The sequence below is a fragment of the Pelodiscus sinensis genome, chromosome 3 (genome assembly GCF_049634645.1).
Source record: "Pelodiscus sinensis isolate JC-2024 chromosome 3, ASM4963464v1, whole genome shotgun sequence".
NCBI classification, from domain to species: Eukaryota; Metazoa; Chordata; order Testudines; family Trionychidae; genus Pelodiscus; species Pelodiscus sinensis.
This window is the reverse complement of record NC_134713.1, coordinates 158,360,649-158,504,827: the sequence shown is the minus strand read 5'-3', so window position 1 is coordinate 158,504,827 and position 144,179 is coordinate 158,360,649. Positions and strand designations below refer to the sequence as shown.

Genomic DNA, 144,179 nt, shown 5'->3' with positions numbered 1-144,179 from the left:
AAGCCTTGGAACACGCCCGCAGGGGGACAGCTCAAGCGCGCCCGGGCTGTCCCGCTGTGGGCGTGCTCCGCGGCTTTGCTCCCCGTCTCCCTGGTCTGCAGGGAGACGGGGAGCAAAGCCTTGGAGCACGCCCGCAGAGGAACAGCTCAAGCGCGCCCGGGCAGTCCCGCTCCAAGGCTTTGTTCCTCGTCTCCCTGCAGACCAGGGAGATGGGGAGCAAAGCCGCAGAGCACGCCCGCAGGGGGACAGCTCAAGCGCGCCTGGGCTGTCCTGCTGCGGGCGTGCTCCAAGGCTTTGCTCCCCGTCTCCCTGGTCTGACCAGCAGACCAGGGAGATGGGGAGCAAAGCCTCGAAGCACGCCAGCAGTGGGACAGCCGCGGCGCGCCTGGACTGTCCCGCTGCCCGTGTGCTCTGCGGCTTTGCTCTGCGTCTCCCAGGTCAGCAGACCAGGGAGACGGAGCAAAGCCGTGGAGGACTTGGGCGGTCCCGCCACCCCCGTCTACCTGGTCTGCTGGGGGGGGGGGGTGCAGCTAGTGCCCCCCCCCCCCAGCAGACCAGGCTTTTCTTGCCTACCCCTGGGGTAGAGCAGCTGGGGGCTGCCGGGTTGGTCCCGCAGCGCCGCTCCGGACCAACCCGGCAGCACCCCAGCTGCTCTGCCCCAGGCATCCTGATTCAGCCGCTGCTGGTCAGTTTCAGCAGCAGCTGAATCAGGACGCCTGGGGCAGAGCAGCTGGGGTGCTGCTGGGTTGCTCCAGTAGCACCGAGGAGCCGCGCTACAGGAGCAACCCAGCAGCACCCCAGCTGCTCTGCCCCAGGTGTCCCCAAGTCAGCCGCTGCTGAAACTGACCAGCGGCTGACTACAGGAAGCCCGAGGCAGAGTTGCTCTGCCCCAGGCTTCCTGGAATCAGCCGCTGATCAGTTTCAGCAGCAGCTGACTTGGGGACGCCTGGGTTTCTTAAGTTGGGTTTCTTAAGATTCAGCCGCGGTTGAAACTGATCAGTTTCAGCAGCGGCTGACACCAGTTCCGACTTACATACAGATTCAACTTAAGAACAAACCTACGGTCCCTATCTTGTACGTAACCCGGGGACCGTCTGTAGTTTCTTACATGCAAAGCTCCCAAAATAGTCCTCACTCCTCACACTGATTAATCAGAGTTCACACACACACAGACTATATGCATATCATTTCACCCACCTCTGAAATGAGCTATCTCTGAGGCTGACTGCTGCCGCAGCTTTTGAAGTACACAATAGACCAGGAGAGACAATTAGGATGGGTTGAGTTTTTTCATTCAGAATTTTTTTAAATGGCTTTTGGGGGTCAATTTCCACAGGAAATGACTGATTTAAAAGAAATGTGTGTTTTGTGGGGGGCATTAACAAAACTAAAACCAGATTTGTTTTCAAGGGAAACTGCAATGACCTTGTGGCTAAGATGGAGTGAGGCTTCTGGCCAAGAAAAGGCACACACAGGGATGCAGCAGAGAAACTCCCTTCTCATCTCTGGGGTACCTGTGCCCAACCCCTGCAGAAGCAAACAGAGAATGAATAGTAGAATAAATATAGGGAAGGAAATATTTATTTACAGAAGGATGATGGGAGAAAAACAATGGTGGGAGAAGATAGAGGGAGCAGTAAAACAGGGTTACATCCAACACGAGGACTCCCATAGGCCAAGTATAAAAGGCAATAGATGCACCCACTAATGTGAAAAACAAAAGAAAATTAATTGAACCAAACTTAGGGGTGCAACGAATAAGCAGCAAACTGACATTTCACATAGTGTTATGGGCAGTTTATTGCAAATTGTGTTGACTAACTAATCTTAGGCCTATTTCTTTAATTTACAGTGCTCATCTGATATTTCACTATTGTTATACTAACAGGCTACATCTAGACTGGCATGATTTTCCGGAAATGCTTTTAACGGAAAAGTTTTCCGTTAAAAGCATTTTCGGAAAAGAGCATCTAGATTGGCACGGAAGCTTTTCCTCAAAACCACTTTTTGCGGAAAAGTGTCCGTGGCCAATTTAGACGCGCTTTTCCGCAAAAAAGCCCCAATCGCCATTTTTGTGATCGGGGCTTTTTTGCGGAAAACAAATCTCAGCTGTCTACACTGGCCCTTTTGCGCAAAAGTTTTGATCAAAAGTGAATTTTGCCCGAATGGGAGCAGCATAGTATTTCCGCAAAAAGCACTGATTTCTTACAGTAGGAAGTCAGTGCTTTTGCGGAAATTCAAGCGGCCAGTGTATACAGCTGGCAAGTTTTTCTGGAAAAGCGGCTGATTTTCTGGAAAAACTGGCCAGTCTAGACACAGCCACTGTGAATTTGGATTCAGTCTGGCTTTGGCTCTGAAGTTCACTGCTGGGCCTAATTTCTCTGAGGCTTTGTCTACACTGTATGTTTTTGTGGCAGAAAATATGCTAATGAGGCACTCATTAGCATAAGTTGCAACATCATTAGCATATTTTCTGCCATTTCTTTTTGCGCAAGATGTTTTTGTGCAAAAAGAAGCAGTGTAGCCACTTCCATTTGCACAAAAAACTGGTTTTGCACAAGATCCTTATGCAAGATCTGGGAGCAGCATAAGGATCTTGTGCAAAATGGGGGTTTTGCACAAAACGGAAGCGGCTACACTGCTTCTTTTTGCTGAAAAACCCCTTGCGCAAAAAGAAACTGCAGCAAATATGTTAATGATGTCTCGACTTATGCTAATGAGTCCCTCATTAGCATATTTTCTGCCGCAAAAACATGTAGTGTAGATGTAGCCTGATCTGTCAGACCTAAATCCAGGATCAAAACCCCTTGGAGCATTGGAGGGATTCCATTCTGGATCCAGAACTGAATTTTACAGGCTAAGTCCATGTCTCTTAATGTTCTTTAGGCGTTTCAGAGATTGAAGTAAAGTTGATCTTGAGACCCTGAAAGAGCAGAAGGTCAGGCATTGCATCTGCCTGGCATCTGATATCAACTTGCGTGAGTCACACTGTCTTGTCTTTCTGCCTGCCTGCTCCATTCTTGTTGCTGATGTGTCCTTGGGATAGCCTGGGAAATGGGTATTGGTTTCTGACTTATCGTTAGTGTGTTCTGAAACAATGTCATTTACTGGGAGGGGAGGAAGGGGAAATGGGTGACTTTTTGGCACTAGTGAGATTGATGATGGCAGGTTGGGTTATAATTGTTTTCCAACTAGACTCAGGGCCTCCAGATTTCCTTGGATGTGCTCAGAGGACTGTCATCCCACAAAAACATGAACTCAGACAGGGGAAGGAGGTAGAAGGTGGGGGATATCAGAGTTCAAGTGATCCTGTGCAGGCTTGTGATCAAACACCACCTTTCCTGCGTGTGTGCCCCAATAACCAAAGAGTTACATGGCTTTCCTCTTATTCACTTTTATCTCAGATTGACACTTAATGAGGGTTCAGGCCTGAAATGCAAAGCTGTTGATTCCATGGGTGTTCCTGGGCTGGAGCATCCACAGAAAAAAAATAGTGGGTGCTTAGTTCCCACTAGAAGCCAGTTCGCCTATTTCCCTCTCCCTTCCCCCCCCTCCCCCGGCATCTCTCATCCACTGGCAGCTCTGTTCACCAACGCCACCCCCAGAATCTGAAGGAAGCCTGTGCCGGTGCTGAAATGAACATCACATCCAATTCATCCCTGGTGTAACTCCCCTGAAATCAACAGAGATACATCAGGGCTGTCTTTGGCCATCTCTGCTTTTCTTACACTTCTCATTCAAGCAGTGGGAGATGTGTCATTTTCCTTCCACCGGACACTCTACAGCCTTGTCCAAATATAAACAACTTGGGCCTATCTACCAGGTTATTGTCTGGAAAAAAAAGAAAAACAAACAGCCATTAAATCCTCATCCCCCTTCTGTTGCTGCAATGGTAAGTGGCAGCGATCAGAGACTCTAGTTTTCCCAAAAACATTATCTATCCAAATGACTCATAACCTAGCTGGAAGTTAGGTGTAGAGAAGGTGCAAAGACTGGTCACTGAGTCTATCTAGTAGCTCTATGAGCTATAAAATATGCAGCCATAAACCATCTCTGGGCATTTGGACAATCACACAATAGAAATACCAAAAATTGACAAATATCCACTTTAAAAAGAGCTCATTTCAATCACATCATTGCTTCAAGACTCACTAGAGCCTGGTGGTATGTATTGAAGGGGCTGAGAGCCATTTTCTGACAAACTCTCCACTGTGTGAAGCACTGTACAGATACATAGTAAAAGAGTGTCCTTGGCCTGGGGAGTTTACAGTAAAAATATTACTATGTTTTTAAAAGGAAAAGTGAAGCAAGACAGGTTAAGTGAATTACCCCAAGGTCACCCAGGAAGTCTGTGACAGACCTGAGAATTAAGAACAAAGAGTAGTCCTGTGGCACCTTAGCCCTTATTTTGAAACAACAAGCAGAACTTCCAGACTACGGATGCAAAAATATAGCAGCATTATTTCAAAATAACTGACATTATATAGTGCGTGTCTACACTACAAGCCTTTATTTCAAAATAATGTCGAGCTGGAGGACTTCTTACTCCGACTCATAGTACCCTCATTTTACAAGGAGTAAGGGAAGTTGAAGGAAGAGTGTTCCTCCTTCGACTTCCTGCCGTGTAGACAGTGCCAAAAGTCAAATTAAACTATTTCGACTTAAGCTATGCAATTGACATAGCTGAAGTTGAGTAGCTTAATTCAGCTTTAGCCCTGTTATGTAGACATGCCCTACCAACTCTGTTATTTCTAAATAATAATTCCTGCTTTCCATGAGGAATAACGCTTATTTCGAAATAGCTATTTCAAAATAGCAGTAATGTGGATGCGTCACTGCTGCTATCATATATATAGTAGCCCAGTGTCTGAGAGTCTGTAACGCCAAAATGCTGGCTGTTCCCTCTGGGGGGCGCTGTTGCCTGAAATGCTGGCTGTTCCCTCTGGGCGGTCCGTGCTGCATGGGGAGTGCGGGTACCAAATGGCCACTTACGCTGCTCGCTCCCCCGCGGCGGTCTGGTTGAGTGGCACAGAAGTCAGCCGAGTGCCAGGGTGGGAGGCGAAGGGGGGCAGGGCGGTGACATGTGGCATGACAGTGGCTCCAGGCCCTGCCGCTGGCCGTGAACGTCACCACCCCATCCCCCTTCGCCTCCCGCCATGGCACTCGGCTGACTTCTGCGCTGCTCAGCCATGTGGGCCGCCATGTGGGAGCAAGCGGCGCAAGTGACTGTTTGGGCTCTGCACCCCCCATGCAGCACGGGGAGTGCATAGTCCAAACAGCCGTTTGGGCTCCGCGGTCCCCCGAGGAAGAGGAGAAGTGAAAAAGAGAGACAGAGAGAGAGGCAGGAGGTGGAGGAGAGCTGAGAGAGAGAGGGGGAAGCAGGAGGAGGAGGAGGAGAGAGAGAGAGAGAGACGGACGGACGGACGGACGGAGCGAGAGACCAGAGGCTCAGGAGAGAAGACTGATGTGGAGGAGAGACCTGAAAATCCCATCTTATGACGGGCTAATTGGCTAGTTTTGAAATAACTACTTCCCTGGGTCATTCAAAGTAATTATTTCCCAGTGCTTCCTTGGGCTAAATGTTGAGGTTGCGTGTCTACATTAAGGTAGCCTGCCTCAGACTAATTTTGAGGCTTCCCTGTAGTGTGGACACACTATTTTGAAATAGTTATTTTGGGAGTTATTATTTTGAAATAAGTTATTTTGAAATAATTTCCTAGTGTAGACACACCCTAAGGGGAATAACAAGACTTTTGTTAGAAACTAAAAAGTATCATCATGAGATTTCGTGGGCAAAACCCACTTCATCAGATGATAAGCACAATGGTTTTGCCCACGAAAGCCCATGATACTATATACGTTTGTAAGTTTCTTGGGGCATGCCTACACTAGGAAATTCTTTTTAAATAACTAAATTTGAAATAATAACTCCTGAAATAACTATTTTGAAATAAACTTATTCCCCAAGGAAAACAGGAGTACAGATTTCAAAATAACCAGTAGTGTGGAAACTCTTCTTATTTATTTAGAAATAATGGGGGTTATTTTGAAATAACTCCCTAGTGTAGACCAGGGCTAAGGTGCTAAAGGACTACACATTTTTAAAGTTACAGACAAACAAGGCTGCCCCTCTGATACTGAGAATTAAAGGCAGATATACTGTGACCTACTCCAGATCCTTCACCACAAGATCACCTTTCCTCCCCAGGTTTTCAGGGGCAACACAATGCCAATTTACAATGGCAGTGAGATCATGTCAAATTGCAATCAAATTGCATGTTTGTCTTCTTTTGAAAGATGTAATAATTTAAAAAGCAGCATCTAGGAAAACACCTAGTCTTCTTGCCATCTACAAACAGAGCAATCTGTGCAAAATAGTTCTCGCAGAAGACAAGATCAGCCAAATTTTCCACCAGCCTCAGCTGCAGCCTCTTTATGCCCACAAAAATGGCCATGCACTACTCAGCCAGGTACAAAAATGTCTCATTTGCAGCAAGAAAATTACAAGTGTAGGTGCATGTGCATAGATGGTAACTGCAGCTGGCAGAGTGAGAATGAAAAAGCAGATCTGGTTAGAGTGATTCATCCTCAGGAGAGCTGGAGGCAGGATCATTAGTGGCTGTTAAAATCAATCCCATGCTTCTCTGATTTATTGTTAATGCTGTCTGCATTGGATCTTATGGGGACTAGCTGTGTAAGGGCCTGTTCCAAGGCCCACTGAAGGCAATGAGAATCTTTCCACTGACTTCACTGGGCTTTGGATCTGACCCATAGGGACACTCTGCACTTAATGATGTTCCTTGGGAAATTTGGCAGGACTGTTCTAGCCTTTTTTTCCCTTCAGTAAGAGCAGGCGCTTAGCCAGGATGTTCCAATGACATCAGTGTTTCTGAATCCCATATTCCTTTCCCCCTGAAAATGGAAATAATAAAATTGTAGCTGTGGCTGACACTGAAGTATATGGGGCCTTTTTTTTTTACTCCTCATTCCCTCATTCCTAATCTTCGTCAGCTACATTGCGGTAAAACTGGAACAATCACATGAGAGTCAACAGCTTGACTCCAGCTTTAAATCTGCATAACAGAGAGGAACCCAGCCTCTTGCACACTGAGCAGTGCTCCAATGTGTGGAAAGGCTCCTGGCAAGCAGGCCCACCTTTTATGCAATATTATGGCTCCATGCATCTGACTTAAGGCTGCCAATAGTTACTGCCCAGTGTCAAGCAGAAGAGACAACTGGCCTGATTCAGTACACCCGCCAGTTTTATATCAGTGTAAGTGGGATCAGAAATGGACTCAATGTAAAAAGTATCTCCATAAAGTCAGGGAAGTTACATCCCCTTTGAGCCATTACAATGAGAGCAGAACTTGACACAGTGGGTTTAATTACAAGCTAAGTATTTTGAGCCTAAGGGGTGGGAATGCTACTAGACAGAAAAGGGCAGCTATTTAGGAAAAGGCTGCTACTGTTAACTAGAAGGCAGAAGGAGATACACCTATCCAGATTAGAGGGTTATCATCACTAACCAAAGGAGGACCAGTGCCCCTAGCCAGAGGGTAGTGGACACAGAGTTCTCCCAGCCAGGTAAAGTGGCAAGGGAGGCAGAGAGAGAGTCACAACAACGGTATGGTGTGTAGGTTAAAGACAAACCTGTCAGCTTCTTCATCCCCATATGAACACACAGTAATTGGTACTCAGCTCACACACACCTTGTCACCATAACTGTGTTTCTCTGAGCTGTGTGTTGATACACAACTGTGTGTGTCACAGTGAGAGATGACAGCCTTCAGATAACTGCTGTGTGGTTGCCCCTCTTTCTCCCTTCCCACTCCAGACCCAGTTTGGTTGCATCTCTGCCTTTGCTTGCTGGTGGCCAAAGGCCAGGGAACAACAATAACAAAGGCAGAACTTGTTCTGTCTTGACCCAGCTCTGCAGTCACAAACATGGGTAACAGCAGCCATCACAAAGCGCTGACTCAGGTCCTCCAGCACATACTTTCAGCAGCAGCCAAGCATAATTGGAACAACATGACTTTCATTCAAACAGCTGCTTGCTGCCCTGACAAAAAGGTCAGGGCCTGGGAAAAAGCAAATGGAGGTGCCATGTAGGGAAAGAATCAACCATGCACAACAACTTTGTTAGTCTGCATAACTATACAGTTTGTGCTTCTTCTGAAATTCCCTGGGCACTGAAATGCATCTCTGTTGACACCATGAAGTGTGTCATGGTAAGAGAAATGCTTTGAATTTTTCACAGACACAATTTTAGGATGACTTTCACACAAGTGGTAGAAAGGTCATTGCTGTTATTTAATTACTAGTCAATTAGCCCGTCATAAGACAGGATTTTCAGGTCTCTCTCCACATCGGTCTTCTCTCCTGAGCCTCCGGTCTCTCGCTCCATCTCTCTCTCTCTCTCTCTCTCTCTCTCTCCTCCTCCTACCTCCCCCCCTCTCTCTCTCTCAGCTCTCCTCTGCCTCCTGCCTCTCTCTGTCTCTCTCCTTCTCTTCTTCTTCCCCTTGTGCCTCTCACTCGGGGGACCGCAGAGCCCAAATGGCCACCACCCCCGCCCCCCCTTCACCTCCCGCCGTAGCACTCGGCAGACTTCTGCGCCACTCAGCTGGGCCGCCGTGTGGGAGCAAGCGTCCATTTGGGTTCCCCCGTGGCGGCCCGGCTGCGCAGTGCAGAAGTCAGCCGAATGCCACAGCGGGAGGTGAAGGGGGGTGAGGCGGTGATGTACACGGCCAGGCCCCACCCCCTGGCCATGTATGTCACTGCCCCGCCCCACTTCCCTTCCCGCCGTGGCACTTGGCTGACTTCTGCACCGCTCAGCCGGGCCACCGTGGGGAGCAAGGGCTACTATATATATGACTAGCCAACTAGCCCATCATAAGACGGGATTTTCAGGTCTCTCCTCCATGTCGGTCTTCTCTCCTGAGCCTCCGGTCTCTCGCTCCGTCTCTCTCTATCTCTCCTCCTACTGCCTCCCCTTCTCTCTCCTCCTCCTCCTCCTCCTACTGCCTCTCTCTCTGTCTCTCTCTTTCTCTTCTCCTCCCTCTCCTGCTTCTCACTTGGGGGACCGCGGAGCCCAAGTGGCCGTTTTGGCTACACACTCCCCGTGCTACATGGGGGGTGCGGAGCCCAAACGGTCACTTGCACCACTTGCTCCCACGCAGCGGCCTGGCTGAGCAGTGCAGAAGTCAGCTGAGTGCCACAGCAGGAGGCGAAGGGGGGCGGGGCGGTGACGTTCATGGCTGGGGGCGGGGCCTGGAGCCGCTGTCACGCCACACATCACCACCCCGCTCCTCTTCACCTCTTGCCGTGGCACTCGGCTGACTTCTGCGTCGCTCAGCTGGGCCGCCGCGGGGGAGCAAGCGGCACAAGCGGCCGTTGGGCCCCGCACTCCCATGCAGCACGGGCCGCCCTGAGAGAACAGCCTGCATTTCAGCAACAGCGCTCCCCAGAGGGAACAGCCAGCATTTCGGCATTACAGACTCTCAGACACTGGACTACTATATATATGATAATTTAGACAACAGTAGAAAATGAGAAGCCTCCACCAAGATCAGAGACCCATTGTAATAGGTACTGTACATGCATATGGTTAGAGACAGGAACAGCCCTAAAAAGCTTACAGTCTAAATGGACAAAGCTGGCAGAATGAGAGAAAGGGTGGGTTGTTATCTCCGATTCACAGGTGGGGTGTTGAAGCACAGAGAAAATGAGGCCTTGTCTAGACGAAGTTTGTAGCATGCTGGAGTATAAATCTGCCTCACGCTAGCCTGCCTCTCATGAAATAACTGTGTGGACCCTGCTGTCCACAGTCTTCTAGTGCACTTAGATCTACTGACATTCCAAATCATGAGAGGTCAATGCACACCAGAGCCACATCCAGACAGCCAGGAAGTATCCCGAAATAGCAATTCCACGTCTTTAAATGTGCCTGTTATTTCTAAATAGATTTTGAAATAATGGGCACGCTATTCCGACACCCCTGTAACCCTCATTCCACGAAGGTTAAGGGACTTGTCAGAATAGCACTTTATTTCGAAATTACCTCGAAATAAACTACGTAATTTGCATAGTGCAAATTGCATAGCTTATTTCGAGGTAAGGGTGCAGTGTAGACGCACCCTCGGGCCTTTTTAGTGTGTGAAAATAGGGTCCATACCAATAGTGAGTGTGCCAGCAGGCTGGTGAACGGTAGGTTTATACACCAGCTTACCACAAACTATCAATTCAGCTAGCCAAACCCTGAGGAATTTACCAACAATCATACAGGAAGCCTGTGACAGAGCAGAAACATGAACTACGAGGCTATAAGTTTCTGGATCTGTGAAACTCAGTCTGTGAGACTCAGCCAACCAGCATTGCCTCCAATAGAAAACAGAGGGCCTGATCCTGCGGTCAGTTTGAATGAAGAATTCCCATTCTTCAAGGAGAGCTCCACAGGGGATGAGGCGATACCAATTAATTGTGCCACTCCCTCATTCCCACCCTCTAAATATTAGACGAAGGTGACAAGGTGGCACTTGGACACATTGTGTCATAAATCTGAGTTATTATGCTGACGTCTTGGTGTAGAGGGTTACTAGCTTGTAATTATCTAAGTCCAAAATAGGATGGTGGTTTAGAAATGAGCAGAGTCCCAGAAAGAGATAAGCGTGTGGAGGCCTAAACTCATTTACCAGTTGCCCTATTAAAAATCTCCATGGATTCTAACCTATCAGATCAGTAGATAACCTCAGCGTGACGGAGTTATTGTGAAGGAGGTAAACTAATGGCCAGCCCACAGTGGCGGCCTGTCAATACAGGCAAACTAGGCGGTCGCCTAGGGCGCCAAGATAAACGGCCGTTGAGGGCTTTGGAGGCGGGGGCGCCGATCGTGCTCCGATTGCATGTTTCACCTAGGGCGCCAACTGCCGGCAGCTCGTCTAGGGCCACTCCTGCCAGCCCAGGAGCAGACTTCTCCTTCCCATTACAAATAGATGAGCAAGGAGAGCTAGATTTGCAGAATTAAGCCTGTGGAAATTCACAGCACCTACCTGGATACAACAATGAGCATCTTTAATAATCACCTTCCTGGGGTGGACAGTAGGCAGCTTTGTTCACAGCTATACTATGCACCAGGTCTTACAAGGCAACCCAATGGGAAACACACACACACAGAGTGTAAAAAAAAAAAAAGCAAAGCTGAGTATTAAGGTATTGGGGATGCAGTCAAGAAATCAAAGTTAGGAAATGCCAGAATGAAAGTTCTCCAAGCAACTTTGATTCACCCCTGCTGCATGTGCCTTATGGCACAATCTTTAATAATTACATGATCACATACTGTATTTTACAAAGGGCCCAGACTCAATCAGTGCATAGGATGGACAAGTGCTCACTTAATGAGCGATAGTAGGTTGTTATCCTGTATGTAAGTCAGCATTAGCATGGTAGGAGCCAGTCTGCCAGTGGGTTTCATAGGTGTTTGCTGACATTCCAAGTCTCTTCCACCTGAGCCCCCACATCTCCCACCCCAACCTACTGTCACCAGTTTCCTTGCCCAGACAGAGCTAGTTTCCCTCCTCCAAGCTCCCAGTGCAATCTATTTTCCCATCTGAGGCCTCTGTCTGTGCTCTCCCCCACACTCATATTCCCCATAGCCATAGTCTCCTAGTCCCAATCTCCCTAGCTAGGCTCCTCTTCCAACCTCAGTGCCTTCCACTCCACCCCAGGTTCCTGTCCCTGCCAGTCCCAGTCCATGCCCTGCACACCAACTCTTGGTGAGCTCAGTCTCCGCTTCCCATCACTTCCTTCTCCCGCCCTTCCCCACTCGGCTCTCAATCTGTCTTCATGTCCAACCAGTCCCAGTTTGGCAACATTATAAATAGCAGAAGGCAGGGTTTTATAATAGGATGTGTCTGGAAAGCTTAATATTAGATGGCACTAATCAGTCAATCGTGCCTGTCATAAAGGGCCTTATTCTGCTCCGGAGTAAATCAAGCTTACAACAGCTGAAGTGAATGCAGTAACACCCAGGGTAAATGAGAGGTGAACCAGGGCCTAAGTATTGTAATATTCATGCAACAAACCGATGCTGAGTACGCTGATATTTTGGACCAATTTCCAACTCCCAACTGACGTCAATGGTAGCTGAGTCCTCGCACACCAGGCCTGAAATTAGTCAACCGTGTCCAATTTAATCCTCTGATGTTACGGCACCGCCTCACTTACAGGAACGACATTTCTTCTTCATTCCTGATAGCTGAGGCTGTGACACCATGGGTAACCAATGCGAATAAGCCCCATTGTGTGCACCCCGGTTGGTTCTAACATGCCTTGCAAATGCGTAGCTCCCAAAGGGGGAGGGAAGAGAGGCACAGCATAAATAGGGGGAGAAAGTCTCATGTGGCTGAGTCTCAGCTGATTATGTTTATTACAATTAAGTATTAATGTTAATGTGGTCTGAGTAGCTGTGTTTAATGGCTTACATTGTAATTAAGCAAAGCCTCTCAATGCAGTGTCATTAATGGTATGAATCCACAATGAATTGCCAATAGTCTGCAGCATCATGTCAAATCCCTTTATAATAGCCTAAGAAAATGGCATTTTGAGCCTGCATGGCCATCTTTAAGTATCATAAGTGTGTATGGCCCTTTTAAGAAAAATCTTTGCTGCAGGGTCCTTCCCGCCCCTACTGACTCTGTGCCTGGGAGTATTAAAAGCAGCACCTTGACTCAGTCAGCCATAAAAACATCCTGCTTGCCCTCATGCAACCTGATGCTGTCTTCCTCCCAGGATGAGATGCTGAATATAAAGTGACAATCACAGCTCCTGGCTGGAAGAAAACAGGAAGTGTCCGAGTTGTATAACCCTTTTAAACATTGTCTTACCTGTTTTACTTCTTGAATGAAATGTGAAACAGTTTTCCTTTCCTTTCCCCTCTTATGTAACCATTTCTTACCCAGGAAGATGATTCATCTTACCATACTATTTCAGGAATTCTTGAGGTTGCCATCAGACTACATTAGGCACTCGGCTTAGGTGGAAGACACTTTTGTGACTCAGACCTACCATGAAGTGTATGTTTTAAAAACATAATGGTATTGGCCAGAGTTCCCTGTAAATGGTGAACTTGTATGGCCACTCAGGAGATAAATTCAAGAGCCGTCCAGCTTATTAGCAGAGCTCCCACAGCTAGGTTTGAGTTTCTACTGATGGTGCACACTCGCAAATGCCTCACTGCACATAAACATTTATTCTGCACATGGATGGAAAAGATTAGAGGGAACTTTAGTAGTAGCCCAAAGGCCTTTCCCTCAGACAACTTTCTGATGGCTTCTGAGTGAAATGTGTTTGGTGGTATCAGACCAGATTCAAGTGGACAAATGTTCACATTGCCATCTGCTACTTTTGGTGCTGGAAATAAGTCCAGAGACAAGAGCTCAAAAAATGGGCTGATTGCTTGGCTAACTCACCCAGGGTATGTCTACACTACCACCCTAGTTCGAACTAGGGTGGTAATGTAGGCATACCGCACTTGCAAATGAAGCCCGGGATTTGAATTTCCCGGGCTTCATTTGCATAAGCCGGCCGGCACCATTTTTAAATGCCGGCTTGTTCGAACCCCGTGCCGCGCGGCTACACACGGCACGGGCTAGATAGTTCGAACTAGCAAGCCATTCCGCACTATCTGTACGCCTCATGGAACGAGGTGTACAGATAGTGCAGAATGGCTTGCTAGTTCGAACTATCGGGGTAGTGTAGACATACCCTCAGAAACTAAGTAGCTTCCCAAAGCCCCATCAGTTTTGCCCATCATGGTACATCTTAAAGGGCTCGGCCTCCATTTCGTGAAGCCAAGCAGTGGACAAGTCAGGGGTTCCTGTTCCCAGTCTATTTCTCTATAATTGTATCCTTTCTTGATATGGAAAAAAAAAAGATTCTTCCCATTTAGAATGCCACTCTTAAAAGAAGGCTATTTATACATTGCCATGTCTTTGGAGTGACTGATGATGCAAAGAACTTGGTAGCATTTTCTCCATTAGAGCATTCAACAATTAGATCTCAAATCCAGGTTTTCAAGTGCCAGCCACCCAAAAAGAAATGGGAGAAAAAAAAATCAGGTTTCCGATCTGCTCCTCCTTCAGACAGCAGGGTAAAAATATCCCTTGATGAATTGGATGGTATTTGCCATCACATAACAAAGTTCACATTCCCATAAACAGACACCAACAAACTCTGCCCTCCTCCACCCACACGCAATCAACAAAAGCCATGTTAAAGAGGATTCTGGTGCGGCTTTGTCTGTTACACACAGAGTGGAACAATAGCCTGGGATTTGCATATTGTTTGATTAAAGTCACAGTCCCAAACAACAAAGCTTTGTAAATATCTTCTATGTGTAGGAGAAACTCTTGGGAACAACAAGGAGGATGGTCACACACAACAATTTCTTTGAATGGGGTTGGATGCCAGTGAGCAAAACAGAATATAACTCAAAGACTTAGCATATAGTCATCTTTGGGGCCAAATCTTACAGTCCTCTCTCAGGCAAAGCTGCCTCTGCTTTTTCATTGAGGCAGGGAAGTAATATAATTCCACACATTTCACAGGGAGCTTTGCCCAAGTGCATTGTCAGATACATCCTGGATGCACTACCCAGCACCAGACATTGTGGCTACGTCTAGACTGGCATGATTTTCCGCAAATGCTTTTAACAGAAAAGTTTTCCATTAAAAGCATTTGCGGAAAAGCGCGTCTAGATTGGCACGGACGCTTTTCCGCAAAAAAGCCCTGATCGCCATTTTCACAATCGTGGCTTTTTTGTACAAAACAAATCTGAACTGTCTTCACTGGGACTTTTGCCCAAACGGGAGCAGCATAGTATTTTTGCAAGAAGCACTGATTTCAGACAGTAGGAAGTCAGTGTTCTTGCGGAAATTCAAGCAGCCAGTGTAGTCAGCTGGCAAGCTTTTCCGCAAAAGCAGCTGCTTTTGCAGAAAAATTTGCCAGTCTAGACACAGCCCGAATGTTTGCAGAGAACCATGCTCTGTGTGTACCTTTTCCTTTCTTGGCTGAGTTCAATACTGGCAATGGGTGCTGCAGTGACAATTTATTCCTGGAGGCCTCTAGTCATCAACACTGGCCTCACAGCGCACCTCCCCTGTGTCCTGAAGGGCCACTCAAAGGGTGCTGGTGCCATCTCAAAGGCCCACTTAGTACATAGTGTTATGCTAAGTCCGCAGCCTGGAGGCCTGTTGCAGGAATGATGTCGTTTACATGGACACCTGTAGACTAGGAGAAAGACTGAGATTGTCAGACTTATTTTATATGAGCCGCTGAAGAGATTCAGATGGGAACTCCCTTCAGGCCCCATTCAGCTGGTGGGACTCCAGCCTCTGACCTAAGTAGTGACAGCATGACAGTCCTGTTAATCAATTGTTGAGGGACCTGAAATTCATCCTGCCCCAGCACTGAGAGAGAGAGAGAGAGAGAGAGAAAGGATTAACACCTCCCCCATTTAGGGGCTTCTGATGGTGGGGGGAGGAGTAGAGGTTCTTCCTCTAGTGTGGATCAGAGCTGCCCTAATTTGTACTCTTCACTGCAATCACGCTCAGTGCTTTTTTTGTTAAAAAAAAAAAGTGCCAGTACTCCAGGGGAAAAGTTGTTGAGCTCTGACTAGAGGTGCTGGTACTGCATCTGGAAGTGCCGGTACTGAGTACTGGGCAGTGCCATCACAAAAAAAGCACTGACCACGCCTATGGGCCTTGCATGAGTGGCAGACTACCAGAGTGCAGGACTGTCCTGGTCATGTGATTTCCCTGCCCCGGTCTGCCCCCTATACGTGCCCCAGCACCACAAGCTGCTGAGGCAGATTCTGCACTAGTTGTTGGGAGGCCGTGTTTACTGTCCCCATTTCTATTGGCTACGATGATCCATATCAGCCACAATGCAGAGGTCAACTCGCCCCTCTGTTTCAAACCAGCCCAACTTCAGAAGCCTTCATTCAGACACCATAATCTGAACCTCGTGTGCTGAGAGGTTGATGTCCCCAGCACACTTGCTGCCTGGAATAGCTGCCCTGAAACTAGTGCCAACCTGCAGAATCTGCACAGCTGGGTACCACTGGAAAATCATAAGGACCAATAATGGAAAAGGGGTGGGCAATAAGCAGCCCAGGGGACTGATGCAGTTCTCAGGGTTAGCCCCCTGCAGGCTGTCAGATGCTCGATTTACCTGAGCATCCACAGGTACGGTCGTTTACAGCTCCCATTGGCTTCAGTTCACCATTCTCAGCCAATGAGAGCTGCAGGAATTGATGACCTAGCCCATGCCGCTCCCCGCAGCTCCTATTGACCAGGAACAGTGAAACATGGCAACAGAAGCTGTGAGCGGCCACACAAGTAAATAAAGCTTCCGATGGCCTGCCAGGAACTAACCCTGGCAAACTACATCTGGCCTGTGGGCTGCTTATTAACCACCCCTATATTTGGCCATACACGCTAGCTCTGTTAGCGCAGGATTGTTCCATGGCTGCCAGCCCCAGAGTCCCAGCTGCCAGCCTGTCGAGGGGCAGGACCCTTTGATGGTCAGAACACCCCAAAATCAGGGTCAATGTCCCTTTTTCGCAGAGCAAATACAGCCCTACAGGCCTAGTCTCAAACGCAGTTCCCCCTATCAGGGTAAATACAGCCCTGCAGACCTAGTCCCAAACACACTCCCCTCTCTCAGAGTTACTCCGGCCTAGAGGCCCAGTCCACAAGAAAGTCTCCCCAAACTGCTAGGGAGCAGGGTACTGGGGAGGGAGGGGGACCCATTGGGTCCCATCTCAGGGTATGTCTACACTACAAAGTTAATTCGAACTAACAGACGTTAGTTCGAATTAACTTTGATAGGCGCTACACTAGCAAACCGCTAGTTCGAACTTAATTCGAACTAGCGGAGCGCTTAATTCGAACTAGGTAAACCTCATTCCACGAGGACTAACACCTAGTTCGACTTAAGTAGTTCGAATTAAGGGCTGTGTAGCCACTTAATTCAAACTAGTGGGAGGCTAGCCCTCCCCAGCTTTCCCTGGTGGCCACTCTGGGCACCACCAGGGAAACTCTTCTGCCCCCCCTCCCAGCCCCGGAGCCCTTAAAGGGGCAAGGGCTGACTACGGTGCCCGTGCCAGGTTCAAGCCTGCCAGCACCCAGGCAGCAGACCCTGCACCTGGCATGGCTCGAGCCAGCCACCTGCTGCCACCCAGCCCTCCGCCTCTTCCCGGGACCAGGCTGGCGGCTCCCAGGAGCCTGCCCAAGGCCGCAAGAGGCGGGCACTCGCCTGGTCTAGTGCAGACATCGTGGACCTCATCCACGACCTCCGCACTAGGCACAGGAAAGTGGCCGTCTAGGACAGGATAGCTGCCAGCCTGGCCACCCAGGAGCAGGTTTGCATGAAAATCAAGGTGGTCCACTGAGACCCCCGACCCTGAGCCCTGAGCTTAGAATGGCCGTACTGGGTCAGACCAAAGGTCCATCTAGCCCAGTAGCCTGTCTGCCGACAGCTGCCAATACTAGGTACCCTGGAAGGAATGGACCGAAGACAATGACCAAGCCATTTGTCTCGTGCCATCCATCTCTAGCCTTCCACGAACAGAGGCCAGGGACACCATTTCTAACCCTTGGCTAATACCACTCCATGGACCCAGCCTCCATGACTTTATCTCACTTCTCTTTAAACTCTGTTCTAGTTCTAGCCTTCACAGCCTCCTGCAGCAAGGAGTTCCACAGGTTGACTATTTGCTTTGTGAAGAAGAACTTTCTGTTGTTAGTTTGAAGCCTGCTACCCATTCATTTCATTTGGTGTCCTCTAGTCCTTCTATTATGGGAACTAATGAAGAACTTTTCTTTATGCACCCTCTCCACACCACTCATGCTTTTATAGACCTCTATCATATCCCCTCTCAGTCTCCTCTTTTCTAAGCTGAAAAGTCCCAGTCTCTTTAGCCTCTCTTCATATGGGACCTGTTCCAAACCCCTGATCTTTTTAGTTGCCCTCCCCTTTCCCCTCTCCCACCCTCTCTCTTCCCCACTCCCACCTCCTTTTCCCAGCTTCCCTGAGTTCTGTTCAATAAAGAGAGTTTCTATTTTTGACCACACGTGTCCTTTATTTTGTATATCAGAAAGGGGGGCTAGGGAGGGGTAAGTGGAAGGAGGTGAGGGAGGAATGGGGTACGAGTCCCCGATGGGGAGGACTAGGGTGGCTCTGCAGGCTCTTCGGGGTGGAAGCTCTCGTGCAGCCCCCCTGATTGACCCCCCTCCCTGGATGGCAGCCTGCGGCAAGTGCAGCCGGGCTGATGGCCAAGTGCTGTGATGTGCCGAGTGTGGGCATTCAGGGCACTGCAAGCCAGGACTGCTTTGCTGTCCCTCATCGAGTTAGAGAAGCGAGCAGGGAACCCCTGAGAACTGTCTGTCCAGGATGTGGGTCGGGTCCCTTTAAGCACAGCCCTCGGCTAGCCTGCGACAGCAGCTCCAAGCTCTAAGTCCTATCCTGATGCCCTGCCGGCACTGCTTCCGGCCATCCTTAATCCCGGTTCAGGGTCCACTCAATGTGGACATGCTAGTTCAAATTAGCAAAATGCTAATTCAAACTAGTTTTTAGGTCTAGCTGCGTTAGTTCGAATTAGCTTAGTTCGAATTAACTAATTCGAATTAAGTTAGTTTGAATTAGTGCTGTAGTGTAGACATACCCTCAGGGCCCTGTTAGCAGTGGGGGATTTCACTGCCTGCTCAGCGGGGATCCCGGCCGAAGCGCTCTGAGCTCTCGGAGGCCAATCCTCCGCCCTGGGCCACTTCCTCCGGTCCCCAGCACCACTCAGTTCTCGAGGCGTCGCTCGGTGGCTCGGACCCTCGTGGACAGCCTCCTTGGTCAGGCTGTCGCTGCAGCTGCGGCTGAAGCAACTGCTGCCAGGGTCGCTGCTCCTGTAGTGGTGATGGTGGTGGCGGTGGTGGCGGCTGCTGCTGCTGCCGGGTCAGTACCATGTGGTTTAACCCTGGCAAACCACATCCGGCATGAGCTCCTGCCCCTCTGCCAGAGCTGCTCCGCTGCCTCTTATACTGTTCCAGCACTTGGAGCATGCCCAGTCTGGGAAAACGGGTGGGACTTCCTCTGCCCACAGAGTCTTAGCCCACCCCCTCCACCGTTCAAGGTGGGGTACACTCTCCCCGTCACACAGCCCCAGAGTAGGGGTTGATGAGAGGAGCAGAGAGGGATAAGAGGGCATGCTGTTCAGCACCCCCACTCCAAAACCTGTTCCAGCACCACTGGATTGTTCCTGCCAGATACTTACAGGCCATGGGAGGGGACGAGTCTGAATGAAGCACACCAAGTCCCAGTTATTTGCCCATTGGCCTTATAGGTCCTTGGAGCAGGGGCACAGCTAACCAGCAGATGTTAGAGCAGCTGTTGGACTGTTCTAAACTATTGATAGGGGCTAGGCCAGCCACTGGCAAGACCCAAAAGCAGGGTAGTAGGAAGAAAAAGATTCAAAGGCATCTCTTTGGCAATTACTAGTTCAGCTCCGGCACAGCAGGGGCCTAAGCTATGTTGCTGTTCTGTGAATGAGACAGGGCTATATAAAGCTAAGATTATGTTGCTCAAGTCCTTCTGAGAGGCAGAACAAGTATGTTGGCAAAGCATTATTGCCAGCATTTAACTGTCATGCACTAGCGCTTCCTCACTGCCCTGGCGGGCAGAAAACATACACAGGACCCTCCCCTCCCCAGTTAGATTCAGCCTATTGACAGTCTCTAGTGGCCACAGTGCAAAACTGCAGGCAGGGTTTAGTTAGCTGAATCAAACCAAGCTTTTGAAATACTGTCATCACACTAGATTAACCAGCATGAAACTGAATTTGTGCCGTAATCCTGTTGCTGAGAGCCTGGAGACGTTGAATCAGCAGAAACAAAGGCCCCCCCCCCCAATGAAGTCAGTCAGCTCTTTTGATTTGCAGCACAATGTGACTTCTTATCTCCTGGGAGGGTGGGCTTTCACTGTCCTTCTACCCTGGAATACACAGCAGATAAGTTTGTTTCTCGTGGTTAGCTTTAGGCTGCCAGTGTTTAATAGATATCACTTTCTTGAAATGAATGCACAAAGAAGGAATACACTAACTGGTTAGCCAGAAATTGTCCTTCACTTTTATCTTATGACTTTACCCTAATCAGCCCCAATAAAAAATATATTATCCATTTTTTTAAATAAAGAAGGAGATGCCATTCTAGTGACAAATGCATAACAGAAGGAAATCTCATCCCTCTCTTCTGGCCCATCTAGACCAAGAGGTGTTGTGTAGCCTACTGGACAGCACAGCGGGCTGGGACTCCAGAGACCATGACTCTGTTGCTGACTCTGCCACTGAGTGACTCTGGGCACATTGCTCTGTGTGTCAGTTTCCCTACCTGTAAAATGGGGACAATGATACCAACCTCCTTTGTAAAGCACTTTGAGCTCTTTGGAGGAAATGTTCTTGACATTATTATATCCCCTTCATTCAATCCCAGGAATCATCCCCTCCTGCATCAAGGAGAAGCTTGTTTGTTTCTGTTCCCTGCAGGACTGGAGCACTTGCTTGTGCCTCCGTAGTCGCTGGAATGTGCGCTGCAGGTTTGATTCTTTCTCAAGGTTTTGTAACCGGCTGTAACATTCCATGCCTGTCCTCTGCTAGAAAGCGAGCAACAGAGCCCACACCGCTGCCACCTGGGTAATCTAGTCCCTTTATGGTCTAAACCCAGGTGCTATTCAAACTGTGTCTGTGGACAACGCATATGAAATTGTCCCACAAATTTCCTGCAGGCCCTGCTGAAATTTCACCTGTGACTCTGACCTCGGTTGAATTTGTCAGTGCAAGTGTCAGGGCCATGCACAGTGGGGATGGGCAGTGCTGCCTGGGCAGGAATGCTCAGCCACTGCCTTGGGAATGGGGCTTTGACACTGAGGGGTACTCAGGGCCTGGCTTCTTCTATTGCTCTAACATGCTGTCATGATAGAATGTTGCCAAAGATATTTCTCAGCAATTGCCTGAGATTCCCATCAGAACCCCCTGAGCTCAGGGAGACCTGGCTGGCTCCTAAACCCACAGCCATTGCTTTCATGGCATCCAGCTTAAATACCTTTCTTTACATTGCAGCAGGAATGGGACTGTATTACCAAGAACCAAATTCTATTCTCTGTTCTCCAAAAGGCACACAGAGGCCTCTGCAATGATTTCTCATGTCTGGAGCCCCCTCTGGTGGAAATATAGAACTTGGCTGCCTGTAAAAATTATAAGAAACTAATAAGAGCCAAGATAAGGAGAGCCAGGTTCTGGGCAGATGGTGGGAATATGAATGGTTCCTTTACAGGAGCCCAGTGTAACTCTTCGGGCTTTCAGTTTTATTTTTCTACAATGTTCTTGTGTAACACAACACTTGTACACACACAGTCTTTCTGAAGCCTTTGTTAACATAAAGATTCATCAAGCACCATCAAACTGAGCAAGAGCTAACCACAGAATTTTAGAATCATAGTTCTGGAAGGGACTTGGTGAGTCAACTAGTCCAGTCCCCTGCATTCTTGCCAAGACTAAGTATTAACTAGACCAGTATTTCTCAACCTTTTTTTTTATAAAGTACCCCTTTTTCAAAAAAAAAATAATTATAAGTACCCCCAGTACCTACAGTTTTCAGAGACACACAATTTTTTTCTACTATTGCAACACATTTGTTTAAACAACTTAATCATAGCTGGGCTGGTGATAAAATTTTTGAGTGTAAAAAATACAAAAATGATAAAACGCTGTAAAACTTAAAACACAAATTCAGTTTTCTCCAAATTTCAGTTGTGTTCAGTTCAGAAATCCCCCCAGATTTCTCTCGAGTAGCCCTAAAGGTTCTCAACTTAGACCACTGGTTGAGAAACACTGACCTAGACCATCCCAGACAGGTGTTTCTCTAACCTGCTCTTAAAAATCTTCTTTGACAAAGCTTCCACAACCTCCCGAGGCAATGTATTCTAGTGCTTAACCACCCTGGGTATGTCTACACTACAAAGTTAGTTCGAACTAACTTTCATAGGCGCTACACTAGCGCTCCGTTAGTTCGAATTTAATTCGAACTAACGGAGCGCTTAGTTCGAACTAGGTAATCCTCATTCCACGAGGATTAAGCCTAGTTCGAACTTGCTAGTTCGAATTAAGGGCTGTGTGGACCCTTAATTCGAACTAGTGGGAGGCTAGCCCTTCCCAGCTTGCCCTGGTGGCCACTCTGGCCAACACCAGGCAAACTCTACTGCCCCCCGCCCGGCCCCGGAGCCCTTAAAGGGCCACGGGCTGGCTACACAGTTTGTGCCAGTTGCAAGGCTGCCAGCACCCGTGCCAGCACACCCTGCACCTGACACCCATGAGCCAGCCACCCGATGCCACCCAGCCCTCCCCCTCTTCCCGGGACCAGCCTGGCGGCTCCCAGGACCCTGCCCGGGGCCGCAAGAGGCGGGGGCCCGCGTGGTCTAGTGCGGAGATCGTGGACCTCATCGAGGTTTGGGGGGAAGCCTCCAACGTCCACGATCTCCGCACTAGCCACAGGAATGCGGCAGTCTACGGCCGCATGGCTGCCAGCCTGGCCGCCAGGGGCCACCAGCGCAGCCGGGAGCAGGTGCGCTGGAAAATTAAGGACCTGCGGCAGTCCTACTCCCGGGCCTGCCTGCCAGGGGCTGACCCGGAGGCATGCCCCCAGTTTTTGGCTCTGGACCGCCTCCTGGGGGCTCATGCCGTCCCTGCCCCCCGGGATGTGATAGACCCTGGGGCGGAGGGACCGCTCCAGGAGACCGAGGAGGAGGAGGGCTCCGAAAGCCAGGAGCCTGCCGGCAGCCTGCCCAGGACCCCCGAGGTACCCCACAGAGCCACTCGCCTGTGTCGTCCGAGGCCAGGGAGGCGTCCACCTGTGAGTACCATCATGCTCCCCTTATGTGTACGGGGGGCTGGGGCGAGAGGGAGCCCAGGGACCGTGCGCCTGGGCCTTGCCCACCACGGAGCAGCAGCTGGGGATCCTGCAGGGGGCCTGGCCTTGCAGAGGGGAGCTGGGTTTCACACACCTGGGCCCCTGGGGTAATTGACCGCTGTTCTTGTTTCACCACAGCCACAGCACCAGCACCTCCGGTTCATGGAGCAACAGCTCCGCATCCAGGAGCACTGGGTCCAGGAGGACCTTCGGCTGCGCCGGAGGAGCTTGGAGGCACTGGAGGAGCAGGGCCGTGCCCTCAGAGGTCACCTCCAGAGCCTGCTCGACCGCTTCCCAATTCCTCCTGCTCCCCCTGCTCCCCCAGCTCCCCCTCCTGCTCCCGCTCCTGCTTCCTCCACACCCCCCGTCCCTCCTGCCCCACCCTCCACAACCATTCCCCACCGACGCCCCCGGACCCGCAGTGTGGCGAGACAGGAGAGGCAGCCAGACCCCCACCCCTGAGCTTTCCTTTCCCTTCCTCCCTTCCCTCCCCTTCCAGCTCCCTCGTCCCAGGTTTCCCCCTCCCCTCTCCCACCCTCCCCCCTCCCTCCCCCCACCCCAGTTATGTGAAATAAACAGACGTTTTTCTTTGAAAAACAGGTGTCTTTATTTTACAGTAGGTAGGGAGGGGAAAGGGGAACGGGGGTAGGGTGGAAGAAGGCCCCAGTGGGGCATGCAAGGGAGAGGTCAGTCCTCCTCCTCCACCAGGAAGCTCTCCCGCAGGGCTTCCCGGATCTGGACGGCCCCCCGCTGGGCTTCCCGGATGGCAGCGGTGCGGGGCTGACCGTAGTGTCCAGCCATGCGGTCAGCCTCAGCCATCCAGGCTGGCAGGAAAGCCTCCCCCTTTCTCTCACATAAATTGTGGAGCACACAACATGCTGCCACCACAGGAGGGATGTTGTGCTCGGCCAGGTCCAGATGGGTGAGGAGGCATCGAAAGCGGGCTTTCAGTCGCCTGAAGGCCCCCTCCACCACGATGCGGGCCCTGGTCAGCCTGGCATTGAAGGCCTGGCGGGAGGGATTGAGGTGCCCCGTGTAGGGCTTCATCAGCCACGGCTGCAGTGGGTAGGCAGCATCCCCCACCAGGCACACGGGCATGTCCACGTCCCCGACCCTGATGTGGCGGTCGGGGAAGAAGGTCCCGGCCTGCAGCCGCTGGCACACGGAGGAGTTGCGGTACTCCTGGGCGTCGTGTGTTTTGCCGGACCAGCCCACATTAATGTCCGTGAACTGTCCCCGGTGGTCACACACGGCCTGCAGGATGATGGAGAAGTACCCCTTGCGGTTGACGTACCGAGACGCCTGGTGTTCCGGGGCACGGAAGGGGATGTGCGTCCCGTCGATGGTCCCCCCGCAGTTGGGGAAGCCGAGGGCACCGAATCCCCGGATGACGGCATCCGGGTCGGCGAGGCGGACCACCCTGCGGAGCAGCACCCGGTTGATGGCCTTGACCACCTGCGGAGAGACACAGCACAGCGCCAATCAGTGGAGCACCCGGGTGGCTGGGAGCGTTCGTGCCCTGGCAGTGCCCTGCACCCCACTCCTGGAAGCAACCCCCCTGGCGGCATGTAGTACGGCCGGGAAAGACTGACCCCTCCGGTGCGGGGCGCTTTCGCCTCCTCCCTCCCCCCCCTTTGTCCCTGGGGCGGCCCATCCCCTCCTTGCAGCCCCCTGCCCCCCTCCCCGGTGCAGTGGCCGATGAGTGCCGTACCTGCATGAGCACCGCCCCGATGGTGGATCTCCCCACGCCGAACTGGTTCCTGACGGATCGGTAGCTGTCCGGCGTGGAGAGCTTCCAGAGGGCGATGGCCACCCGCTTCTGGAGGGGGATGGCGGGCCTCATGCGAGTGTCCCTTCTGCGCAGAGCAGGGGCGAGCCACTCGCAGAGCTCCAGGAAGGTGTCCCTCCTCATCCTGAAGTTCTGGGTCCACTGTCGGTCTTCCCAGCGCTCCAGGATGATGTGGTCCCACCTGTCGCTGCTGGTGTCCAGACGCGGCGGGGCACACCAGTGCCGGGTCGCCGCCGCGGCTGCTCCACGGCCCCCAGGGCAGCCAGGTGGAGAGGCAGGGGGCTGACATGTACCAGGCGGTGCCAGGCAGCCTCGAGCCATTGGTGGCAGGCTTGCAGCAGCAAGTCCAGAAAGTGCACCAGAAGGTGCAGGGCGAGCTCTGGCTCCATGTTGCCACCGTTACTCCTTGTGGAATGAGGAGTAACGGTAGTTCGAACTAGGAAGCCTAGTTTGAACTACCTAGTTCGTGCCGCGTGTAGCGGGAATTTAAAAATGGCGGTGCCCCGCTTATGCAAATGAAGCCCGGGAAATTCAAATCCCGGGCTTCATTTGCAAGTGCGGTATGCCTACATTACCTCGCTAGTTCGAACTAGCGGGGTAGTGTAGACATACCCTAAGTTCTTAGGAGCTGTACTCATACACCAGGGCCCCATTGTGTTAGGCGATGTACAAACAGAGCATAAATATGCTCCCTGGAGTAGAAAGTCTACAATCTACATAGAAGAAAAAAAAAAAGACAGCAAACAAATACAGATAGACACAGATAGAGACTCCACTGTGTCACCTTCCTGTGGAAATTTCAGAGACTCATGGGAGCTTCTCTGACCCCGAGCACAGCTATCCGTGAGCTGCACTGTTGTACAAACAGTACTTTAACCCTGGCCCTGAGTAAACAGACAAAGAAATACACTCTTGCCATTATATCAGGCCCGGGTCTGCTCTGCTGTGGCTGTCAGCTCCTGGTAGGGCAGCTCAGAGATGCACAAGACATGCGGTTCCTCCTCCGCCTCGTCACCTTGGCTCTCCTGTGCTGCTTTTCCCTCTTGTGGTTGTGGCACCTTCTCAAGAGTCACCCTCTCCAGCAACAAGGTAACGTCTTCCTGTTCATGGTGATGCAGGATAGGTTAGAAAAGCTTTGAACATTATTTTCTGTTGTGCTTTAAATGCCCCCGTCTGCCTCGTGCGGCAGTGACTGAAGTTTATTACCAGCCAATAGATCTTTTATGCCTGTGAAATGAACTGATGGTTTCCTGTCCAGTTCTCAGTGGGCAAATGTCCATGTCATGAAAGTCACCCCCAAAATTGCATATTGGACCACTTGTCACCAGTCGAGAGGTCAAGGCCTGAATAAGCCACAGAGATTGAAAACCCTCTTGCTGCTCTGTAACTCGAGTGTGTGACTCTTTGTTGCACTCCTCTTTGTACTTCTTTGTACAGTCATTTACTCTAATACATGGTGAGAGCAGTGTGGGGATCAAACATTATCATTCCTGTGTGGTCACACAAAACCCTATTTCTCACTGGTCTAGATGAATACGCACAGCAAAGTTGGGTGGAGGATCAGGCTCCTTAGCTTCTGGAAAAATAGAGGAACATGATAGGTCTGTGCAGAAGGTGGGGGGAAGGTTTCACTTATATCTACTTCATACCTGATCAAAGGAAGAAGAGATGAAATTATTTCTTCCAGAGTTGTCAATCCAGCACTAAGTTCAGCAGACACCATCAGTTTGAAACGTAGTCAGTCAAAAGAAGTTACAAATAGTTCCAGACACTGGTCATGTCCCTGAATCCCTCATTCCCTGTCTTTCCAGTGTGACTTTCCTAGTATTAAAGTCGTTTCACTTCCCTGTTGCTGTATGAAAGATCTGCCCAAACCACAATGGAAATGGGCGAACTATCTGAGAAGAGAAACTAAGAGCTGACAGATGCTAATTTAGTTGTTCAGGCTTTATTTTAGCAAGTTTTGAATTTTATATAGCTGTCCAAAAATTAGGGTTAGGGAGATGGAGGCTTTCTGTTTGAATATGCTGTAATGAGTAACATTACGTTGTTCTAATTTAATTTAATAAAATGGAGGGACTGTGTCGGCTTCAAAGTCACACTAATGTTGGGCTGCTAGATATGTTTTCCTTACCATTGTTGCAGGTAATTCATATGGTGGGCTTCTGGTTTTTGGTTTTCCATTAATGTGCTGTGTATTATTTGGTCCATGTACACTCTGCTGTTTGTGCACTAAAAATTTCCTAGTGCAATTTGACATAGTGCTGTTGGAAACTGTAAAAGTATTATGTTAAAGTGCACTAGGGAACATTGCAAAGTGATTACTCATTACAGTGTGTACTACACATAACATCGGGAATCCTTTCTCAGGCAAAACTTTTAGAGGCATAATACAGATTATTATTGTGTTGATACTTAATATAGGCCAAGGAAGAATTTAAGGCTTGACTAGGAGCAGGACTCCCATAATGCTTTGTGGTTAAGATAAAGATGACTAATGAAGAATGGAGTTCTCTACTTTCAGCTTATGTTGATCTAACTCTGTAAACGTCTACACTAAAATATCGCAGCTACTGATGTAAGTTGCCCACTTCACCCTCCATGGTATAGTTAGCTTGAGGCGGTGTTCACAGAGACACTGTGTTGCTTACATTGCCTATTGCCATCCAGGGCGAACAGCAGGAGCCCCACCAACGCCCCCTAGTGGGGAGTTAAGGGGGGCAGCTCAAGGTGTCAGCTCAGTGCGGCAGGGCTCTAGCAGCCCAGTGAAGCTCCAGCTGTAAGTGCCTCTCACTGTTGGTTAATCTGTGCAAGCGCTCTGGATGGCAGGAGGATAGTGTGGATATTAAAATACAAATTTACTACCGCAGTAGTTCATGTCAACTGAAGTTGACAGTTTTGTAGTGCAGACATGCCCTGAGTCCCACACCATAGTGGAGAATCCTGCAGCGCTGATATGGCTGGAGAATGTCACCCTAGGATCCCTTATGTACCTGGCTTGTGGGAGTAATGCCCCGTATTCCAATGCTGTTTTGCAGAGGATCTGAAAGCAGAGATGAAGGATGACTTACCTCTGACGTTTGACACTCTCCTCTATGTTCAGCAGCTCAGGAAAAGGACACTGAGATCCTTCTGCAACAAAACTGGTAAAGTCACCAAGCTCCCAGCCAGCCAGCAAGAAGCAGCACAGGTGCTTTCGAGGCTCGCAGTGAGCACCAAGCTGGATTTCCTATACTGCCAAGTGCCAGCAATTGGGCTAGAAAGCTGGGAATGGCTTTTGGAGGTGCTAGAGGAGAAAGCAGATGTGACACTAGAGATGCCAGTTCTCCAGCCCCAGCAGCATGGAGCCCAGAAGCGACTTAGTGAGTACAACCTGACAGTGATGGAGGCGATGCTGAGCTCCTACACTAAAGTGCTGTTCGTAAGGGACCCTTTCCAGAGACTCATCTCTGCTTTCATGCAAGGCCTGGCAGGCGGCCTAACTTTCAAAGAGTTTGTCCAGAGCATTTTAAGCAGGGGAGCCCAGAATGCTAGCGTGGAGTGGAAGCCACTGGTCAGCTTGTGTCAGCCATGCCTCCTTCAGTATGACTACGTGATGATGTTTGGCTTCCTCAACAGGGAGGTGCCTCACCTAATGCACCGTATGGGGCTGCCCATGGATGTCCACCTGCCCGAGTTCACAGACTCCCAGGTCCAGAGCACTTATAGCTGGCTCTCAGAGCAGTTACTCAGTGAGCTCTCACTCAAAGAAAGGAGGCAGCTGGCCCACTTCTATCGCTGGGACTTTGCTGCCTTCCAGTTTTCTAGCAGCTTGCTTTGGGACCTCCTCAGTACTGAGGAGAGCAGGTAGTTACCCTGTCTTAGGGTTCATCTACACAGCAGGGCTAAAGTCGAATTAAGTTATGCAACTTCAGCTACTTCAATTGTGTAGCTTAAGTCGAAATAGCTTAATTCGGCTTTTGGCGCTGGCTACACAGCAGGAAGTTGAAGGAAGAACATTCTTCCTTGCCCTTACTCCTCGTGAAATGAGAGTTACCATGAGTCGGAGTAAGAAGTCCTCCAGCTCGACATTATTTCAGAATAAAGGCTTGTAGTGTAGACACGCATTTTGTTATTTCAGAATAATGTCAGTTATTCCAAAATAAAGCTGCTGTGTAGATGTACTCTTAGAGAACAGTTACAGGGAGTTAGCAGTCTTCAAAAATCCAATAGCAGTCTTCAAAAATTTAAAAAACAATAAGGGCGGTTATAAAGAGGGCAGTGGTCAACTATTCTCCATGTCCACTGAAGGCAGGACAAGAAGTAATGGGCTTAGTCTACAGGGAACAAGAGTTAGGTTCGATATTAGGAAAAACTTTTTAACTATAAGGGTGGTTAAGCTCTGGAATAGGCTTGCAAGAGAGGTTGTGGAATCCCCATCAATAGAGGATTTTAAAAACAGGTTTGCCAAATACCTGTCAGAGATAGTCCAGGTTTACTTGGTCCTGCCTCAGTGCAGAGACATGGTCTTAATGATTTCTCAAAGTTCCTCCCAGCCCTACATTTCTATGACTCTGTTATTCTAAAGGTAAATGCTTCCTAATACAAGCTAATCACCAGATGGTGTCAGAAAAAACCCTCCCTCTGTCCAATTGTTCATGTGCACCATGCAGGGAAACATCTTCTAAAGAAGAGTCTAGTATAGACTGGGGCCCAGAAAGAAGATGGAACTTAGATTAATTATTGCCCTGTGTTTAAATACTGCAGTGATGGGAGGGTCTGAAAATACATAAGATAAGAAATTCCACATCAAAGTACACCTATAATTCTTGAGGCCTTCCTCCATGAAAATACCCACTAAAGCCAAGAGAAAACAGAGTATTTCACAGAGCAGGTTTGCTTTGAGATCCCCTGTAAATCCTAGACGATACCATCTCCATTCACATCATTCCCTTCAGCAATCTCCTGTGCACCAATGGAGCCCAGAATACTCCACTATTTCATTTTCCAGACACAACTCAACTTTGGGTGAGAAGAGTCTCCCTTTACTGCCTATCATCAGATCCCCACCATATACATGTGCCCCAGAAAGAAGGGCGCCTGCTAAATAAACAAAATAACTCATTCTACAAGAGAAAAAATTAAGGGGCAACATTTAAATCTTTGTGGGGAAAACACCGACTGTGGTTCCTCTCCGGGCATGTTCTGACGAAGGCTTTGCACTAACCATCACTTTGCTCTCTTTGTTCTGCCATTACTAGTGTCCATTCTCATGGGCTCATATCCCTACTACTGCCAGCAGAGCAGGCTTGCCCAGAGAGACATGCTCCATAAGGTGGCACAGTGGCTGCTTTCCAGAGGAAATTTGGGAAGCAGTGTGCATCCTTGCATGGTTCTGGGCTTACTGGGCAAAATATCAGTGAGCAGGGTATGTAAGTCCTCCCCATTTCACTTTGCTAGGTAACGACGTGATTGTGCAAATGAGCTCCAGTTCCTACTGTATATTCTGTCTTGTCTCAGCCAACTTGAAATGACATGAAGGCACCAGCACTTACCTTAATAAATGCTTTTCATAGCAACATAGCAAAGTGGCTATTGTGAACCTCTCTCTGCCCAATGTGTGCGGTTTGATTGAACATGAAAAGCAGTGGCTCCTTAGAAAAGCCTTTAAAAGAGTGTAACCTCTCGCCAAGAGTCTGGCATGCGGGTTGCTGTATAGTGCTAGAGATACGTGGATATTTATACTCATTATTGGCTTTTAGAAGAACTTGTAACAAGTGCATGGCTGCACATATGAAAACACAATCATCTGCTAAACCACAGCAGTACAGCCTGGGGAACTTTTTCTGCTTGTGCCCTTACCTTCTTCTAAGGTCATTGGGATGTGGTATAAATTAATTCATAAATATGGGTCAACCACTGAGCTTCTGAAATGGAAGGTGCTATAAAAGAAGCACAAAGGCAGTGTAGTCTACAGGCCTAGTACTCAGGAAAACTGATTGCTAGTCCTAGCTATGTCCCTGATCTGCTGGATGATTGTGTTTCGGTTTCGCATCTGTGAAATAGGGATCATCGTACTGACCGCTAGAATTTCATGCAAATTGATGTGACCGAGCCAGCAACAACAAAGGTGCTAATTAAAAGAATTCATGCATGTAGTGGCTGCATCAGTCCCAGGGTATCTATGGGTATGTCTACACTGCCACCCTAGTTTGAAGTAGGGTGGCTAATGTAGGCATTCAAACTTGCAAATGATGCCCAGGATTTAAATATCCCAGGCTTTATTTGCATGTTCCCGGGCGCCGCCATTTTTAAATGCCCCGTAGTTCAAACTCCCTGCCTGCGGCTACACGCAGCACAGACTAGGTACTTCAAATTAAAGCTCCTAATTCAAATTACCATTATTCCTCCTGCAAGGAGGTTTAACGGTAGTTTGATTTAGGAGCTTTAATTCGAACTACCTAGTCTGTGTCACGTGTAGCTGCAGGCAGGGAGTTCGAACTACGGGGCATTTAAAAATGGTGGTGCCCGGGAACATGAAAATAAAGCCTGGGATATTTAAATCCCGGGCTTCATTTGCAAGTTCGAATGCCTACATTAGCCACCCTAGTTTGAACTAGGGTGGCTGTGTAGACATACCCTATGAGTCAAGGTGGACAAGAACACAGAAGTGGGAATTAACAGAATGTTAGTCAAAACAATTAATTAAAGCTGCCCTTAACAGTTCCTGGAAACATCTCCCTCCACCCAACCCCACCCCCATTCCCATTCCTTGGGTCTGTTAATTAACCTAGTGAGGACCTCATACCACCAAATCTAGCATAATTCCCATACAGACCGTCGCACTAGAGGGATTATGATTTCTGACGTGCCTTTGGGGTGCATAGTACTTTGCAATGTAGTGTGGTAGAGCGCCTTCTCCCTCTTGGTGGATTCCACCCTTCCTCTTAATGCTGGGCTGGGGAATTCCTCTCACCCTGGCAATTTGCCCCCATCCGTGGGTTTATTGTTCCCCTCTTGTCTGAACAGAAGTTTTCTACCGGCCTTCCTAATGGAAAGGTGGAGGGGAGCCTCAGTCTCTGGTAGCCCCTGCAACTCTGGTGGTGGCACGTGGGCCCCAGTTCAATCTTTCCCTTCTAGTAGCTCTCTTCCCCCAAGCCTCCAGGACCCTGAAAGGTTGTTGGCCCTGTTGGGCAGGATTTCCCCTGCTCTTTACCTCTGTACTTTGAGGTATCCCTCCTGGCATTCGTTACTGCCTGCACTACCCAGCTCTCCAGTAACCCACCTGCTTCCCACAACTCCTATCACAAGCCTATCTCACTGAAGGAGAGGCTCCTTCAGGCCTTTGATTGGCCCCAGGTGTCCTAATTAAACTGGCATAATCCCTGTTCAATTGCCCCGGGGGAAAGAAACTGCTTTTCCTGGGGCTAATATCCCTGCTGTCTACCACTCTCGGATACCCATCCGGCCTGATCCTATCAGTAGTAAAGACCTTGTTCTGAGGATGTAATTTTGGATGGGAAACAATGAAGCATCAGGACATGATCCCAGACTTTCTTCCATAACTTTAAATCGGGCATCAATATTCAGTCTTATTGAAAAGGATTGGGAAAGGTAATATTTTGGATTTTTATAAGCAGATATTTTTTTCACTGTAGCAATATTAGGTCTTATAGGATTATACTGGTGCAGCTGTCCGATGGTCCAGCAGAGGGCAGTAGTGCACGAGCATAATAGAAGAGTAATTCTCAAACATTTGTGGATTGTGGAGCAATTTTTAAAATGGGCGATCACATAGTAGGACCATCGTCCCTCCCTGATCCCATATTGTCTCTGGGGCACATTGGCATTTCATGGAAAAGTAACTCAGGAAATGCTAAGACAGTCTCCAAGAGACAAGATGAATACAAAATCACTTTAATGCATTGGTTATGTTTCCTGGTTCTCCCCCACCCTCAGCCCGATTTGCTGTCTTTGCTGTTTATTTCTCTTTGCTGAAAGTAGACCTGTATGATGCTATGTATCTCATCTCCCTTTTTTTGCCCCTTCAAAGCTCATTATTCTAGTTTCCTCACGCCATTTTGTAGTCTGGTTTCATCCTTCCTTCCAGATGTTAGCTATCCCACGGAGTTGGGTGTCCCCCTCATTTGGCTCATGACTGAATAGATATCAAATTACAATCCCAAGGAGGAAGGGCTCTGCAAAGGGAAGGCCTGCTGCTCACTGCTTGGATTGCTCTGGAAAGCTTACAGAGTCCTGAATTAGAGTACAGCAAAGAGCAAACGTCAGTGTTGAGGAGCTTATGACAGAAGCAGTTCTATGAGCCTACAGGCTACAGTGTGAGAACTGGTCTAACGACCACATAGTGAACACGGCAGATACACATCTTAGGAAAGCATGTCACACTAAGCTACAGAAGCAAAGCTTAAAACAGTGTCCATGTCATGACAAAGCCACTGTTCTTTTTTAGTGGTCTCTTTCAGGGACAGCACCAAAACCAAAGCATGAAAGAAGGTGCTGCAATAGCCATGGGAGTCAGCTGATACTGCTCCACTATTCTTGGCATCACACTAGCACCTAAAAGCCCTTACCAGGATGGAGGCTGCATTATGTCAAGCAACGAGGATACACCCTAGGAAGACCCTATCCCTTCTTCAGCTATGGCTACACTGTAGCCTTCTTGCGGAAAAGCTTATGTAAATGAAGCATGGTGTGGAATATCGCCATGCTTCAGTTGCATAATTAATTAGCAGCCTCTTTTGTGCAAGAGGCTTTTGTTCAAAATGGAGCTGTGTAGATGGCTCTTTTTTCCTCAAAAACCCCCTCTTGCACAAGAACCGTTTTTCCTGAAAAAATGAGGAAGAACAGCTCTTGCGCATGAGGAGTTTTTTGCACAAAAAGGAGCTGTCTACACAGCTCCTTTTTGCGCAAATGCCTCTTGTGTAAAAGCAGCTGCTAATTAAATATGCAAATGAAGTGTGGCAATATTCCACGCCATGCTTCATTTTCATAAACTTTTCTGCAAGAAGGCTACAGTGTAGCCGTAGCCATTTAAAGTGTCTACTACACTGTAACGGACATTAAAGGGGTTAAGTATAACTCACAGGTGGCTGGGTAGTAATGGTTATGCCCATATGACAAAATATTGGTCAGTATCCAGTGGCTACTATTAGATATTCCCTTTGTTTTTCTTTTCTCTTCAAGCAGATCTGTGCCAACCTAGTGTAACCCCAGGACCAAGTGCTATCAGGAATCTCATGAAATTGTGGTGGATCTTCTGCATTCAGTTGCCTGTAATCGTTCCAGATGTTGCATTCTATATTCATGCTAGAGATGTAATTGTGTAGTTGTTTAACTGATTAACCGATAAGCAAAAGCTTATCGGTTAAAGCTATAGACTACACGCGTTTCCCTCTCCCTCTCTCCCTTCCAGTACATTTTTTTGCAGGTTGGCCAACAGCCTGGCTTAGTCCTGGCTTACGACGGGTCCAGGACCTACCCTGCTGTGACTCTGCATTTAAAGTGTACTAAGAGACCGGCGGGCAGGCAGCCCAGATCAGTTCTGGATCGCACCGGGTCCAGGAGCTCAGCCCCTGCACTAGACAGGGACTTCTGCCACCCCACATTGCTGCCTCTTTCTCAAACAGCATCACAGAGCAACAGGCAGCTGGGAGCTGGTTTTAAACTGGCTCCCCTTGCGGATCAGCTCTCACCTGGCACCCTACACTGCTGCCTCTGGTACAGTGGCTGCCGGCTCCGCCCTCAGGGGCTATAGAATAGTTGACTAACCGATAACATTTCATGAGGTTACTCAACCAGTCTATTAACCAATATTTAACATCCCTAATTCATGCTTGGTCAGAACAGGACTCCCTGGCTCTTGCCACTGCCAAGACCCCTGGGCAAAATATTCTCTCTCGAGGGGAGATGCTTAAATGGTGCCATTTTTAGGAAGAATAAAATTTTTCCCTAGACCCTCTGAAATGTAAAAAAGAATATGTCATATTTCACTTATGATAACAGCCAAAGCTTCAAGAAGAGCAGACGCATGGTCCTAAAGCTTGAACGTGTAAATCCCAGTTTTCAAATGGTCTATATGACACCCTGTGTCATACCAGAGTGCAATGCAGAATAATGAGTGGCTGCGTCACCCCTATCCTGTGACTTAGGGTGCCTTACAGCGCCTTGCTGACCTAGCTCCCACTTGGTTGATCCTAAACAGCCTTCCAGGATAAGAGCCACACTCTAGTGTCTCTGTCTAATACAGCCTGGCAGCCATGCTTAGATTACCTTTTGGTTCTCATCAGCCTTGGTTTTACTGCAGGGTGAGCCCAATACACCCCATGCCTTAGATTTCCACCCGCGAAATGTTTGTCCTGTACTGCTCAGCCCTCTCCTGCAAGTTGTATTAAGTCTATTGTTTCTTTAAAAGCAATAATATGTCAACTTTTTATCATAAAAAGTTATTAGGCACTTCAATTTAAACACACTGGATCAGATAGAATATTTTATTGACTTAAAATATCTTTATTAGTTAATAACTTTTTTAGCATTTTAAGTGAGGCATAAAAGACAGAAATGGTTACAAGAAAAATAAAGATAAAATGCAACTGATGCCTAACTTCACAAACGAGATTAAATTCAAAGCAAAGTTTTGTCACCACATGCCTGAAGCAGCCTTACTTGCCAAACTTCCTAGGTCAGGAGAGGACCCTTCTCCCAGAATCCAGTGACTGCTTCCTTTGTTGCTTCTGGTGCAGTGAATGTAGTGGGCAGGGAGAGAGATCAAAGTGCTTTGAAATGTTTGTTCCTTCCTTTTATAGTTCCAGTCCCTGTCTGGGAAAACATTTCCAGATGGGTACCACGAAGCAAAAAGTCTCAGTGGAAGGATGTTTCTGCTGCTTTTCCTCATCTGTTCCTTCCTTTGTTTTCCTTCCTGCTTACCATTTATTGCTTAAATGAAAATTAAGTAGAGTACCTATTCTGCTTCATCATGTTTGCCTGTTTGCAAACCTCCATTTGGAAAATGTGTTTATAACACCAAATAGCAGAAATTTACAACTTCACATACAACGTTGCCACACATATTTTATCAGGATCATACTGATCAGCAAATTATGAGTTATCAAATAATACTTAGAAGGCATATTTTGTACAAAAATTATCACAATAGGGGATAGTGTAAACCCAGTGATATATTCTGTCATAGAGCCATAATATTTAGAGCTGCATTTTAGCAATGTTTTTAAATGCCTTGAATCTTGTAAACTAGGAGCAAACAAACAATATGCATTTTGATACAACTAAGCTGTATGTATGTCTATAGGAACAAAAAATATAGGAGATAGCGAGTGACTCTATTCTGGGAAATGGTAACCCTGAAAAAATAGGGATCACGATGGATAATTAGCTAAACGTGGGCTCCCAACATGGCATTGGGGCCAAAAAAAAGCCAATGGCATCCAGCGATTAATAAACAGGGACATCTCATTTGAGAGTAGAGAGATTATTTTACCTATTTGAAACTGGTGCAACTGCTACTAGAATACTGCGTCCGGTTCTGGTGCCCACAATTCAAGAACATTGCTGATAAATTGGAAAGGGTTCAGAGAAGAGCCCCAGGAATGATTAGAACAAATGCCTTATAGCAGGCTCACCACTGGGGGGGATAGAACAGGGGAGAGGGGACGATTGCCCTGGAGCCCAGTAATACAAAAGGACCCAGAGCCCTGGGCCCTCTAAATCACTGCCAGAGTGCCATGCAGCATGCTATGGGTGGTGCTGAGGGCTGCCTAGCCTTACCCCCGCCCCTTCCCCTAGAGGCCCTCCTACTTCCAGAGGCATGGAGGAGCTCCCTCTCAAGCCTTGCCCATAGGCCCAGAAAAGCTGTCGGCCCTGCTGCCTTATGAGTGATAGACTCAATGAATTTACTGTAGCTTAACAAAGAGAGGTTAAGGGGAGTTTTTGTAATAAACCTTTGCAACAATTTACGAACCTTCTCAGGAGATTCTCCAACGCTGACAATTTTAAAATCAAGATAGGATGTTCTTCTAAAAGCTCTGCTCTAGAAATCATTTTGGGAGAGCTTTAGGGCCTGTGTTGTACAGGATATCAAACCAGATGATCACAACAGTTATTTCTGGTCTGGGAATCCAGGAATCAAATCACTGCATCCATTTCAATATCATAACACAGAGGCGAAATTCAAACCAGATGTAAGTGGATAACACTCCATTTAAGTCAATGAAGTTACAGCTGCTTCCACCAGCTGGACAGAGACTTCAAAGTGCAAAAAAAGGGGGGGAAAGGCCATTTTTAATGGAGTTAGCAAATCCAAGTTCTCCCCAATTTTACACATCTTCGAGTTTTATAATCATACTTAAAAAACAAATTCTTTCACAAACAAGCTTGTTGTAAACAATTATCTAATCCTTACAACAAATTTATATGAACCTTTTCAATTACACAAACATTAAAGCCATCAATTTACTCATCAGTTGCATTTTCAGCCCACACGAATGAGACACATGAATATAGTTTTGTTTTCTGCGACAGTTTTTCTTATGGCCCCCTCCAGGTAAAACCAGCTTCATGGACAAACCTTGTTCCTTAAACTTCCATTTTATACTCTCACAGACCATGGCTTAAATGTCCCTGGCTCTGCAGATGGACACTGTAAAATATAAATACAAAAAGTTTAATTGACTCATGAAAGCAACAAATTGGAGGCAAACACTCAATTCCTACTACAGACAGACTGACCAGATTGTTAACATTTGTGGTAGGTTGGCTTCATATTCTTAAATATCTAACCTAAGGCCAGGTCTCTACTAAAGGGGAAGGTCAAACTCCAGTTACGTTAATTACCTGGTATTGACACACCTTAATTTTAGTTTCCACATGGTCTTTACAGCAGGAGGTTGATGGGAGAAAACGTTCCTGTTGGCTTTCCTTACTCCTGCTTCTTACACTCTCTGAGTTCAATTTAGTGAATCTTTAGTAGACCTGCTAAATCGAACTCTGGAAGATTGATCACAGCGCGTCAATCTTCCCCGTAGTGAATATGTGGCCATAGAATCCCCATTAGACAGAATACAGGATCTGTATCAGATGTAACTAGCATGCAGAGAACTGCAAGGGTGTGTCTAGACTACATGCCTCCGTTGACGGAGGCATGTAGATTAGACAGATCGGCAGAGGGAAATGAAGCCGCGATTAAAATAATCGCGGCTTCATTTAAATTTAAATGGCTGCCCCGCTCTGCCGATCAGCTGTTTGTCAGCAGATCGGGGCAGTCTGGACGCGCCGCATCAACAAAGAAGCCTTTCTTGATCGGCACAGGTATGCCTCGTGAAAGTTGAGAAATGACTGATGCCCCAGTCTTGCAACTGACTACACACAGACAGATGCCTTAATAGAGCCTCATTAAAGTCAACAAGGTTCCACTGGGATGTTGGGGTCCACTTGAACACACTCCTACTGACTATAATAGGGATTGCAAGGAAGCAGGGTCAACAAGGGCATAGATCAGGATCAGGGCCAGTCTGAAGACTTCAGGATTGGCCCTCAATCAGAAAACTGAAGAGATCATAATATTCAGTAATGGTCATCAAAGCAGAAAGCACAAAGTCAGGCCGTAGCAGCACTTCTCCATTCCATTCAGGAGGCTAACAATGTTAATGATAGACTTGCTAGATGCATTAACATTGTTGGCACAGCCTTCAGAAAGAAGGGTGAGAAAAACTAAGGAGATGCCATTAAATCATTTAATCTATGCCGTTGCGTTATAGTAAGCTGGATTCCTAGGGAATAGTCCTATCCATATTGGTTAGCAGAGCCCAGGAGGCAGCTAAAGTTGAGCCAAGGTTGCATTCTAGCCTGAGCCTGTGTTTTATTAATTAGATTGGAGAGAGAGCTGTGCACAGTGCTGACTTCTAAGTTTGCTAGATTGCTGATTTGAGCTCTGTGACTCAGGAAACTTTAACTCTATTTAATAAAAGCAGTGTATTCTTCTGAGAAGGAAATCCAAGTGGCTGCTTTATGATTCTACAACAGAGGTGGGCAATGATTTTTGGTAGGGGGTCACTCCAAGATTTTGGAAAGTGGTCAAGGATGGCTCTTTTCTGTGGAGGAGGTGCAGGGTCTAGGATGAAGGTTGGGTGCAGAAGGGAACACAGGGTAAAGGACTGGAGTGCAGGAGATGGTGTGAGGTCTGAGAGGGAGTTTGGGTTGTGTCCTGGGTCAGGGGGTTGGGGTGTAGGGTCAAGGAGGGAGTGTGGGTGCAGGAAAGTATTTGGGCCTGGAGGAGGAGTGTAGGAGGGGGTACAGGGTCTGGGAGGGAGTTGTAACCTAGGGCAGGGAGGATGCAGAGGGTTTGGAAGGTGACCAGGGGAAGGAGTTGGAGTGTGGGAGGGGCAGGGGTGCCAGAGGCAGGCTTTGGCTAGGAGGCACTTACCTAAGCGTCTCCCAGCCAGCAGCCCTACAACACCCCCAAGGCAGGCTAGGCTCCCTGCCTGCTGCAGCCCCAGACCACTTACAACTGCAGGCTGCTCCCTCCATGTGGCTCTCAGCTCCAGGAAGGGGGAGAGGCTTGTGCCGCTCCCGGCCCGCATGCTAATCTCTCAGCTCCTATTGGATGTTTGTTTCTGGCTAATAGGAGTTGAGAGATTGGCTGAGGTCAGTTCCTATTGGCCGGTTGTTTCCAGCCAATAGGAGCTGACGATTGGACTGGCATGCCTGAGGGTCTCGGCAGGATGGTCCGCAGGCTAGATCCGGTGGCTTGGCAGGCTGGATCCAGCCTGTGAGAGGTATCTTGCCCACCCCTGTTCTACAGTACACAGTAAGACTTTCCTCTCAACCATATAATGCAGATAAATAGAAGAAATAATTTACAGGAGACTTCCCTCCACTTTCTAAATTCAGCACATGCAATAAGGTCTAATTACAAGATAATTCAATCAGAGAGACCGGGGAAGGTAAGTCAATGCCTTTGATTGGACCAGCATCTATTGAAGAAGAGCTCTCTGTGTGTGGTTCAAAAGCTCATCTCTCTCACCAACAGAATCTGGTCCAATAAAAGGTACTACCGCGCCCACCTGGTTTCTCAGTACAGGCTGGTCAGTTCCACTTCCTGTTTCAAGCCAGGGTCAATACTGAGCTCAGTTTGAGCTTGCAGCACAGCAGAGAAATGTACAGAGTAAGGAGATACCTGCATTCACCACTGAGTACATTTTGCAGTGTCTAGTCCCTCTCATGATGCAGCCGATGTTTGGATTTGCATCTCTCTTTCAATAGCATCAAACCATTGGACAAAAGAGAAAGCCACGATCTATATTAAATGTCCTAATCTGATCACATGAACTGTCTCAAAATGACTCTTCTACAACCTGGGGTGGGATAGTTGTTGAACTGGGTCATGGAACTTTACGAAGCTGAGAGAGCCTCAATACTGTACCAGTTTAGTGAAGTTGTCAACGCAGGCATTGCGGATCCTCTCCGGGGTGGCAGGGCTGTCTAGTCTGAATGGCTGTGTCAGGCCTGATTCAGCCCTTGCAGCGAAGATGGCATCTTTGATGGCATAAAACACAGAGGCTGACAGGAACAGGGGAGGTTCACCCACCGCCTGAATAGACAGAACACACAAAAGAATCACATTGACCCCACACAGTTTGGACTGCAGGGCCAGTGGAAGAGGAGCAGAATCTGCTTTACTCTTGATTTCCTTCTTTTGTAGGGCTTTGACCTCCTTTCCTGCTAACTGCATGAGTACACGATCATGAATAACAGTGACAGACAAAAATAGCTTGATGGATTTGCAAGCATGCTTCCCTGGAGCCAGGGGAAGGAGATGAGTGGTCAGACAGACAAGGTATAAAAAAATATTTAGATGATGATATTCTGGGGTCCCTTTGTGTGCCCACTTGAATGGACAGTAAACTGGACATTCTTTGAACCTGTGCTAGGGTCATAGGTCAAGCTGCATACTGCTCAGTCCTAGCAATCTGACCAGAGCCAGTCTGCCATGGCAACAGCAGAGCAACATTTACAATACATCATTAACTCCTTATGGTGAGGGACCCTGGAACCCCCCCCCCCCCCAAAAAAAACCAGCACTCTGCGACCAATGGGGAAAAAGATAATGGAATTACACCAAATCCTTGGAAATAAATCTGTAGCTTCACAGTGGTTTCTATGCTGCACACCCCAACTATTCAGCACTTTCAGAACAACAGGAGGAGCAGAACTCAGAACACCTGATCTGAACACACAGGCTACTTAAGCTAAAGTAGCTTGGTTAGCAGTATAGGGTCTAGGTCACAGCTGAGCAGTTCAGAGTCTGTCCAGTACAGGGCAGTAGTGACAATGTATTAGCCATTTCATCATTAAGTCTTTTAACATGTATGTTACCATTCAAATTAAGGATTACTGGTAGAAGGAATGCAAACAAAGAGGAACAGCTAATCAAAATGCTCTGATCTCTTCAAAGCTGGATACATCAGGAACCTCCTCATTACTATAAATGTGATTTCTTTACACAATGTTCATGTGCTGCTTCCATGCAAATAATGATTAGTAGAGGGCATGTGGTTGCCAGGAGGATACCTTGGATGCATAAATGGCTTTGCTGTTTGGACAGTCCCGGAGAAGAGAGACATGGAACTCTGTCGGGATGTCTCCAAAGGCAGGGATCTTGTACATTCCAGGGCCTCGGCTATACAAGTCTCCTTCAGGAGAATGGCGCAACTCTTCCAGGGTAAAGAGTCCCAGGCCTTGGACAAATGCTCCCTCTATCTGTAAAATAAAGAAAGACTAGGTCACATTCTTTTTTTTTCCTCTCTCTCTCCTTCACACACACCCAAAAGCAATGATTGTTCTAAATGGGACTGTCCTGGCCAAATTCCCACCTGGATAATTACACTCTGTGTCCTTAAATTCCACTTGCATTTTCAATTGGATATGGTATTCTCCTTGTGTCCCTGTCCTATACTTGCTGTGAAATATGGCTGTGTCCCAACCAAGAAGTGACTTCATTTCAGCGGTGGGTGAGTAATTCCTCTATATCACAAATTGATGCTTGTAAAGTGATATGGAATCCTTTGGGATAAAACGTACTATATGCAGGAAATGTAAGATGCAGTGTTTCTTATGCAGTAAATGAAAAACACCCATAAATGACAAGCTACTGATTGCTTTATAGATGCTGTTATTGTAGGCCTATGTCCAAATTTAACCCTTTAGTGAATCCAATGGTAATTCAAAGATTTAATGCAAGTCAAGACTTTTCATGCAAGTCAGGACTTTTCAGCTTAGAAAAGAAAAGACTAAAGGGGGGATATGACAGAGGTCTATATAATCATGACAGGTATGGAGAAAGTGAATAAGGAAAAATTATTTACTTGTTCTCATAACATAAGAACTAGGGTCACCCAAATGAAATTAATAGGTAGCAAGTTTAAAACAAACAAAAGGAAGTTTTTCTTCACACAGTGCATGGTCAGCCTGTGGAACTCCTTGCCGGAGGATGTTGCGAAGTACAGGATTTTAACGGGGTTCAAGGAAGAACCAGATAAATTCATGGAGGTTAGGGCCTATCAATGGCTATTAGCCAGGATGAGTAGGAATGGTGTCCCTAGCCTCTGTCAGAGGCTAGGAATGGGTGACGAGATAGGGATTACTTGATGATGCCCTGTTGAGTTCACTGCCTGTGGGGAATCTGGCATTGGCCTCTGCTGAAAGACAGGATACTGGGCTAGATGGACCTTTGGTCTGACCCAGGTATGGCCATTCTTGTGGTCTTTTGTAAGGCATTCTAAAAGCTGAAGGTGACAAAAGAAAACTTCTGAAAACAAATGATTTTTACTTATTTTATGAATTTCAAAATAAAATCTCCCACTGCTGTACTCTGATACACACTCCATATTCCTGCCTCATCAGCACAGAGATGTGTGTACATGTCTGCCCATTTCTCTGGCTGTGTCTGTGGTGGTTTGCACACAGCAGCCACCAGGAAGGGTTGAAGTCCCCCACCCATTGAGTACATACCCTAACAAAAGGAGCTACAGAAAAATACATTAGATACAATGGGTCAACAGCAGGCACATTTTTCACAGATATCCAAGTCTCACTGACAGGCAATGGGACCTAGAAAGACTAGAGAGATGATACAGCAAATACTCTAGGACTATGTCTAGACTGACCACTTTTTCCGGAAATGCAGTCGCTTTTCCAGAAAAACTTGCCAGCTGTCTACACTGGCCGCTTGAATTTCCACAAAAGCACTGACGATCTCATGTAAGATTGTCAGTGTTTTTGAGGAAATACTATGCTGCTCCTGTTCGGGCAAAAGTCTTTTTCCGAAAAACTTTTGCGCAAAAGGGCCAGTGTAGACAGCAGAGATTTGTTTGTCGCAAAAAAGCCCCGATTGCGAAAATGGTGATCAGGGCTTTTTTGCGGAAAAGCGCGTCTAGATTGGCAGGACGCTTTTCCGCAAAAAGTGCTTTTGCGGAAAAGCGTCCTGCCAATCTAGACGCGCTTTTCCGAAAATGCTTTTAATGGAAAACTTTTCCATTAAAAGCATTTCCAGAAAATTATGCCAGTCTAGACATAGCCTAGAAGATTCCTCAATAGGCTCTGAATGCAAAAGGATAATTATAAATTCACAACAACTCACTCCAAAGAAAAGGTGAGAAGGAGGGAAAAGAATTGCTTGTAAATAAAATAGAACTCTCTTTTAAGTTCAAGTCCCACTCTCTGTGCTAACCCTGAATACCAGTACATGGAAGAGATCTGATGGAAGGGCCTTGCCGGCAGGATTGGCGATTAAATTTGTCATAATATACTGCACACACAAAATTGGCCAAATGAGGGTCCAGTCCTGAAGGAGTGCAAATCTTCTCTCCCCACCAACCCAGTATGTGAAATTTCTCTGAATTCATTCTCCTTACTTTGGCCGAGATGTACAAAAACCACGGTAACTGAAGGCCACACAGGAGTCTTAAACAGTACCAAACAAGGGACTATTCCTGCCTAACCCTGTATCTATTCCTGCTCCAATTTTGGAGGCTGGTTATTTCTCATTAGCCAGCTCAATATGCTTCTCTGTTTAAATCTACGGTGTTACATTTGCAAAGACATAGCTTGTAGACAGAATAGAAGAGGTTGTCTAGAAATGGCCCATAGCAGCAGAATTTTCTGACCAAACAAAATGAATTTGAATGAGAGATATTAACACTTACCTGTCCTATATCTATGGCTGGGTTTAGGCTGGTACCAACATCCATTACTATGTGTGTGCGAAGATTCTGAAAGTTATCAGAAGTAAAGAATAAACAAGCACAAAGAATAATTGAAATCAGGCCAATCTACATTTATACTTTTTAGTTCGCATATCCACTACCACCCACATTTTGGCCAGGATTCCTGTGTTCACACATAAACATGTATGGCAAATAAGGACTTCTCACGCTCCACTGGTCAGATGATGGGCAGTTGGTGCAGCTGGGGCTGGAGGAGGCAAGACCCCAGTCCCATAAATAGCTCCGCCTCCTCTGGTAAGGCCCCGCCCCCCACGGGAAGGGGAGGAGGCAGGGTAGTGTGCCGAGTGTATCCCAGCCTCCCTGGAGCACCAGGGAGGGGAAAGAGAGGCGGGGGAGCCACCTCCCCGGAGCAGTGGGGGAGAGGAAGAAAGCCAAGGGAGCACATGCACACAGCGCAGCTCCTCTACCTCTCTGGAGCACCGGGGGAGGGGAGGAGGCCGCATGGCTCCAGACTCCCTAGCCCAGAGCACAGGGAGGGCAGGTGCTGGGGGCAGCATCACTCCACCCCCAGAACGCCTACAGCAGGCATGCTGGGGACGAAGTGTGGGCGGGGCCAGGCTGGTAATTTGGGAAGGCAAAGCCTTCCTCCGCCTAAGCCACCAGACACCCATGGGTCAGACAGTAAATAAAGCTGATTGTTCTTTTTAAACCATAATATTGAGCCTGAAATCAAACGCAGCTCTGGAAACTCAAACATCATCTCAAGTTCTCAGAGATCTCTTTGATCCATTATGTATTAGTTCTAGGTCCCAGTGATCAGGGCTTTGTCTCTGAACATAACAAATGAAATCAATGTCTGGTTCAGGCAAGTATTTTTTTAATAAAAATCTCCCATCCCTAGTTTTAATGAGTAACGCAAGTCTCTAATCTTTTACTGCTACTTTGTGCTTACATAGTGCTGGCACCTTTTATTTAACACTCTCAAATGTTTTTGCAAGCCTCGCAGTACCTTAGTGAGGAAGCTAATTATTAATATACTATACCAACTTTGCATATGGTTACATCAAGGAACAGTAAAGTTAAGAAATCTGCTATTAGTCTGTTTTCAGTCACTGTGGGTGTGTCTAAATTACATGGTTCCGTTGATGGAGCCATGTAGATTAGGATGATCGGCAGAGGGAAATGAAGCCGCGATTTAAATAATCGCGGCTTCATTTAAATTTAAATGGCTGCCGCACTCTGCCGACCAGCTGATGATCAGTTGTTTGTCGGCAGATTGGGGCAGTCTGGACGCGCCGCTGTCGACAAGGAAGCCTTTGTTGACCAGCGCAGGTATGCCTCGTGAAACGGCCTTTGTCGACCGGCGCAGGTATGCCTCGTGAAACGGCCTTTGTCGACCGGCGCAGGTATGCCTCGTATCGCGGCTTCATTTCCCTCTGCCGATCAACCTAATCTACATGGCTCCATCGATGGAGCCATGTAATTTAGACACACCCACAGTGACTGAAAACAGACTAATAGCTGAAAATAGCTGGCATAGCTGAAAACAGACTAATCCAGAGTCCTCAATCTAACCTCTGGACAATGCTTTTTTACCTTAACTACAGAGGATTTAATCATGTAACCCACTCACCTGGTGGTCACCTGTCAGGCAGTCTATCTCAACCTCGGAGCAAGCAACACCGTAAGAGAAGTAGTCAAAAGGATTTCCTTTATTTTCCTTAAAGTCATACCCAAGGCCAGGAACTCTTAATAAAAAAAATACAAATTTCTGGGTCCATGAACAGCCAAAATAAATACTTTTTCACTGAATCATCTGCTTTTCATAAGATTTCATTTTCTTATGCTTCACACTTTTTCCCCTCTGTGCATAGGAGATACACAGAAAAAAAATGTTACTTACCTCTCTAACTGCTGCTCTTCAAGATGTGTTGCTCATGTCCATTCCATGTAGGTGTATGCGTGCTGCATGCATGCGTCAGAAGTTTTTTTTCCTTAGCAGCAACCGTTGGGCCAGCAGGGAAGCCCCCTGGAGCAGCGTCGCTTTTTCAGCTAATATATAACCTTCATTTGAGCGGCGGACAGCCCTACCCAGGGCTGCGTCCTCCCTAGCCTTGTGGGCCAGTGCATAATGATTGGCAAAGGTGCGGACCAAAGACCACATGGTGGCCCTACAGATGTCTAGGATCAGGACCTGAGCCACAAAGGCTGTGGAGGAGGCCTGGGTCTTAGAAGAGTGGGCTGTGAGGGGAGGAACTGGTACCCGGCCAGCTCATAGCACTCCTTGATACAGGACGTAATCCACGAGGAGTTCCCTTCGTCCTTTCTGCAGTTGCTACAAACAGCTGTGGAGAACTTTGGAAGGGCTTTGTCCTTTCTAAATAAAAGTCTAAGGCTCTCCTAACATCAACATGTGTAATGCCTGTTCCTTTCCCGAAGCATGGGGCTTGGGGTAAAAAACCAGGAGAAAAATGTCCTGAGACACATGAAAATGAGACATCACCTTTAGAAGGAAGGCTGGATGGGGGCGTAACCGGACCTTGTCCTTGAAGAAGACCGTATATAGGGGGTCCAAAGTGAGAGCCCTCAGTTTGGACACGCACCTGGCCGATGTGATAGCCAACGGGAAGGACACCTTCCAGGAGAGGTGCATCAGCTAACATGTCACCAGAGGCTTGAAAGGGGGCCCCATGAGCTTGGAAAGAACTAAGTTTATGTCCCACTGGGGGAGGGGCTGACGCACATGCAGATAAAGTCTGTCCAAATCCTATAAGAATCTGTGGACCATGGGATGCGTGAAGAGCGTCATGTCCCTAGAGCCCTGAGGAAAGGCGGATATAACCACTAGGTGATCGATGAGGAGGACAACTCCTGGACCTTAAGGTGGAGGAGGTAGTCCAGAACTAGTGGGACCTGGGTGTCAGAACAACAAACGGGTGAGAACTGCTGTGAGCGCTTGCTAAGCAAGACCAGAGCAGGTTCCAATGACCCTCACGAGGAGAAAGAAGAAACTGAGGGAGTGGAGGTCCAGCAGGGGTATATATTAGCCAATAAAATGGTGCTACTCCACAGGGTTCCCCTGCTGGGTGCTGCTAAAGGAAAAAACTTCTGACGACGAGAGCACACAGCGAGCACATACCTACATGGAATGGACATGAGCAATCACTCAAAGAAGAAATAAAGAATACAAGACTATCTTGTATTCCGTAAACTTAGTAAGACTCCTTCTTCAAGAAGTATTTTTAATCAATCTTAACTAACCTATCTGGAACCCACACATTTAAAATATCCATATACAGTCCCAATCCCAAAAGTCCAAAATTAAATACTTTATGCATGGACTAGAATTGTGCAATGCCAAAACTAGTAAAATTTTGTGCTGATGCTGACATGAAATGGAGCCAGGAAATAAGACAGAGTTGTGAAGCCATTCATTTTTTAAGAGTTGTTCACAGCAAATCCTGTGTTATGCAGCTCTGACGGCTTATAGTTTATGTAACTATTAATGTTTTGTGAAATGCCAACAAAGCCACTTGGCTAGGAGACAAAGGCTTTTCAAAGATGCAGTGGAAATTGCCTCACCTCACACATTTCAGCCCCATAGTGTCTATTCACAATATCAAGTTTAATGTTTTGTGATGAGTCCTATGCCTTTTATAATGATGGGGCTGTGTTTGCCTCTGACAGTAATACTGATTGATGGGAGAAAGGTTTAATTTTAGAGCTACACAAGAACCAGCCAAAAACAGAAAAGGCATTTTTTAAAATGAGAGAATGAAACTGAGCATAATGGAATCAACTCATGCACTGGAGGCTGGAATGTGGCTTTATTTAATTGACTGCCTCTAGTACCATTCTGAAATCCCTTTGAGGTTTTCCTAGGTAATAAACCTGGACCCCTTCTCCACTGGGCATGGAAAACCTAAAAGGCAGTAAAAACTGGCCAAGTTTTGATCTTGAGAGAAGACAGGAAGCTGAGAGCAGGATACAGGAGCAGATTCACTTGCATCTCTAAATCAGAACTAACTCCATTGAAATCAGTAGCAGTACTTCTGGGTTATACTGGAGAAAATGAGTTCTGAATGTGGCTCCACACACTTGCCTCAGAGCTGTGCTCCAGCAGTGACTCATCTTCTCTAGCTCAGGAGAGCTTCATAAAGGTGTGGCTGATGGGTGGGCTAATACAAGCACCCCTCAGCTTACCTCACCACATAGGTCAGGATATGCAGCTGCAGTGAGGACTACTGCAAATTTCACCTGCCATAAAAAGCTGCAAAACAGCTTCATGGCCTGAAAGATTAATTATCCACCCAGTAATCCTCATGCAATGCTCCTGCACATAGACTATGGAATTAGAAACACCACTGCGCTATCCTAACTTTAATAATCACTCACCTATAAAATCCTGTGGCTGACAGGCTAACACAGTTAACGTAGGCTTCATTCACCTGATAAAGTAAGTATGTGTTAGAGACAGTTATTCTTAGTAAATTAATTCTTGTACAATAACCTGAGAGTGAACGCTGAGAAAGCTCACATACACAAGAGGGGATGGCATTCACAGTAGAGTGGCATGAAGTGCAGTCAAGTTGCAGTGGGGAAGTTCTAGGCTGGATATTAGCAAAAGCTATTTAACTAGGTGGGTGGTGAAGTACTGGAATGGGTTACCTAGGGAAGTGGTGGCATCACCATCCTTGGAGGTTTTTAAATCCCAGCTTGACAAAAACCTGGCTGAGATGATTTAGTTGGGATTGGACCTATGTTTTGCAGGGAGTTAGATTCAATGACCTCCTGAGGTCTCTGCAGTCTTATGATTCTATGATTCCAATAATTGTTTTTGGAGAGAGAAACATTTAGCGATTTCTTGATTTCTTCATCTTCCTTCTGCACCATAGTAAAAATCTTCCAAGCACAGGAGACTTAGAGTTTGAAACTTAGAACTTGGCTGGAATAGTCATACATGGGAGTATTTCAATTTGGGTGGCCCTTGACAATACAATGCAAGGAGTGCCCAGTCTTGGATGCTGGAATAAGAGAACTATTGTCCCCACCAAGGCTGATTAAAAAGTATTATGGAAGTTTCTTATAGAGAAGTCAACTTTTTTTCCCCACAGAGTGACTCTAAGGTGAGCAGAGATTTTATTCATTTTATTCAGATTGCATCAGGATTGCAATCTGACCATTGAGCAACACTGGCACCATTTGGGAATGGTGTACATATTTCAAAGGAGGAATGTGGAAGTGCGTATCAACTAGTCGAGTAGTCGATGGAAATCCCATCGACTACTCGACTAATAAAATAACCGATAGTTAAAATCCTTATGCTATACTCTCTATCCTAGAGCTTCCTAGAGCCTTTCCTACAGGATAAGCAGGGATGGAGGATTTGTCTGTGTGGGGTTGATTTATGAACAAAGTTCTCAACTGCTCATATCTAAGTTGTACCAGGTATAAACAACTTACCCAGTCCTTCCAGGATCCTTTGGGGTTAGAACTTTTGAATGGCTCTAGCCTTTTTAAAATAGTCTTACAGGCATTCTAAAAAACAAAACGAAACACAGAGCAACACTTTTAAAAGTAGTCCTTTGAAATGTGAGCTTATTACACAGTCATTCATAGTTACCCCCTGCCTAAGTCAACATGGTCTTCATGACACTGAAATATCATTAACTGGGCAAGGTTCAGTAACTGGGAGAGTTGATGAGAAAGATGTAATTTGACTGGAGAAAAATTAGATTCTAAAGCTGATTGGTTGTGCTTATGGTAAAGGGAGGTCCCAGTGATGGCACAAGAGCAGAGCCAGTTCTGCGGGTGGAAAAACAAGGTGGTCAGCCAAGCTACCGTCCTGAAGAGGGCACTGTATTGCAGTGGCCTGCCATATTGGTTCTGCTCTTACTGGCTGGCTATGGTGATTTTGTTTTGGTTTTTCGCTCAGCCACTGGGGGCCAAAGCACTAGTAAGGTTTTCCATCCTGGCAGGCAAAATAGCTAAGGCTACACCTTGTATGGGGCCTTCTGAGTCATGACACAAACTACTGGAAGGACTCTAGCTCATGAAGAAAACATTGCCTAATTTAACTACTTCCAGATCACCTGACAGTATCTAGCAAGGTGAGCTTGTAGCATCATGGAAATAATTCACCGTGCCCTCATTCAATTCACTTAACCATGCAGCATGCCTATAGTTTGATCCCAATTCCAGTTTTAGTCCCAACCCATCTATATGTTACCCTTAACAGTGTGCCATGCTTGCGGTTAATGCCACAGACATGACTAGGAACCTGCCTTTCTTCAGTTTACTAACTGGCCAAAGAGTAAGCATGGGAGTCTCATAAGAACCTTGAAATGAATATGGTCATTCATTATCTGCTGCATCTTAATAATCATGGCCATCACACAGAATTATGAAGTATCATGTACTTAGTATTTCCTTTCCAAGGACATCCCATATCTTTATGAAGCAACAAGTACACAGCATGTCCTGGAACCCTAATCTATCACACCAGAGGGTTGAGTTACTCAAACGCCTTACAAAGACAGCCATCCCATTGATGTCTGCGCTGACAGAAGCGGCTGTTGGAGAGGTATTGGGGACGGTGTTAGTGCTGGTCTCACTGATGTGAATGGTGGTGGTGGGGATTCCCAGAGTTTTGCTGGCAACCTGCAGAGCAACAAAAAATTACTGTGTAGTGTATGTATTTGTGAGGCATGCCAGTTCCTACCCATACTACAATGTCTCTTCTAGCCCATCCCAAATTTCACCCCTTTTGGTTATTTGCAGGAGTTAGTTAACTCTAGGTTTCGTATGGTCCAGCATGAGAACTTGTGTATGTATGTCTGTCAAACTTCCTTATACCTGTTTCATTACACAGACATTTTTTATCCCGCCAGAGATTTAACAGCTGTAAAAGACAGAGAAGGAAAAGTCCCTGTAGCTCACTCAGTCCATCGTCTTGCCAGTATGAGATTGTTCCTTTCAGTATAGTAGAGATGTGCTATACCTAGCTTTAAATGTTACCCAAACAATGGGGGTATATGCTACCTGTACTTGTACTATGTATGCAGCAAATGCCCTTTAATTGCTATAACATTTATTGCAGTTTCTGTTTTTGCATCCTTCCAGAATTTAAGTTCATCCTTGGATTGGACACACCTGAGCTCTTCCTGTAATGAGGCCATGCATTTTCCATTGGCACTTCAAATTTCTCTCTCAAAAACATTACCATCTACTTGGCACTCTAACTATATTAAATAAGCCATTGTGCCAAAGAGTCTGCTTATTAAAAGATGATGCTTGCTGCAGTACTGCCCTGCACGAGTTTGTTACAATGACTTGTGCATAACAGGGTTTGTACATGCCATGTAGCATCACAGACCAGGGAAACCATGGAAAGAAGAGGGAACCATGGAAAGAAGGAGGGATGGAAGAACCCAAACGTTTGGGGTAAAAAGTTTCTAAACATCTCTCTTTCTGAAGTGACATAAAACCTTAACGTGTTCTGCAAGTATCAGGATGAAATCTTGGTTCTACTGAAGTCATTGAGAGTTTTGCCATTGATTTCAATGGAGTCAGGACTCTACCCACAGAATTCTAGAACCTATTAAGTTCCAAATTATAGGTTCCAGGTTCCCCCATCAGTAGCAAGGTCTTTTAAAGTTAATCCAGACTTGCTTATTCCCAGGGTAAATCTAGAGTAACACCATCAGCATCAGTGGAATTCCTCCATATTCACATTGCCAGGAACTCAGCACTCATCTTTATTGAAATTTAAAAATAGATGTCAAATACAAAAGACAAGGAGAAAAATTAGCTTAAATATAATGTGGCTATTGCAGTTTTAAAGGACCAGAGAGAAAAGATGTAGCTTCTTATTTTCAGGAGAACAGTGCTATTCATACAGCATAGTTTACGTCAAGGGACCCAAACGCCCCGGCCCACAGGCCACTCCCAGATAGAGCGATTGCACAATCTGAGCCAGGACTCCCAGTGGGCTGGGGAGAGTTGTCTGTTACCAGCTTCCAATCCCTAGCCCTTCCCACCATTGGCCCACCCTCTCCCTACATGGCACCCTGTCCCCTGAGCACACAGCTTTGGGGATCACTGAGGCAGGGGCTGACACCATGTGACAGCAGCAATCACATCCCCCTGCGGTGACAGGGGTCTCAGGGGAAGCAGAATGCACTGGGTGGATGCACTAGGCCGGACTGTGCAATCGCTTTAGCTGGGACTGGCCTGTGAGCCAGTTATTTAAGATCCCTGTCCTACACAGCTGCATAAAACTGAATATATTAGTTTAAACCAATGTGTATAGATAATACAGATTATAGTCTTCCCTTCCCATTACAAGGCCATTTTAGAAATCTATCATAGGCGCTGATGCAATGAAGGTGATTATTAGAGTTTCAGACCCTCCACAAACGTACAAGCCATGACAGCAGTTCCTTACTGCCCATTGGAAAGAATATTAAAGAAGTGAAACTGGAATTTTTGTTAAAAGAGGCCTCATGCTGACATGTCATTACCTGGATCATCTTGGTGTGAAGTCCTTGACCCATCTCAGCCCCACCATGTGTAAGCAGCACTGAACCATCTGTATACACTTGGACCAGAGCCCCAGCCTACAACAGGGATTATTCAAAAGATAAAGGGTTTAAAGGGTTACCTTAAATAAATTAGCAAATTACCTAGTAGATTTCAGTACTAGGCAGGGATGTAAAAAAAGCTGATAAACAGTTCTCTGGTTAAACAAAATGTTTAACTGGTTAACCGTGATCTGGTGGAGGGAGCTGCCCGGCTGGGGTCCCGCCTGCCCCTACCCAGGGCATAGGGTGGTGGCTGCCAGAGCAGCCAAGGCCAAGCTGCTGCTCCATGCAGCTGGGCCAAGGCCCCACCAGTCCCCACCTGGGGCATGGCGGTGCCAGAGCTGCTGCTGCAGCACAGCTGGCTGGGGTCCTGCCTGCCCCTACCTGGGGCACAGCAGGGCTGGAGCTGCCCCTGCCACAAGGCCAGGCCAGATCCTGTCTGATCCTGCCCAAAACCCAACTAGCCCAAGCTATGTATAGACAATGACAACTGTTGACATTCAATAATGCCAGCATATTTCACAATGCAGTTATCTTTAAGGAGATGGAGTTGTTCATGAAACTGGGTGCGTCATGGGGTCTTCTGGACAAATGGAACCCTGAAAGTGTGGTGTATAACATCTGCATTGCTTTGGAAAGATTGGTGTCATTTCTCCATTGGGGACGTTCAGAGAAGGACTGAATCATTTTGATTCAGAAGGAGAACCTGGACTGGTGATCATAAAATCTAGTTAATCTCTGACAAAGATGAATGATAGTTGCAGACCTGATTCAAAAAGGAAAGAGTGAAGCTGATCCCAAACTTTGTAGGAATAATGGCTATCCCCCTCTTCTTCCAGCGATTCTGTCTGAGAGAACAAAGCACCATTAGTAATTCCCAGCTGTCTTCTGTCAGGCATTCATCCACACTAGGACACTGTGCTTTCCTCTAAGTCAGTAAAGACAAATGCAAACTACTATGTCTAGGAAGGAATACATCAAATGCACTGCTACAAAATGGGAAATAATTAGCTAATTAGCTAAGCAATAGTACTGCTGAAAAGGATCTGGGGATTATAGAAGATCACAAATTTAATATGAGCCAACTACGTTGCAATTGTGAAAAAGGTTGGTCATTCTTGGATGTATGAATAGGAGTGTCACACCTAAGTCATAGGAGTTAATTCTCCCATTCTATGCAGCACTGGTGAGACTTCGTCAGGAGTAATATGTCCGGTTAAGAGCACCACACTTTAAGATGTGGACAAACTGGAGACAGTCCAGAGGGCAGCTACAAAAATCATAAGAGATTTCAAAAAAGTGACCTATGAAAAAAGGTTGAAAGAGCTGGGCATGCTTAGCTAAAGAAGAGAAGGCTGAGGAGGGACCTCATAATGGTCTTCAAATATGCAAAAGGCTGTTACAATGAGAACAGTGATCAGTCGTTATCCATTGCCACCAAGGGCAGGACAGAGAGCTACATCTCCAATCCATCTCAACCAATTTCTCTTTCCCCCAAAAGCACAATTACCATCTTTGATACCACCTAAAATACTCTCTCCAGCTAAAGGGAAAAGGAAGGAGGGATGTTGTTAAAGTGAAAGCCTTGTTTCAGTGGTTTTGAAAGTGTGGTCCGAGAACAACTAATGGTCCATGACTATCTTGCAAGTGGGCCATGGGATCAGGACTCACCCCCTTCCTCCTTCCCTGCCCCCCGCAGTAGGGAGTAGCCCCCACACCGACAATGTTAGAGCACCAGTACTGCCTCCCAGCTGCAGTAGGAGGGAGCCCTGAGTTTTGTGGACCAGATCCAGTTTGCAGTGGGAGGAAGCGACTCCACACACTGCTGCTCCCCCTCATCCCAGCTGGGGGAACAGCAGTGCGAGAAACAGCTCACCTGGAGGCTTTTCCTGCTCACTTGGAATCCCAGCCAATGGGAGCAGCAGGGGGCAATGCCTGGGGACCCAGAGCCAGGGAAGTGCCTCCATCACCCTTATGCCCAGACTCTGTACCCCATCACTCTCACTCACACCCCCTCCCACATCCTCATCCAGCTCCTGCATCCTCCCTTCCAACCAGACGCCCCCAAAGCCTGCTCTTGCACCCTTCCTCCCAGCCAGACCTTGCACCCTCATCATCTCCTGCACCCATTTTGTTATCATGAGTGGTTGGCTGGTGGTCCATGGAAAGATTTACAAGAAGTGGGGTGGATCACAGGTGTGAGAAACACTGCCTTATTTAAATACTTTACATTCCAAATGCTTTAGCAGTTTCTCCTTCTTTTCCACATCTTTAATAAAAGGTTAATAATAAAAGATTTTTATGGTGTGCTCGCCATGGCATTAAGCAGGCTCATGTCTTCATACCCAACACCCTTGACATTGTTTAACATTGTTGAATATTGGTCAAAGGCAGGGTTAAAGTAACACCTTCGGCCCATTTATTCCATTTAATTGAATAGAGCAGGTCCACTGAAACCCTACCTTCCTAGGATTCTAACAGATATTTATATTGAAGCTAGAACAAGGCACTTGGCAGGAATAGAGTTAAAAACAATCGTTAATGTCTATTAGGTATGTGCTTGGTATTTGGGTCCCCATCAGAGGAAGTCGGATTTGAATTTTTTCCCCTCAAATATTTAGGGAAATGATTGTCTGCACTGATTAGTACTTGACAATGAATATATATATATACCTTTTGCCTTCTTTATTTGGCTATCTAAGAACCAGCAAAAAAACTTGGTTTCATGTGCTGCTGAAATGCTATGCAAAGTCTAGATTTGATAAACCCCTCCCTCTACTTCCTTATCCCTACAAAAATGTAAAACAATAGGCTGAATTAATCCCTTGTGCCAGTCCATGGGAGGTCCTTGACTCATTATAGCATTAAGGGTCCTTCCCACACTGGGACTGAAGAGATGCCAGGAAAAGAAAAGGAAAAAAGCCACATCTTCACCACAATTTTAACTCTAAATCACCAAGGTTACTACTTGGACTTCAGTAGAGAGTATAAAACCTACCTATTGAAGTCATCAATGATTTGCTTTCTGGTGTGATACTCTGAGTTCTTTACACATTCTTTCCAGCATCTCTTCAAAGTGAATCCTTCAAGCTTTTGGTTAAAATGGGTCAGGTCTCCTTCATCATAAAGATTCAGCTTTCTCACCTTACCAAAGAAAGAGACATTGATAAAGCCCATTAAGTGTAATTAAATCAGTGCTTTTGTCCAAGTCTTTTTATAGAACAATGTCCAGAACAAATTAGGCTTTAGTTGTTCCTCCTCCTCTTCTAACTCCATTGAACAATATGTTGAAAGTCCATGATACGTTCACAAGAAAACCTGGTGACAAGAATTTAGAGAGTGGGATTTTTAAGAAAGCCTACGGGATTTAGATGCTGATGGGATTTGAGTACTTAATTGCTTTAGGTGCCTTTGAAAATTGCTGATGTTACAGAAGGAGACAAATGAAGTGGCAAAGGAAATCCAGCGAGGCAGAAGATAATGAGTCAAGTCACAATGTGGCCTACTGACTTCAGTAGACAAAGAATTGGGACTCCAAATAGGACCAGCACAGACAAAGGGAGAATGCCTGTGTTTAGTCCCTAATTGTACTTATGTGTCAAATTCCCAAGACGTGGCTAATATGCTGCACTGTTCTGCTTCAACTGATTTGTACCTGTTCTGCTGGCAGTCCAGACTTCAGGATGACATCATTCATCCAACACTCAACGATCATCATTCCCTGGGGACCCCCGAAGCCACGGAATGCTGTGTTAGAGGGCATGTTAGTCTTGCAAACTGTACCCTCACCTTGGATGTTGGGGATGTTGTAAGCGTTGTCCATGTGGAACAAAGCTCTGTCCATCACCTGAAGAACCACAGATAAAAAACAGAAGGGAAAGCACTTTTTTGTGTCAATCCCATGTCAGATTGTACACTTCTTGCTAAAGCAGTGAGGTGACACAAAGCAGCAAGGGCTAATTTACAAGAGGAGGGTTGCTTTCCGTGTGAGCCCCTGAGACGCAAATCACTTCCAAGGAAGGCAGTGAAGGAGGCAAGGCCATGGCTCCAACCCTGACTGCACTGGCACATGAAGTTGGCTGACTCCAGAAGGAGGAGTTTGCTGCAGCTTCCCGAAGGATAATGCAGCAGGTATCTGCACACTGTGCTCGACAGAACTGTGCCTTCTGAAGCAAAGTCCATCTAAAAGCTCCTCCTCGGATAGTGCTGCCTCACATTGGTGCCTGCTCTGGAATGCATCTAAGTGCCAAAATCCAGCCTTGAAACAGGCACTATTTGTGGGCTTGACTTTGCCACCCTCATGCATGTTGAAACAGGCTGCACCTCCCTACACCGTGACTCTCTGATTCAGCAACATCCATGGTCTGATAGGATGTTCCCAGGCCAGAGAGCCCCGTGGCTGGGAGGCAGGAAGCAGAAGGGCCGGCAGTAGGCTGAGCTGGGGTCAGTGACATGTAGCCTGGCCAGGGCCAGCAGTAGGGTGAGCGGCTGAGGCCAGAAGCATAGCAGGCTGGGGGGCCAGTGGCAAGGAATCTCTCCTGATCCACCAAATCAGCTCATTCAAGACCGGTCAGGTCCTGAGGGTGCCTGACCAGGGAGGTCCAACCTGTAGTAAGTCAATGCACAACTTAATGGCTGGCTGGCTTCAGTGTGAGTAAGGGAAGCACAATCTGACACTGTGAGAGTGAGGATGATTACATGAGGAAGGGTGGTCAATGGGACTATGCACAGTGACGTTTGCAGAATCAGGTCCCTTCCCTTCCTTTTTGTTTGCCAGCACTAGGGTGAGGTTTTTCAAGAGCACTCAGCATTGGCGCAACTCAGCTCCTACTCAAGTCCTAAGGAGTTCTACCAAAGGAGTCCAAATTGACTTCAACAGGAACAGAATAAAGTTGACACTGAGCACTTTTTAAAATCCCACCCTAATTGAAATGGGCAAGGACCTGATCTGTGCACTCCCATACAACAAGCCTACCCAGCTCACAACGAGCGCAATGGGAGCAACACTGGTGTAATCCAGAGCAAAACTGGGTCCCAGATACAAAATGGAGTTGTGCTACATATCTGACTTCAAAATTGTGTTTAAAAGGGTTGAAAAGCAATTGTAGCCCTAAAATTCCATTAATGAACATTTTTACATTTCATATAATCTAATGTGGCATATTTCATATTTTCTAATGTGCACAGTCTGAATTCTCGCAGCTGTCATGAGAATTGTGTCCCAGTGTCATGGCAGTCACGGTGTCCCATGTGCTGGAGCTGGCTTAGATAGCAATTATTGGTGCTGCGGAATGGGCACATTCCATGTTGTTACAATGGAGAACAAAATGAGTGAGTGTTGCTGGGAACAGCTGAAAGTGGAATGCGACTCTGAAATGAAATGTGGCAGGCCACAGTCTCTAACATGTGGAAATACCAAGACAAGTTTCTTTGCTAATATATTTTTCAGGTCAGTTTCTCTAGTCAGCGCCTGTGCATTTTTTGCTACTTACAGCCAAAGAAAGATCTGCAGAGTTGCCCCCGTTGCTGTAGTATGACACCTTCAAACTGTTGATCTTACCATTCTTCATGAAGCCAACCTGCGGGAAAACAGTCCCTTCGTGAAACCAACTTGTGAGAAAACAGTCCCTTTCAACCTGAAGGGATTGTTGCTTAAGACCGTACAACCCTTCCTATTGACCTCTTGACAAGAAGATCTCACTCCCCAGGTGAGTCATTGAAAAAACTTTCCTCCAAAAAAAACCCTCCAACAACCCTGAATGGCCCTCATGCTGATGACAGGTAGCATCTTGGCAACATTGATGCGTGTTGTCTTCTGCTGAACAACTACCACATGGACACTATCAGTGGAGGTTTCACAATGTCAAGGCCATCTAAAGAGTGTTACAGCTCACAGTATGCCAATTGCTGTGATTGCAATGGAGACACAGAACTTAGACACTTCTACTCCAAAAGTTCAGGCTCTTCCTTCTTGAGCTAAAAGAGAATCTCTGTTAGTTGTCAGCTGTGAAGGAAATAGGACCCAAGTGAACCATTCTGACTCAATCCAGTACAGGTCAATGACATACACACTAGCTAATTCATTGCAATACTGTACTACTCAATTACATTTGTTTACGTGACATCACCAAAATAATACACATTTTCGCATTGTCTCTGTACCTTGTACTGTCCCAAAAAGGGATGTCTCCCACCAGTAATCAGCATGTCCTCATCTCGATCCAGCATGCAGCGTACAGGGCGACCAGTCCTATCAAAGGATACATTGAGAGTGCTAAGAGCATGTTGAGCCTGAAACTTGCTACCTTCTTGGAACAGGGAAATACTTCCCATGGTTTGTGAGATTTTTCATTACAACTAAGCTGGTGGATTGCCAATGGCTGCATGAGCTAGGGAGTAAATCACCCAAATTATTCACTTTCCTCTTAAGCAATTGGCATTATTGATGAGCAGGATACCAATCCCACCCACAGGGAGGCAAAAGGACAATTGCCCCAGGGCCCGGCAATTCTAAAGGGCCCTGCGGTGGCAGCAGCTGAAGCCCCAGGCCCTGTAGAATGGCCCTGGGAGCACTGTGTGGTTCACTCCAGAGTCCCACGCCACATATTCCACCAGCTCCGAGGGGGGTACTGCTCCAGCCCCACTCCTTCTGCCCAAGGTCCCGCCCCTTCTGGGAGCACAGATCTGCCCCTCCCCACATTGTCAGGGCTTTGCAATCCTGCTGGTACCCTGGCTAGATACTAGGGCTTCTTAGAAACATGGCTTATATTACAGTAATAAAGTAATTTATCACTAATTAATATCCTCTAGTCAGCTTAAGTATGTAATAGCGCTAAGTAAAACAGTAACTTGCCTTCCATTACATAGCCTGGCCTTAGTTATTTAAGCAAGTTTACATTTCATCCCTTAGGTGGCAAAGTTGTTCTTCCTTGTCTAATGAGCCTCCTGCCTTTCCTCTGCTCTTCACAAGGTTTCAGAGCAGAAATCTCCAGGGATATGAAATACTTAGAGGAAGAACAAATAAACTGTTTTACGGATTCCTTCGAAAAGGCAAGAGACCTTTCTCTACCACAGCAATTGACCCCAGTGGACTCCATCAAAGTCACTGTTGCAGCATATTGTCCAGGCAGTGTCGTCAGCAGCTTGATGACGGTCGTACATACAACTCTCACTTCACAGTACACAGTTATTGCACAGTGAGGCTATGTCTAGACTGCAAGCCTCTTTCAAAAGAGGCTCTTTCAAAAGATACTTTCGAAAAAGCCTCTTTCGAAAGAGAGCGTCTAGACTGCACGCGGAACTTTCGAAAGAGCGAGCCGCTTTTTCGAAAGAAAGCACCCAGTGAGTCTGGATGCTCTCTTTCGAAGAAGCCCTATTTACATTCAAGAACGCCTTCTTTCGAAAGAGCACTTTCGAAAGAAGGCGTTCTTCCTCGTGAAATGAGGTTTACCGCCGTCGAAAGAAAAGCCGCGTTCTTTCGATTTAATTTCGAAAGAACGCGGCTGCAGTCTAGACGCAGGTGAAGTTTTTTCGGAAAAAGGCTCCTTTTTCCGAAAAAACCCCTGAGTCTGGACACAGCCTTAGAGATGATGGGGCCCCATGACAGCGCCCTCAAAAAGCCTTGAATTTGAGGTTTGTTTGAAATCCTGATTGAAATTTCACAAATAATCATGTGCTTTGTGGTGGGCTGAACCAAAACCCCCAAATCCAAGCACCCCAGAATGTTGGGGCATTTGACATTTGGGTTTCGTATTCTGTAGACCGGGCCCAACTCCAGGTCCAATCACAAGGCCAGAGGGCACTCAAAAAGAACAGGCACACCAGGGGTGGTGCAGGGTTAATAAAAGAAGCAAGAATGGGGGGGGGGGCAACTGGTTGCCATAGCCATGTTGGTACACAGTGTGGTTGAGGTGAGATTTGTGATGGGTTCTGAAAGGGGTGGAGCAATCAGTCAAATGACAGAAGGGAACAATCTCAGGCTACTTCTAGACTGCAGTGCTTTTTGGGGATACCAGAGGTATCCTGAAAAAGCAACGCCGAGTCCAAGGAACATGTCCTCTTTTTCGAAAAAAATTTCAGAAGAACTGACGAAAGAGCACTTTCTTTCATAATTTGGCACTGTTGACATGCCAAATTTTGAAAGAGCCTCTTTCGAAAGTAAATAGGAAAAAGATACTCAATTTGCAGTACGCCTCAGACACAGCAGAAATGCAGAATCACAGAACGATTAACAATGTGGCTTTATTTCCCTCAGGTTCTCTAAGTTGATGTTGGAGATGGCTGCCATCCTGCTTGCTGTGCCCACCCTATTCATATGTTACTCAAGGGTTACATCTGCCTGAAAGCAGTTAGAACTTCACTTTCCAGCTGAGGAGTTACCTACCCTTGGGATTCTCAAACCTGTTGTAAGCCTTTGGGGGTAAGAAACTGAGAGAGATTCCAGTCCAGGAAGCAAGAGTTCCTGTCCTGATTCAAAAGCACCCGGACTTCCTTCATCTTGTTAAAAAAAGACAATGGTACGACACAGGTGGGTCTATGCTGTAGGTGAGAAAGGAACCCACTTCTCAGCAGCAAACCTTACTTGAATGCAGCCACAGCTACTGCTGTTGACACAATAGTGCTTCTGGACTCCTTGCCTCCAAACCCTCCTCCCAGTCTCTTCACTCGAACTAAAATTCGATTCTCAGGAACTCCTAGTACACTGGCAACAGATTCCTAAAGAAAAAGTGAAGTGGGTTAGTGAGGGAGCAGTAGTGAGGGCATGGGGAGCTAGAAACACACACAACTTCGGTCTTAACTTTCTCTTTCCTGTGACTGTAGCATCAACGTAGGTGCTCAGACACTGTGGTGGTGGCGGGGGGACTTAAGAGTGAGATGTCTAGATAGATAACTGAAAGCGTGCATCATCTCCACTTGCAGCAAAGACTGTCTGATCCTAGTTTTGTGCCTTTCAGGCAGGAAGCTTGTAATCAAGGAACTGAAATCTAAAGCCACTGTTGGCAACAAGACACTAAGCTAGAGGCATTTGCTGGTCTGCTCCAGCTTGACAGATCCTCTGTTCCTTCTTAAGGTGGTAAAAATACCCTACTGATGGGTAAAGATCCAGCTTGCTAGGTTCCTTACCCATCAGTAGGGTATTTTTACCACCTTAAGAAGGAACAAAGGAACTGTCAAGCTGGAGCAGACCAGCAAATGCCCCTAGCTCAGTGTCTTGTTCCCAACGGTGGCTAGCACCAGAAGCTTCTGAGGTAAGACTCCTGCAGAAGGCAGATGTAGGATAATCTGCCCCCCCCCCCTCCCCCCCGCACACACACACATAGGAACCAAGACCTAATAGAAATTGACCCAAATTCTGAAGCAAAAGGTTTAATACCCCTTCCAAAACATTTTACTGTAATCATTTAGGACTATGGACATTCCGAATAGCCATGTAACTGTCCCACCTCTTTTCAGAATGAACGTAGAGATCATGGAAAGCTCACAATTGACCTTCAGTTTCCAGGGTTTTACTTTATCTACAGGAATACAAAGTACAGGCAGAGCTCTCTCACACACACACATTGCCCTGCTTGGTCTGAAGAGATCACCCCTACAGAGGAAAGGGTTGTTCCAGTTAATTGGGTTTCATACCACACCCATATCGGACGTGCAATTCAACCTCTGTGCCCATTCAACCCTTGGACTCTCTGCTGAGACAGCCAACAACTAGCACTAGCTAAAGTGGAAGGGGTTTATGCAATACGAACACCTGCCACTGGGAACTGGACTGTCCCAGTGAGCTAAATGCAATAGGTTTCCTAGCTAGTCCCAGCTTTCTGAGACACAAGAAAAAGCCAGAATCCACTGCAGATGAACGTTTTGTCCCAGTCTAGCATTCACCAAATTCACCAATACAGGAAGCAGAGCCGGCCCAAGCTACAGGCTGACCGGGCTACCGCCCAGGGCACCCCATTATAGGGGGTCCCGCGCGGGACTGCCAAACCGGGTGGGGGTGGGGCCACGCATGCACTGGGCACCCGGGGGCGGGGCCATGCTCCTGGGGCCAGGGGCGCACGAATAGCTCGGGCCGGTCCTGACAAGCAGTTACCTGTGTTTTTGTTGGATTCTGAGTGGATACAAACAGTTCCATCTCTCCGTCTTCACCCTTAGGCACAGCAATGGTGCAGTGAGTCTCCAGATAAAAGTGTTCCTGTCCACCAATGTACATTTCCCCTAGAGAACCAATGAAAAGGTATTCAGAAGGACTGTCGCTGCTACAAAGCTGTTTGCAGCTTTCCCCCCTTTCTGGGTTCTCTGGGTCACCTTGTGCCTTTATCTCTTTAGAGCTGAATGTCACAAGTTTCATACAATTAGACCAAGATCTGAGTACAACTCCCCATCTACAACAGCTTATTACCCTGCAAGTCTAACTGAATGCAACTGTGTTTCTTTCCTTAAGGAGCAAGTGATCCATGATATATAGTGACCAAACAGCCTTCTTAAAGCCAAAGATTTTACTTTGCACTAGGAACAAAGCATTAGACAATGCAGCAAACAGGTCTACACAACAGCTACCTTATCTAAGGTCCTACCATTCCATTATGACTGTAGGTGAGGATAGCCTCCCCCTCAGGCCCAGTCTGAGGCAAACACCCACCAGCCACCACATACCACAGAAACACTAATCCAGGAACCTAACCCTGCAACAAAACCAGTTGCCAACTCTATCCACATATCTATACAAGCAATACCATCACAGGACCTAACCACACAAGCCACAACATCAGGGGCTCATCCACCTTCACATCCTCTAAGGTGATACATGCCACCATGTGCCAGCAATGCCTCTCTGCCATGGCCAAACCAGACAGTCTCCATGCCAGAGGATAAATGGACACAAACCAGACATCAAGAAAGGTAGCATACAAAAACAAATAGGAGAACACTTTAACCTCCCTGGACACACAGTAATGGATCTAAAAGTAGCTATCCTTCTACAAAAACTTCAAAACCAGACTTAAAGAGAAACAGCAAAACTGCAATTTATTTGCAAATTTAACACAATCAAATTAGGACTGAATAAGGATTTAGAATGGTTCTTTCACTGCAAAGGCAATTTCCCCTCTCTTAATATGCTGCTGGGAGTGAGCCACATCACCCTGAATGAATTGACCTCATTAGCACTGGTCCTACACTTGATAAGTAACTCCCTTCTTTTGTTATACTAGTACATATATCCCTGCCTCTGTAATTTCCACTCCAATGCATCTGACAAAGTGTTTTTTACCCAGAAAAGCTTATGCCCAAATAAATCTTTTAGTATTTAAGGTGTCCGATGTAAGCTTTTTTGTGGATTTTTACGCACTAAAGTTTATGCCCAATCTCAGAGAAGGGGACAAGCCAGAAAGGTAAGAGAGGCTCTGGGGAAAGGCAGCAAGATATAGAATATCAGCAGCCAACCTCTTCACAAACCAGGTGAAGAAAATTTGCCCTTAAAGATGTTGATTCCTCAGAGGGGGAGGACTATAGTGACTGACCGGAGGGCAACCCACAAACAGGAAACTGCAACTGCTGGAGTGAGAGGGGCCACAGCAAGAATGAAGATGATGAGAGGAGGGTGCAGCACCTGTATAGAGCTACTCCCACAGCAGTCAGGAGGAGGCAGCCTAGCAGGGAAACATCCCATGACACCAGGACAAAATATAATGTTAATAAATTACGATAGGACAGTTCCATATGCGTCACAGAACCTAAAGCCAAAAGCCACAAGGGGGAAAGATTCTAAAGGGACCAAGTCTCATTTTCAAAAGAGATTTAGGTGCTTAGAATCCCAAGTCCAATGATTTTCAAAGAGATACAGGCTTCTGAGGCCTTAGCTACATGGAGAAACAGATGGGCATAAGCTTTTGGAATAGTTCCTTGTGTGGACTCTATATTTCTGAATATGAGTCATTAGTGGAATAACTAATTAACACATAATTAAGTGACTTTTTTTTCCAGAACTGTGTTCACACAGGGAACTATTTTAGTCAATTTCTACATGTGAACAAAGCCAATGTGTCTAAAAGTCACTTTAGAAAATTGGACATGGGTGGGCACTTTTGAAAGTTCTACCTATTGTCTATTTACACAAAGTTGTATTCAGTAAAATGAAACCTTGCACCCAGTCCAGCAAACCTTAGTCACATGAATGAATCTTACTTATGCAATTACATCTCTTGATTTCAATAGGATTTCTTATATGAGCATTGTAGGAAAAGGAGTTGTATCTGTTTGACAGACGGAGGTGATAACTTTGTGCTCACCTTCCACAATGTAATCAGATTCTTCAAATCCTTTCTGGACATTTCCTTTCTCAATCTTCCTTGGAACATCATAAAAGGATTGTTTCTCAATAGCTTCCTGGGAAAACATAGTTACACAGTAAGGTTGCCTGGGAAGATGGTAGATCAAAATATTTCAGCTAGAGTAGCATTAGTACTTTTGTTCTGATTCAAAAAAGAATTATTTGGGACAGAGTCAAGAAAACTGGTTTGAGACCAATTAAGGTTTTAATTATAATGGCCTGTTGAGTTAGGGCTGGTTGAAAATTTCCCATTTAAATAGGCTTTTGACAGAAAATTGGGGTTGCAACAAAATACCGGAAAATGCCTGCTTTCTGTGCAAAATGTAATGATTTTGTTAAAGTGTTTTAGCCAAAAATAGGAGTTGTTATTTACTCATCGGCTACGTCTACATTGGCATCCCTTTCCGGAAAAGGGATGCTAATGTGACGAGTCGGAATTGCAAATCCGCGGGGGATTTAAATATCCCCCGCGGCATTTGCATTTACATGGCTGCCGCTTTTTTCCGGCTTGGGGTTTTGCCGGAGAAAAGCACCAGTCTAGACGCTTGAAAGTAGGAATAAGGGATCTTCTGTTAAAGGGCTTATTTTCCGCAGACCAGAGGCACCGGGCGGGTTCCCGCGCTTCTGAGGCTTTGCCAGAGCAAAGCCTCAGAAGCGCGGGGAACCGCCGCTGCTGCCGCTTGAGTCCCGGTGCCTGTGGTCTGCTGGGGACCGTCCCCAGCAGACCACAGGCACCGGGACTCAAGCGGCAGCAGCGGGCGGGTTCCCGCGCTTCTGAGGCTTTGCCAGAGCAAAGCCTCAGAGGCGCGGCACCCCGCTGCCGCTGCAGCTCTGCTCCCCGTGTCCCTGGTCTGCTGGGGGGGGGCGCGGCTAGTGTGCCCCCCCCAGCAGACCAGGCTTTTGTTTTGGACCCTGGAGCAGAGCAGCTGGGGCGCTGCGGATTGGTCCTGCAGCGCCCGCTCTGGGCACTACTGGACCAACCCGGCAGCACCCCAGCTGCTCTGCCCCAGGTCCTGATTCAGCCGCTGCTGGTCAGTTTCAGCAGTGGCTGAATCAGGACGCCTGGGGCAGAGCAGCTGGGGTGCTTCTGGGTTGGTCCAGTAGCGCCAAGGAGCGGTGCTACTGGAGCAACGCAGCAGCACCCCAGCTGCTCTGCCCCAGGCGTCCCCAAGTCAGCCGCTGCTGAAACTGACCAGCGCTGACTACAGGAAGCCCAAGGCAGAGTTGCTCTGCCCCAGGCTTCCTGGAATCAGCGCTGATCAGTTTCAGCAGCAGCTGACTTGGGGAAGCTTAGGGTTCTTAAGTTGAATCTGTATGTAAGTCAGAACTGGCGGTCAGTTTCAGCAGCGGCTGAATCTGGACGCCAGTTCCAACTTACATACAGATTCAACTTAAGAACAAACCTACAGTCCCTATCTTGTACGTAACCCGGGGACTGCCTGTACATTTCATTAGCAACAGTTTGCTTCTCCTGTCCAGTGATGACTTATCATTTAAGATTGCAAACAGTTGTGATCATCTTAAGAATATCTGATTAGTAAAGACTTCCAGTTTCAAAACATCAGAAACCATGAAATATCATGAATTGTTTATACACAGAATCCTTCAACTTTGGAAACTAGCTAATTGATTATGTTTTCACAGATTTGTTCTCAGGGTGTCAATGGAAATGTCGAAAGTTTTAGTGGCCATTTCCTTAATTTCATTAGCCTTAAAAAAGAGGCAAATTGTTCTGCAAAGTCTCACAATCTGAATCAGTCTCAGAATATTGAAAATGAGCCAAACTCTTTACTGATCTATACCAGTGCAAGCAAATTTACTTTACACTGACCACGATATCTCACAGAACATGGACTATTGCCTTCTTATGAGACATCACTGTATTTGAGTATTCCTAGACTACCCAAAGAATTGACTGAGGAGATGACTGAACAATTAACAATAATCTTGGAAAAGTCATGGAAGCCAGGAAAGATTCCAGAGGACTAATACAATGCCAATCTATTAAAAGGATAATAAGAACAACCTAGGGCCGTGGTCACCAACAGGTCGATCGTGATCGACTGGTCGATATGAGGCCTCGACCAGTCGATCACGAGGTGTCCTGTCTGCTCTGCCCCCATTTCCTTTCCACCCCCGAGAAGCCCCACTACCTACCTCAAGTGAAAATGGAGGTAGTGTAGGCTTACCGGGGATAGACGGAAGTCCCGCAGCTTAGCACTACTTCCGGCGATTCCGGAAGTAGCGCTAAGCTGCCCTGCTGGGTGCACTGCGGGAGGGAGCATCGACTCCCTGCACCACACAGGAGGAGTGAGTCAGCCCCAGGGCAGGCACGCGCGCGCGGGGTTTTCTTGCACCGAGGGGTTGGCCCCGGGGCAGGCATGCACTGGTTTCCCTCTGGGGGGGTGGGAATCCTGGGAGGAGACAGATACAGGGGACTTTCTGCCTCCACTGGCACCCCACTCCCCAGCCCTCACTCCCCAGCCACAGAACTCTGTCCCCACTCCCCGAACGCTGTCCCCACTCCCCTGTCCCTAGCCACAGAACTCTGTCCCCACACCCCTGTCCCCAGCCACAGAACTCTGTCCCCACTCCCCGAACTCTGTCCCTACTCCCCTGTCCCCAGCCACAGAATTCTGTTCCCACTCCCCTGTTCCCAGCTACAGAACTCTTTCCCTATTCCTGTCCCCGCTGGCACCCTGTCCCCAGCTGCAGAAACCTGTCCCCACTGGCAGTCTGTCCCCTGCTGCAGAACCCTGTCCTCTGTCCTCCTAGCACCCTGTTCCCTATTCCCTGCCCCCAGCCGCAGAACTCTGTCCCCACAAAATGTATAATTATAAATGCTTCATTTTAGATTTAAATAGCATGAATAAAAAACAGACCATTTATTTCATAACTATAAACATGTGATTTTAATTTTATACATCGCATAATTTAAAAATAAACTGTTTATCAGTGTGTAAGTAAGGGCTGGGGATAGTAAGTGATGGACAGGAGGAGAATAGAGAGGGCGGGGCTTCAAGGAAGGGGTGGGGCAGTAGATCTTCGCCTGTTCGGAGATTTAAAAAGTGATCTTGGTTGTAAAAAGGTTGGAGACCACTGACCTAGGGAATCATAGTCCAGTCATCTTAATTTCAGTACTCAAAAAGATAATGGAACAAATAATTAAGTAATCAATTTGCAACCACTTTGAAGATAATAGGGTGATGTAACAATCAGAATGGATTTTTCACAAACAAATCATGTCAAGCCAGCCTGACAGCTTTCTTTGACAGGGCAAAAAGCCTTGTAGATAGGGAGAAAGCAGTAGAGCTGATCTATCTTGGCTTGAATAGGCTTTTGATACAGTCTTGAATGACCTTCTAATTAACAAACCAACAGAGAGGTACTGTAAGGTGGGCTCCTAACAGTTGGAAAACTATATCCAGAGAGTAGCTAGCAGTGGTTCACAGTCAAGAGCATATTAAGTAGAGTCCTGCAGGAGTCGGTCCTGGGTCTGGTTCTGTTGATCACCTTCATCAATGATTTAGATAATGGCACAGAGTGTACACTTATAACATTTACAGATAATACCATGCTGGGAAGGATTGCACGTGCATTGGAGGATAGGAATAAACATTCAAAATAAACTGGACAAACTGAAGAAATGGTCTGAAGTAAATAGGATGGAATTCAATAAGGATGAATGCAAAGTGTTCCACTTAAGGAACTATCAGTTGCACACACAAAAAATGGGTAATGACTGACTAAGAAGGAAATTGTGGAAAGGATTTGGGGTCATAATAGAGCTACATATGAATCAATAGTGTAACTCTGTTGCAAAAAAGCAAGCATCCTTCAGGGATGTATTAGGAGTGTTGTAAGCCAACACACAAGAAGGAATTCTTCCACTCTACTCTGAGTTGATAAGGCCCCAACTATAGTATGTATCCAGGTCTGGGTGCCACATTTCCAGATAGATATGAACAAATTGGAGAAAGTCCAGAGAAGAGTAACTAAAAATATTAAATATCTTGAAAGTATGACTTGTGAATAAAGCTTGAAAAAAATGGGATTGTTTACTCTGGAGAAGAGAAAATGAGGGGCCATACATACAGGTCTTCTATAAGGAAGAGGGGGAAAATTGTTCTCATTAACCTCTGAGAATAGGACAAGAAGCAATGGGATTAACTTATAGCAAGGGTGGTTTAGGTTGGTCATTAGGAAAATCTTCCTGTCGGGATGGTTAAGCATTGGCACAAACTGCTGAGGAAGGTTGTGGAGTCTCTGTCATTGGAAGGTTTTATGAATAGGTTAGACAAACAGCTGTCAGGGATCGCCTACATAATACTTAGTCCTGTCTTGTTTGCTGGGGACCGGACTAGAAGTCCTTTCCAATCCTATGATTCTATTCCCAACTAATATAACATCAGAGATTTTTTTGCTTTATTTATGCACTTCTGCCACACCCCTCATGATAAAGTCATGTCACAAATGCCAGAACATGAGTAACTAAAGACATAACAATATAGTTAGCCATATTTAGAAAAACAGCACTAAAGGAGGCATGATAGGGTCTGAGGCTGACTAACCATATGATCAGATCTAAGCCATCTTACCTGAATAGTGATAATAGGTAAGAGGTCTTCATATTTGATCTTTATAGCTTTAGCAGCTCTTCGGGAATGTTCATGTGTATCTGCAACCACTCCACCAATGATATGGCCAACACAAGTGACCTATTTATAAAAAGAGATTCCAGTGCTCACCATAATAAATCATTGAAAGGCTCACATTGATTTTTTTGCAACGTATTTTTTGAGAAATCAATTAAAACCAGCTTCAAGTACAATGAGAAAAATTCTGACTTTACCTACACTGATGCAAATCCAGAGTAATGATTTGTTGCCATCAACCTGAGACTTAAGATTCACTCAGCCAGGTGGAAGTCAGTAACTACTCCTATCCCTTTCCATGAAAACATGGCACCTTCTGTCACTGGAAACTGGGTTGGGTGAGTTTGTTGCAGCTGTTTGCAGTTTAACAAAGAATATTCAGGGCAGAAATCCTGGCCCCGCTGAAGTTAATGTCAAAACTTTCACTGACAATGGAGTCGAGATTTCACTTTGCATATAATGGAGAACTTTACCAGAAGTAAATAACCCTATAATCTGCTGGTCTTTTATACTCCACAGACTAGACCTTTGTATATATATATTAAAAAAAAAAGCTAAGAAACTACATACCATGTTATCAGCAAAAACAGTTTCATCAAAGGCAATTCCAGAGACATTACTCCCAGGAATGTCCTTTACAGAGATGAAACACACAAAACCGGGAACACACTCGGCTTCAGTTGTATCTATAGAACTAAGGAAGCAAGTAACACAAACAACAGAGAATTACTATTTTCCATGTACATAGCACGATAAATGTGTATGGCATATTAAAGATTCTACAAGCCCTGATTTTCTTCTCTGCCTCTCTTGCCCTCTGTGCAGTCATTCACACATGTGCAGAGTAGGTTTGGAATGACACCAGATCAGAATGGTAACACTTTGTACTCCGCTTGATCAGGTGTAAATGGCTAAACAAGGAGCAAGGCAGTGAAGAATCATGCCAACAGAATCCAGAGGTCAGCATGGTCAAACGCTCTGGGACTGACTGGCAGGAGTCAACATTAACAAATTAGAAATCCCTAAAGGAATGTATGTGATTCTTTTACAATATGATACCCAGAGATAAATATCTCAGGGTATTTCTACACTACCCCGCTAGTTCGAACTAGCGGGGTAATGTAGGCATACCGCAATTGCAAATGAAGCCTGGGATTTGAATTTCCCGGGCTTCATTTGCATAAGCGGGGCGCCGCCATTTTTAAATCCCCGCTCGTTCGAACCCCGTGCCGCGCGGCTACACGCGGCACGAACTAGGTAGTTCGAACTAGGCTTCCTAGTTCGAACTACCGTTACTCCTCATTCCACGAGGAGTAACAGTAGTTCGAACTAGGAAGCCTAGTTCGAACTACCTAGTTCGTGCCGCGTGTAGCCGCGCGGCACGGGGTTCGAACGAGCGGGGATTTAAAAATGGCGGCGCCCCGCTTATGCAAATGAAGCCCGGGAAATTCAAATCCCAGGCTTCATTTGCAATTGCGGTATGCCTACATTACCCCGCTAGTTCGAACTAGCGGGGTAGTGTAGACATACCCTCAGTCACTCTTACTTGAATTATTAACCATTCGGACAATGCAAACACAAGCTCTTTTAGGTAAATAGATATACAGGCAGTCCCCGGGTTACATACAAGTTAGGGACAGTAGGTTTGTTCTTAAATTGAATTTGTATGTAAGTCAGAACTGGTACATATTGTAGGGGAAACTCTAGCCAAACATTTCTCCAGAGCTCAGTTTTATTCTCCCACACCTCACTTCCCTCAGTCCTTTATTCTCAAGCTGAGGTGTCTGCTGAGAAAAGCCGCTCCACGTCTCCCTAGTCTGCTGGGGATGAGGGGGCACTAGCTTCGCGTCTCCCTGGTCTGCTGGGGGGAAGCAGCTAGTGCGGGGTTGCCTCACCCCGTTTGCAAGTAGGGATCCGATGTAAGTCGGATCCATGTAATCCAGGGACTGCCTGTACACAGAGGCTTCGTCTACACTGCGAGATCTTCCGGCAAAAAATATGCTAATGTGCGACTCATTTGCACGAGTCACAGTCTCATTAGCATATTTTCTGCCATTTCGTTTTGCAAAAGGGGTTTTTGCACAAAACCCCCAGGAAAGGCATAAGGATCTTGCACAAAACAGGGGTTTTGCGCAAAAAAATGCCCATTTGCAGGGCTTCTTTTTGCACAAAAACTTCTTGCACAAAAAGAAACGGCAGAAAATATGCTAATGAGATTGAGACTCATACAAAAGAGTCCCGCATTAGTATATTTTTTGCCAGAAGAGCTCACAGTGTAGTTGTAGCCAGAGAGAGCTCCTTGCAATGGATGGGTTGGGGCCATTTTTAAGCTAACCTGTACACCATTTACATTTGCTTGTACATGTGATTACAAAATCCTGTATAAACAGTCTGACTAAACTGACAGTTTCAGTGACCACTGACAATGACATTTAGCAAAAACTTTTTTCTGTAGAAATTTGTTTTTAGTTACAGCCAGTCAAAGGTGATTCAGTCATCAATGAACAAATAGTACACAGATATTTTCCAGAATGCCAGAGAAATCCATGCTAAGGAGGATGAGAATATCTATTATTATGGTTAATACAGGAAATAACCATTAAATATTTGTGTGGTACTTTTAACATTGATATCAAAGTGCTTTCTAAATGTAGGCATGCACTAGTATCTTTGTTACATTGCCTAAATTCACACAAGGAACAGAATCTATGTTTCTTGACTTCCAGCCGATACCCAATCACTGATTTAATTTACTTCCCCAGACAATCCTGTAATATACATCTTTCAGATGAGACATAACACTGAGTTTCAGCCTTCTGACCATTGAAGTTGTTAAAGATCCCACAGCATTTTTCACAAAAGATGGATTGTGGTTTGATGTGATGGCCTACCAGCCACTTATAGTCTGCCTATCTAATTCCTGTCCCAGCTGCCATATCACAATCAGAGGTTACAATAATGCAGTAGTGCCAGGACTGATCTTTTTTATGGTTTGTGAAACTTGGGGTTCCTTTGCGACAAAAGGTACTACATATTAAATAGATCTATTTATAAACCACTGAGGTGCAACCACCTCTGAGGAGAAACAGGGCTCGTAGTCTGGAGAATACTTGGGCCCTAACAATTCATTTATGATTGATGCATCATTAACTGGATATGAAGAAAAAGAAAATCCAGAGCAAAAGATCTCATTAAATGTCTTCTTTGCTCATCAAAAGAGGAATTTAGCCAATCATTTGCCTACAGCTTTACAATTAAATTTTTGTAAGTGATAGGTGGAATAATGGCCAACATTATATAATTTTTATATAAAGCTCTTCATAAAAACATATTACAAGAGACAGTAGAGCTCACTCTACAGCATTTTGTGAAATCATTGGGCAATTGGCTGGATTAACAATGGAACTATTTGACATAGAAAGGGCCATGGATTGTTTTCCCCGATTGAATGATTTATTGTCTTCAGCAAAATAGCTGCAATATTATCACAGTCTGTTGGTTTAGGTTCCTAAAACTCCCACACAAATTGTGCCTTAAAAGCAGTAGTCTGTGAAAAGCCAGTAACACATTAGGATGCTTAAAAAGAACATCATCTTAATGGTAAACGGGGGTAAAATATGTCTGAAATATAACTGTTCAGACATATTTCACTGAACAGTTCATTTTCCTCTATTTAAATATGACTCATTAATTATCTCCAAACCAGTAATACACAGGCAGATACACATGAGTGTGCACGCACGCATGCACGCACGCACACACACACACTTTTGTAGTTTTGCTAAATGATTATTGTTTGAGATCCAGCAACTGAAATCCTATATCTATTGATGTAAATAGGAGTGCACCCAGTGAATCTACAAAAGTGACGAGGAGTCCTGTGGCACCTTATAAACTAACAGATTTATTGGAGCATAAGCTTTTGTGGGCAAAGACCCACTTCATCAGATGCATGTCAGAAACTATAGGGTGATACACTTTTCTCCAGATCAAAGTAACTATTCTGCTGATTCGTCTACATTCAGAGACAAATTGCATTCATGCTGGGCATGTCTAGAGCCAACTGTCTTTTTAATTAGCAAGGGATGTGTATCTTTTTACACAGGTTGAACCTCTCTAATCCAGCACTTTCTGGTCAGGTAATATGCATGTTCTGGCATGATTTCAGCTAGCTAGATGTTCACTTATCATGGGTGCAGCCAAGTTTCCCACAGTTCCACAAAGTTTGTTTTCAACCACCAGCTCTGGCTCTCAGTTTTCTGTGCTGTTGTTTAGTTCTAATTTACTCCTAAATGCTAAATGTCTTGTAAGAGCTCACTAAGCAGTGGAAGGGTTGGTAATGCTGCTAGACAATATTAGCTTCCGATGCTTCGGCAAATTCTCTGGTTCAGCAGCAACCAGGTTCCAAGCAACCTCCAGACTAGAGAGGTTCAACCTGTAGTGTATAAAGAGCTTTATTGCTGTCTTTAGGAACTCATTCATCCAATCATTTGGTTATCATTGCACTGATGGCTTGAGCCTGCCCATATCAAGTGTGCAGCATTACGCATTCAAGTACAAGGTAAAAGAAGGACCAGCACAAGGGCACAAAGGAACACAATCTTGCATTACCAAATGAGTGCTCTTGCGCAGCTACCAAGTGCTGCTGCCTCAAAGGTCAAAGTGTGTAGCAAAGCAGGTCCCAATTGCACGTGGAAGATGGCACGTAAGACAATGTATCCTCAGATGCACCCCATCTTGTGCCCATCCATCTTCCCTATTTCACTCTGCACTCCTATAAATAAAAAAGTGCCACCGCAAAGGGCATGGGACTGTTGTTTTTGCTTAATGAAGAAGACTTTGCCTAGCACTAAACTCACATCTAAGCTGGAGCACAGCAATAACCTGGTACTCACTGCTGATTGCCATGCGTGTGACTACACTGCACCATTATTTTGAAATAACAATGCGAGCGTCTACACAGCCATTGGCTACATCTACATAGGAATAAGAGATCCTCCGGAAAAGAGCTTATTTTCCGGAGGATCGCGTCCAGACTGGCGCTTTTCTCCGGCTTATCTACAAGCCAGAAAAAAGCGGCAGCCATGTTAATGCAAATGCCGCGGGCGATATTTAAATCCCCCGCGGATTTGCCTATTCCAAAGTGCTACATTTGCATCCTTATTACGGAATAGGGGCCAATGTAGAGACAGCCATTCTGTTATTTGAAAATAATTTTGAAATAACGAACAGCTTATTCCAAAATGTGTAAACCTCATTCTACAAGGAATAACACCTATTCTGAAATAGCTATTTTGAAATAAGGCGTGTGTAGATGCTCCCCTGCTGCCATTTCGAAATAGCCCTCACCAGGGCCATTCTAAGTTATTCCTTCACAATGCCTCTTGGGGCTCCAAACTGAGATAGCACATCTACATTAAGGAAGTCTGCCTCGGACTAATTTTGAGGCTTCCCTGCAGTGTAGATATGCTATTTCGAAATAAGCTATTGTGGAATAACTATTCCGGAATAGCTTATTTCATGGGGTAGACGTACCCCATGTGAGCATGAGCAGGAATATTTTCTTTAGGGCACAAACAGCTGAAATGTGCAAACCTCAGTAGTTCAGTTGCAGCTAATGATACTCAAGTAGCTAGAACTTCCTCAGAGAGCATGCTCCAGCCCAACAGGAATGCTGGGTACACTGTACGAACGCCAGGACAGAGAATGGACACTTACAGAATTTTGGCATGGGCTTTGGTGCTGGTGACCAGCGTTAAGTAGAGTTCATTTTCATAGCATGGTATGTCATCACAATAGACAGCCTCTCCACATGCCTGTTTGGCTGCTGAAAGGTGCACCAGAGGCCGTCCCACCATATCTTCCACAGACTGTCCTGCAGGCACTTCCTGAAACAAAACACACACTAAATATCCTTGCTCCTGTCACAGGATACCCAGATATAGAGGCTGGAAGGCATCTTCTATGATGGAGATGAGGGAAATAGGGAGTAGTTGGAGTGGGGCAAAGGAAAATAAATATGGATGAGAGAATATGAGAGTGGAACAGGACAATACTGTGGTAGAAAAAGAAGAGGAAGAGGTAAATTCAGCTTAAGATAACTCTAAGCTAAGGAGAAGAGAGGGGTTTTAATGGGTCTCCATTTGTTCTTGCATGTGACTTGAAGGAAGAGCTAGCATGGGAAAGTGGAAATGTAAAAGCATCTTCCCCACTCTTTGTTGAGCAGAACTAGCCATGAGCAGAGAGTTAATATGAGCAGGCTGGGGGTGTAGGTGGATCTGAAGTCAGAGGCAGGTGAGAGCCTGCCCAAGGACCTTGGGAAGCAGAAGGGCAGCTTTGAGTTGAATCTGGAGGTGGATGAGTAGCCAGTGAACTTCACAAGGATAGAGGGAGGAGAGAGGAGCAACGTAGCTGATTGGAAAGAGATCTCTAGCAGCAGCCTGCTGGGATTCATACACTGAACATAATCAAAGAGAACATCATAGTACTCCAGTAAAGAAGTGCTTAAAGACCTCAACCATGACAGAATCCAGGCAAGAATCTTGGCCGTGCTCAGGAGGTGAAATAGAATACAGTGAGTCTAGAGTCATAGAGCAGGCCAGCCTAGATGACGTGCATATCACCACTTACTTGAAAGAGCTGAACGTTGTTAACAGGATCTTTATGAAACACTTTAGTGGCGCACACATATTCGTAGGGGACCAGCTCATGAGGGTTATTCTGCCAAAGACACAATAAAAAATGACCATCTCTTTTCTGTTTCCCTTTCCTTGTGTCTCCCAGGAGGTCTTTAGCCTTTTTCTCTTAATTGCCTAACTTTCACCGCACGATGCAATTTCACATCTAACGTGGCTCAGTCTGCCTATGTAACCCATCAGTTGAGTGGTGTGATTCGTCTCCTTTATAGGCTAGTCCACATAAAGGAGTTATGCTTCAGCTACTTTAGCTCAGGCTCTTGGCAAGGAAGTCCCAGGTTCAATCCCCAGTGAGTTCATTCATCTTTATAGGCCCCTGTGAACAGCAATAGCAGCAACAACAGTACGTGGAGAGGGCAGAAACTTAGGATCCTGCTTGCCTGCCACAGAACAGAGCCCGCTATAGGAAAAGTAAGGATGGGTGGCCAGGTGAGCTAATGGATCTGCTATGCAAATGATTAGATCTCTAGCATATACACAAAGAGCATCGTACTCCATGGCAGCTATAATAACAGATTGTCTTGGTAGAATAGATTCCTTCTGCACTCATTTTCCCAGTTCTCTCCCCAACACAGGGGCTAGGCATTGGAAACACATTTTTCACTGTGTGCTGAGAAGCTGCCCATTTTAATGTGTTCCATTCCACTGGGTCATCCTTTATTTCAGTCTCTCTATTCCAACCCCAGAGGGGAAGGGCAGCACTTACATTCCCGTTGAGCTCGCTGTCCAATTTCTGAAGCACTGTCAGATAAAATTTAAAGAAGAAACTGAGCGTGAGAGTGCGCCGGAAATCCACCATCCCCCCCGGAGCTGATGGAGACAGGTTCATCTCCTCTGCCAAGAGGTGGCAGGCTTCCTGCAGCAGATCTTCATTCCATTCTCTGCCCAGGAACAAAGAAAAAAATAACAATAATAATATGGAGCAGTTCATTGCAGTTTACATAGGCAAAACATTTGCCAGACATTAATTAACATGTCCTTCCAACACCTGAACCCCACATCCTCACATACAATGACAGATCTCTGTCACACTTCTTTTGCCTTACCCCAAACAGAACTCCCCCTGACTTCAGGGGAAGTTCTGCTTTAGTTAGGGTTGCCAGATAGTTTCACCAAAAATACCAAACATGGCAGGAGAAAAATTGGTTGGGAAAAAAACAGGGAATAGGGGACCTCCACCTTTAAATCTCTGCACTCCTCCCGCCTCCACCAGACGTGGCACGCCAGACACAGCAGAAGAATGTCCCTAGAGGCGTTCCGTCCGAGAAAAACAGAAAATACCAAACATTTTACATGTCTGGTATTTCTGCGGGGTTTTTTACCAGACAGAAGCCGCAAATACCGGACTGTCCAGGCCAATACCAGACACCTGGCAACCCTTCCTTTAGTAAGGACAGATTAAGAGATAATGCAACTATGCAGTGCTCTAAAAGGGTATGTCTACACTAGCCACCCTAGTTCGGACTGGGGTGGCTAATGTAGTCATTCGAGCTTGCAAATGAAGCCCGGGATTTAAATATCCTGGGCTTCATTTGCATGTTCCCAGGCACCGCCATTTTTAAATGCCCTGTAGTTTGAACTACCTGCCCGCGGCTACACGCGGCATGGGCTAGGTAGTTCGAACTAAAGCTCCTAATTCGAATTACCATTATTCCTCATTGCAGGAGGGTGGACATACCCTAAGGCTGTGTCTACAGTGGCCACTTATTCCGGAAAAGCAGATGCTTTTCCGGAATAACTTGCCAGCTGTCAACACTGGCCGCTTGCTTTTCCGGAAAAGCAATGACGATCTAATGTAAAATCGTCATTGTTTTTATGGAAAAACTATGCTGCTCCCATTCGGGCAAAAGTCCTTTTCCAGAAAAACTGTTCCGGAAAGGGTCAGTGTAGACAGCCCAGTAGTCTTTTCTGCAAAAAAGCCCTGATCGCGAAAATGACGATCGGGGCTTTTTTGCGGAAAAGCACGTCTACGTTGGCACGGACGCTTTTTCGGAAAAAGCGCTTTTCCGGAAAAGCATCCTGCCAATGTAGAGGCGCTTTTTCCAGAAATGCTTATAACAGAAAACTGTTCCGTTTTAAGCATTTCTGGAAAAGGGTGCCAATGTAGACGTAGCCGAACTGTGTAACTGAAACCATTTCTCCACAGTACCTACTCGGCTTCTGCTCTCTACAACACTCCTCTGGTAGCCACAGAAGCAATGGTAAAACCAACAACAATAATTTTGCAACAGAAAGTTTTTCCCTCAGAAAAGGCTTATTTAATGAAATTGAAAAAGCTCCCTGGGAATGTATCAATTTTTTATTGGGAATTATCAAAAATGTTTTCATTTCAACTTTGTTTTGGATTATATATGATACAAAGTCCAAATGATAAATTAAAAAGGGAATATTTTAGAATACTTAGTGTGTCTAAAAATCTTGACCTTTCTGCTCTTCACGATGATTCAGAGTTAAGTACAATTTTAAAATCTCAGAATTTCTCACAAAATAAGAAATCTTTTTTTTTAAACCAGCTCCATCAACGTATTCAACCAAGTATTGACAGCCCTAAAATAGGGCTACGGCTCAATGAAATCGCATCAATGACAGACTCCACATTTCTTGAGTGGATTTTAATCCTTGCAAGGAGCACTGGAAATCATGAGAGCATTAAGGATGGGGTCTGGGTAAGGTCAGACAAATCTGTTCAGGATTTTACCCAAACTTCTCACTCTTTTGTCCCTTGCTTATATTACCTCTTACAGATACGATAAGTGAGCATTCACAAACCTGGTCAGTTGCTATAAATTAACCCTTCAAAATGAATACTGTTGCACTAAGAAGCTAGAGATGAGATTATGATTCTCCTACCTGTGCATGAGTGCCTGGCAAGTTTTTCCTGCCATTACTGTTGTGGGAGCCATTCCTCCATAGCTCAATTTAATCTTCTTGACTTGATTCCTAACTTCTTTAAAGAGGACTCTCATTCCACAGGTCACTATAGCAATGTCATCCTCCCGACGGGAAGCCTGCTTAAAGGCTGAGAAATACTCACCCTAGAAGAGGGGAAAGAATTTGTTCTCAACTTGGGTCACAAGCAAAAGCCAGAAGCAGAATGTGGACAGCCTAGTAATCTACTCCTCTGGCCAGGATGCACAAGATAATTCCACATGGAGAGCTGACTTTGCATTCTGAATGAGAAATCATTTTTCAGAAAAGACCATTTTTCCCCATGATTCAAAGCTGGGTTTTAGGCCAGCTGAGAAATCTTCAGTCCATCATGTGCTGTTTTAAAGTTACTTACTCTTCCTGTAAGGGTTGAAAACTGTCAGAGAATATTCTGTCGATATCTGTCCTCTCTCTCCTCTAGCTTTGGAAAAGAAATGAATGACTACTAAATTGTCATAGAGTTATATGAGAAACTATGTTTACTTCACTGGCCAAACCAAAAAAAATTGTTTGTACTTTTTAATTTTGGCAAATCAAGAAGCTGACAAAAAATGGTGCAACAAACAAAATGTTTCATTCAAAATTAAACAGTTCATTTTGTTTTTGAGGATTTTTACCTTAAAAAAATAAATAAAAGTCAAGTAGATGTCTACATGAAAAGCTTCAAAACAATCCAATGATTTCAACAGAAAAATGTCAAAATGAAATGCTTTGATTTTTTGTGAATATTTTACAAATATTTTTAACTGAAACAATTTGGCAAATTTGACATGAATTCGCTAAACTTTTGGATCACCACCTTTGAAATTCTTCGAAAAAAAAAGAAGTTTCAGATGAAAAATTTCACCCAGCTCTATTTCCTTCTCTCAACAATTCCATCTTTTTCCTTGTGTTAATCAGATAGGGTATGTCTACACTACCCCGCTAGTGCGAACTAGCGGGGTAATGTATGCATACCGAACATGCAAATGAAGCCCGGGATTTGAATTTCCCGGGCTTTATTTGCATAAGCCGGCCGGCGCCATTTTTAAATGCCGGCTTGTTCGAACCCCGTGCCGCGCGGCTACATGCGACACGGGCTAGATAGTTCGGACTAGCAAGCCATTCCGAACTATCTGTACACCTCGTTCCAGGGCGAGTGGAGAGACTGCTGTGCTGCTTTGACATTCCTCAGCATGGAGAGCTCACTGAGCTACAAAGGAATTCCTAGAAGCTCAAGGATCAGTTGTGCCTTCCCACAACACTGCACTGTGAGATGCTCACCCACATTGCTTTGCTCTGTCTTTCAACAGGGGAGCTAGCAATGTGGTCATGAAATGTTGACAATGGGAGGCAGAAAAACTGGTTTGACCATTTTTTCGCTTTTGGCAACTTTTGCCTGTCAACAGCACTTTCATCGCCAAACCTTCCAGTGTAGACATAGCCTAAGTCACTGAGCAGCCAGCAGAAAGTTCTGTTCAGTTAATCATCCTCTCTCAGGAGCAGCCAGGAGTGATTCCTCTATTGTTTATAATGAGCGCAGTCCCTCAAAGGTCTGGCTTTGTGCCTGGAGAACTCATTACTGGAGGAACCCAGCTAAAGCATACATGTCACATCCTGCATGATTCTTTCCACACATGACGCTAATTAGCAGGCAGCCAGCCAGCAGGTAATGTGAGAACCACAAGTATTGGTGCTCTCCCTGCCAACGTATCTCATTTTGCTACTTTGCTTGTTATGCTAATTAACCGACAAAGAGGAAATGCAGTCTCTACTCTCGCTTTGCATTTCAATGGAGCTTTCCAGTCATGAAGTGATCTTGAGAAGTTGATACTCAGCAAATCTCCTGTAGACTCTGTACCAGAGGCCAGGACTTCACTGCCCTAAAGGTGCAGTTTTTACAATGAGACACAAGTTAAACAAAGCACGTGGAATTTATTCCACCATATAGCTAGGTAAGCTCAATACTATATGCCCCTTGTACAGCCCTCAGCTAACCTTGATACTGGGGCCTGATTTCTTCAAGCTTGTTACAGTAGGATAAAACTAACTTGCATTAGTCACCTAGCAGTAAAAACACACCCATCTGATCAGTGAAGACAAAGAAAGAAAGGGTTTTCCTGGTAGCAGCAGGAGTTTCAGTTGCAAATCAAAATTACTTTCTTCTCTTCCACACCCACGTGTCAGATGGCAGCTTGCCCGCTTATGTCACATTAACAATGCCAACTCAGTGGGAAAAGTGTAGCAGCCAATATTCACATTTTCAGGGATAACACTGCAATGCAAGCTTCTTCCCCAGCAAGCATCACAAAAGAGGAAGGCCAATCGAGATGTCCAATAATAAAATTGCAATAGGTGATATTAATAGGAGAGATGAAGGAGGGGTTGGTTGTCACCCTTTGAATTTCCTTCTGTAAGGTAAACTTGTTTAGATCAGGAAGTTGTGATACCATGTGAGGATACGGAGCCAAAATCAAGATGAAAAAAATTTCGAAGTGAAGATATACACACTAGACAAATCAACATTCACCACTGAGATGTCATCTCCATTGGATAAGACAATGGCTTTACAAATTACAACTACACTGAGCAACAGTGAAGGTTGCTGAACATGGGGCTTGAATCTCTATTTTGTTATATCGGCTTTACACGCGTATGACACCAGTGAAATCAACAGAATTATAACAGTATAAAACTGGTGTGACGCAATGGAAAGCCAGACCCTTCCTACTGGCACTGTGCTAAGCCAGCCTCTCTGTAACTCAGCTTACCAATTGCCAAAATATTTTGACCCTGGACCACCTTGCCTGCCACTTAGAAGAAAGAAAATCTTCTTACCAATATTCAAATAGATTTGGGCATGCATTGAAGAACTTTAATTACTGAGCTGAGCTGAGCTGATATAAAAGCCAAAGACGAGTCAAGACATCATGATCTTCAGAGAGCTCAAAAGTTGCTTTGGTTTTTCAAGGTCAACTGATGAACATCTGCAGGACCAGGCTATAGGTTATGTCAATTGCTTGATGGGGTGACTTTGCACAATTTGCTGAGCATGAGTTAGTTTCCTTAGCAAAGCCATAAACCTGTTGACATGTTGAGTTTTTCATTGATTTCCTCATTTCACTTCCTTATTTTTCAGGAACTGATCTTATTCACAATTACCATGAGCTCAAAATGACTGATAAGGAAATGAAATGCCACAACAAATAAAATATCCAATTACCCTTAATAGTCTGGGATAAAGAAATATGACTTGAAGTGCGGGATAACCAGAAATTGGAAAAGAAGGTTTTGGTTCCATCCCATCATATAATGGGCATTATTGCTATCGCTCTCTGAACACCTGCCATTTATTAAAAGAAAAGACTAAATCACTGCACAGAGAATCCTTTCATCTTCTGACTAATAGGATCAAGTTCTGTATTTGTAAAAAGGGTTACAAACTGTTATGAAAAAATGTAGATTCTGAGGAGGACTGTATGATTCATGGTTGATAGTGCTAAATAGTGGCTTTTACCACTAGTTGTGACTTGTTAAATTTCAAACCATGCCACCGGTGAACAGATTTGATCATTGTTCAGTTTGAGGTGAGTTTCATGGCCTCAGTCCAGGTCCCCACAGAATAAAGTCCATAGTGCAAAAACCACCACCCTGACCAGTGCTTTTGTTTACAGTCTCAGCAAATATAGGCCAAGGACTGAGTGGACCCAGAAACTGCTCTGCCTTCTTATCCCTAGAGACTAACTTTATAGTTCACAGTCAAGAAACAGAGGCATAGGTTCTGAGGCCAGAAGGGACCATTGTGATCAACTAGTCACCACCTGTATAACACAGGCCATAGAACTCTCTCAAAAGAATTTCTAGAGCAGAGCTTTTAGCAAACCATCCCTCCTTGACTTAAAAACTATCAGCGATGGAGAATCAACCACATTCCTTGGTAAAATGTTCCAACGGTTAACTCCACAAGAACTATATGGGGAAGTTTGAAGGGCCACCAGCTTTACTGTGATCAACAGGGAACTTGAATCTGCAGGAATATTAAACTAACACCTTCTGACAGATCTGAACTCACTTGGGAGGGGAGGGAAACCCCAAAACACTCAGGTGAAATGTTCTGCCGATCTGATGATTTCCTGTACTAGTTAAATACCTGAATTTGATAGGCTCCTCTGACTGTGGATATAGCTGTGCATTGTTCCATACAGGGGAAGGGGGCAAAACTTCATTGGTCAACTAATTGATGCTTTAATACTTTACATTTTGTGTTGTCATCTTGCTCCTCCTTATGGAGAGGGAACTGAAACACAACACTCCATGCAGTGCAGCCAGGACTGTTTTTGAAAATGAAGTAGTAGCAGTGAAGTAAAAAAAATATCTGCAGTGGGGAACTGGCTGAGGATAAGTCCAGCATGGGACTTCCTTGGGGAAATAGCTTTTGTTAGATTTGCCAAAACATTGAGTAGAAAAGCCTTTCAGCATCTCCCATCCATGTCTTTTCCCACCTCCAAAAAATCATCCAGAAGGAAGTAGAGATATTCATTACACTGACAGTTCATTTCTAAAAACTGTATTGTCAGATAGCTTCAGAGGAAATATTGCATTGATTTCAGCTAGCTTTCTTATTATTATTTTCTTGGGGTCCACCCATATTTCTTGACAGCCTAAAAGGTTATGTTGAGAAGGCTCGTATGTATCTGGTAGACAGCCACTAAGAGGCTTAAATAATGTTTGGAGTTCCCCATCTAAGGACATATTATAATAGCCAAAATTGAATACAGAGCACTTTTGATCCAAGAGGGGTCAGACATTCTAAAAATGACCCCCACCCCTTCTGGCTGACCCAGTAAAGGACTATTTAAGTACATCTCTGCTGGAAGTCAGTCTTCAAGGAAAGGTTAGTTTAGAAGCATTAGGCACTTTTGGGTTTCCTATAGAGCAACACCAAAAGAACAGCACAGGTTTACACGGCTATTAGATTATTGTTAATTCCAACCTCTCACCTTCCTAGTGAACGGTATCTCAATGGAGAGCAGTATCTCATTAGGCTTTAGTGCTGTCTTTCTATAACCAGTAAAGAAGTTTTTATCCATCTTTATCGTCCTTCTGCCTTCTGCAGAACAGGGAAAGGAAAGAGAAACAAATTGGCTAGTTGAGTGTATCAGGCAATAGTTTCCAACTGCATCCAGATAAAAAACTATGGTCAGGTATGTAGAGGGAACTTTGCAGCTACATGAACTAAAGTTGATACAATTTCTGTTATTTTCCTTCTTCATTTCTAAATCTTTTTAGCCAAATCCTGAATAACTTCAAGGTCAGCTCAGCCCTTATGCAGGAATAGCTCCCACTGACTTCTGTAGGAATTTTGACGGCATATGGGCTGAGTCAAATATGAAATAAAGACTTTGGGATGTGTCCCTTTGGGATATGCTGAATCAGTTTCCAGTATCCCTAATTAGAGCTCTGTGAATAAAAAATTTGTCAGTTTGCTGGCAATTCCAAAACATTTAAAAAAATCATCTTTCAAAACACAATTATTTCAAAATGTTCATTAAGTCAAATACATAACAATAACTATAAAATATCATTTTGTTTTAATCTCAAACATTTTTGACATTTTAACTTTTTTGGAATGACTTTTTAAAAGGGTGCTTTTGGCTAAAACGATATGACAAAACTGACACAAATTCTCAATGTTGTAGCTGTGTTGGTCCCAGCATATCATATCTGGAGAAGGGCTCTATGTACTTTGAAAGCTTGTCTCTTTCACCAACAGAAGTTAGTTCAGTGAAAGATATTACCTTACTCACCTTGTCTCACAAATTCCCAATACATTTCAGTGTTACCAAGTCTTTATTATTTTCCCTAAAACAGTTTTGTTGAAAAATTTCACCCAGCACTTATCCCAATGTAACTTTTTCACCATTAACAGGAGAACATTACAAACTATCACTTTTTCTTAATTCCCAAAAGGATCTTCTTTATACCAACCCCTTCAAAATCTTCTGAATAGCAAATACTGTATATGATCTTTGTCATATTTAGCATGATAGTACAAGTCAACTGTGCGGCACTGTTGCAAAAAAAATCAGATATCATTTCTGGGATGTATTAGTAGGAGTGCTGTAAGCAAGACATGACAAGTAATTCTCCCACTCTACTCTGCACTGATTAGGCCTCAACTTAAGTATTGTTTCCTGTTCTGGGCACCACATTTCAGGAAAGCTGTGGAGAAACTGGAGAAAGTCAAGAGAAAAGCAAAAAAACAATTAAGGTGTAAAAACATGATCGTTGAGTGAAGTTTAAAAAAAATGGAGTTGATTCAGTCTTCTCCAGATTAGAGTGGACATAATAAAAGTTTTTAAGAACCTACAAAGTTGTTACAAGGAGGAGGGAGAAAATTGTTCTCATTAATCTCTGAAGATAGGGCAAGAAGCAATGGGCTTAAAATGCAGCAAGGGTGGTTTAAGTTGGACATTAGGAAAAACTTCCTGTCAGGGTAGTTAAGCACTGGAATAAATTGCTCAGGGAGGTTGTGAACTCTCCATTATTGGAGATTTTTAAGAGGAGATCAGATAATTACCTGTCAGGAATGGTCTAGATAATACTTAGTCCTGCCCTGAGTGCAGGGAACTGTCTACATGACCTCCCGAGATCCCTTCCAGTTGTATGATTCTATGAAAAGTCAGATAACAACTCTGATCTCACAAGACCCATGGGTCACAGAATCATAGAACTGAAAGAGACCTCAAGAGATCATCTAGTCAAGGCCCCTGTCCCATCCCAAGGAACTATGGTGATAGAAACAAGGACTTCTTTCCCATGGTCACCATAATCACTTTACTTCTTCCTCAGAAATGCACCTTTTCAGTTAGAATAGTGATAGAAATGTAGCCGTGTTAGTTTTTTTAGAAATTCTGTTCTGAAATTTGATTTGTCCTTTTCATATGTGTTCATTTTTTTAAATTGTATCCTTTCGTTTATATGGTTGTGACAATTTTCTTCCACTTTTGATCTGAGGAAATGGGTCTGGCCCACGAAAGCTCATCGCCTAATAAACCATCTTGTTAGTCTTTAAAGTGCTACATAGTCCTGTTTTTTCCTTTTCAGTTAATTTTCTATCTGTGGAGGGAGAGGAGGTAGGGGTGTTAGCATGATTCTTTTGAACATCTGCCATAATAAAAGCAAAAGGGATTCTTTATTGAGACTGTGGAACATAGATAGGCCTTGTGATTCTCCCTAGCTGTTAAGCAGCCAGGGAAATTAAAACAGAGTCCTTAACGTAATATGTGGGGTTTTCTCCCCTATGTTCTGGTCTGAACTAAGCAGTTATAGAAAAGGACTATTGATTATACTACATCCCCCATTGTCATTTAGAACTGTGAATAAACTTACCAATTGATGCCAAAGTCAATTTGCTGCCACATGCCATAAAGACAGGGTTGAGATCAGAAATTGGACTTGCAGTCATTATATTTCCCCCAAGGGCCTGAAACAAAGCAAACCGAACACATGGGTTAGACGACAGTTAAAAAGGTATGGCTCATGCTACTTTGCTCTGTGTCACTGATTCACCCAAAGCTCTAGAGCTTGACTAGATTTATATTTGTTTTGCTACCATGCCAACTTTAGGGCCTTTATTCAGTTCCCATGATGAACACACAAGACCCACAGAGCCAGTTTCAATCCTAATCAATAGAGTGATATAACTGAAATGGTTTTCAACGACAGTCCTTAGCTACATATGATAAATGCCTCGTGCTTTAATCATTCATGGTAATGGCTCCAAAGTTCAAATACAGGAACCTTAATCAATGGCCCAACCCTACAAGGTGCCTAGCACCCCCTGAAAAATTCTCTTAGAACCTTGCACCGTAAGGACTCGTGTCAGGTTTTTCAGCCTGCGATAAAAACGATTTTCTTATTCAACTGGTCTCTGGACCTCAAAAAACATAGCTCTAGATAACCTGCCAAGCACAGAGGAGAGCTCTAGTAAGATCAGTGGATGTTCATATTCTTGCTTTAAGAGCAGCACTTGAACTGGGGTTTGCAGGGAACAAGGCTTCAGGAGCTACCAGCTGCCACACTCATCACTGAGCAAGGTGACCATGTTAGTGTCACATTGCAGAGATACTGGCCAACCCACTTCTTCCCATCCTACATCTTTCCCTACACAATCCAGACACTGTGGGCATAGGGCGATTCAGACCAGAACAAACCACATCAGCTCTGCTTGTGTCATTCAGGCAGCCTTGTGACACCGTTACAGATAATCCCCTAGTGAGGGCTGCCATGTGAAGCAGTAGCAGTGACTATCGACGATGGAGTCTCTTTTGCTTACAGAATTATGGAGTCAATGCTCTGAGGCTGCCTGGTCAGGCTTTTCTGTTACAGACCCTTTGACACTGTGGATCTACCATGTGTGCTTCTTTGTGATATCTCTCCACAGTGCCTGGCTGCTCTAGAGTTTTCCCCTTTGTCAGGTAATAGTGATCAATGCAGCAGATTCCTTCCACTTCCCCTTGGTGAGCTGCCTCTGTCATAGAGCAGTGGCTCTCAACCTCTTTAGGCTACTGCATCCCTTCAGAACATAACGTAAGAACATAAGAATGGCCATCCTGGGTCAGACCAAAGGTCCATCTAGACCAGTGTCCTGTCTGCCGATAGTGGCCAATACCAGATGCCCCAAAAGGAGGGATCACAACAGGAAATCCTCACATGATCCCTCTCCTGTCACCCACCTCCAGAGAAACAGAGGCCAGGAACACCATTTCTACCCATCCTGACTAATAGCCACTGATGGACCTAACCCCCATGAATTTATCTAGCTCTTTCAGGAAACTGATGTGTTGTGTAGCCCCAAGTCTTATCTCACTTAAAAACAATTTGCTTACAAAATTAGACATAAAAAGTACCACAGCGCACTTTGACTAAAACAATGCTTACTTTCTCACTTTTACCATAGAATTATAAAATAAATCAATTAGAATGTAAATGTTTACCTATATTTCAGTGTATAGTATATAAGTTTGCACTGACTTCACTATGCTTTTTCTGTGCTTTTTATGTTGCCTATCATAAAACTGGTCAAATATCTGAATGAGTTGATGTACCCCATGAAAGACCTCTAAAAACCCCCAGGGGTACACATACCTTTTATTGAGAACCACTGTCATATAGCAACCTTAGACAATATGTGACAAAATAGTCTACAGCCTAGTAGGGATGTCAACATGTAGTCAACTACACAATTAACCAATAAGCCTAGGCTTATCAGTTAATCCTATCAAGTACAAGCACTGCCCCACCCCCACTTTGCTGCCTCTGATACAGAGGCAGCAGCTCTGGATGGTAGGCGGGAGCCAGTCTGTGTGGGACAGCTGCCCTCATGGACTGGCTCCCACTTGCCACCCCGCCCTACTGCCTCTGCATCAGAGGTAGCAGCACAGGATAGCAGGGGGTTTCCCGGAGTAGAGCTGGGAGCACACTGGCTCCTGTCCCTGTCCTCAGGGACTATCGAATAATCATGTAACCGACAAAAAATTTGGTGATGTTACATGATTATTCAGTTACATGATATCTAACATCCCTACAGCTGAAATGAGCCTGCAATAGAATTTTATTGGAAAAGAATCCACAAGAAAGGGATACAGTGTCTTTCAAATAGGAACACAATGACTTTCAGATGTTACAACATAATAAAAGGACCACTAGGCATGTGATGCTGGCAGAGTGAGTTACTCAACCTGTGTTTTCTTCATTTGTTTCTTGCCCCTCTCTCCAACATTAGCTCACCAGCTTTCCTGAGTCACTTACTGCAACATTTTTGACCTGTGGGCCTGCAAACCACCGCAGCTGGTCTAGCACAGCCTGGAACACTTCTGTTTTGTAGGAATCCAACTCAGCCACGGCTTTTTTCAGCACCACTTCTACAGAGCTCAGGGTGCAGGCTGCACCAAAGATAATACCTGCAAGGGAGAAGAACAGAATTTTTGCCAGCAGCCCAAGTGTACATTTCCCAGGAAAGTTACAGAGAAAGGGGCATGAGGTACTGCATTCTGTCCATAAAAAGTTTTTGTTCATTCATTTGCTAATGCCATCTTCTGGCTGAACCACACCGGCCACCACCAACAGGCACTCGCACAAATTGCATCCACCACTTACAAACTACATCCCCTCCCCTAGCATTCCCCCCACCACTCATATGCCAGCACTTACTGGGGGACCCAATGCCTCTGGGAATAGCTAATGAGCGATAAAACCTCTCGCTCATAGGCTGTCAGACCCATATAAAGATTGTTCCTATCAAATGGGAGCCCCTATCTGAGATGAGATTAGTGGATGCCAATTCCAACTCTACCCTAAGAAACTGAGTATGATTCTTTATATGAACTAGCCAATTAGCCCATCATAAGACAGGATGTTCAGGTCTCTTCTCCACGTCGGTCTTCTCTCCTGAATCTCCGGTCTCTCGCTCTGTCTTTCTCCCTCTCTCTTTCTCTCTCTCTCTCTCTCTCTCTCTCTCTCCTCCTACTGCCTCCCCCCCCCTCTCAGCTCTCCTCCGCCTCCTGCCTCTCTCTCTGTCTCTCTCTTTCACTTCTCCTCCCCCTCCTGCCTCTCACTCGTGGGACCGTGGAGCCCAAATGGCCGTTTGGGCTCTGCACTCCCCGTGCTGCATGGGGGAAGTGGAGCCCAAACGGTCACTTGCTCCCACACGGCGGCCTGGATGAGCAGTGCAGAAGTCAGCCGAGCTCCACGGCAGGAGGCGAAAGGGGGGCGGGGTGGTGATGTTCACAGCCAGGGGGCAGGGCTTGGAGCTGCTGTCACGCCGCACATCACCGCCCCGCCCCACTTCGCCTCCCATCGTGGCACTCGGCTGACTTCTGTGCCGCTCAGCCGGGCCGCTGCAGGGGAGCAAGCGGCGCAAGCGGCCGTTTGGGCCCCACACTCCCCATGCAGCACGGGCTGCCCAGAAGGAACAGCCAGCATTTCAGGCAACAGTGCCCCCCCAGAGGGAACAGCCAGCATTTTGGCGTTACAGACTCACAGACACTGGGCTAATATATATATGATTCCTAGGCTCATCAAAGAGGTGAAGAACTGCACTGGACCATGGATACTGAATTACTCCTAGGGGCATGTCTACACTGCAACAAAAGACCCTGTCTGAGCCTGAGCCCAAGCCTTACTCTCTTGTAACCACCCTGCAATTGTGTCATTCAAGGGCTCAGACACAGCCCCAGGACCCTGCAGGGCTAGAGGATCCATGTTCAAGTTATGTCCCGAATTCAGTTGCCCTGCTTGATACTTCAGCCAGAAGTATCCCACAGTTCCATGGGACAACATCCTTACTCCTCTATTTCCCAAGAATCTGCAACTCACTCTGTTGGAAATGAAAGCCAACCCAGCTTTGCAAGCGGCAGTCACTCAGGTCAGCCTTAACCCATTCTGTTTGGATCCTCAATCTGCAAGCCCACTATCAGAGAGCCTCCCGGACAGGAGGCACAAACTGACTGTGCCTTCTGCAAAGCAATCTGCTTCCTGGTAATGTGAAAGGTGGGCAGTAACATTTGCCCACCATGCACCTTAGCCCTACAGCAGCCATATTGGGGGGGTGGGGAGGACAGGGAGCACTAGGGACTCTGAGTTATGGTCACTTTGGCTTGGGCCTGCATCCTGCAGTGTGGATGCCAGAGCTTTATTTTCAGTCCTGGGTTAGGGAAGTCTTAACATAGAGCTAATATACAATATAGATGCTTTACACCCAGGGCTCCCCAACATGGATCAACAAGCTCAAGTCCCACCAACTCTGCGCTACCATTACATAGCTCTAGCGGTTGAGGCATACTGGCAGGGCAGAACTATGGGAAGTTTGCCCTGCTTCTGCCATCCAGATAAACTCAGGACGTCGTTCACATGGGCTATTAATGCAATGCTTTATAAGTTCAATTTTTTAAAATGGAAGACTATGGTCCCTTGCAAATTAGTTAATCTCAGAATAATGAAGATGGGCTTATGCATGCTACCCTTACACATGCCAACTGTCCTATTGATTTCAGCAGGATTAAGCTGAACAGATCTAGCCTCAGAAAAGGTAATGGGAATAAAAGAAGGGGGAGTCCTTCTTCCTTTTCAGAGCCATTCTAATGTCACTAGTTTTGGTGGATGTACACAGCCCCTCCCTTGTACCTCTCCCAAAAACCACACTGAGCGCATAGTGTTTTGAATATTCTTTACCTACCCTTCTTTGTGTACTGAACAAAGGTCATTTCAGGGATCCATGCTGGTGCAATTATCACTGGATACAGCATGTTCTTTAACCTCATTTCAATACCTAAAGCAAAAACAAGACTCCTTGAGTTAGATGCTTCTTATGGAAAAAGCAACATTATTGTATATTTCGGACCAGTGAGCTTCAGCAATTGCATCTTAAAATTGCTCAGTAAGGGTAGTCTACACTTGCACCCTCTTTCCAGAGAGGGATGCAAATGAAGACATTCAAAATTGCAAATGAAGCTGGGATTTAAATATCCCATGCTTCATTTGCATATTCATGTTATGGCACTATTTTGAAATAGCGCTATTTCAAAATAACAGACTCTGTTAAGACACGGTTATTTCGAGAGAAAACCCTTCTCTCGAAATAACCCTTATTCCTCATACAATGAGATTTACCAGTTATTTCGAGAGAAGAGTTTTCTCTCGAAATAACTGTGTCTTAACAGCGTCTGTTATTTCGAAATAGCGCCATAATGCAAATATGCAAATGAAGCGCGGTATTTTTAAATCCTGGCTTCATTTGCAATTTCAAATGTCTTCATTTGCATCCCTCTCTCAAAAGAGGGTGCAAGTGTAGATATACCCTACGGCTGTGTCTAGACTGCATCCCTTTTCTGTAAAAGGGATGCAAATTAGACACAACGCAATTGCAAATGAAGCGGGGATTTAAATCTTCCCTGCTTCATTTGCATAAACATGGCTGCCACTTTTTTCTGTCTCGGGGCTTTGCCGGAAAAAAGCACCAGTCTAGACGGGGCTCTTTTGGAAAATAAAGCTTTTTCCGAAAGATCCCTTATTCCTTATTTTAAGAGGAATAAGGGATCTTTCGGAAAAGGCTTTATTTTCCAAAAGATCCCCGTCTAGACTGGCGTTTTTTTCCGGCAAAGCCCCAAGCCGGAAAAAAAGTGACAGCCATGTTTATGCAAATGAAGCGGGGAAGATTTAAATCCCCGCTTCATTTGCAATTGCAATGTGTCTAATTTGCATCCCTTTTACAGAAAAGGGATGCAGTCTAGACACAGCTTACCAGATTAAAGAGCTCCCAAAGAAGGGCCACATTATCACTGGCCAATGGTGGCAGCACCTGCATAATAACATTTGAGGGATAGAATCCATGAGATCTCTCTCCCATCTGCAGCACCCACCAACCTTTTCCCTTGAGAAGGAGCTCTCAGACTGCATGTGGATACTACTAGCTCGGTGCTATCACCCTGTTAGATTGAATAGCACTTGAGTGTGAAAATGGGACTAACTATCAGGAGAGGTATTGTTCATGGAATCAGATTGGCTTTACAAATATCTCTTTCCCTCTCTACCCGCTGCAAAACCAAAAATGTTTGAGAGTGCTGCAGTGCAAACCTGAACATCCTAAGAGATTTATGCAGCTCCTGGACAACTTCAGACAAATGATTGAAAGTTTCAGGATTGGACACACCAGGATTAATCCTTTGTCAGTGTCTCTCTTCCCTTTCTCTGAAAACAAAGCAGTCTGTTTTGTATCTGTGTGCCTCTTCTTGTCAATATCCCATCGATAACTTTCAGAGAAGTAGACTGTCAGTCTGTTTCAGAAAAAAGCAAGGAGTCCGGTGGTACCTTGAAGACTAACCAATTTAGTAGGGCATAAGCTTTCATGAGATACAACTCACATCCTCAGATGCTTGAAGTGAAAAAAGGCAGGGATACAGAGATGGGAGTTTAACATCAGTGCTAATTAAATCAGGGAGATGTGGCTCACATGCAACAATGAGAGTATCTGAAGGTGATGTTACACTCCCATCTCTGTATCTCTGTCTTTCTTTTGCTTCAAGCATCCGAGGATGTGAGTTGCATCTCACAAGAACGTAGGCCCTGATAAACTGGTTAGTCCTTAAGGTGTCATCAATACCTGGCACTAACTTAGAACAAATTTGCACTTCTTCAGCTTGCCACAACAAACAGGCCAAAGGATCTTTGTGAGACTGATCCAGGAAAGAGGAAGTAAAAGCTTCCCTGACTTGCCCTCTAGAAACCACTTCCGTGGGTGTTTGACTGGGACTGTTTCAAGGAAATCCAAACTGGTCTTGTGCTGTGCTTGGAAAAACCCTTCTGTGGATAATTTTAGCAGCTTCTCCAACTGAGCCTCAGCTCTACCTTCTTACCAACTTCTGTGTTCCCCACAACGAGCTTGGCAGCAGGGTACTGGGCCTTGAGCGTCAGCAGCTCCTCAAGGGTTGCTGGCTGTAGCCACATCACACGCTCACCTCTGAAGCACAGCTGTTCCAGGGGTTTGTTTTTCTGCATCTGAGAAAATAAAATAGGATGGACTCTGATGGGGAAATGCTTCCACGCAGAATCCCTGCCCTGACTTTGGTTTTGCCAGTTCTCTGTGACTGCTGCTTCTTAGGAAGAAGAAACTAGAGGAGTCAGCCCAATGTCGCTGCCCTCCAATAACATAGGAACTTCTTACAAGTGAAATAGAGAGAGCTGGTGTTGGCATAAACAAACTCAGTGTGAGGGACCCCCAGCACACAAACTAATGTTGGGTTGAGTCAGGGAGCACTACCAGCAGCCAGAGAATTAACAATTGATTTTAAGGGTGATTCGTTAAATGTACAGGGACGTGGAGAACACATGCCCCTGGCTGACCAAAACCTGGGCGAGGATGATACAATCTGTGTGGAGGGCATCTGCGAGTACAAAGTCTGCCCAGACAGAGACTGCGGGGGCACAAGCCTCCATAATTGCCTCTTCACAGAGTAGTAGGGAACGCTTGAAGAGGAAGCCAGAGCACTCTGAAAATGATGAGGCTTTGTCTACACTTCCAAGTTTAAAGCACTGCCACAGCAGTGTGATCACAGCAGCAGTGCTGAGTGGAGCTTTCCCAGCCTGGCAGGGAAACTGCCTCCACAAGGGGAGTGAGTAACAGCACTGGGAGCCTGTTCACACAGGCGCTTTACAGCACTGTCACTTGCTGCGCTCATGGGGGTGTCTTTTCACACCCCTGAGCGAGACGTTTACAGCGCAGGAAAGCAGCAGTGTAGACAAGCCCTGAGAAGTGCTGACCGGACAGTGGCATAGCCAGGGCAGCTGGGGGATGCACCGATTGAGCTTATCCTGCATATCCCATGGAAAGCCTCTCCTGGCCTGGCTCTTCTAGGAAAGGCTGGAATGCCAATGCCTGCTGTGGGTCAGCCACAGGGTCTTGTTTTATTGGTGTCTGTCTTTTGCGCCAGAACCGCAACGGCACTCAAACCCTGGAAGAGAGAACCAGGCCAACGAGCTGCCTTGCACTGCTGCATGGAGGCACCTACCAACAACTCTGGAGGGAAGATAGGCTCCTGAGTGGGATCCAAAGGCTGGAACTCAGCTGGGTTGAACAAGATGGAGGACACCATGGCCTGTAAAACAAAGCATAGACTCGTAGACTTTAAGGTCAGAAGGGACCATTATGATCATCTAGTCTGACCCCCTGCACAATGCAGGCCACAGAATTTCACCCACTACTCACCTATATCTCAGATATTGAAGTCCTCAAACGATGGTTTAAAGACCCCAAGATACAGAGAATCCTCCTGCAAGTGACCCGTGCCCCATGCTACAGAGGAAGGTGAAAAACCTCCAGGGCCTCTGCCAATCTACCCTGGAGGAAAATTCCTTCCTGACCCCAAATATTGCTGTTGGTTGGTGTGTTTCTTGTCTTAGAACAAGAGGACTTAACTCTGCCCAGGTTTAACCCCGGTTCCTTTTTCCTTTCTGACCCAAATGCTTGTCATTGTTTTGTTAAATGATCAACAGTACAACTAACAGAGCGGAACAACACAGACAGATGAAACAATGGCCCAGAACTTGAGCTCTCCACTTCTATTTCTCTCTCTTATTCAGGAGTTGGCCTGGATAAACACACAGGGATTTATCCCAGTCTCCCTTCTAGTAGTGCTAGACTGGGATAATTGAACAGAATCAGTGGTAGATTTGCCTGAGCACGGATTACATAAAAGCAAAGTGAAGCCTGGTCTACACTGGAAAATTAGGTCAGTTTAACTAAATCAATCAGGGTGTAAAAAATCCACACTCTGAGCAGTGTTGTTAAGCTGACCGGAATCCCTGTGTAGACAGCACTAGGTCAACAGAAAAATTCTTCCATCAAACTTGCTACCACCTCTCAGAGAGGTGGATTACGCATGTTGAAGGGAGAACCACCCCGCTGATAGGTAGTGTCTACACTGAGGTGCTACTGCAGAGATGCTGTAGCCCTTTAAGTGTAGACAAGACCTCAGTCTAAGGTGCTTTGCTTGGATAAAATCAGAAGAGCCAGGCTTTGGCACCTACAAAACAAAAAATGAACTACGAAGTGCTAACAAAGGATAGAGAAAAGAAAGAGGAGGAGAAAAAATGAAGGTGTGGCAAGGTCTTACCGCATTGTCTTCTTTCTCATTCATGCAGCAACCCTGGCCACTGGCTTTCCCACCACAACAACCTTCGCTTTTTCCAGTCTTACAGCAGCCTGGGCCATTAATTCCTTTCCCACAGCAACGCCAGTCCTACACAGGCAAAAAACTTCTTAGAGAAAAATCTGTAGATTTCAAGCAGGCTAAATAAATTTCATCTACTTGCAAAGGAAAATGATCTCCCATTTATAATTTCTATCATAGAAACAGAGACATTGGAGATGGAAGATGCCAAATAATTACATCTCTCCCTTCATCAGTGGGTCCGATGGCCCCTTATAGCATATTTTATGTCTATTTAAGTTTTAAAGAAGTCAAGTAGTGGTGCTTTCTCCATCTCCTTTTGGATTTTGCTCCCAAGTCTAATGGATTTCACAGCTACCCATATTTTCCTCTCTTTAATTTCATACATTACACAGAAAAATATTGATGCACATCATTCTAGTTCATTGCTTTATATCTTAGTGCTCACTTCCCATCTAAGGTACATCCCTTGCACTAATCACTTCCCACTTCTCCAGGTAACCCTCGGAGGAGACTTGTTTTAAAAGATTAAGTAACAAATGGACGGCTGTGCTTAATGCCCCACCCAACCTGGGGAGCACGTGGGTACGGCATGTGTATATTCAGTGATGACAGCTCTAGGGATGTAAAGGACTAGCCGACTACCGGACAAGCTCTTAATACATTTAAAATGCAGAGGCACAGTGGAGGAGCCAGGGAGACAGCAGGGACACACCCGTCCCCCCGCTACACCTGGCTCACACCCATCCCCCCGCTACACCTCTACCTTTTAAATGTATTAAGAGCCTGGCAGCTCTTAATATATTTAAAAGGCAGAGATGCAGTGGGGTTAGTGCCTAGGGTTGGGAGCTAACCCCGCTGCAGCTCTGCAGTTTCCCCACTTATCAACTAATTGAGTAGTCAATGGAAATTCCATTGACTACTCAGTTAGCTGATCACACTGAATTTAATATCCCTAGAGAGCTCAACTTAACCTCCTTTGTCATTTTAGTTTTGCAGTTGTCTTTCTTAGGAGTAATTGCTGCCCAATGGGGCTCTGCACTGGTATGTCCCGAGTAATGCACCCGTCCTTACTCAAACCTTGCTGTTATGCACTTTTCCCTACCCACACTTTTCCCTGGGGGATCTGGGAGCTGCTTTGTTTGGTGAGATGCAGTACTTTTAAGAGTCTAAGCAAAAGCAATGTAAAAAAAAAAGAGGCTGCTGACTAGTAACCTGACATAGGACCACCACATGGAGCATCCTAGTTATTAAAGGGAGCCTACCTGAGCAATTGCCATTTATGAGTAGGTCTGGTCATGTTAGCAACATGTAACACATATATTGACAGGAGCCAGGGCTCTGTTTAGGATTGATTGGGACATGAGGGAGGGTTGGCTGGCAAGCGTATTTCCTTTTTCTCCAGCCCAAGGGTGTATTGATTCCACAGTTGAGCAAGTCAGCCTGCTGAATGCCTTCCAGAAACGTGTAATATTATCTTAAGCCACTTACTTTAGCAAATGTCCTGTATCCCTGCAGAATGGGTCTGTATCCTGTACAGCGACACAAATTACCTGCATGGTAAAAGCAAAGTGATACAGGCTAAGAGTCTTTCCATCAACAATTTCTGTGCACACATGGGAGGCTGATTGTGTGGGCTTTTCCCTACATTAACTCGATCAGCATCAGACACGGCTGATCAAAAACTGTGGGGGCCTGAAATTGGGGGTATATTTCTGCACAGAAACCACCACTCACATCTTCATGTGGAAATTCAAAATTGCAATGAAAATTTTCACTGACATTTCAAAAATTTCAGCCATCTCTATTTAGCAATCAGTGGCCTTGACAACACATGCCAATTATATAATGCCTGGAGCAACACACAGCTCATTTCTCTCTTGGGGCTGACCTCTCTTCAGCAGGGTCGCCACTGGTTCCAGTTCCAGTCCAGTCCCAGCATTAGTTAAAGCAGCCAAGAGACTGCTCTAACCTACACAAGAGAAGAATTGGCATAATGCCACTTTTGCTCTTCCAGATCCCCAATCCATGGCACACCCCTACACCAGGGATGGTGTTTGGTGTGGAAGCCAGTTCTGTCATCTCCATTGGCTTGGTGCCAGCAAGAGGTTGCCCACAGCTCTTGGGGTGTGTCTAGACTACATGGCTCCGTCGACGGAGCAATGTAAAGTACTTCACTCGACATAGTCAATGAAGCGGTGATTTAAATAATCCCCTCTTCATTAAAATAAAAATGGCTGCCGTGCTGTGCCAACAATCAGCTGATCTGGCACAGCGGGGCAGCCTAGACCCAGATCGGTCAACAAGGGAAGCCTTTGTCAACTGCTCCAGTATGCCTCGTGAAACGAGGTTTACTGGAGCAGTCGACAAAGGTTTCCCTTGTTGACTGCTCCATGTCTAGACTGCTGCGCTGTGCTGGATCAGCTGACTGTCAGCACAGCGCAGCGGCCATTTTAATTTTAATGAAGCAGGGATTATTTAAATCACCGCTTCATTGACTATGTCGAGTGAAGTACTTTACATTGTTCCGTTGACGGAGCCATGTAGTCTTGACATACCTTTGGTGACTTATTTAGTTTGTAAGCTCTCTAGTTCAGAGACCACCATTTTGTTCTGTATTTGTATACACCTAGCTAGCACAATGGGGCTCTGATATATGGCCTGCACTACTGTAATGAAGATAATTAACAATAACAATGGGAATTCTTCCCTGGCTATTTCAGACCAAAATCTCTCTCTCTCTCTTGCACATGCACACACACACACAAACACACACACACACACACACTGAGCTAAGTAAAGTGATTCTCTTATTCTGGAGAATCTGGGTTTTACTCAGATAGTATTTGACCATTTCAAAGAAAGTCAGTTAGGTGTCCTCTATCCCACATGGGGAGGGAAATGTAGTCCTTCTCCCCCTCCTGCCAAAAAAAAAAACAGCACACAAGGGGCTTGCTTGCAAACCTGTTTTGGAACAGGCATTACCTTGGAAATTCTCTTCGATCTCCTCCATTACTGGGTTAGGTCTGTTGCGAAGTAATGCATACATGGACATGACAATGCCAGGAGTGCAAAAGCCACACTGGGATCCATGGCTTTTTGCTATTCTCTCCTGAGATGAAAAAGCAACAAAACAAACAGCTCTTGTGAACGGGACTACATGGACTTCCTCACTTCACTAGGTCAGTATTTCTTTGCTTCTCTGGGCAGGCCCTTCCCAAGGAGTTAGTCCATACAGATGGGTTTCAAGCAGACTCACAAAATGAATTCATACTGCAAAATTGGGATCTGACCTATGGAAATTGATGAGGGTTTTGCCATAGAATTCTTTGAGGCCAGGATTTCACCCCAGGGGTATTTGAGTCTCAGGTGTATTTGAGTTTTCATTTGCTCCATCATAATGATAGGAGCTATGGATCAGACTCAGATGTGCCTTTGGATTTCAAACTCTTTTCTCTCAAAGCTTATGTGTGTGGAGCCTGGGAGGTGGGGAGGCAGTAGGGAAAGGAGGACACAACGTCTATCCAGTTGGACCCACCCACCCGTGTCACTCTAGGTCCAAGTGGTCTCTCTTTGTTGTGGATCATCATGGAAAGAAGCTACACAAAGTGCTATGGATGTGCAGACTGAATTTCCATCTCTGCCAATGATGAAACAACTAACACCTCCAAACACTGCACTGTAGTATCTGCAATGTGTAATAGTAACACTTCGCATTTCTCTCACAATTTCCAGAGCCCTTTGGAAATGCTATGGAATTAATCCTCAGCAATGCCCCTGTGAAGCAAGGAAATAGTATTATCCCAATATCCCTTACAGCCAGGGTCGAGCTAACAAGCCACATGTGCCCACAAGGAGTCAGCAGAAAGCAGTAGCTCCACAAGTGTTAGATCCCTGGGCTAAGAGGGTGAGGCTACAAAAGAGGCCTGCCACAGCTTAAATCCTAAGATTTAATAGCAGAGACAGCTCACCTGGACCGGATGCAACCTCGTCTTTGAGCTTCCTATGCCTTCAACAGTAGTGACTGCTACATGGTGCAGTGCGCAGATTGGGAAGAGACAAGCATTGACAGAGTAGTGGCTGGGACCGTAAGTTAAGGTCGCTCCATTTGTAAAATCATTTGCCAGCCATGCTCGCCACCCGCTTTGCAGCCGCTGATCCTGCAATTCCAGCCAATCTGGGTACGATAAATGGGCAATTCTGCCTGTGACAGAATAGACAAAGCAGAGCCCTTGTGAAGCCTGAAACTCCCAGGGGTATAACTAGGCCTTCTTCCCTGGATGGGCAGGGCCAGGTGGAACTTTCTTAGTGCACTTTTTGCTGCTCACTGCACTGCCATGGTGACAGCCTCTGTCCACAGTGGGCCCAGGCTTGCCATAGGCAGAGGCTGTTCCGTGGGATGCCGGTGGGGGGGGAGGGGAAGAAGCAAGCAAGGGAGACAAGTGGCACTGCGGAGCTGATACTGGGGGGACCAGCTTTTAAGACAGCTTCCCCCAGCACCAGCTCCTGCCTACCCGCCCTTGCTGCCTCTGTAGGAGGCAGCAAGTGGGGCAGGCAGTTTCACGGAGTCAGCACACCACAAGGAGCCTACTTGAATGCTGGGTCCCTGCACGTATCAGCTCCTGCCTGCCCCCTCACCCTCTGCTGTGGGAGTTAGGGGACAGGCAGATCCGGTGCTCATGGGGAGCCTGCTAAAAGCCAGTTCCTCACAGACACCGGCTCTTGCTCCCCTCCCGCTCTTGCTGCATCTGATATAGAGGCAGCAAGGGGGAGGAGTGCATGTAGTCAACAAGATTAACCGATAAGCCTAGGCTTAATGGTTAATCATATAGTCGACTACAAGCTGACATCCGTAGGACAAAGTATCCAGAACTTTCCTCATAATTAGTTTTCATAATCGCTACAGCTGGGATAGCCCTAAAAATAAATATTCCGGCTGCTAGGGGACAGAATGATTCAAGGAATTTATTACCGAGACACATACATTTCCTTCTCTTGGGGTGTGTCTAGACTACAGGGTTTTCTCAAAAAAGTAGCCTTTTTTCGAAAAAATTTCACCTGCGTCTAGACTGCAGATGTGTTCTTTCGAAAGTAAATCGAAAGAACACGGCAGTTTTTTCGATCGCGATAAACCTCATTTTATGAGGAATAATGCCTTTTTTCTAAAGTACTCTTTTGAAAAAAGGTGCTATTGAATGCAAACTCTGCTTTTTCGAAAGACAGTGTCTAGACTCTCTTTCGAAAAAGCGGCTCGCTTTTTTGTAAAATCTGCTTGTAGTCTAGACACTCTCTTTTGAAAAAGGCTTTTTAGAAAGATTCTTTCAAAAAAGCCTCTTTCAAAAGAGGCTTGTAGTTTAGATGTAGCCTGTGTTACCCTCTGAGAATGACCAAAAAGTGATTTCCTCACTAGAGATGATCAGCAATCTATTGTTCAATACTTATGGCATTTTCACTATTTGAAGGTTTTGACATTCCCCACGAACAGAATAATCAGTATTTGACGACTTCTTGTGTGTTTTCATTTTTTAGCTCCAAAAACAGTCAAGAACTGAGAACAACGTAGCCATGTGCCAAGCAGAAAGAACTGTTTTGCAGATTACATTATTTTACAGATACAGTGATGATATTGACAGACACACAGAAGCCAGATGATTCCAGAAATGTAATAGCAGGGCAATTGTTATTTTATTTTTGCCAGGCTAAAAGCTGGGCTTCATTGCAACAGGAGACTGCTATCATCTAGTCTGTCACATGCACATGCTCCAAGGCAAGATGTAAAATCTCCATAAGCAATTACAATACCATTGGAGGAAATAACTTCTAGTATCTGCTGAATTTACTCCTTAAATGGGGATTGAGTCTTCAGCAGACACAGAACATTATATAACAACATTTCTTTAATTAAAAAAATGATACATCCCAAAGGCAACAACCTGGATTGATTGCTATTTTCACTTCCACCTCAGTTTCCTTGTTCAGTTTGCAAAGGATACACAATTTTCTTCTGGAAGTTGTCATACTTGGATATCATAACAGTACAAGCACCACATCCACCTTCTCCACAACCTAGCTTGGTTCCATGGAGCCCCACTAAGAGAACAAGGGTTAAGGAAAATACAGAAGCATAATAGCAATAGCCTTACTGACCTCAAATGGCGTTTTTTGCAGAGAGAATTCGCAGCAGCAAATCCCATCATTTTTAGCCAGGAAAATGCCCATATTAGGGCTTTTCACATCATCCTCAAATCATCTCCATTTACCAGATGCCTGCTAAAAGACAAACTTTCGGATATTGCTAGGAGGAGAGGTGCTAGGCCAACATCCTATATTATTATTTATCACTGTTTCTTGCAAATGGGACCAAGCCCTGCAGAGAGAAACTGAACTGATTCTCACAGAGAAGCCAGGTTTGGTTAGAGTAAATATATGGCTACGCTGAGATAATCAGTTTAGGCTTGTCCCTCCACTTCCGAAGTCTGTGGCAAATGGACTTGAATGGGAGCAGGCTTGGGCCCTTTTATACTAATGTATTGGAAGTTCCCTTTGGAATTAACGTGAAACTGATCGTCTTTGTACAACCATGCATCGGCTACAGCAGAACACAGATTAGTCATGGAAATACACTCAAAGCACAGCTTTATATAGAGACACTGAGTCCAAGGGAGGAATCTCTTTGCACAAATAGCTTTGATGTACTAAAATAGAAATGGAAAAAGCCTTAATTTGTAAAAGTGAGGAAATTGCTGCACAGTTTACATGTGACCAGAAACGAACCATTCACTCAATTTTGTAGGCTTCTTCTTTTGTACGAATCTGCCTCCATGTCGTATCCTGAATCATTAGCAATTATCAGAGGCCCCCTTCCAAGAACTATCTAGATTTGATGCTGCTTAACTTAGATGAGCTGATGAACTCACAGTCCAAATAAGAGCAACCCGCATACTGTTCTTCTCCTGCTCCCCTCTCTTTCCCCAACACACTGCCTGGTTAGAGTTTGATAGATGGATAGCAACAGTAAACAACGGTGGAATGTCATAACTATTGAAAACCTTATACAAGCTTTCCTGACATTGGATACATTTCCTCCGCAAGTAGGTCAATAAAGTTGTTTCTGGGTCCACATTTTCTTCCACCACCTGAAAGAAGAGAAAACGATGGTAAAACATATAACCAAGATTTGCTTATTTAATAAGCCAGATATAAAGACTTTGAAGATGAACTTCAGTCCTTGTACAACTCTATCAACTCTGTACAAATCAATATTACACTTTGCCCCTTCTCCCACTGCCTGCTACTTTTAAGATCTGCTTCTACTGCACAAAAAAGTTAGAAAGTAAAACAGTGTTTCTTAAACTTTTTGAAACCATGGAACACCAAACAATAATAATTTTTTCACACAACACACCTATGGAAATGTTCTTCAAAAAAAATTGTTGTCACACACAAAAAGACAAAAACAAAGAAGTAACAAAAACAAAGAAGAGGTCGCAGCACACCTGTGAGTTGTTCATGGAACACCAGTGTTCCGCGGAACATAGTTTAAGAAACACTGAAGTAAAATGTGCCAGTAACAGAGGGTATGTCTACACTACAGCGTTATTTCAAAGTATCTTATTTCAAAATGGTTATTTCGAAATAACTTATTTTGAAATAATGCGTCTAGACCCAAAATGCATTTCAAAATAGTGTTTTGCTATTTCAAAATAGTGCGTCCACACTGATAGGACACTGAATTGCATTTAAGGCCGGCCAGAACTGGTTCTGGCAGGGCATCAGGTCAGGTTAGCCTCAAGCAGCAGCCACACAAGGTATCTGAGACCTGTGCTTAAAGGGACCTCTCCCCTCCCCGGACAGCCAGTTCTAAGGTTTCCCTGTTTGCTTGCCTACCTCCCTGAGGGACAACAAAGCATTTTTTTCTCTGTGTCCTCTGGTTGCCCTCACTCAGGACACCACAGCACTCTGCAGCATGGAGCCAGAGCCGCCCCTGGGCACTCTGGTGCTTCTCCTGCACATGTTGCTGCAAGTCTGGCAGCACATTCTGCAGGCAGTAACAGCCTCCCTGGTGTGCCCCACTGGGGGCTTGTGTCTCATTCCTCCCTCACGTCCTTCCACTTACCCCTCCCTAGCCCTCCTTCCTGCTGTACAATAAAAGACACGTGTTCATTACAACAAGGCCTCTTTATTGAACAAAACTGGGGTGGGACGGGGGGGAATGAAACTGAGGTGAGACTAGGGAAAGAAGGTGAGAGAGGAGGGAGGGTGGGAGAGTGGAGGGGGAAACCTGGGAGGAGGGAGCTGGCAGGGGGAGGCAAGGGTAGGAAAGGGGAGGAGAAGCTCGGGGCTCAGGGTTGGGGTTCTCGCCGGCCCAACTGTCTCCCAGCACCATGGGTGCAGGGGCCTCAGCATTGCTGGGGGTGTAGGGAAGGTGAGGAGGAAGGAGCAGGAGGGGGAGAAGGAGTGGGAGGAGAAGCGGTAGCTGGGGAGGCAGCAGGGGCTGGAGCAGCAGGAGGTAGCAAGCTCTGTCCCAGGGTCGATGACCATCTAAGGGGGCACGGACCATCCTGCCCCCCAGGATGTGGTCCATAGCATCAAAATAGTAGCAGGGGTCTGGGTCTGCCTCTGGTTGGGAGCTTCCCCCTTGCCCCTGGCATATGCCTGGCACAGCTCCTTTATTTTCATGCGAACCCGCTCCTGGGTTAACATGTGGCCTTTGCTGGCCAGGCTGGCAGCCATCTGCCTATAGATGGTTGCATTCCTCTGTTTAGTGCGGAGATCATGGACGTTGGAGGCATCCCCCAAACCTGAATTAGGTCCCTGATCTCCACACTGAACCAGGCAGGCGCCCGCCTTTTCTGGCCCCTGGCAGGCTCCTGGGAGCTGGCAGACTGGTCCTGGGGAGCGGTGGAGGGCTGGCTGATACTGGCTGCCTGGCTCATGCTGGAGCCACTGGGTCAGGTGCAGTGACTGCTGGCTCTGGGCTGGCAGGCTTGGAGCTGGCACAGGCACTGTGGTCAGAGTCTATCCCTTTAAAGGCTCGGGCGAGGGGGTGAAGTTTTCTTGGTTGTGCCCAGAGTGGCACCCTGGGAAGGGCTGGAGGCCCCGTATTTCGAAATAAGTGTCTACACAGCGCTTATTTCAAAATAGCAATTTCGAAATTGCCGCTATTCCTCATGGAATGAGGTTTACCAATTTTGAAATAAGCCCTCTGCTATTTTGATTTAATTTCGAAATAGCGGTTTGGCTGTGTAGACGCTGGTAACGTTATTTCGAAATAACGGCTGTTATTTTGAAATAACTTTGCTGTGTAGACATACCCAGAGTTAGCAGCAGACAATGGCCTTGTCTACAACTCATGGCTTTGTCAACAGAACAGTGGAAGTGTACACACTGATTTAAACCTCCTGCTATGCTGACAAAATAAAGCCATCTCCGCAAGAGGCACAGAGCTTCTCCCAACACAGTTAGAGTAACTTTGTATCACTGTCAACACTGTGATCCTCACACTGCCTTAACTAAGCTCCTGGAGATATCCCACAATGCTCACTGTGACCACTCTGCTCACTGTTTTGGACTCTATGGCCCTGCATGCAGCTACATGGGCATGCACCCCTCCTCTTTCAATGCCCAGGAAGTTTGGAAATTGCTCAGCATGGAGTGCTCACATAGCTACAGCCCCACTGAGCAAAGAGACTGTCCAGCTCCCAACAGCAAACACTCTCCTGCCAGGAACGCAGGGGAGGGTTTGGCTCTCTTTGGTCTGTGGGGAGAGGAGGCTGTGAGAGAAATTGGGGGGGAATCGCCAGCGTGGCAGGGGGGAGGCAAGAGTCAGCTGTGCTGTACAGTGCACAACTGGGAATAGAAGCAGGGGCTTTTGGATATCATTTATTAAGGTAACAAGCTGTTTAACCATGGTAGGATCTAAGGATACAACCTAAGGTTCAGTACTGATTGTGACTTGACATGACATTTAGATGGCTTTTTTAAATGTTATACTGATAGTTGTTACATTAATAAACAGCTTGAACTTGGAAATGAGAGATTTTGGTGTGGAGGAATCTTAATCTGCACTATGTCAGTGAGCTCTTGATTGTTAGCAATGTTGTTTACTGTTGAACCTTGAAATTTCTAACCCCTTGATCAGAAATTTTTCTTTACTTGTTTTTTTCTTCTGACCTGCAGGGCTTGTTTTGCTCCACCAGTATCAAGGCACATTTCCAATAAAATTGCATAATAGGGATGTGATAATGTGTTTTTTACTCTAATAATGTAGAAGTCCTAAGTGCAGTCATGACAACTGGTTTATGATAGACTTTCATAACCAAGAGAGATTAATTGAAGGAAAGGACACATGTATAATTTCCCCCACACCTTCAAGATAAGATAGTTTACCACCCTCTGTACTTTCAGTTCCCCCCGCCCCCAAGACCCACATTTTTATAACTGACTGATCAAAGTACTCCTGCAAAATGTAGCTGGGCAGCTTTTACACATATAAGTCCTATATTGCGGCCATAAAACAGAGACAGTTTTCCTGACAAGTGGACACTGGCACTCGCCAGTATTCAAATCTTTACAAATATCACCTTTTGAAGTAACTGGCATCCCAGTGATAACTTCAGCATTCAGTTGAAAGTATGTTAAGCCTCGGGGTTACGATATGTATCTCTGTAATACTGCAACTTTGTCCTTGAAAGTAGCCAAACATTTTAATAGCACCAGTAGGGAGGTGCACATAAACCTGTTTTGTGCATGTGATTTGGGAAAGAAGAGAAACAGACTCATGAAGTCAGATTTTCACTTACACACTGCTGAGCCTTTCAGATTATTCTGGGGCCAAATTTAACCAATAAAATGCACAGATGTCATATTGTAACATACTCATTATGGCTGTAAAATCCTGTTTAATCTCAGGCTTAACCACTTAATTGATTACAAGGGATCCCACGTGGAGGTGGAGGGAGAAGCAGGAGCCAGCAGCTCCAAGCATAGGGAGGTGGCTTCTGCTCCAGCTTCTCCCTCCCCCATGCATGGGGCTACCGCTGCCAGCCCCCTCCTGCACGTGGAGGAGAGGGGGCGAGCAGCAGAAGCCAGCAGCCCCAAGCGCAGGGAGGACAGCTTCTGCTCCTGGCCCCCACAAGGCTGGAGCAACATTCCACCCACTGTGAGCCACAGGCAGAGGACTGCTTGGGGTACCAGTGGAACGAGGTGTACAAGTAGTTCGAATTAGAGATCCTAATTCGCATTACCTACTCCTTGCCGCGTGTAGCCGTGGGCACGGAGTTCGGACTAAGGGGGATTTAAAAATGGTGGCGCCCAGGAAGATGCAAATGAAGCCTGGGATATTTAAATCCCGGGCTTCATTTGCAACCCCGGTTGCCCTCATTTGCCTACCTAGCTCGAACTAACGAGCTAGTGTAGACATACCCTGTGTGACAACTGCTCTGGTGAATAGAGGCACAACATCCCTTCTCCCAGCCTTGGGGCAGTATTCCTGGTTGCAATGCATCCCCCGCCGTGGCAGCCATTCTTGCCTCCAGCCATCGGGGCCTGCATTCCACCTGCATAAATGGTAGCTCGGTGTGTGCTTGTTTTAGTAACAAGAACCAGTTCCCTATTTCAGATCATTTCGAGAATTACTATTTCCAAATCACGTTCCTGTTAAACTAAGCAAAATCCACATCCCTTTCTGTGGTCTATGCACATGTCTTGGCCTGATCCTTTCAAACCAAGTTCTTTTTGAGTTATTCTAGACACTTTTTTAATGCTTCGATAAACTCAGAATGGCCAAATAGGTTTTTTTGTGGCTTTCCTAGAAGAATCCAACTGTGGATCAACAATGAAGAGTCATCACCAAATGACCATGACTTGGGAAGTTGTACATGGCTGAAAATATGGGTTTAGGCCCGGATTCAGCAAAGCTTTAGACATCTGCTAAGCCCACAGCTATTCAACAAAGCATTTAAGAATGTGTGTAAGTCCACATAACTTAAAACATTTTCAAGCTGAGGCCTTGGAATGGAATTGGCTCCTCACTGCACCTCCTTTTCAAGTTAACAGACCAAATTTACCTCTTCCTCCTCTTGTTATAAAACAGCATGAACTCCACTGGAGTAACTGGCAATACCTAAATGGAAAGCTGGGCAAGCAATAGGCATGTCAGGCCTAATGGGAATAAGGGGGCTCAGTAACACTCAGGATCAATGGCCATAAAGAGGGGGAAGGGTTTGCCCCACACTGAACATAGACATAAGTAAGTTCTATTGAGAGTTCAGGAGAGTGGTGGACCTGACTTGTTCCAAAGCCTTGAAGGACAGAGACTGCAATTCCGGGGTAGAGATGCTAGATAGCGTGTAATTGAATAGCCGTGTAACCACATGAAATCTGAGTGGTTACATAACTATTCAATAGCCCCCGGGGGCAGGGCCAGCAGCCAGTGCACTCCTGGCTCCACTTCCAGGCAGCCCCCTGCCACCGTACGCTGCTGCTTCTGTAACAGAGGCAGCAGCGCAGAATGGCAGGTGGGAGCCGGTCCATCAGGGGAGTCAGTTTAACAACCAGCTCCCCACGCAGACCAGTTGCCTATGCACCCCACACTGCTGCCTATATACAGAAGCAGCAACTCAGGGTGGCAGCAGCCCCTGTCCATGGGTGTCCAAGCTCCCCACGGACAGAGGCTTGTCCATGGCAGCAACCTCCGTTCGTGGGAGCTCAGACCCCCCATGGACAAGGGCTGCTACCACAAACCTGCCTCTGTTCACAGCGGGCCTGAGCTGCCACAGATAGAAGCTACTTCACTGCAGCCTCCCCTGTCCTCACCTACACTGCTGCCTCTGATAGAAAGTTAGAAAGCTTCCCCCCAGCAGCATTTTTCAGGTCTGCTTTGTCTGTTGAAATGGTTTCTCAAATAATTACATATAAGTAGTGCACAATTTTACTTTTATGATAAAGTAACTTTCTAAGAAATGCATTCAAAGTGCAGCGATGTCTTTTTAACACAGTTATACTTTCGACTTTCACATTCCCTTATAAAATCCTCAGCTTGAAGGAACGCAGGATAAAGAAGTACGTCTTTATGTTTGTCTTAAAACTGCTGCAAATTAATTTTATGAGATGACCTGAAGTTCTTGCATCATGTAAAGGGGTAAATAACACTTCCCTATGCACTCTCCCAACACCATTATGATTTGATAGACCTCTCAAGAAGAGATTATTAAAGGGGGTTAGATGGCCAATCCCAGTATTCCTAACCTGTACCCATACGGAAGCTGCTTCATACACCTAATCATTTTTGTTTCCCTTCTCTATATCTCTTCCAATCCTATATGTCTCTAATGAGATGGGTCAACCAGAACTGTATGCAGTTTTCAAGATGTGGCCACATACCATGGATTTGTATAGTGGCATTATGATCTTGTGTCTCTTATTATCTAACCCTCTCTCCTAACGGTGTTTGCTTGTTTGATTACTGCTTCTCATGCCCTCGCGTGATCCCTCTCCTGTCACCTATTTACAGACAAAACCCCTAAACCTCAACCTCTCCACTGAGAGGATGTTTTCAGAGAACTAGCCACAATGTCTCAAAAATTTCTTTTTTGATGATAGGAGCAATTGTAAACATAATTTTGTATGCAGGGGAATTTATGTAGCCTCTCTAATCCTCCTGAGCATTTCATAATCCCAATTACCTCCTTGGTCAGGTGGTCAGTAGTTTACTCCAACTGCTACACAAGCACAGAATTTCCATCCATAGAGCTTATATACCCAACTTTAAATGATATTGGTACTGCTGCTTCTCTCTTAGAAAACTTCAGTGGAAAAGGCTACGATAGAAGGACTGATTAACACAGCCAGGATCCAAGAGCAAAGAGAACGAAAAGTTAGACTCTCCCTTACCTTTCTGCCATTCACGAAGAAAACCAGTTGATCTGTTTTCCTTTCTGGAGCCATCTTGGCACTTGCTCAGATTCACACTAGCGATCTCAGAGCAGGCCTGCACAGCATAAGAGAATAAACAACACTGACATTGAGGCAACCAATGAGAATCAGATGTAAGAATGTTTAACTCTACTTCCACCCCCAAGTTATATGAGAATCAATCTGAAGGTGTGCCAACTGCAAATGCCCAGTGTTTCCTCAGCAGTAATGACAGAGCTGACGCCTCCTATTGCAACAGATCAATTTTAATAACCATTTAATTGCATTTCCATTCAAAAAGACATAGCCATGCTGGATACATCAAAATATCTGGCTCTCTCAGCGCATTCAGGTACTAACAGCAGTTTACATTTGAGCTCCAAGCAGCTTTTCCAACTATCTGTCACTTGTGCTTTTCATATCTGCCCTTTCCAATGACAGCTGGCCTCTATGTCAATAACTTTATAAGATACATTCCCATCAAAACAGCCAGGACTCCCCCTCTCAATATCCCTTGACACACAATTATTGGTTAGCAGAATCACTGTGAGTTTATTTCATCATTTTTCTGCTTACGGTAAAATAGTTTCCATAAGAAAGGAAATAAACATTAAAAACACAACACTGTCTGCATGCTTGTAATAGCTGGGTCTTATGCCCTAATCCAGCAGCACATTTAAGCACATGTGTGACTTGAGGCATTTAAGCAGCCACACAAAGGGCAACAGGGCTACCAAAGTTCTTAAATTCATACATTTAAATGGTTTGAGGGATCAAGGACAAGGCCATAATGTTCGTGTTTTAGCTATAAGCGCTTGGCTCTGCTAATATGTTGTAGCCTTACCTTTTGTGGATCTGGCATGTGGCATGAGATCAAAGACTATGAAGCAGTTAAAATAATCTGGGGATGAATTTGTGTTCACCTTCCTTGTTTGTTTTTCCCCAGCTTCTCGGTTATGTAACTTATAACTTTGTTTCCTTTTTCGTCCTGGTTTCTCAGTGGCTGCTGCAGAGCATTCTATGAAGTCTCCATCATGTCATGGCAAATCTGTCCTCCTGGGCATTTCTTTACCTAATGCATTATCGTTATTTCTACATCCCTGTGATTTACCCTGTAGGCTCCAACACAGTTCCAAAATCAAAGAGGAGAAAAATGGTCATAGTGTGGTGATGAATCTTCTTTGCTCTGCTCTGCTTTCTGTAACTTTTCCTTTGTTCAGTCCCTTTCTTTATAGGTGGTCACTTCCAAGCACTTTTTTCACTAGCTTCAATTGCCTTTAATATCTTTCAAATATCCAGAATACAACCACTGGTAGTTCTGTTTTTCTACAACTGCTCTGACTTGTTCAAGCAATTTTAAAAGTGAAACCAAGAAATTGAAACCAACTACGAAGCCCAGAAGCAGCCTCTCTCTGAGTACTCTGGCAGGCTGTCTCTGAGTACTCTGGCAGCCACCACCAATGCATGAATTCTTTTACTAGCACTTGTTTATTAGTGTTATGCTCTCTACCTCACAGACTGCATTGTAGGGGTATATCTACACTACAAAGTTAATTCGAACTAACAACCGTTAGTTCGAATTAACTTGGATAGGCGCTACACATACAAACCGCTAGTTCGAACTTAATTCGAACTAGCGGAGCGCTTAATTTGAACTAGGTAAACCTCATTCTACGAGGACTAACACCTAGTTCAAATTAAATAGTTAGAATTAAGGACTGTGTAGCCACTTAATTCGAACTAGTGGGAGGCTAGCCCTTCCCAGCTTGCCCTGGTGGCCACTCTGGGCACCACCAGGGAAACTCTTCTGCCCCCCCTCCTGTCCCCAGAGCCCTTAAAGGGTCACGGTCTGACTACAGTGTTTGTGCCAGTTGCAAGTCTGCCAGCACCCAGCCAGCAGACCCTGCACCTGGCACACCATGAGCCAGCCACCCGCTGCCACCCAGCCCTCTGCCTCTTCCCAGGACCAGGCTGGTGGCTCCCAGGAGCCTGCCTGAGGCCGCAAGAGGCGGGCGCCCGCCTGGTCTAGTGCGGAGATCGTGGACCTCATTGAGGTTTGTGGGGAGGCCTCCAATGTCCATGATCTCTGCACTAGCCACAGAAACGTGGCCGTCTACAGCCACATGGCTGACAGCCTGGCCGCCAGAGGCCACATGCGGACCCGGGAGCAGGTCCACTGTAAAATAAAGGACTTGTGGCAGTCCTACTCCAGGGCATGCCAGCCAGGGGCCAACCCGGAGGCCTGCCCCCACTTTGAGGCCCTGGACCGCATCCTGGGGGATCATGCCATCCATGCCCCCCGGGTGGTGATCGACCCCGGGGCAGAGGGACCCGTCCCGGACAAGGAGGAGGAGGACGCCAAGAGCCAGGAACCTGCAGGGAGCCTGCCCAGGACCCAGGACCACCAAGGCACCCCACAGAGCACAACACCTGTGTCGTCCGAGGCCGGGAGGGCTCCACATGTGAGTACCATCATGCTCCCCTTATGTGTACGGGGGGTGTGGTGGGAGGGGGAGCCCAGGGACCGTGCACCTGGGCCTTGCCCACCATGGAGCAGCAGCTGGGTTTCATGCAGGGGCCCTGGTCTTGCAGAGGGGGGCTGGGTTTCACCCACCTTGTCCCCAGGGAGAATTGACCGCTGCTCTTGTTTCACCACAGTCGCAGCACCTGGGACTGCAGGGCGCACCACCCTGCCTGCAACAGCCACCTGTACCCGGGCCAGCAGGCATGCCAGGAATGAGGAGGAGTACCAGTGGCAGCACCTGCAGTTCCTGGAGCACCAGCTCCGCACCCAGGACCACTGGGTCCAGGAGGACCTGCGGCTGCGGCAGCGGAGTGTGGAGGTGCTGGAGGAGCAGGGCCGTGCCCTCAGAGGCCACCTGCAGACCTTGGTCGACAGGTTCCTGCCTCCTCCTGCTCCAGCCCCTGCGGCCGTCCCTGCTCTCGCTCCTCCTCCCACCCCTGCTCCCCCTCCCGCTTCCTCCGAAACCCCCGTCCCTCCTGCCCCACCCTCCACACCCACTCCCCCCCGACGCCCCAGCACCCGTAGTGCTGCGAGACGGGATAGCCAGCAGGACCCCCAAGCCTGAGCTTTCCCTTTCCTTCCTCCTCTTCTACTCCCCTCCTCCCAGGTTTCCCCTCCCCTCTCCCACCCTCACTCCTCCCTCCCGCCACCCCAGTTATATAAAATAAAAAGAGATTTTTGTGGTTAAAACAGGTGTCTTTATTTGACATTAGGAAGGGGGGTTAAGGAGGGCAAGATGGGGAGGGTGGAAGAAGGCCCCAGTGGGTATGCAGGGAGAGTTCAGTCCTCCTCCTCCACCTGAAAGCTCTCCCAAAGGGCTTCCCGGATCAGGACGGCCCCCCGCTGGGTTTCCCGGATGGCGGCGGTGCAGGGCTGAGCGTAGTGGCCAGCCATGCGCTCAGCCTCAGCCATCCAGGCTGGCAGGAGAGCCTCCCCCTTTCTCTCGCACAAATTGTGCAGCACACAACATGCTGCCACCACGGGAGGGATATTGTGCTTGGCGAGGTCGAGGCGGGTGAGGAGGCACCTAAATCGTGCTTTCAATCGTCCAAAGGCCCCCTCCACCATGATGCAGGCCCTAGTGAGCCTGGCATTGAAGGCCTGGCAGGAGGGGTTGAGGTGCCCCGTGTATGGCTTCATGAGCCAGGGCTGTAGGGGGTAGGCTGCATCCCCCACCAGGCACATGGGCATGTCCAAGTCCCTGACACTGATGTGGCGGTTGGGGAAGAAGGTCCCGGCCTGCAGCCTCTGGCACACAGAGAAGTTCCAGTACACCCGTGCGTCATGTGCCTTGCCGGACCAGCCCACATTAATGTCCGTGAACTGGCCCCGGTGGTCACACGCGGCCTGCAGGAGCACGGAGAAATACCCCTTGTGGTTGATGTACTGGGAGGCCTGGTGTTCCGGGGCACAGATGGGAATGTGCGTCCCGTCGATGGCCCCACCGCAGTTGGGGAAGCCGAAGGCACCGAACCCCTGGATGATGGCATCCGGGTCAGCGAGGCGGACCACCCTGCGGAACACCCTGTGGAGCATTCCACAAGGAGTAACGGTAGTTCGAACTAGGAAGCCTAGTTCGAACTACCTAGTTCGTGCTGCGTGTAGCCGCGCGGCACGGGGTTCGAACCAGCGGGGATTTAAAAATGGCGGCGCCCCGCTTATGCAAATGAAGCCCGGGAAATTCAAATCCCGGGCTTCATTTGCAATTGTGGTATGCCTACATTACCCTCCTATTTCGAAATAGGAGGGTAGTGTAGACATACCCTCTGGTATCCCAAAATAGCTATTCCGTGTCTTTGAAACAAGCCCGTTATTTTCAAATATAACTGGCTCGCTATTCCAATGTCCCTGTAAACCTTGTTCCACAAGGATTAAGGGACATTTCAGAATAGTGGTTTATTTCAAAATTTGGTGCTGTATAGACAGCGCAAAATTGCCAAATAAGCTATTTCAAAATTAACTCAAAATAAGCTATGCAGTTTGTGTAGCTTATTTTGAGCTAAGGGTGGAGTGTAGATGCAGCCAAAGGATGCTGTTATACAGAATTAGATGGAACAAACTGGCCCAAGGAATCAGCACTGTTATCACAATCCAAGGACTGTCTAGCATTAAACAGTTTTAAACAATGTTTGGCATCCAGAGACATCAGCCTGTTCATCACCATGGTGAACATCATTAATCTTTTTTTAAAGATACAGAAAAGAAGGGAAAACAGATAAAGCATTTGAAATGGGGAGTATGAAATACGGCTTTCATTTAAACATACATTCCTGTCAAACCAAACTGATAGCTTTCTTTGATAGCAAGTCTTGTGGATAAGGGAGAAGAGGTAGATGTGGTATACCTAGACTTTAGAAAAGCACTTGATATGGTCTCAATGGCCTTCTTGTCGATGAACTAGGGAAATACAGCCTTGATGGGGCTACTATAAGGTGAACATAAGAACAGCCATCCTGGGCCAGACCAAAGATCTATCTAGCCTAGTATACTATCTTCTATTGGTGGCCAATGCCACATGCCCCAGAGTGAGTGAACAGAACAGGGAATCATCAAGTAATCGCTCTCCCATCACCCATTTCCAGCCTCTGACAGAGGCTAGGGACACCCTTCCTACCAGGGCCAGCTCTAGGTTTTTTGCCATCCCAAGCAAAAAAATTTTTGGCCGCTCCCCCCACTTTTTTTTTTTTTTTTTTGTCTGGGGAGAGTCCATGCGCAAATGCAGCTTCCACGGCTTGCTGGGGCTGTGCGTGCAAATGCAGCTTGTGTGGCTTCCTGGGGGGTAGGCATTTTCATCTCCTAGGAGAGCGCCAGACACTCCCCACATGAGGACAATGGAAGGGCAGGTTCATCCACAGCAAGCTAGTTAAAGACTTCTAAAGCATGCAGCTATTCACATCACCTAGTGCTGGAGTCCTGGTCCCACTCCTCACTCTGCAAAGGGATTTTATTATTAGAAGCCTTATAGTCACTCAGACTCCAACCCCAACACATAAGCTGTCCGATTCTTGGTGTCCATGCACAAGAATCAGCCTCACTATACAATGAGACAGTTCAAAGGGATTAAGAGAACTTTTGTTTCGACTTCCCAGCTCAATTGTCAAAAACCAGACAGGCACCAGACAACAAAACCCCACTAGCTTAGGACCTATTCCATGAGCGCAGCCCTGTGCTTTCTCCTTCAGGGATGGACCAAACAGCCTCTGAAGCAGAGTGGATTGATTTAAATAGCTTTGATTTAAATCTCTAATTTTAATCATGATTTAAACCGGCAAGCAGAAAATCTAGGTTTAAATGAGCAATTAATCATTTAAATTATACTTTTAAAATATTTTCCTAAAGGATGGTTGAGTCTTATTGATTAGCAACCTTTAAAACATATTGATTTACATCTAAATATAACCTTTATACCAAATTTGGTGCTTCTACTTACTAACTAGGAGAATACACTCAGTACAGCTACCAACTAAATAAATGCCCAAATAATTGTGTAACTTACATGTATTCGGATTCTTAATTTTTACATGGTGTGTAATTGGAACACTTAAGAGACAGGTTTTACCCCATTTATTAATTGCTAAGTGGTGGCTACTTTTTAAAAACATATGATTTGCAACTACTTCTATCTGAATGGAAATTCTATTTAAAATAAACAAAACCACCATTTAGTTTTTGTATGAAATAAAACTACTTTAAATGTGAAGGACACATAACAAAAAAGTATCCAAACACATTTTGCATCTAAAATTAATTAGTAAACAAAGGAAATATCCATGGTGAATTTAACAGATCGAATCTAGTCATCATGTTCTTCAAGATCTTAGAACGTTCTCATAAGCATTTTTTTACTGAGAGAAGAGGAAAACAAGTTTTTCTGATTCATCAACTCTCAGTTTTGCAATGGTGCATGAACTAATCATTGAATTGAACTAGCTTAATAAACCAAAGTGATAAAAACATTCTCTCTTCACCTGCAGAAGAAGCTACTGCTGATGTAAACACTGGTTCTGGGTACTTACACTAGTGAACTGGTAGAATTTCTTTAAAAGTTGACAGGAGACATGTTCTATTTAATTTTTAAATTTAATTAATACATTATTTAAATAGGTTATGATAAATTTAGGCCATAGCAATTTTTAATTTAATTTTAAAGGTAAATTATTTAAAACAAAGTCTATTTAAATGGTATCACAATTCCAATTTTAATAAAGCTCTCCTGCCCCAGACAGGAAGGGACTTGGGGACACAGGCACTGGGAACACCAGAGTTCCCCTTTCTCAGACAAAGGGAGAGGGAGAATCACCTGGGTCCCAGGCAGGGTTGAGGTTGTCAGGACACAGCACAAGGGGGCTGGGTTCCTGGGCAGATGTGTATGGGGGGGTGGAGAGGGTTCAGGGCCCAGAGTGTAGGGGACGGGCGATTGTTTAGAGAGACGGGGGGAGGAGAGAAGAGGAGACGGGGTCCCAGCAGGGTTGTAGTGGGCCAGGAGGTGGAGCTGCTGGGCAGAAGCCGAGCCAGGAAGGGGAAGAGAGTGGAGAGGTAGCGGGGGGGGCGCGGGACAGTGGGCAGAGGCACACAGGTGGGGGGTGGGGGGACAGCTGGACAAGGGGGTTTCACAGGCAGGGGAGTTGCGAGGGAGAGAACACAGGCAGTGGGGGGCTGAGGGAGGGGGAGTTGTGGGGAGGGTGCATGAGAGGTGGGGCCGCACTCACGAAGGCAAAGAAGAGGCCGCCGGGCTCAGTCTTTCCAGCTGTGGCCATCCCATGCGCCCTCCAGGAAGCACCACAGAAAGGGCAGCACCACGGGGCTGCCCATGCAGAGCTCCCAGTGCCCTGGGGCCAGGTGCAGGCTCCGAGCAGCAAGGCTCAGGGCTCCTAGCTCAGGGCAGCCTCCATAGGACTCCCCACTCAGGAGATGGGGCCCCGTCGTGGCTGAGCCCCAGTGCCCGCCAAGCCCTTGAACTCCACTCCAGACTAGTGAGTTGGCTGCCAGGAGCAACCACCATGGACATGGCCTGCCCTACCAAGCTCAGCATCACCAGCTGCAACCTCCCTGTGCTGGGGCCAGGTGCCCCGCCCTCCCAGCACCCTGCCCTGCCCTCCCCTCCCCCAGGACAGGCGCAGGCTCCGAGCAGCTGGGTGCAGGGCTCCCAGCTCGGGGCAGCCTCCATGGGGCTCCCCACTCAGGGGATGGGACCCCAGCACAGCGGAGCCCCAGCACCCACCGAGCCCCTGAACTCTGCTCTAGCACCAGCACCCATGGGGCTCCCAGCTCGGGGTGGCCTCCACGGTGCTCACCTCCTGCTCCTCCTCAGGCCGGAATGCTGCCCCTGGTAATGTGCTGCCCCAAGCACCCGCTTGTTTTGCTGGTGCCTAGAGCCGGCCTTGATTCCTACCCATACTTGGGTAATAGCCATTCATGGACCTAACCTCCATGAATTTATCTAGTTCTATCTTGAACCCTGTTAAAGTCCTGGTCTTCACAACCTCCTCTGGCAAGGAGTTCCATAGGCCAACTGTGTGAAGAAAAACTTCCTGTGTTTGTTTTAAACCTGCTATCTATTAATTTAATTTGGTGACCCCTAGTTCTTAGGTTATAGGAACAAGTAAATAACCTCCTTATCCACTTTTTCCACACCCGTCATGATTTTATAGATTTCTATCATACCCCCCTTCATCTTCTCTTTTCTAAGCTGAAAAGTCCCAGACTTTTTAATCTCTCTTCATATGGTACCCGTTCCAAAACCCCTACTCATTTTTGTTACTCTTTTCTGAACATTTTCCAATGCCAATATATCTTTTTTGAGATTAGGCAACTACATCTTTACACAGTATTCAAGATGTGGGTATACCATGGTTTATATAGAGGCAATAAGATGTTTTCTGTCTTATTCTCTATCCCTTTTTTAATGATTCCTAACATTCTGTATGCCTTTTTGACCACTGCTGCACACTGAATATTTTCAAAGAGCTATCCACAATGATTCCAAGATCTTTCTCTTGAGCAGTTACAGCTAAATTAGTCCCCATCATATTGTATGTATAGTTGGGATTATTTTTTCCAATGCACAATACTTTGCATTTATCAACATTACATTTCATTTGCCATTTTGTTGCCCAATCACTTAGTTTGGTGAGTTATTTTTGACGTTCTTCCCAGTCTGCTTTGGTCTTAACTATCTTGAACAGTTTAGTATCGTCTGCAAATTTTGCCAACTCACTGTTTACCCCTTTCTCCAGATCATTTTTAAATAGGTTAAATAGGATTGGTCCTAGTATAGACCCTTGAGGGACACCAATAGTTACCTCTCTCCATTCTGAAAACTAACCATTTATTCCTACCCTTTGTTTCCTGTTTTTTTAACGAGTTACTAATGTATTAAAGGACTTTCCCTATCATCCCATGATGAGAGCCTTTAGTGAGGGACCTTGTCAAAGGCTTTCTAGAAATCTAACTATATTATATCTACTGGATCCCCCTTGTCCACATGTTTATGTATCCCCTCATAGAACTCTAGTAGATTAGCAAGACACGATTTCCCTTTACAGAAGCCATGTTGACTTTTGCCCAACAAATTATGTTCTTCTATGTGTCTGACAATTTTATTCTTTACTATTGTTTCAACTAATTCGCCCAGTACTGATGTTAGACTTACCAGTCTGTAATTTCCAGGATCGCCTCTAGAGCCCTTTTTAAATATTGGCATTACATTAGCTATCTTCCAGTCATTGGGTACAGAAGCTTATTTAAAGGATAGGTTACAAACCATAGTTAATAGATCCGCAATTTCTTTCAGAACTCTTGAGTGAATGCCATCTGGTCCCGGTGACTTCTTACTGTTAAGTTTATCAATTAATTCCAAAACCTCCTCTAATGACACTTCAATCTGTGACAAGTTCTCCTACAAAGGACGGGTCAGGTTTGGGAATCTCCCTAAAATCCTCAGCTGTGAAGACTGAAGCAAAGAATTCATTTAGTTTCTCCAGGGAGGTGAGCCTCAAGACCCCAGGTCGGGTGGGTAAGAGGGGAGATGAGGGCCCCTGTGGTCCCTGCCCTGTTCAGCAGTATAGAAGGAGTGAAAGGGGGAGAGGAAGCAGCCCAGGGCACAACCAGGAGTGGTTGGTGGGCTGCCGCATTTCAGCTAGGCGCCCCGTCAGCCGGGCCAGATCGCGGAGGATCCAAGTCCTTAGAGCCCTGGGCTGGGGCCTGTGAGTGAGGGCAGGCCCGGGCCCCCCTCTCCCTATCCAACCCAGAGAGCATCGGGCGCTTCTGCCTGAGCTTAGAACGCGTCTAGCGTCGTGCACCATACATGAGTTGCACCTGGAGGTGGGGGTGGGACCCAGTTGGGCCAGAAGAGGGATCACCCCAAGGGGACGGGGCTGGGGCCCCGGACCCGGACACGGTCACAGAAGTGTTATGAGTTAAACACTGGAATAAATTGCCTAGGAAGGTTGTGGCATCTCCACCACTGGAGATATTTAAGAGCAGGTTGGATAGACATCTATCAGGAATGATCTAGATGGTACTTGGTCCTGCCGTGAGGGCAGGGGACTGCACTTGATGACCTCTCAAGATCCCTTCTAGTTCTAGTATTCTGTGTTTCTATGAGTCTATATTTAGGGCATTGCTTTTAGCTATTTCTTGGGCTACATCTATATTGTAGCCTTCTTGCAGAAAAGCAAACGCAAATGTAGCGTGGTATGGAATATAGCCATGCTTTATTTGCATAAGTAATGAACAGCTGTTTTTGCGCCAGAGGCCTTTGCGCAAAAACAAGCAGTGTAGATGGCTCCTTTTTGCGCAAAAACCACCTCTTACACGAGAGCCATTCTTCCTCATTTTTTTATATGATTTTCATTTGCATATGCTTTTCCGCAAGAAGGCTGCAGTACAGACATAGCCTTGCAGGTCACAGGCTTTTAGCAGTATTGCAATATATGCAGTCTTGGACAACTAAATCAGTGTTTAATAAACAGAAAAAAAATGACAGAGATATGGAAGAGACAAGTTAAGATAAGCAGGGAGAAGGACACATTTTGAGGAGAGGGTGGAAGAGAGAAAATCTCACATCTGAGGTGGTGTTTGGGATTCACCAGAGCTGATGGAGCTAGTGATGGTCTGGACTGGTTCAGTCATGACATCTCTCATGATCAAGACAATGAAGGCCTAGAGTCTAAGGAGACTGCGGTGAAGCTCACTCCAGTAGCCAGTTGTTCTCATACAGTCCCTTTCTTTGAGGATCCCCCAAAGGAGTAAAATGTGGGAAAGCCCAGCCCTTCATTGTTTTGCCCACCAGTTATTCTTAACTTCTCACACCCCAGTTTTGGTTCATTGCTTTCTGGTCCTCCACTCCTTTTGTCTGCATATCACATCCTTAACGCAGTGCTTGAGTTATATCAATAGGGCTCTTTGCCTGTACTTTATTCAGTCTGCCTCACTTTTGTAATGCTTGTATCAACATTTGTTGTGCTAGGCTATTGAGACATCCATGCACATGTCACTCACTTCTTACAGTTCAGCTCACAATGAGGATAAACTTATAGGTCCAATTAATACAACAGGCCCAACCCTCAAAGGGTTTAGGCACCCATCTCGCACTGACTGCAAGTCAGCTGCAGTCTGTGGGAATTAGGTGCCAAAATATCTTTGAGAAGCTTGGCTTCAAGTGGTTTGCCAAAGGCCACACATGGATCCTGTGACAAGAAGAAGAACTGGACCAAGAATCCTAAGTCCTATATTGGTGCTTTACCCACACAACTGTCCCCCTCTAACAACAGCAGAAGACAATCCTGTGGTATAAAAACCCCACCTGTTCAACCTCAGGCTAGAAGAGAAGTGTGAGTGTGTCAGAAGCAATCACACTGTTTTTGTAGGGCACTGAAAATGTAAGAAGTTTCTGACTAGTAAAAAGGGGGTTTTGTCAATTCATAACTCAGAAGTGAATTGGTTTTACCAGTTCACATCCCCCACATGCTCACAACACCCTACGTCGCTAGTGCAGAGGGGAGTTTGAAATAAACTTAGTTTAAATCCCAAAAAGTTATGGAAGATTTTCTGCAGTCAGACTGGTTAATCCTGTGGATCTAGCAAGTGCAGCCAATTCTTTATGTGATTACTAGTCCCAATTATATGTATAGTGTGGTTAGAGCATGCACTTACCAGCAAAGAGCCCTCCTTGTGATAGGATGAGGAGCTTCAGGGCTCCCTTGGGTCTGGTTCTGCAATGGCCTGCCGCCCTCAGTGACTTAGCCTTCCAGCTGGATTAGCTCTCAGTCTACACCCCTTCTACGGTTAGCAGAAAACAAAGTAAATATCAACTCAAACTAGCCACCAGCCTTTGAAGTCCATAATATAAGCACACGTCCCTCATACAGGCTGAAAGCCAGGCAAGAGTTACTTGTGTTAGAGCAGGGAGAGCCTGCCTTTTCAAGCCTGGTTTCATCCAGATTTGACCCTTATCAAGGCAGCCTTTTTATCTGGCCTGCTGGACTCTGATTGGCCTTTGCCTGCTGCTGGTCTTTCTAGGTGCTAGCGGATCAGCTCTCACTGGTTATGGCTGCAGCTGATTATGAGAGGCCTCTCTTGGCATCCCTTGCTCACCTTGCTGCTCTTCCCTTTGTAGCTTTTTATGTTTATTTAAAGTAAACTGAGTTGTATTACAGCATCCAGTGGGTCAGATCTGGAAGCTACCATCTCAAGTTCAATAGTTACCTCTGCTTGTTTTAGAGCTCATAGGAACACATGAAGCCATGGACACATAACACAGATGATCGCCAAGAACAAAGTCTTCTATCTTTTCTCGATTTTATTAAAGTAAGTTACCAACAAAGTTATGGCTGTCACAGCATATACAAATCCTACATATATCCATGAACCAATTTTAGCTACAGACACACCCACATCCTCTTAGATATTGTTAGGGCCAAGTGAATTGATCAGCAGAGGAATGGTTTCTGTTGGAGTTTTCTGGTAGGAAGCTCAATTTTCCCTACTGAGGGCACCCCCACTTTATAATGTGCAGTGGGGCCGACAGTGGGCAAGATATGGGAGCACAGTTCCACACGTCAAAGTGGAAGGGGCAGGGTTGGGGCTAGCTTCCCCCAGCCAGCCCTCGGCACTGCCTGGAGCATGCCAGCTGGTATGATTTAGCAGTAGCAGCTGGGAGCCCGGGGCCCTTTTGAATCACCAGGATCTTGGGCAGTTGCCCCTTTGCCCACCCATCCCCCATTGGTGGGCCTCATAAAGTGTTTCTGCCCACACCTACATTCTGCACATTTACATGAACGTGTCAACCCTCTTTTTCCTTATTGTCTGATGTCCCCTAGAAACCTGACGTACCACAATTACTATAGGTTGTGTCTAGTGTCCTGTTGTTCTCACTAGCATTGATACACAATCTGTATCCCATGGTTAAGACATATGTTAGAGATAGATGTGCCCCTAAAGCATTTTTTGCGATTTAAAAGTAAATCTTCTGCATAATTTTTTATCAATAATACCCCTTGGTATCTCTTTTCACATAATCTTATTCTTTGGTTACTTGCTTATATTAGCATTTCTTATCTCAAGGACTAAAATAGCTAAGCTAAAACCATGCAGGCCTCAGCCATCCTTACTTAGATATTTGCTGCATAATTACTCCTCCTAAATACAGATCACTCTTGCACTTCAATAATCCTACAACTTAACTCTATTTAACAGACAATAATTACATATGACATGACATGTTATGTAATAACATCACACTCAAATCATTGGCTACACCTTCCAACAATAATGCCTGCTTCAATTGGGAGGTGCCAAAGTGATGGGACTTCTTGCAGGTGGCAGCAAATGCCTGGTAGACCTCATCACGAGCCAGAGAAGGACCCCAAGACTCAGCAGGCTCCCACACTCCTCATCAACATCCCCTCCTTCTCTGTCCAGGACCACATGTAGGACTGGCAGGCCAGCACCCACCCAGTGGTCCCAAACCAAGACATAACTGTAGTTGCATCATTTTATTGAATTACCACAACCAACTGTAAAACCTTTTCCAGAAGCTATACAACTTATCAGCAAATTAGCATATTGCCCCGGGGTCTATGCTTTTGTTGGCCAACAAATGGGCTGACAAAGAGAGAGGGGGAGGAAAGGTCCGGTTTGGAACAGGACATTTGTACAAGATTAATGGTTCTCCAAAGTTATAGCTGTTTTCTAATTCTTTCAAACTCACAGACTTTCACAATGACTCTCCCCTCACTCCCCCTCACTGCTCCACACGGGAATCATGCAGAAGGGTAAGTTCAGTTTAATATCAGGGTTGGTTACATACAGGAAGGAGAAAAGGAACCTTTGCTTCTTCAAGGAATGTGACACAGTCACAGCACAAGTATTTTCAAGCATTCTTGTGCCCTGGTGTCCGGAGTCTCCCTGCTCAGAGCCATTCCACGCAATCTGGGGGCAATGGGGTGGGTGGATCCACTCCAGTGGCTGCACAAACACAATGCTGTGTCCCTTGGCAGTAGATAAGTGAGGATCTTGTGGTCTTGATCAAAGAATTCATAGAACAAAGTACAGTTGTCATGTGACTTTCTTTTCCTGCTCCTTTCTCTGCTTTTCACTGGATGAAGGGGCCAGATAGCCTGACACTGCAGGAGCTGGTTTAGGGTTGGGTGGGCAATTGAAATGGTTAGCTTTTCCTGCTTCATGCAGGCTCTGTCTGCTGATTCATAATATAGGCTGATACTATTCAAATTGCCTGCCAGTCCAATAAGCATGTGTCAGAAATTTTTTGATGCAGCACAAATGTCAGTTGGTTCTTAATGTTCAACAGCAGCACAAATGTACTTGGTCCACCTTCATAGGTCAGCAAATCCTTCCATTCAGTGATATATGAAAGAGTGGCAAGTAGCACAAACATCCCTCTGGCATAGATTGTTAGATCCACATCACAGGACTGGAATTCCACTTCCCTGTTCCAACTGGAACTTTCAAAACTGTGATGTTCTCCCACTGATGGCCAGCCTTGAAAGACCACACTGAGAATCCTCAATCTTATACCTGAAATAAGTGCACCCCACTCCAATCACACACTTTAAGGGTCATATTTTTTAAAAAAAAATCTCAAACATTACTTCATGCTACCTACCATTTTCAGAAGTTCTTCTTTCTCGGGGTAGCAAAAGTTGTCCAAGGATCAAGGATAAAGAAGCAATGAAACATTCTTGAAATGCTGAGAAGTATCAATATTGTGGCCTCCAACAGCAAAGTTAGGCTATGATAGGGCAGATTTCTTACCCCGTTTCCAAGAAAAGATAAAATACAAGGCTTCTCTTGTGACTGAATTGGCAGGAGTGGCAGCCAAGGAGAGCAGGAGAAGAGAGAGGATGACACCGGTGGATCTGCAGATTGGGATCAATAGAAGAATCTAGGAGAAGTGTGAGGGAACAGGCTATCAAGTGGGAAGAATGAGCTGTGTGGTAGGAGGAATGTTTTTTTCTGAAGGAGAAGACATGAATGATCTGGCTTCTGGAGCAGAATGTATGGTTAGGTGATCGGGAGCTTGTCAATAGGGAGAATGCCGCGTTATAATCCCTGTTACAAGTAGTAGTACGACAGATTTGGGACCCACCTGCTGCAACAACCATTGCCAATATCCAGGAACTGGCACCTCTAGCTACTTCCTCCTGCATCTGCAGCCCAACATGATTCTGAGGTGGAGGACCCAACCTCCTCCTCCTGAAATGGGAGAGCAGCTCCAGTGCTCCAGGCACAACACCCTGCACTGGGACCCAAAACCCCAAGTGGGAAGAGTCCTGTAAGTCTGCAGGGGGGGAATCATGAACCCCAAACTGCCTGAAGCCAGCATGTGTCTGGCCCCCAAATTCCATGCAGCAGGCCTCCCCATTTGTCCCAAAGAATGTTTTCTGCAGTCATTTCCCCCTGGTCTAGGGGAGGAGATGATCAAGGCTAAGGAGGTGGGGTCGAAGGCAGTAAAGTTTTAATTTTCTTTTTGGTGTCTGATCCGTTCTGGTTTCATTCACGGTATTTGGGGTTTTTTTTAAGAAAACATCAAGAGTTACTACATGTCGTAGTTTCAAGGGTAGTCTCATTTGGCAAGGTCCATTTCTTTTCCCTTTGTTTTTTGGGCTGTACCAATCATTGCCTTGAGTCGTGTAACACTCCACGGCAGAGAATTGCACAGCCCACCACTCCCAGTCTTCTGTCGAGATATGTATGAGTATAAATATGACAGAGACATGCTGAAAGTGCAACGTGTACAGAAACAGATAACTTTATTAACTGTGGAGGGCTCCACCCTATATCCACAGATCCCCATATTCATAGAACCACCACTGCTTGGAACTATAAAGTTATTCATGTTAACAGGTGGTAAGTGCCCTGATCCCCATACACACAAACATGGTCACCAGAAATCAGTTATAAAAACCTCTCCTATCCCCTTCAACCATTATTCTCAAGGTCCTTCAATTCCCCTTTAAACTGTGGCCTAGCTAACAGCTGCGAAGATTAACACTAGACAAAAGAACAATAGGCGCATTTCAACTGAGCAGACATCCTGTGCAAAACCATCACAAACCAGAGGGTGTCATACTTGTAGAGGTGGCCTGCTCTAATTATCCTTAATGGGTCATTACTTAAATGGCCAGCTAATAACCATAGTCAGGAGGGGAACAGAACTGTGTGTTCTAATACAAGTGCATGGGGAGGGTCCCACTTGTTTTTTTATGACCTTCGTGGCATCTGTTGTGCTTTGTTTGGGACTAGACTGAGGTCAGCCCCTGCCTGCTCCCTGTTCCAAAACATAGGCACAAATTGCATCTTTGATTTCCCTGGCCTGCTATACTCCAGCACCAGTACAAATATTCACTGAATCAGACTGTCTGTAAAGGGGTTTGCAAGCCAGATCTATCCTCTGCCCAATCTGTCCTGAAATACTCGCCTTCTATCTCACAAGTGTTATGAAGGGCACAGCATAATAATGTGCATGGCATTGGTCTCATTGGCATCCAACTGGGTGTGTGTGCCTCACCTATGAGTCTCCAGTTGTCCACAGGCACACTCTACTACCATCATCCAGTTGCTTAGTTTGGAGTTTAATTCCCATTTGTTGGGTTCTTGATGTCAGGATAAGATTTCTTTAGCCATGGTAGGAGTGGATATACAGAGTCCTCCAGAATAACTGTCAGCACACAGACATCATAGTGGGGAATAATATTGCTTCCTCCCCATCAACTACAGTCCCAATCTCCTCAGCCCCATACTGTCATGAACCTCTCCTGAGTGCCTCTCTGTAGTCCACTAAGCTTTCATAAAATCATAGAACACTAGAACTGGAAGGGATCTCATGAGGTCATCAAGTCCAATCCCCTGCCACGGGGGTATGAGTGGGAAAGGTGTGGAGTCTCGGCATGAGGATTGAAGGGATACTTACTTGCTTTTATGCTGCATGTAACATACCTCTCGCTGATCCCATGAGCTAGGAAGCATTTGCAGGGGAAACCTGCAGGAAATGTTTCCAGGGGAAAGAAAATGGCAGTACATGGAGCCATTTTTGGTTCTTGGTTTCCTGCACGTACAGTATTGGGAAGGGAAAGGGCGGTGCATGGAGCCATTTTGTTTCCTGCATGCCAGATCCGGCACAGAGGCTCAGGGCTTCCCCGCGCCGGAAACCAGCGCTGGTGTTCCAATCTTGGGGGGGACAATGTAAGGCTATAGCACCAGCACTGGCTCCCTGCTGGGGGGCAGAGGGAGGGCTGAGTTGGGGCTCCAGAAGAGCCATATCTGGCTTTCTAGTGAGCCGTATTTGGCTTCTGAGCCATATGTTGCCAACCCCTGATCTAGACCATCCTGGATAGATGTCTATCCAACTTGCTCTTAAATATCTCCATTGATGGAGTTTCCACAACCTCCCTAGGCAATTTATTCCAGTATTTAACCACCCTGACAGTTATGACGTTTTTCTTTCTTTCCAACCTAAACCTCCCTTGCTGAAATTGCTTCTTGTCCTATCATCGGAGGCCAAGGAGAACAATTTTTCTCCCTTCTCCTTATAGCACCCTTTTAAATACTTGAAAACTGCTATCATATCCTCTCTCAGTCTTCTCTTTTCTAAACTAAACAAGCCCAGTTCTTTCAGTCTTCTCTCATAGGTCATGTTTTCTAGATCTTTAATCATTTTTGTTTTCTTCTCTGGACCTTCTCCAATTTTTCCACATCTTTCTTGAAGAATAAGTGAGTAGTAATTTTTACAATTGACATATTGATTCTTTTTGGTTCAGTTTATTTCTGACTCCTATCTGAACTGGATCCTTCAGGTGAATCATAGGCAGCAAACATATGGTGAAGCATTTCAATTGTTTTCACAGAAGAGTTTATGTCCCGTAAACCACTTCTGATCACCAAAGATTAAGCAAAAATTATTGTGTAAAAGAGCAAATCAGAACAAATTAGCTAATGGACAGAACATCTCTATTAGCATGTCTTTCTAATGGTCTATAACCATGGTGTCCAACCAGTTCTGAAGATACAGCGAACTAGCCACACTCAACCAGCCAAATAGCCACGTGTGGCTAGTGGCTAGCGTGTTGGATACCACGGGTCTGTAATGATTGTGTTATTGGTAGACAGCTGCTATCAAAGCCCATCTCTGAAACCCAGCTGCTGCTAACAATGGAACATCTACAACAGGAGGGGTTCTCCCATTGTGTAGTAATGCACCTCACTGGGAGGCAGCAGTTTAGTTTACAGAAGAATACTTCCATCCACCGAGCACTGTCTTTACCAGGTTCCACATTGCTCAGTGACTTGAATTTTTCAAACCCCTGAGTGGTGTAGCTGGTCAACCTAACTTTTTAGTGTAAACCAGACCTTAGATTCATGCTTCATGTGATAAGGGGGTCATATTCTATTTGCATTTCAACAGAGACTGGATCCCATCTCAAGAAAGCTGCCAATAATTAGAGGAGTGATATAATATCTATGCAGTATTAGTTAATAAATAATTTACTGCCTTAAAAGTTGCCGGCCTATCTCTGCAAGCTCTTCCCCAGTCCTGTGGGAATCAGATATGGAGCATTTTGGCATCTACTTGAGTTTTTACATTTTACACCAAGGCAGGAAAGCACATGTAGCTTTTTATGCTAACCAACAAGGCTTTCACTGACTCCAACCCATATATTATTGTGCTGCCAGACTTTTTGATCACACTGACCCACATTCAGATCTAGTTCTGATGCCTGTGCAATGCCTCATTTTTTATTTTTCTAGTCAAAGGATCCAAACATCACTTTATCTGCTACCGCATAAAGCTTTAGTGTGGGAAATGGAGGCCTTGTAAACATGGAACAAATACAGAGCAAATACATTTTGCTATTAAATCCTTGCAGCTTTTCTGGTCACCATGTATCTGTCTCCCAGAGCTTGTCTTCAGCATCTTCCTCTGTTATCTTAATACGGTTTATGCATAAAAATGCATAGTTAGTATGTTTTTAAAGTTCAGGACAAGCAGAATTGATGATTGCACAAACTTTTCTTTGCAAACAGGCAAAAGAGGAAAATACAGCTAGTGTTGCCAGGTGTCCAGTATTGACCCGGTATTCGGTATTTTTGCCTCCTGTCCAGTAAAAAAATTCAGAAAATATCAGACACCTAAAATGTCTGGTATTTTCTGATTTTTTTTTCCCTGTCAGGAGAGGAGGTGAAAATACTAGACACCTGGCAACCCTCCATACACTTGGCAACCCTATACACACTCAGAAACCGGGCCCAGCCCCCGCACCTCCCTCGGGCCCCTGGCCCCCACTTCCAGGGCCCTCGCCCTCCCACCCCCACTTACCTGGTTCCACAGGGAAGCTGCCTTCTGGCTCCGATCAAGAAAACAAGATGGCCGCCAGTGAAAAACCTAAAGACTTTTCTTAAAGGGGCCATGCTGTTTTATCTTTTTTTTTTTTTTTTGCTCAACAATTTTGGTCTCCCCCCTTTTTTTTTCCTCAACAGAATTATTTCCCTGGTGGGGGGAGGGGGAAAGTGTTCGGTATTTTTGGTTAAATCATCTGGCAACCCTAAATACAGCAGGATTGATCCAGAATATCAAACCCGAAAGCCTTTCAATCCCATGAGAGTTAGGATTTGAATCCTTGCATCTAAATCTACCTTTATTGTTTTTGGTTCAGGTTAGATCTGAATTAGCAAAGTGCCTATATTCCATATCTAGTTTGTCTGCAACTAACATTACTTCAAGATTATTATATGATAAGGTGCTCAGATCCATAGTAGGTACAAAATAAAATTCTCAGAAGACAAAATTCACTGGGAGACCCATAGGAGGAATGACCTTCTGTTTCATCAACTTAAATGGATCAAAATTAAGTAATAAAAAACGGGCTAGTCTATTTTCCCTGATTAAGCTGAGGGATAGGAAGAATGTAAACAAACATCATAAATCATTAAGATAAAATTCATTTTAAAAACCAAATGTATTTTCTGAAATGAGAATATCCACACAGAGACTTACACTGAACGATTACATAAATAGCTATTCTGGAAAAGCTATTTTGGTACATATCCAGATACAGAAAAGTCCAAAAACTCTTACTAGCATGTCTGTGTGTCCCAGCTGTACCGCATCATGTAGTGATGGAAAGCTGCAATTAGAATAGCCACTCCATTTCACAGCTTATACAATTAGATTGATGATCATGCCAGTCTCAGCTATGATAAGGAATCAGCACTTCTCTGTTACAAAAGGCAAATTAGCATGAGCTTTGAAGTTACAGGAGGGAGGATGACTCAGCAGTGAATTTATGAGAAACTGAAACTCAAGTCAGTTGGGAGGAGGAGCAAGCTGGGAAAGGGAAGATCAACATGTCTATCATTGGGGGAGAGAAACAGAGCACAAGAGTCTTTTCTGAGTTGAGCAATTGCAAGTAAGGTCAAGGTTCCAGATGTGTGGTGACTGAGATGATGAATCTTGTCCTTGTTTTTCTTTTAGGAGGAAGGGTCAGGCAAGCCAAGGGTTTGTGCAACTGCGCACTCCTCTTCTCAGCCTTACTGCAGCTACCAAATAGGACTCAGGAATAATAATTGCATAGCTGTGTAGTAGCATTAGTGTCCTGAGTGGCTCTTCATTTGCTAACTTGCACTTATTCATATAACACTCTTCGCCCAAACTGTGCAGGTGCAGGATCAAGTTCCCAGTCAGAAAATCGTCTACTAAACATGTTTTTAAAAGGGGGTGCTGAAACGGACATGGAAAAATCAGCATTCTCAATACTTATGTCATATAAACTTTGATGGTGATTGTTCATACGTAGTATATCAAGTCCATCTATAATGCTTCTGTTTATATTCTGAGCTGCATAGTACTATCTAGTGGCTGATTATCTAACATCTTGCTGTATTTGCTTGAGATGGTCACAGCTGGAAACAGCATCAATGTTATAAAACTGAGAGCTGCTTGTATATATAGAGCCTGTCAACACATGGAAGCTAAAAGTAGGGATAGCTTGGGGGAGAGGGGAAATACGGTCATATTTTTTAGAAATTATGTCATGTGAGAAAAGGTCTGCAGGAACAGAGTGGGAAAAAATGATAAGCATATTTCCGTGAAAACATGGTGAGAGTTGACATTTATTTGTGCATACTTTCTCAGTTGGTTTAGATTTATCTTCATTGAACCACCTAAGCCAGTTTGCGTGCAGAAGCCAGATAACTGTCTGTCATCTTCTATTGCTCTTGTACTGTATCTGTCCTGACTAGCTATCACAAAAATTAACCAAATGAAATCTATTTTGTGCTGTCACCAGGCTACTAGTATTATACAAGCTTTTATGCAACCAAGAAATGTTACACTGGGACACTGAAAACTCTGGGCGTGTCTGTTTGTGTGTCTGAGTGAGAGAGAGAGAGAGAGAGAGAATACCACAGAAATATAGGACTTTAACCCATGCTAAATTTTATTTGAAAGGTCATTTTTTCTAACTCTGTATTTTCAGAATATATCCATAGAGAGAGATCCCATCATGTACCTAAAAAAAACAACAGCTTTGTTAACACTAAACATCAATAAAAAACGGAAGAATCCTTTGCCCATTGCTCTATTCTTTCTATCATAAAAGCCAGTCTAATTCTGAATTTCAGATGACTTTGACCATACGTGACATCTACAGATTGTATACACATGAGCCAAGACCGGCTGGAGCTGAGAGAATAATTCATAGCAAACAATTCACTCAATACCCCTCCTGATTTTTTCCATTTTCAATCTGTCACACAGATTGCAATTTTCTTCCATTACCTTGCTGTTTGAAATTATTCATCAGATGGTTTCAGTCAGGGACTCTTGGTCTGTAGATAATTCATAGGCAGATTGTTGGGAATATTTGCTATTCATAATTCAAATGGTTTTTACCAGTTGTGATTAGTCTCAAAGGTCACAGGGTTTTGAGTTCTTTGATTGGAGGTGTCTAACAAGTGGCAGATTAGTCACTGGGCTAATGAGACCTGTGCCTGGGGCCCCAGAAAAAATGGGTGCCCCTGTACTCCCACTCTTGCTGCACACCCAGCACTCCTCTTGGGGATCAAGGATGGGATGCAGGGACTTGCCACACCCTGTCTATCCAGTGTTCCTGCCAGGGAGTAAAGGACTCCACTGCACTCCAACCCCATTCCCCGGCAGGAATACTGGAGGAGTGGCAGAAGGCCTGCAGATGGAAGGAGCAGAGTGGGGCCCCCCACTTGCTCTGGCTCAGGGTCCCACAAAAGCTTAATCCACCTCTGTGTCTAACCCTTATTGTCAGTTCCCAGCGTGAGGTCTCCTCTCTCTTCCCTGGCTCTCTGCTGAACGACAGTTAAAATGCAAAATTCTCCCTAGCTTGGGCCCAGGTAATGTCGGGGCCTGTCTCTCTTGCCACAACCAGGAACTCATGACTTATGCATGCCACACAAACAGTGACACTGCCTATCTGGTTATCTAAGTGCCTATCTAAGCACCTTTTGGCTGCAAGAGTGAGACTCGGAGACCAGGAAGCAGCACTTCCTTAGTTGCTTGGCTTTGCAATTCCCTTCCACAAGAGATTAAAATGACTTCTCCTTTCAGAGACAGCAGGGAGACATCAATTAACATGAAGAAGATAAGATTACATGGCTGGTTCATGTCATTCTCTAAGGCAGGGTTTTTTACTCTCGGTCGAGGCTTGTAAAGGCAAGACACTAGATGGCCACAAGACACTTTGTTTACCTGCGCCCCCACAGCTACAGGTGGTCACAGCTCCCATTGTGTGTGACTCACCATTCCCAGCCAATGGAAGCTGCAGGAAGTGGTGTCCCGGTCCGCACTGCTTCCCACAGTTCCCATTGGGCAGGAATAGCAATCCGCGGCTAATGGGACCTGTGATTGCCTGTGCCTGTAGAAGTGCAGGTAAGCAAAGTGTCTCATGGCCAGCTAACCATTTGCTCTTAAAAGCCATGATCCAGAGTTTGAAAACCCCTGTTCTACGGGGATCAGATACCATGATGCAGACCCATAATATAACTGCCTAAATATGCTATCACTGTGGCATCTGTTTATGTTTTCTTATTGTGAATTATATGAAGATATTGCCTATCTACTACTAGTTAAAAATAACTGCACAGCAAAAACAAACCCAGCAGCAACCTATCCCCAACTACAAACAGAAGCAAAATTCTACCTCTACCACCATCCAGTAGGAAAAACTTTCCCCGCTCAATCTCCATAAACAATCACTCCCATCAGGCCATTACCTCATCAGTCACCCTCAAGGTCAACATTTTTTGTCTATTTTGGACCAAAGGTGAATGTTTGTTCCATAGCTGATAGGTCTACTCAAAAAATGCTTTACTGTTACGTCACTCTCAGTTAAATTAAGGGGGCCCCATTCATCTGTTTTCCCCTGGAAATTCTCTTGTTTGATCTTTATTTCTCTGGACAGATAGAAATGTATCGCACACCTTCCTGGACTGCTCCTGGAGCAGAAAGAGGCAGAGTTTCAAGTAAGCGATTCACAAGCCAGTTAAAGCTTTAGCAGGCAAAACCCTCATCTGAAATGCTACCTGAGAACACATGAGCAGCCATTGGAAATCATGGAGAACCCAGTGTCATCACTGCTGCAACAGCAGTGTAAAAGAGGGTCACATGGCTTTCATTAATTGCAAAACCTATGAACCATTTTCCCCTTTTTCTCCAAATTTCCCCAATTTTTCTGTTCAAAGGGTCTGCCCATATCATTTTCCTGTCTCACTTGAAACATGGCTTTCCTTCCAAACAGACTGGAAGTAATGACTCCTATACACTAAAGAGAGCTCCATTAAAACCTAGCAAGGCTAAATTCACAGATGCCTAAGTGAGTCTAAGTTAATATAATTGATACCTTCTCAGACTTTTCAGACATAAGGTACAGCAGCCTAGAGTCTCTCACGCCCACATACAGCTTACACTTTCTTGCATCACCTCTGAACAAGGCCTCAGGTCTCCCTTTGATCTACATTCTATAAGGGAAATGACCTTCCACTGCTTTGTCTTTCATACAATTCATGACCTAATACCTAGTTAAACTCATGTGAAAGCATCATCTGTCCCAGGCTCAAAATTTCCTAATATATAAAGATTAAAATCCTTATGCTTTTCTACGTATGTCGTGAGCAAAGGACAACACTAGTCTGGCTGATTCTGCCTCCCATGTTTGTAATGGGATTTCTATGAACATATGATTATTATATACATGGTCTAAATATCATATATTACAGGATAATTGTAGGAATGTAATATATTTCTATGTTAACATTTTATATTCATCTTTCTTTTCAGTCTCTAGAGCATTTTTCACTCATTGAAGTGCTTCCCAGCTTTGGTATCCCACTTTCCTACACTGATGTGTTACAGGTTGAACCTCTCTATTCTAGTACTCTGGAGTCCAGCAACATCCATGTTCCAGCATGATTTTAATTAGCCAGATGTCCATTTATCATGGGTGTGGCCAAGTTTTCTGTGGTCCCATAAAGTTTGTTTACAGCCACCAGTCCTGGCTCTCAGTGTTCTGTGGTATTACTTAGCTCTAATTTACCCCTAAATGTCTTCTAAATGCCATCTGGTTGGGGCCAAATGGCAGAAAAACCTCTTCCAGAAAAACAATCAGAAAAAGCTACGCAAATTGCTTCTTCCGATAAAACCTGATAGTGTAGACCTAGCCTAAGAACCCAGTAATCAGTGGAAGTGTTGGTAGTGCTGTTAGACAATAATCATAGAATCATAGAATCATAGGACTGGAAGGGACCTCGAGAGGTCATTGAGTCCAGACCCCCGCCCTCAAAGCAGGACCAAGCTCCGTCTACACCATCCCTGACAGATGTCTATCTAACCTGTTCTTAAATATCTCTAGAGAGGGAGATTCCACCACCTCCCTTGGCAATTTATTCCAATATTTGACCACCCTGACAGTTAGGAATTTTTTCCTAATGTCCAATCTAAACCTCCCTTGCTGCACTTTAAGCCCATTACTCCTTGTCCTGTCCTCAGAAACCAAGAGGAACAAATTTTCTCCTTCCTCCTTGTGACACCCTTTTAGATATTTGAAAACCGCTATCATGTCCCCCCTTAATCTTCTTTTTTCCAAACTAAACAAGCCCAGTTCATGAAGCCTGGCTTCATCGGTCATGTTCTCTAGACCTTTAATCATTCTTGTCGCTCTTCTCTGTACCCTTTCCAATTTCTCCACATCTTTCTTGAAATGTGGCGCCCAGAACTGGACACAGTACTCCAGCTGAGGCCTAACTAGTGCAGAGTAGAGCGGCAGAATGACTTCACGAGTTTTGCTTACAACACACCTGTTGATACAACCTAGAATCATATTTGCTTTTTTTGCAACAGCATCATACTGTTGACTCATATTCAACTTGTGGTCCACTATGACCCCTAGATCCCTTTCCGCATGCTCCTTCCTAGACAGTCGCTTCCCATCTTGTATGTATGGAACTGATTGTTCCTTCCTAAGTGGAGCACTTTGCATTTCTCTTTATTAAACTTCATCCTGTTTACCTCTGACCATTTCTCTAACTTGCTAAGGTCATTTTGAATTATGTCCCTATCCTCCAAAAAAGTTGCAACCCCACCCAGTTTGGTATCATCTGCAAACTTAATAAGCGTACTCTCTATCCCAATATCTACATCATTGATGAAGATATTGAACAGTACGGGTCCCAAAACAGACCCTTGTGGAACTCCACTTGTTATCCCTTTCCAGCAGGATTTAGCACCGTTAACAACAACTCTCTGACTACGGTTATCCAGCCAATTATTCACCCACCTTATCGTGGCCCTATCTAAGTTATATTTGCCTAGTTTATCAATAAGAATATCATGCGAGACCGTATCAAATGCCTTACTAAAGTCTAGGTATATGACATCCACCGCTTCTCCCTTATCCACAAGGCTCGTTATCCTATCAAAGAAAGCTATCAGATTAGTTTGGCATGACTTGTTCTTCACAAACCCATGCTGGCTATTCCCTATCACTTTGTTACCTTCCAAGTGTTTGCATATGATTTCTTTAATTACCTGCTCCATTATCTTCCCTGGGACAGACGTTAAACTGACTGGTCTGTAGTTTCCTGGGTTGTTCTTATTCCCCTTTTTATAGATGGGCACAATATTTGCCCTTTTCCAGTCTTCTGGAATCTCCCCTGTCTTCCATGATTTTTCAAAGATCATAGCTAAAGGCTCAGATACCTCCTCTATCAGCTCCTTGAGTATCCTGGGATGCATTTCATCAGGACCTGGTGACTTGCTGACATCTAACTTTCCTAAGTGATTTTTAACTTGTTCTTTGTGTATCCTATCTTCTAAACTTACCCTCCCTCTGCTTGTATTCACTACGTTAGGCACACCTCCAGACTTTTCGGTGAAGACCGAAACAAAGAAGTCATTGAGCATCTCCGCCATTTCCAAATTTCCTGTTACTGCTTCTCCCTCCTCACTGAGCAGTGGGCCTACCCTGTCCTTGGTCTTCCTCTTGCTTTTAATGTATTTATAAGAGGACTTCTTGTTTCCCTTTATGCCTGTAGCTAGTTTGATCTCATTTTGTGCCTTTGCCTTTCTAATCTTGCCCCTGCATTCCCGTGTTGCTTGCCTATATTCATCCTTTGTTATTTGTCCTAGTTTCCATTTTTTATATGACTCCTTTTCTTATTTTGAGATCATGCAAGATCTCCTTGTTAAGCCAAGCTGGTCTTTTGCCATATTTTCTATCTTTCCTACACAGCGGAATTGTTTGCTTTTGGGCCCTTAACAACATCCCTTTGAACTCCCATGGTTCAGCAAATTCTCTGGTTTGGCACTGGTCAGGTCCTGAGGATGCCAGACTAGAGAGGTTCAACCTATACTTCTTCAGGTAGTGGATTTTTTTTTTGGAGGAATTAAAAGCATAAAACACGAAAGCATCTAGGAAAGTGACTTAATATAGAAACTGAATCCAGCTCAAGTTGTGCACACATACCCTTTAAAAAAAAGTATTTGTTTATCTTCAGATTCCATCCATCTTGGCAAATGTGGTACTTCCTGCTGTATTTAAGGCGTGTAAGTGTAACAAAGTGGATGTCCCCTGTGAATTAAGCATATATTAGACTTTTGATGTAAGTCTACTGGCTGTGTACTGAAATGAACATGAATGGAAAAGTCATGGCACAGAGTTTGTTGTTGAACTGTAAACATCACACTTTAGAATGATTAAATCCAATGAAGAAATCCAATGAAGAAATCCAGAGACTGACCTTCATAATACTGCTGTCTCTTTAATGTTATTCCAAAGCTAAAGCAGTTGAACTGGAAAATGTGTGTCTTTACAAGGTGGCAGAAAGGTATGATTAAAAGATCTGTCTCCCCAGATACAGAACAAGGTCAGTTACTTCTAAAAACTCCTTTTCTAAGCTGAATGACAAAATTGGCTGATTAGTCATGAAAGATCATACAAAAGGTCTATTCTATGGATGATACACTGTATCTTTATAGTGTAGTGTTCAGTAGCATGCACATCTATAGGAAAGGGCATGGTAAGGTTAAATGTTTAAATTTACTTACATTTAAACATTTATATTTCCTATAAAATTTTCATTCCAAATCAATTTGAAAAGATCAGCATTAAGAGAGTAATTTCAGTTTTTCCATTTGTTATGCATCTTAGTGAATAAGGAATGTAGTAAATTCTCTGAACTCTTCATTTCCTTTATTTTAATGTTTGGCTTGACTGAAACTACGAAAGACTTACCTTTAAGCTAATTAGTGCTCATACATTGCTTTGGAGTTTTAGACTATGTCTAGACTACAAAGGTAAGTTGGAAAAAGATACACAAATTGTGAATCCTTGTAGAATGAGATTTACAGAGTGCATCTGCTTTTTTGAATTTTTTTTTCCGAAAAAGTGGACGCATTCCTTGGACGTGCCATTGCTTTTCCAGGATACCCCTTTGCCCTTTTGCAACATTCTATGGCTACGTCTAGACTGCAGTACTTTATCTCGGAAAAGTGCTGTAGTCTAGACATAGCCACAGAGTGTTGCAAAAGGGCAAAGCATCCTCATTTTTCAAGTCTTACCATGCATGCCAATAGCTCTCAAGGGAATGCAGTCATTTTACAAACATTAAGATTTACTCAACACCCTAAGAAGTAGTTATCCCCATATGAGAAAAAGTAACCAAAAGTGCACCAAAAGTGACCTTCTTAATCCCTAGAGTGAATCAGGAGCATCACTTGGAATGGACTCCAGAAATGGTGACTCCCAGTCTTGTAACAACAAGCCTACATTCATTCCCGGTTCAGTTTGCGCCCTATCAAATACTCCAATCGTTTAAGTTTTTTTAAAACTAACCTCTGGAATTAGATTTGTTGGGCACTTCGTTGAAATTCATCAGCCATAACCAGTGCACATTCACATTAGATCAACCTCCTACCATGAGAAGAATCAGGGCTCCTTCTTGAAATACCAGAGATCAGTTCTGCATAGTTCCAACAGTGAACACAATTCTGAGAAAGTTCCCAGGATTTCACCTGCTGCCAATAGTCACCATTGTTGTTCGCGGCAAAGATGTAACTCTTGCACTCTACTTTGGCCTGCAAGTAATTGTTTTCTCTTGCTCTTGACTTTGTCTTGCTTCATCACATTCTGCACCAGCTATTATTTTGACTTCCCAAACTCACTAGTTTGCAGCTGTCGCTTCTCACGCGTTAATATATATAGAACAATGAACAATAACTTAGCGCCCTTTGTGAATAGCCCAACAAAGCTAAGCTTTTATAGGTGTTGGCACAGTGCTGATTGTTGCAACCTTTGCCAAATCATAATGTTTGTGATTTTCTCTCACTGCTTGGTCTGCATAATATCTTGTAGGCACAACTGATTAATTTTCTCGAGACATTTACTGTGCCAGTGGTAACATGCCTGTGGTCCACAGCCCAGCCATAAAATATCACGAAAAAAATCAAAAAAACATTTTCAAGTAAATTTGGAGCTTTTGTGTGCTATTGTTCTGATTCATTCTGCCACATTCCTTTTCAATGTAAGTAATTATTACTTGGCCAGTATTTGGAAAATTCCTCCACTGTAAATAGATCCCATAACAACAAACTGGCACCAGTAATATAATAAAAGACCCTACATCTATTTCTCCAAATCTTTGTTTTCCTGTCTCTTGAAGTTTGCTCCTTACAAATAGAAAAGGTGCTTGGCTCACAAATCCCGAGATCCTAGTTAAACTGATAATTTATCTCAATTACAGCCGATGGAGGAAATTCAGTGCAAATAGCTGGTGGAAACAATAGTCACTAGTTCCACCAGTGAAATTTATCTCTACTTGAAACTGGTAAAGTCCATTGATGTAAATCTTGGCTTATAGTGAATTACTCTCATTCTGCAAGGAATTTGCACATGTCCAGATGCACGTGGCTATCTGTAAGGCAAATCTTCTGTGCAGACAAGGCATAATTTAAGGACTGCAAGAGTCTGATGAGAGTCTTTCAATTTTTCTTCTAGGAAGGCTGTTAGTTCATGGGTACTATCATCAAACCAGCCCTGGCTCTCATTTACAGCCATGAATCTAACAGTGTCCATTGCATTCTGAGATACACAATCTCCATTAGTCTTTTCCATTCTTCCTTTTTATTAGTAGTATTCAGAGCTACCAAAGATGGCTATAATATCTTTTATTGGACTAACTTCTATTTATGAACATAACAAGATTTTGAGCTTAATATAATCTAGAGAGAGATACCATCTCATAGAGCTGGAGGGGATCTTGAGAGGTCATCAAGTCCAGTTCTCTGCCCTCACAGCAGGACCAAGTACCATCCCTGACAGGTTTGCCCCAGATCCCTAAATGGCCCCCTCAAGGATTGAATGCATAGCCTTAGGCTTAGCAAGCCAATGCTCAAACCACTGAGCTATCCCTCCCTCCTTATGCAGACTTCTTCTTTAGGTCTGGGAAGGGTACTCAGAGCCTCCCAACTAAATACAAGATGGAACAAATTGTTAAACATAAGAAGTTAACATACGTTGCATGTATATTTAATGCAGTGCTGATGATTCCAACAAAAGCTTTTTCTGTGTTGAAAGCCTACGGGATTTAGCTATTAAGACACTTGGAAGAGCTATATGAAGCTTGATGCTGGGGCTTTGGGATATTTAAACAGAAGATTGATCATGCAGAAAGTCCAACAGTTTCTTCCAGATGTGGCTCTAGCAACTGTGGCATCTTGCAGTCTATATGCCTGACAATATTATAATCAAAAAGGGCTAGCATTTATTCCATAAGTGGTGGTATGACATTGTGTGTGTTGAAGAGCAGTCCAAACATGGTGCTTATTATTATTAAATAGCAGAAACAATTGATGATTATCTTATATATAACATTGTGTCCACTCCTCTTTTGCAGTAACTTCTAAGCCAGGCTCTGAAGTAACCTAGAATGCTGTATTTGCCAACATTCAAAATGAGTCTAGTAGCTTTATTTAATTCATTCCAATTGTTCCTTTGCCTTATTACCATGAGTGACAAAACACCAAATGTTGCCTTTCTCCTTGTATTCACAACAGTTGGGTTCCAAGATGTTCACTTGTTCCCTTTGGTGAGATGTGACTCTTCATGAGAGCCAGTCTGCTTACAGAGCCCCAGCTTGCAGTACAAGATACTTAAATAAGGGTTTTGTTGAGAAAATGTTTTTACAAGTCTAATTACCTTATGTTGTTTTCCACATCAAAGATAGGTGGCATCTACCGACTCCAATGAAGTGACCCTCCACCTCAGTCCTAGTTATCACTATTACAGATATATTTACAGTATGTGGTATCCAGGGGCGGCCCGTGCGTATAGGCCGACTTGGCCTCGCCTGGGGCACCGCGTTAAATGGAGTGCCCAATGGTGACGTCACACCATTGAGAGCTGTGGAGGTGGGAGCGCCAATCGCGCATTCCGTCTGGGGCGCCAGCTGCCAGCAGCCTGCCTTGGGCCGCCCCTAGTGGTACCATGTTCTCTCTAGCAATCAGGCAAGAAGGAACATTGACTGATCTGAAGTATGTTGGAATTGCTAATCAGTTCCTTGATCCTTATTTGTGTAGTCACAAGCAGTAGAATGTAGTAGAATCCTTAGGTTGAGTGGTGCATGCCTAAACAGAGCCAACCAATCTTCCAGGATGTATCAAATACTGTTGCTACTTCCAATTCAAACAGTAGGTGACTAATTTAGGATTTATTCGTAACTGGCAATTTCCATATCATGTATCTCCTTGGCTAATGGAATATGAAACTGCCAGGCTGGAACTGTCAAGCAGGAGACATCTGAAGGAAAGTGATTGTAGTTTGGTGACCTGACAAAGAGAGAGAGAGGCTGTAAAAAAAATTTTTTTTAAAAGAGGGAAGGAGTATGAAGGCAGAGGTAGAAGAGGAGAAATGAAGAAAAAAGAATATTTCATAAAATTGAACAGGGTTTGCAATAGTTTAATCTCTTTGGGAAATTAGTTTCACAGCAGGACACATTTGGCAGAGCATTCCTTCCTTCCGGGTGTCAGTGAGACCACAAAAACCTACTATAGCTCTTTGCCCTCCTTCTAGTGACTGAACCAGGCATACAAGTTTATGACCCACCTACTGCTTCCATAACAGTGAATGTGAAATAGAGCCTCACTCCTTTAGATCCAGAGATCCCTGGTTTCGTTTGAGCAGAAGACCCATACAAAGCATTGCATTAGCCCTCATTTTTAAAATGAAAGCTTCATGCCTTTCTCTTGTAAAGATTCCCCTTCAGAGTATCCATTTGAGGAGTGGGCCTGAAAGCTTGTCATAGCTGAAATTTCTTTTTGTTCCAATGGTAGTGTTCACCTAGCCAAGAGTGAGAAGATTTGTCTCCCTCATCCCATATCTATCATCTTAGAAAGATGCAAAGTAAAAAGAGTTAAAGAATTTATTCAACCAAGGAAAGTTAACACATAAGGTACAAACAGAGCCCCCAATTCATAGGACCAAATACAAAACAAACTCAGCAGTTAACCCAAACAAGAGCATGAAGCTCACACCCACTGTGACTACAAAGACAAAATGGCACTGAGCTGTCACTGTGCCATCTCGGATAACAGAAAAAATGGGTACTCAGGGACATGGCAGGACAGGAGACAGCGGGACCCTGGGGATAGGACCACAGACAGGAAGCTGCTTTTTCCCCAGCCAGCATTCTTTGTGAAGACAGGACTACAAAGAGGTAAGTCCGTCTTCTCCCACTCTGGTCATCTTCTCCTGTGTCGTCCTGGGTGGGGGCATGCTTCCAGATACTAAGGGCTGCTGAAAAATTACTACCCTTGCATGTAGGTAAGTATCCCTATCCTTAAGACCAGAGCTGGTATGACCTTAGCCTACTATGGGCCAGCCACTTAATCCTAAGTGGACACTCACTAGACAGCCCTGAGTGACCAGGAAGATGGACTTTTATAACTCCCACTGCTGGGCAAATTAGCCTTTTCCTGCCTTTATTTGCAAAAGGTGACACACTGGTGAACAAGAAGGGGAATAAATATGGATGCCCAACAACAAAAGGAAAAACAAGATGGCCCGGTAGGGAAAATAGATGTTAAACAACATTTTTTCCTACAGTAGAGGTGGGAGGAACATATTGACTGTTAACATATTGATAATTTGTTAATTTTTTCATTAGTAGATTAATTAATGTTTTTCAATGAGTAGATTAATTATTCTCCTTACAAACCTAGCGCTGAAAGAGTTCATGGTTACAACAACAATATACAGATTTTGGGTCCTTGTGCAGGGTTATCAGTGAATATTACATCATTATTGTAGACTAGAACAGAATGAATGACAGTGTTGCAGCATTACAGTATGTGTAATTATATGGCTATTACAGTGCTTTGTGGATTATAAATCGTGGAAAGTTATAATCTCCTCACCAGCATCTTGAAACAGGTGGAGCTCAATTACAGTCTTTATTCAGGCAATACCAAGTGGCTTCCCGTAACAGGAATAAGAGAGGGACACAAGGTTAGCACATCACACCTTTTAATGAAAGGTCTTGGTTGTTACCGCCAGCCCCCAGAAGTTTCAGTACAGGTTGGACATCCCAAAACTGGGACTCCCACGTCTGGCAACATCCGTGGTCCAGCAGGACCATTGGTGTTCCTGGACCAGGCAGTCCTGGCTGGGAGCCCCAGTGGCAAGAGGGCTGGTGGCTCAGAGTCCAGTGGGCTTGGGGCTGGGACTGGCGTTGGAGCCCCAGTAGCACAGCAGGGGCTGCAGCAGCCCCAGTAGCAGGGCTGGGGACGTGGCAGTCACAGCAAGCGGTGTGGCGGAGCTGGGGCTGGAGATGCAGCAGTCCCGATAGTGGGGCCGGGGCCAGGGATGCAGTAGCCCCAATAGTGGGGCTGAACTGGGGCTGAGGCTGGGACAATCCAGGCTGCCAGGGCCGCAGCAGCATGGAAACCTGGCTGTGGGGACGTGGCTGGGGCTGGCAGTGTGGAGGGAAGATGGTCTGGGGAGCCGGTAGCAGGGGACCTCCTCCAGTCCAGCAAATTACCTCATTTGGGACTGGTCAGGTTCCAAGGATGCTGGACCAGAAAGGTCCAACCTGTAGCTGGCAGAATGTCAAGCTCTCCAAATTCCTTCCTTCCCTTTCCATAATCAAGCTCCAAATACTGATTAGGTGGCAGTTTCAAATTTCTGTTCTTCTTAAAAACTTCCTTATTCTATTCAGCAGGATGCCTTAATTGTTCCTCTTTGTCTATCTGCCTTTTCCACTCTTTTGGCACTTGTCTTCTTTATGAGTACTGCCTCTAGGCTATATGATGGGCCGTGCAACTTGGATGCACAAGGAGGAAGCAGGGTAGCAAGCAGTGTTCCCCAGCTTGTCTCCAAAGGCAAAGATCAGCCACAATTTTTGTCAGGAGTGGAGCTACTGTTCCAGCTAGCTGTGCTAGCCTTCTACAAAGGGGCAGGTATTATGTTCATGGCGTATTATCAGAGAAGTTAGATTAAGAACATAAGAACTCTTGCTGGAAGGTTGCAATGTAAAGTCCAGAACCTTAACACTTACGATCCACAACACAGAGAGGCAAGGGAGGCTGCAAGGCACAACTCACCGCACCTTGCTCTTTCTGCCTCTTTGCAGACTGACTGCAGCTAAATTCAGACTGCACACTATCCTGCAGAGGTCCCCAGCCTCCAAGCAGGACCATGACAACAAAAAGATGGCTTACAATTTTAACACAGTTTTCAATACACCTCTATCCTCACCTATAAATTCCTCTAAACATAACTAAAAAC

At 45.5% G+C, this 144,179-nt stretch overlaps 1 protein-coding gene across 4 annotated transcripts; it reads right to left on the bottom strand.

The window, feature by feature from the left end:
- Positions 1-36,158: 36,158 nt before the first annotated feature.
- XDH (xanthine dehydrogenase) lies at positions 36,159-130,144 on the bottom strand. Of its 4 annotated transcripts, none has more exons than XM_075925324.1 (38): positions 129,953-130,144; positions 121,513-121,638; positions 109,812-109,908; positions 102,997-103,054; positions 101,912-102,008; positions 99,890-99,998; positions 98,904-99,030; positions 97,410-97,471; positions 95,862-95,987; positions 94,758-94,844; positions 93,606-93,747; positions 91,430-91,522; positions 89,005-89,156; positions 86,584-86,677; positions 84,192-84,301; positions 79,135-79,319; positions 76,991-77,165; positions 76,220-76,309; positions 75,308-75,477; positions 70,160-70,283; positions 69,533-69,652; positions 64,894-64,990; positions 62,697-62,821; positions 61,191-61,324; positions 58,772-58,859; positions 58,102-58,188; positions 56,265-56,456; positions 55,608-55,753; positions 53,376-53,457; positions 52,550-52,645; positions 50,559-50,687; positions 49,491-49,565; positions 48,423-48,475; positions 45,661-45,775; positions 44,007-44,072; positions 41,374-41,562; positions 40,226-40,393; positions 36,159-37,444 (listed from the first exon to the last, which is right to left on the bottom strand). In XM_075925324.1, exons 3-38 carry the CDS (start codon positions 109,863-109,865, stop codon positions 37,394-37,396), a joined length of 4,068 nt encoding a protein of 1,355 aa, XP_075781439.1. In that variant the 5' UTR covers positions 109,866-109,908; positions 121,513-121,638; positions 129,953-130,144; the 3' UTR covers positions 36,159-37,393. The 4 variants fall into 4 exon arrangements, with proteins under 4 accessions (XP_075781439.1, XP_075781440.1, XP_075781441.1 ...); XM_075925325.1 differs by lacking the exon at positions 129,953-130,144 and adding an exon at positions 129,194-129,920; XM_075925326.1 differs by lacking the exon at positions 121,513-121,638.
- Positions 130,145-144,179: the final 14,035 nt, after the last annotated feature.

What these genes read in the sequence shown, in the direction of transcription:
- XDH (XM_075925324.1), bottom strand. Translation starts at nt 109,865, where the DNA reads ATGGCTCCAGAAAGGAAAACAGATCAACTGGTTTTCTTCGTGAATGGC. An exon ending in ACAACGTTCAGCTCTTTCAA is followed by an intron (nt 75,478 to 76,219) that starts GTAAGTGGTGAT and finishes GTTTTGTTTCAG; the next exon opens with GAAGTGCCTGCAGGACAGTC. An exon ending in CTGGACTGCCAGCAGAACAG is followed by an intron (nt 55,754 to 56,264) that starts GTACAAATCAGT and finishes TTCTTTGGTAAG; the next exon opens with GTGAGAAAGCTGAATCTTTA.